General features: G+C 44.4%; 1 protein-coding gene across 1 annotated transcript; it reads right to left on the minus strand.

The window, feature by feature from the left end:
- Nucleotides 1-9,796: 9,796 nt before the first annotated feature.
- On the minus strand, nt 9,797-117,744 carry AHNAK2 (AHNAK nucleoprotein 2). Its single transcript, XM_075129916.1, has 9 exons — nt 117,470-117,744; nt 47,481-47,545; nt 46,612-46,707; nt 44,446-44,508; nt 43,073-43,214; nt 42,289-42,470; nt 37,175-41,370; nt 32,543-36,700; nt 9,797-32,068 (listed from the first exon to the last, which is right to left on the minus strand). Exons 1-9 carry the CDS (start codon nt 117,522-117,524, stop codon nt 10,858-10,860), a joined length of 30,168 nt encoding a protein of 10,055 aa, XP_074986017.1. The 5' UTR covers nt 117,525-117,744; the 3' UTR covers nt 9,797-10,857.
- Between the last annotated feature and the right edge of the window lie 26,435 nt (nt 117,745-144,179).

Below are 144,179 nucleotides of genomic sequence, written 5' to 3' on the forward strand. Positions count from 1 at the left end.
ATAGGACTGACTGCAGGACTAAAGAGAATGACCCGGTCAATTCACTCCAGACTTAGTCCCTGTGCCCATGTCTGTCCAGGCGCTCCCAGCTGACGCGGCCAGGAGCACCTCGGACATGACGATGACGGCTACCAGTCGTATTGCACCGTCTGCTGCCAGAAGGCAATGGGTTGCTGCTACTGTGTAGCAATGCAGTACCGTGTCTGCCAGCACCCAGGAGACATACGGTGACGGTTACCTGAGCGGGCTCCATGCTTGCCGTGGTATGGTGTCTGCACAGGTAACTCAGGAAAAAGGCGCGAAACGATTGTCTGCCCTTGCTTTCACGGAGGGAGGGAGGGAACGGGGGCCTGATGATATGTACCCAGAACTACCCGCAACAATGTTTTAGCCCCATCAGGCATTGGGATCTCAACCCAGAATTCCAATGGGCAGCGGAGACTGCGGGAACTGTGGGATAGCTACCCACAGTGCAACGCTCCGGAAGTCGACTCTTGCCTCGGTACTGTGGAAGCACTCCGCCGAGTTAATGCACTTAATGCACTTAGAGCATTTTCTGTGGGGACACACACACTCGAATATATAAAACCGATTTCTAAAAAAACGACTTCTATAAATTCGACCTTATTCCGTAGTGTAGACATACCCTTAGTGTTTGTGCTGATTGAGAGCCCAGGAAACTGAAGTCCTCTAACCACAGACAAGGCACTGCCTGGACAGAGACAATGAGAGGCTTCCCCAAAAAGCCCTGGAGAGTTCGCAAGGTAGTTCATTTTCCATTGCTATTCAGGCCTTGGCCTCTGCTGATAATGCCAACAAAGGGACAGTTATGATGGTGGTTTTTGTGTAAACGCTCTTCCACTTGCACAAGAATGAGACCCCTAAATCATTTCAGATAAGCTACCAAACAGCATTGCATGGTACATTTTCCAGTCACTTTCAATCAGATGCTTGAAGGTGAAGCGCTCCATAACTCATTACCCAACCCTCTGGGCCATCGAGTAACCTTGAAGGCACTCATTTTTCTATACAACTTTATTTTGAAATACAGGTTTGTGTTTAATAAATGTGAGGAAGCTTTAGTGTCATGTAAAAATTTATGTAGATTCCTTAGAAAATAAGAGACAAACAGATAAACGACTTCAACCAGGTTTCACTCCAACTTTTGCTGCTACTACTGCTGCAGTTATCTATGAGCATATTGAGAACAGTCATCTTAACAATTCTGGAGAAATCTTCACTATACTGAAAAGATGCTTTTCTTTGCCTCTTGCTGGAATGGTCACTATTGATGTGACTTATACATCACCTCTCGCTGCTGTTTCTTACTCTATTTTAAAATATTTCTAGGGCATTGTCTGCCTGTAAACCTATCTTTTGAGCTACACAATTGTACTGGAATACACCAGTTTTAACATGTGGAAGGGAAGGGATGCAGTTTCTTCTGGATTTAACAGTTTGGGGGAGTGAAGCGTGGCTGTTGAAGCTGCACCTGCTCTGGTTTTGATGTAATATATTTCATATTTGGGCTTGCGTTCCTCCATTTCCTTTTAATTTTTGCTGAACCACGCATTCTTCTTTTCTGTTTGTTCATTTTAACCCCTGAAACTGCATTTCATTTATCACTGGGTCATACGTTTCTCACAAAGCAGACACCAGACTTCATTGGCTTCCCTGAGCTTTAACTCTCAAATGCTGTCACATTGCAGATGTGTTTTGTTTTCCCTAGCCGACCGCTGCATTTGACCATGGGACAGACTCAGGTCTGGCGCACGTAGGAGCAACTATGCTGAATTCTCTATTGGCCTGGTTTTCAAAAGTGCTCAGCACCAGCTTTCTGAATGGGAGCTTCCGGGTACTGAGGTTTTTTTTACTGAACTTCCCTAAAAAGGAGAAGAGCTCCTTTGAAGATGTGGGTCCATAGCAGGGGTGGGCAAAATACAGCCCGCAAGCTGTTTTAAGCTGGCCCACAAGCTGCACCATGTGGCTCGGCCCCGCTTTGGCTGGAGGACTGGGTCAGAGGATGCACCACATGGCTCAGCCCCGCTCCAGCTGGGGCGCTGGGTCGGAGACTGCACCAGTGGCTTGGCCCCGCTCTGGCCAGGGCGCTGGGTCGGGGGATGCACCATGCGGCTCTCAGAAGCCGCAGCATGGCACTGATCCAGCTCCTACGTGCTCCAATGGCCCCCTCCAGCGCGCCAATGGGAGCTGCAGGGGCAGTGCCTGCGGATGGGGCAGCATGCAGAGACGCCTGGCCGCGCCGCCGCATAGGAACCGGAGAAGGGACGTGCCACTGCTTCCGGGAGCTGCTTGAGGTAAGCGCCACCCGAAGCCTGCAGCCCTGAGCCTCTCCACACGCCCCAACCCTCTGCCCCAGCCCTGATCCCCCTCCCATTCTACAAACCACTCGATCGCAGCCTGGAGCACCCTCCTGCACCCCAAACCTCTCATCCCCAGCCCCACCCCAGAGTCCACACCCCCAGCCAAAACCTGCACCCCTTCCCACACCCCTGCCCCAGTCCTGATCCCCCTCCCTCCTTCCCTCCCTCCGAACCCCTCGGTCCCAGCCCAGAGCACCCTCCTACACCCCAAACTCCTCATCCCCAGCCCCACCCCAGAGCCTGCACCCCCTCAAGCACCATAACCCCAACCCCAATTTTGTGAGCATTCATAGCCTGCCATACAATTTCTTTTCCCCAATGTGGCCCTCGGGCCAAAAAGTTTGCCCACCCCTGGGCCATAGGTTTAATAGACAAGAGTATTTTATCCCCTGTATTTGCTCCACTAGGTGGCACCCAAAACTAAATTTTAATTCCTTGAAATACATTATTTTTATTGGATTAGCAGAAATAAGAACAGGAAAACTGTCTCTTTTACTTGTGAACCTGCCCCTATTGGTTATCAGTTTTATTGTGCCAGCTGAATCGAACTGTTGTAGGAAGTCACGGTCACAAAGAAAGAAGAGATCTCTTGGGCCAATCTCTGGATGATTTGAAATATCAGGGCAGACCTTGAACTGGATTCTCTTCACTGGGGAACCAGTGCAGAAAGCAGAGTCACCAGGATGATATGTTCACAGCCACCGGCGTTTCTAACCAGAAAAGTTCCTGCGCTTTGTACACAAGCTTTTTAAGGGTGTTGCTTCATTTCTAGACAGAAGTTGCTTTACTACTCAAGCTTGAAGGCCATGACTGCATATCTCACTCTTGCCAGAACTGTGTGTAGTGGGATGGGGCACAACTGTTCAGCAACTCCCAGAAAGAAGTGAGAGTCTTTTGCCAGCGCAGCTATTTAGCGGCGAGGGCTCCCAAAGGCTGCTGAGGCTGCAGATTCATTTAATGACGGAAGTGCCAATGACAACGGCGGATGTTCTAGAGAAGGCACTACCCTTTTCTCTGCCAGCATTGCCAGTGCCTTACCAGGGATAAGCTTTTGTACTCTGCTTTTTAGCCAAGAGGAAAGACAGTTTTGTGATTAGTGGCTTGGGTCTCAGTGGATCTGGGTTTGTTTTGCAGCTCTGCCATGCACTCCCTATGTGATCTTTGACACATCACATCGGGCCTGGGTCTCGTTTACACTAAGGCTCCTTTGCCATGCGAAAGCAGGGTAGAGTGACCTTGGTGTAAAAAGAAAATTGGGCCCTTAATCTCTGCCTGAGTCCCCCATTGGTGAGATGGAGGTGAGGATAATAATCCTTTCTCCCACCCTTTGCCTACCCTCTCCATTTAGACTGTGATCTCCTCAGGGCAAGAAGTGTCACTCACGATGTGTATGTGCAGTGCTTGGAACAGTGGGGCCACGGCCATTATTGCAGCTGGCGCTTCGAGGGCCTCTACTATAAATAATAATTCATGCAGGGGTTGACGTTGCACTGGTGTTGTGAAAGCTTCCCACCTGTCAATAATGTCAGCCTCGACATTCCAAATATCTCCATGTTTTCCTGCAGGCAGCCCCTGAGGGCTGGGATACCTGCCCCAAACCTCTTCATGGCCTCATTCGAAGCCCACCTAAATATTAATTTCTGCTGCCTCGCCTACGAGAAGTCGGGGGGTAAGGTTAAACCATTAAAACAGCACAAATAATCAAACCATACAGATGTGTGCATGTCTTACTGAGTGACTGTGTGATCTTTTGGGAGAGACACACATTTCCTCTCTCTTCTCTTTTCTGTGTGTTTATGACTCTCATTCACTGTGGGGTGTCAAATCAAGATTGTACGTTCTTCAGGGCAGATTGCATTTTCTCTTGTTTTGCCAAGAACTTTTTGGGGTCTTTCAGATAATAACTGAAAAAGACCATGATTTTAATAACAACTGTAGAGTCGGGATCAGTATGCAGCTTGCACTGGAGCTGAAACAGCCGTCTCAAACCTTCCTGATGGGAAGGACAATCTCTTTTGCCTCTTTATTGTTTAGACAATATCTTTCTGTTCTCTAGGTTTGTGCCCCTCTTCTGTACACTGCCTAATGAACTCTTATGCTGGCCATTCCCATTTTCAGTCTCCTTTATACTGTCACATTAATCTAACTGCTTTCTCTCAAATCCTCCATTTTCTTTTTGTCGAGACTCTCTGTGGGCTTTTCTTTTCTTTACGCTTCACGACTGTTCTTCTCCAATCCAATATATTCATTTTTGCTATGCAGCCAGTACTGCCTCATATTGGAAGAGACGGTTCAAGGTCTGGAGAAACAAGTATCAACCCTGCGTTGCATAAGAGAAACTGAAGATTTCCTGAACAGACGTCAGGATATGCTTCTATGGGCACAATGTTCTGAAGATTCAGAGTAGGCTGCGCAGTGGGGACAGGAGGACGGTGAAGAAATTTGGCAGCATGTGACCTCCAGAAGAAGAAAGGGGAGCATCCATGTACCAGCAGCGCAGATACAGGTAAGCAACCATTTTCATGTTCTCTCCACAGGTACTAATGCGGAGAGTGGACTAGATGATACATCTGAGGGAAGGGAACAGAAGGAGACTCCGCTGATTGGAAGGCATGAGATGCACTGTCCTAGGGATGGGGGTTCCACGACCACCGCTCCCAAGAGAAGGAGGCGGGTGGTGGTGGTCGGGGACTCTCTTCTCAGAGGGACTGAGTCATCTATCTGCTGCCCCGACTGGAAAAACCGAGAAGTCTGCTGCTTGCCAGGAGCTAGGATTCACGATGGGACCATGGGATGGTGTTCCAAGAAGGAGGAGTGCTAGGCAGAAAGATGGGCTCCACCTAACGAAGAGACAGAAGAGCATCTTCGGAAGCAGGCTGGCTAACCTAGTGATGAGGGCTTTAAACTAGGTTCACCAAGGGAAGGAGACCAAAGCCCTGAGGTAAGTGGGGATGTGGGATACTGGGAGGAAGCACGAGCAGGAGAACGCGAAAGGGGAGGGCTTTCTGCCTCACACTAAGAAAGCAGGACAAACAGCAAGTTATCTCGAGTGCTTATGTACAAATGCAAGAAGTCTGGGAAACAAGCAGGGAGAACTGGAAGTCCTGGCACAGTCAAGAAATTATGATATGATTGGAATAACAGAGACTTGGTGGGATAACTCACATGACTGGAGTACTGTCATGGATAGATATAAACTATTCAGGTAGAACGGGCAGGGCAGAAAAGGTGGGGGAGTTGCACTGTATGTAAGAGAGCAGTATGACTGCTCAGAGCTCCGGTATGAAACTGCAGAAAAACCTGAGTGTCTCTGGATTAAGTTTAGAAGCGTGAGCAATAAGGGTGACGTCGTGGTGGGAGTCTGCTATAGACCACCGGACCAGGGGAATGAGGTGGACGAGGCTTTCTTCCAGCAACTAACGGAAGTTACTAGATCGCAGGCCCTGATTCTCATGGGAGACTTCAATCACCCCGATATCTGCTGGGAGAGCAATACAGCGGCGCACAGACAATCTAGGAAGTTTTTGGAAAGTGTAGGGGACAATTTCTTGGTCCAAGTGCTGGAGGAATCAACTAGGGGCAGAGCTCTTCTTGACCTGCTGCTCACAAACCGGGAAGAATTAGTAGGGGAAGCAAAAGTGGATGGGAACCTGGGAGGCAGTGACCATGAGATGGTCGAGTTCAGGATCCTGACACAGGGAAGAAAGGAGAGCAGCAGAATACAGACCCTGGACTTCAGAAAAGCAGACTTTGACAACCTCAGGGATCTGATGGGCAAGATCCCCTGGGAGAATAACATGAGGGGGAAAGGAGTCCAGGAGAGCTGGCTGTATTTTAAAGAATCCTTATTGAGGTTACAGGGACAAACCATCTTGATGTGTAGAAAGAATAGTAAATATGGCAGGCGACCAGCTTGGCTTAACAGTGAAATCCTTGCTGATCTTAAACACAAAAAAGAAGCTTACAAGAAGTGGAAGATTGGACAAATGACCAGGGAAGAGTATAAAAATATTGCTCGGGCATGCAGGAGTGAAATCAGGAAGGCCAAATCACACCTGGAGGTGCAGCTAGCAAGAGATGTTAAGAGTAATAAGAAGGGTTTCTTCAGGTATGTTAGCAACAAGAAGAAAGTCAAGGAAAGTGTGGGCCCCTTACTGAATGAGGGAGGCAACCTAATGACAGAGGATGTGGAAAAAGCTAATGTACTCAATGCTTTTTTTGCCTCTGTCTTCACAAACAAGGCAGCACTGGGCAGCATAGCATGGGGAGGAGGTGACCAGCCCTCTGGGAAGAAAGAAGTGGTTTGGGACTGTTTAGAAAAGCTGGACAAGCACAAGTCCATGGGGACAGATGCGCGGCATCCGAGAGTGCTAAAGGAGTTGGCGGATGTGATTGCAGAGCCATTGCCCATTATCTCTGAAAACTCATGGCGATCCAGGGAAGTCCTGATGACTGGAAAAAGGCTAATGTGTGCCCTTGTTGCCAAGAAGGCCAATGGCATTTTGGGATGTATAAGTAGGGGCATAGCGAGCAGATCGAGGGACGTGATCGTTCCCCTCTATTCGACATTGGTGAGGCCTCATCTGGAGTACTGTGTCCAGTTTTGGGCCCCACACTACAAGAAGGATGTGGATAAATTGGAGAGAGTCCAGCGAAGGGCAACAAAAATGATTAGGGGTCTAGAACACATGACTTATGAGGAGAGGCTGAGGGAGCTGGGATTGTTTAGCCTGCAGAAGAGAAGAATGAGGGAGGATTTGATAGCTGCTTTCAACTACCTGAAAGGGGGTTCCAAAGAGGATGGCTCTAGACTGTTCTCAATGGTAGCAGATGACAGAACGAGGAGTAATGGTCTCAAGTTGCAGTGGGGGAGGTTTAGATTGGATATTAGGAAAAACTTTTTCACTATGAGGGTGGTGAAACACTGGAATGCATTACCTAGGGAGGTGGTAGAATCTCCTTCCTTAGAGGTTTTTAAGGTCAGGCTTGACAAAGCCCTGGCTAGGATGATTTAACTGGGAATTGGTCCTGCTTCGAGCAGGGGGTTGGACTAGATGACCTTCTGGGGTCCCTTCCAACCCTGATATTCTATGATTCTATAATTCTATGATTCTAATGTAGTGCCCATCTTTAAAAAAGGGAAGAAGAAGGATCCTGGGAACTACAGGCCAGTCAGCCTCACGTCAGGCCCTGGAAAAATCATGGAGCAGGTCCTCAAGGAATCAATTCTGAAGCACTTAGAGGAGAGGAAAGTGATCAGGAACAGTCAGCATGGATTCACCAAGGGCAAGTCATGCCTGACTAATCTAATTGCCTTCTATGACGAGATAACTGGCTCGGTGGATGTGTTGTTCCTTGACTTTAGCAAAGCTTTTGACATGGTCTCCCACAGTATTCTTGCCAGTAAGTTAAAGAAGTATGGGCTGGATGAATGGATGATAAGGTGGATAGAAAGCTGGCTAGATCGTCGGGTTCAACGGGTAGTGATCAATGGCTCCTTGTCTAGTTGGCAGCCGGTATCAAGTGGAGTGCCCCAAGGGTCGGTCCTGCGGCTGGTTTTGTTCAATATCTTCATTAATGATCTGGAGGATGGTGTGGATTGCACCCTCAGCAAGTTTGCAGATGACACTAAACTGGGAGGAGAGGTAGATACGCTGGAGGGTAGGGATAGGATACAGAGGGACCTAGACAAATTAGAGGATTGGGCCAAAAGAAATCTGATGAGGTTCAACAAGGACAAATGCAGAGTCCTGCACTTAGGATGGAAGAATCCCATGCACTGCTACAGACTAGGGACCAAATGGCTAGGCAGCAGTTCTGCAGAAAAGGACCTTACAGTGGATGAGAAGATGGATATGAGCCAACAGTTTGCCCTTGTTGCCAAGAAGGCCAATGGCATTTTGGGATGTGTAAGTAGGGGCATTGCCAGCAGATTGAGGGACGTGATCGTTCCTCTCTATTCGACATTGCTGAGGCCTCATCTGGAGTACTATGTCCAGTTTTGGGCCCCACACTACAAGAAGGATGTGGAAAAATTGGAAAACGTCCAGCGGAGGGCAACAAAAATGATTAGGGGACTGGAACACATGACTTATGAGGAGAGGCTGAGGGAACTGGGATTATTTAGTCTGCTGAAGAGAAGAATGAGGGGGGATTTGATAGCTGCTTTCAACTATCTGAAAGGGGGTTCCAAAGAGGATGGATCTTCTCGACTATTCTCAGTGGTAGCAGATGACAGAACGAGGAGTAAAGGTCTCAAGTTGCAGTGGGGAAGGTTTAGGTTGGATACTAGGAAAAACTTTTTCACTAGGAGGGTGGTGAAACACTGGAATGCGTTACCTAGGGAGGTGGTGGAATCTCCTTCCTTAGAGGTTTTTAAGGTCAGGCTTGACAAAGCCCTGGCTGGGATGATTTGGTTGGGGATTGGTCTTGCTTTGAGAAGGGGGTTGGACTAGATGAGTCCAACCCTGATATTCTATGATTCTATGATTCTATACTGCATTTTCAAGGATTTCACTCTCTGCTTTCTAACAGTCTCACATGTGTAGTGCTATTTAATTCCCATGGGGGCTGCTTAGAGCATTTCATTTTGTGGGGCTAAGAGAGTGCATACAACCCTGAGAGTATTTTTAATGTATTTATTGTTAACTATAATTCTCTGTGAACTTGAAATAAGCCTTGAGATCATTGTCTCCTTCTATTTGAATTGCTGTAAAGCAGGATGTCCTTTTTTTCCAGCATCACAGTGGTCATCATTTCTGATTCTCTGGTCTGTCCATGATACTCTTCCTTAGCTCTGTTCTAAGCTGTGCGCCCCTGCCTATGGCCATTCCATCAACCAGGGATCACTGAAGAAAGCAACTTGAATGGTCCCTTGGGGCTGTGTGAGCAGCCAGACACAACTTAAAGAAGCCGCAACGAAGTCCAGCTTGTCCTGAAATAATATGGGTTGTCCAGTACCTCTGTGTGGAAACTGTTGAGAAATGATGGACTTTGTATTTGTGACTGCAGTATGTGTGGAATTCTCCTTTGGGACAGTTGAGAACTCGAGGAGGAGGGGATGAAGAATGTGTTAATTTAGCAAGATATGACTTTGGACTCACCAAATACACTCTAGTACATTCCAGTTTTTTCTTCTGATGCATTTGCTTAGCCCCTACTAAATTGAATAGGTGGGAACAAAAAAATAATATAAAGAAACTGGGATAAAGATGTGTGAGTGAATATGTGAAAATACAATATGCAGAATTACAATGGTGATTAGTCATTGGCCAGTACCAATGTCTCTTAAAAAAAAGTTCTCCCCCCCTAACTGAAGTTGCAGCTACATCAGCTTCATCAGAGAGTTAGGGTTACCCCAACCTTTCAAGCAATATTGTATTGTAGTTTTCATAATAAAAAAATGATTACAATAATAATGTTGTTGCATTTATTATCAATACAGTGACTGTACTGTGAAGTGAGAATACATTCAACATTCTAGTAATACATGTACAGTGATGGCTAACATATATGGTATTACCTTTTTGGTCATGTACTTAAGAGAAGCACTGATATAAACAAAAGGTAAATAACTAACTATTTACATCTTATTTCTCTGGAAAAACCTTTCCAGTGATTTCACTCACATATGCGCCCCATTCTATGCATTAACTATTCTGATAAATATATACATAGTGAACTTTCTTACCCCAATTTTTTTTATTCTTCCTCTCAGTTGCCATATTTTATTTTTGTATTTTGAATATGTGAATCAGCAGTATATATTTTTCAGGAATCTGGAGCATTTCCTGAAGTTTTTATTTTTTTTAAGGCTAAATATTATCCACGCTACTAACTGGGGGGTGGAGGGGGGGGAAGAATTGTCATATCTACAGTATTATTTCTGTTTGTTCTACATTTTAAAATGATCATGGAATATAAATATTGCTCTATCTAAGATAAAGAAAATATATTTTTATAAGAAAGCAACATCAAGGCAGAAATATATTTAATAAAATAAAATCTAAACAGTTATGTATATTTCTAGTCCTCATAGCACTAGCTTTATATTCATTTTTGCAAATAATCTATAACCTAAACACAACCGGCATGTTATAGAGAATTATATTTAATAAAATCTTTTCACTATCTTTGCTCCATTCAACACTTTATTTTGCATGGTTAGGAGAATTTTATCAGACTTTGATAAAAGTGTGAATGCCTCCTTTTCCTCAGTAGTTGTGTGTTTCTTCTTGGGTACATCTCATGAAGCAAATGTTTCATTGGGACTTACAGTATGTTCATGTGTTTGCAAATGCCAGTGTGGTGAGGAATGATCCACAGACTGTTTTCATCAATGTCAGTTTTAAGTTCTGTTCCACTTTCATTTCTTCTGGAAAACTCTCTGGGAAGACAGCATTTTTCGGCATATGTTTTTCTCTTAGTTTGTTCTACATTCAGATTTTCCATATATGTATAGATCAGAAAAAAATACTCATTTGGTGGTCTTTTCAAGAATACTTTGCTGGCTAGCTCTTTCCCTGTCCAACAAGATTAATTCAGTTCTTGCTGATGATGTCACTATAGCACCAGAAACGTGAACATTAGATGAGGTCCCTGTGTTTTCATTTTCTTCACCCTTAATTGTTTCTTCTTTAGGTGATAAATTTTCTTCTGCATCAAAAAATGTTTCAGGTTTCTCTGATGGACTTTCATCATCTGAAGTTTTCATTTCTTTTAGATTTGTCTCTTCTTCTTTGTCAATGTTCTTAGCCTTTTTTGAAGGGGATGAAAAGCCTAATTTGGGAAATCTAAACCATCCAGTTTTTTCAGTTTGTTTAGAAGAGTCAGTATCTGATGCAGAAGAGTCAACAGGTTGGGTTTCTTCTGGAATTGATTTTTGGACTTCAGGTTTGGAATCTGAGCCTGTGTCATCAATGGAGGAAGAAAACCCAATACTTGGAAGCCAAAATTTGAATCTGCCAGAAGATCTTTTACTGTCAGTTTTTTCTTTTTGATCCTTCATATCTTTTTCTTTATTTTCTGGTATTTTAGCTATTTCACCATCTTTAGAGAGAGGAGATACAGCTATTTCCTCTGGTTGCTTATCAGATTGAGTGTCTCCAAGTTTACTGGAAGGCTGTACTTCAACTGTAAATGTTTTCAGTTTTGGCAAACTGACACTGGAAGATACGACATCATTAGATTCATCAGTTTCACTTTGTGGTTTGCCAGATAATTTAAACTCAGCAGTGTCACTCTTTTGTATTGCTATCCCTAAATTTTCATCAGAAAGTTTAGGTTGGTGAACTTCACTCTCAGACACCTCATGTTTATATTCTGAATAAGACTGCAGTTTGACTGGCATGTCTAGTTTAACATGTGACTCAGGTATCTTCACTTTGAGAAGTGAAAATCCAAAACTAGCAGTTTTAATTTCTGATGAAGGAATCTCAGATTCTTTCACTATCTGAGAGGAGTAAGTCTCATGTGTTTCGATATCAACATGTCCAGATTCAACTTCACCTTGTGTCTTTATTTCTTTACCCTCTGCAAGTGGTCCCTGAATTTGTAGTGCTGCTTTTGAAACCGAAGAGTCTGTGGATGGGAGCTTAACATATTCCTGTGGGGTTTTAATGTCACGTTCAGCCAATGTTGGAATTTTGACTGATGGCCTTCGGATATTACCACCCGCAAGTTCTGGTCTTTCTTTAGGGATCTTAGTGCTTACTTCCAGTTTTGGTGCTTCAATGTCAGTACCAGCACCTTTCAAGTCTGTTGCCACTTTTGATGTTGAAACGTCAGTTTCAGCTGTGGGTGCATTGTAAGTGAAGGCTGGTATTTTTAACTTGGGAATTTTAATATTTACCTCTACACTTTCAGTTTGTTTGTCTGCCTTGTCCTCTGAAATCCTGGTTGATGATTCCATAACGTCTGAACTTGGACTTTGCAGGTCAATGGAGCCATCTGCTTTTTTAAACTGGATTTCCACTATGCCTAGTTCAGTTTTAGGCAGTGAAACATCAGCCTCTAACTTTGGGAGAAAGACATCAACTTCAGAACCCTTTGCTTTTGAATGTAACACTCCAAACTTTGGCATCTTAAATTTAGATGTTTTTATTTTGCTTGCTTCATCTCCATCTTCTGCTTTCACCCTGACTCCTGCAGAAATAGCCTTTTCAACACTTTCAGCTGGAAATTCTATTTCATGGTCTACAACACTTATTTCAGTATCCATTTTAATTCCCGGAGCACCTATCTTGGTCTCTTCAAGGTTGGTTTTAACATCAGCAACATTTCCTGTTCCCTTTGTGGCAGGCCATCCAAATGAGGGTACACTGAATTTTGGCATTTTTAATTTACTTTCTCTTCCTTGAACATCCTTTCCTGTAGATTTTATCACACCCCCTAGCTTTTCAGTTTTAACTCCTTCACCTGCGTGTAGAATGTCCAGCTCTACTTTTGGGAGGACATCTAATTTCTTCTGTGTTCCATCCAAAGCAATTTCAACAGATGGTGCTTTGGCGCCTATTTCTGGACTCTTCAGCTCAATGGAATGTTCTGCTGTTGGAACCTCTGCACACTCTGATTTGGCTTTTTGTTCTTGAAGGGTCAGATCACATGTAGGGTGTGTAATGTCAGCTTTTGGTAAGCTGATGTCCACCCCAGTTTTTGAAGCACTAATTTCTGATGTAGAGAGTTCTACCTTAGGTATCATGATTTTTGGAGTATGTGTTTTCAATTGTTGTCCTTCAGCACCGCGTTTAACTACATCAGCATAAGTTTCCATTTCAGGAATGCTCACTTTAATGACTGCTTTTTCTGGAGGTAGTGAAACTTCTGCTTCAAACTTTGGTGAAGTAACATCAGAACTTTTACCTTTGTGGAGAGAAACTCCCACTTTTGGAATCTCTGCTTTAGCAGATTTGATTTTACCTTCCAAAACATCCTTTCCAGCAGCAGATTCAGTGTCCACATGTGGCAATGATGTTGCATATTCAGGAGCTTCTATTTCAGTTTGCATTTCAGCAGAAGGAGCACTTACTTGTGGCTTTTCCAGGCTCCCTTCACTATCAATGTCATCTCTTTTTCCCTTAGAAGATGACCGACCAAATATTGGCATTCTAAATTTTGGCATTTTAAACCAGCTCTGATGTTCTTCAGTCTGAATTTCTCCAGACTTCATTTCATGTTCTCCTTGCACTTTCATATCCTCCACCTCAGGGCTTTGAAAGGCCACCTCTGTGGTTGAAAGAGAAATGGATGGGAGACTAACATCCATCTCTGGAGCTTTAATGTCAGTGATAGAAACTTGAGGCATTTTCATTTTCCCAGTTGAAACCTCTATTTCTGCATCAGAGACATCAGATTTAACTTCTAGTATTGGAGCTTCCACAGCAATGTCAGCAATATCTGTTGTCATTGTAAGCTGGGGAACTCCAGCTTCCATTTTGGGTAAGCTGATCTCACTTTCTGGTCTTTTTCCTTTTGGAAGTGAAATTCCAAACTTTGGCTTTTGGAATTTAGGCATTGTCATCTTCCCCTCAAGACCTTCAACTTTCACTTCTGCTCCATCTACCACCAATGGTCCTTCGATTCCTGTTTCTGGACTCTTCAGCTCAATGGAAGCTTCTGCTGTGGGAAATTTAATACCCGTGGACAAGCTGACATCATCACCAGCAGACCCTGATTTGAGGTCAGCTTGTTGAAGACTCACATCATCTGTAGGAAAGGTGGCATCAACCTTAGGTAGGCTAATGTCCATGTCTGATTTGGGAACTTTGATTTCTGGTTTGGAAAATTCCAAAGTAGGAATCTGAACTTTTGGCATTTTTATGCTTATTTGTGCTCCCTCTTCTATGCTTTTGGTATGACTGCTTTCTATATCAGGTATCTGCACTAAGTCTTCTCCATCTCTTTCTGGTTTAGGAACAGTAACATCAGCTTCCACTTTTGGCAGATTCACCTGAGATTTAGGAACCTTAATTTTGGAGAATGAAATTTTAGGTATGATAAATTGAGGCTTTTTAATTTGGCTTTTTTGTTCTTTTTTTCCTGTAGATATTTCAAGAGCAAGATCCATGCTTGGACCTTGATCCTCAGTTACAGTTTCTGCTAGTTTTGTGTCTGTTTTGCCTGATGATACAGTAATTTTAGGCTCTTCCAGAAGTTCTTCAAAATCGGCTTTAATGCTTGCTTCTTTTTTTGGTGACCAACTAAATGATGGCAATTTGAATTTTGGCAACTTGAAATGTCCTTCTTTCCCTTCCATATCTGTATCTCCAGGTTTTATTTCTCCCTCAACTATTGTTGCTTTAGATGCCATATTTGAATCTTGAATACCAATCTCTGCCATTGGAACAGAAACATTGGATTGGAGGTTAATGTCAACTTTGGGTGTCTTGATATCAGCTTCAGGTATTTTGGGCATTTTGATTTTCCAGCCTGAAGATTCTGTTTCTGCATTAGGGATGGCAGATTCAACTTCTACTGTTGGTGCTTCCACAGCAACGTCAATAATATCTGTCATCACTTTTAGCTGGGGAATATCAGCTTCCATTTTGGGTAAGCTGATCTCACTCTCTGGCACTTTCCCTTTACGACGTGAAATTCCAAACTTTGGCTTTTGGAATTTGGGCACTTTAATCTTCCCTTCAAGACCTTCAGCTTTCAGCTCTGCTCCATCCACAACAATTCCAGCTGATATTCCTTCAACTCCTGTTTCTGGACTTTGCAACTCTATGGACCCTTCTGAGGTTGGAATCTTAATATCTGGGGCTGACAGGCTGACATCAGCACCAGCAGACGTCAGTTTCAAGTCAGCTTGTTGAATAGTCACATCATATGTAGGAAGCTTGACATCAACCGTAGGTAAGCTAACATCCACATCCGTTTTGGGAGCTTTGATTTCTGGTTTTGAAAATTCTGAAGTAGAGATATTAACCTCTCCATCTCCACCGCTTCCTTTCTCTGATATCTGCACTGAAACATCTCCTTCATTTTCTGGTTTAGGACCACTAACATCACTTTCCAATTTTGGCAGAGAGACCTGTGCTTTGTGACCCTTCATTTTAGGAAGTGATATCTTTGGCATGCTGAACTGAGGCTTTTTAATTTTCTCCTTCTCACCTATAGGCATATCGCTTTCGAGATCCACACTTGGGCACCAAACCTCAGCTACAGTTAATGTTAATTCAGCTTCTGTTTCTCCTAAAGAAGAGGCCAAAGTAGGCTCCTCAAGGATTGCTTCAGTATCACATGTAACAACTGCTTCTTTCTTTGGTGACCAACGAAATGATGGGAGTTTGAATTTTGGCATTTTGAACTTGCTTTCTTTCCCTTCCATGTCTTTTTCTCCAGATTTTATTTCACTCTCAGTCTTTACCACTTTACTTTCTAAATCTGGGCCTCGAATGTCTACTTTTGTTGTTGGCATGGTAACATCAACGGATGGGAGGCTGATGTCCACCTTTGGTGCTCCATCAGCTTTAGGTATTTGAGGCATTTTGAGCGATGGCAGTTGCATTTTTAAGCCTGACACTTCTGTTCTTGCATCAGAGACTTCACATTTAACATCAAAAGATGAAGTTTCAATAGCAATCTCAGTAACCTCAGCTATCTCTTTTGGTTTGGAAATGTCAGCTTCCATTTGGGGTGGGCTGATCTCAGTCTCTGGAATTTTTCCCTTAGGCAGTGAAATTCCAAACTTCATCTTTTGGAATTTAGGCATTTTAGTCTTCCCTTCGAAACCGTCAAGCTTCACTTCTCGTCTATCTATAGCAACGTCAACAGATGGTATTTTAGCAACTATTTCTGGACTCTTCAGCTCAGTGGAACTTTCTGTCACTGCAACTTTAATATCTGTCTCTGGAATGCTTACATCACCAACAGAAGACCCAGATATCACTTTGGGTTCTTGAATACTCATGTGATACTTAGTAAGAGTGACATCATCTTTCAGTAAGTTTGGATCCTGGTCAGCTATACGGGCACTGATATCAACTTTGGAAAAACCCAAATCAGGAATCCAAAATTTTGGTAAATTAACACTTTTGACCCTTACATCTTCTCCACACTCAGGAAGGTCCACGCTACTCTCAGGGCCTGAAAACCTCAATGGTATTCCTTCAGCTATTACATTAGCTTCAGTTATAGGGTCAAAAACATCAGCCTGCAACTTGGGATCACTAATTTCAGATTTCGGTATCTTAGAAATTGAAACCTTTGGAATTTTAAAATGAGGCATTTTAGATGTCCCCTTAACACTATCTTTTCCAGAACTACTTGGAATTTCAAGTCCAACACTTGGAGCCTGGATTACAGGTCCTGACTGTGTTATCTCTCCTTCTGCCCCAGCTGACGGCACTGTCACCTGGGGCTCCTTGAGGCTTGATTCAACATCTGCTATGCCACCACTGGTCTCTTTTGTGGTGGACCAGCCAAATGAAGGCATGCCGAATTTTGGCATTTTGAACTTACTTTCTTTTCCCTTAGCATCTTTATCTGTGGCTTTTATTTCACCTTCTATCTTTACCGCTTGAGCTGTTGCTTCTGGGCCTTGAATGTCCACCTCGGCCTTTGGAAGAGAAACGTCTACTGATGGGAGGGTGATGTCCACCTTTGGTGCTTGAAGGTCTGCTTTAGGCATTTTGGGCATTTTGAGTGATGGCATTTGGATTTTCCAGCCGGAAGCTTCAGTCTCTAGGTCAGGAACATCAGCTTCCACTGCTAGCGTCGGGGTTTCCACGCCGATTGCACCCACTTGGCCTTTGACTTTTGGCTTGGGAATGTCAGCTTCCATTTTGGGTAAGCTGATCTTGCCTTCTGGCACTTTGCCTTTTGGAAGTGAAACTCCAAACTTTGGCTTTTCAAATTTAGGCATTTGAATTTTCCCTTCCAAACCGGCAGTTTTCACCTCTGCTCCCTCCACCGCAATTTCAGCTGATGGTGCCTTCGCTTCAATTCCTGGACCCTTCAGCTCAAAGGAACCTTCTATTTTGGGAATCTTGACTCCAGGTGCTGAGATTTTGACATCTGCAGGAACGGAGGCTGCTTTCAGGTCAGCTTCTTGAAGACTGACATCACACGTGGGAAGTGAGACATCGGCTTTGGGTAAAGTAACGTCCACGTCTACTTTGGGAGCTTTGATTTCAGGTTTAGAAAATCCCGTAGAAGGCATCTTGACTTTTGGCATGTGTATTTGCATCCCTGTTGCCTCTGCTTTCCCTGTCTCAACTTCAATACTGCTTTCCATGGCGGGAACTTTCACTTCAAATCCCCCCTCTTTCATTTCGGCTTGTGATTTGGGAAGGGAAATATCTGCCTCTACCTTTGGCAGACTGACCTGTACCTGGGGAGCCTTGACTTTGGGAAGCTTCACACTCGGCAGCTTAACATCAGGCATTTTAAGTTTCCCCTGCTCACCATCTTTTCCTGCAGAAGTCCCGATTTCCAGTTCAGCACTTGGAGCCTGGATTGCGGGTCCTGACAGTGTTATCTCTCCTTCTGCCCCAGCTGACGGCACTGTCACCTGGGGCTCTTTGAGGCTTGCTTCAACATCTGCTACGCCACCACTGGTCTCTTTTGTGGTGGACCAGCCAAATGAAGGCATGCCGAATTTTGGCAGTTTGAACTTACTTTCTTTTCCTTTCGCATCTTTCTCTGTGGCTTTTATTTCACCTTCTATCTTTACCGCTTGAGCTGTTGCTTCTGGGCCTTGAATGTCCACCTCGGCCTTTGGAAGAGAAATGTCTACTGATGGGAGGGTGATGTCCACCTTTGGTGCTTGAAGGTCTGCTTTAGGCATTTTGGGCATTTTGAGTGATGGCATTTGGATTTTCCAGCCGGAAGCTTCAGTCTCTAGGTCAGGAACATCAGCTTCCACTGCTAGCGTCGGGGTTTCCACGCCGATTGCACCCACTTGGCCTTTGACTTTTGGCTTGGGAATGTCAGCTTCCATTTTGGGTAAGCTGATCTCGCCTTCTGGCACTTTGCCTTTTGGAAGTGAAACTCCAAACTTTGGCTTTTCAAATTTAGGCATTTGAATTTTCCCTTCCAAACCGGCAGTTTTCACCTCTGCTCCCTCCACCGCAATTTCAGCTGATGGTGCCTTCGCTTCAATTCCTGGACCCTTCAGCTCAAAGGAACCTTCTATTTTGGGAATCTTGACTCCAGGTGCTGAGATTTTGACATCTGCAGGAACGGAGGCTGCTTTCAGGTCAGCTTCTTGAAGACTGACATCACACGTGGGAAGTGAGACATCGGCTTTGGGTAAAGTAACGTCCACGTCTACTTTGGGAGCTTTGATTTCAGGTTTAGAAAATCCCGTAGAAGGCATCTTGACTTTTGGCATGTGTATTTGCATCCCTGTTGCCTCTGCTTTCCCTGTCTCAACTTCAATACTGCTTTCCATGGCGGGAACTTTCACTTCAAATCCCCCCTCTTTCATTTCGGCTTGTGATTTGGGAAGGGAAATATCTGCCTCTACCTTTGGCAGACTGACCTGTACCTGGGGAGCCTTGACTTTGGGAAGCTTCACACTCGGCAGCTTAACATCAGGCATTTTAAGTTTCCCCTGCTCACCATCTTTTCCTGCAGAAGTCCCGATTTCCAGTTCAGCACTTGGAGCCTGGATTGCGGGTCCTGACAGTGTTATTTCTCCTTCTGCCCCAGCTGACGGCACTGTCACCTGGGGCTCTTTGAGGCTTGCTTCAACATCTGCTACGCCACCACTGGTCTCTTTTGTGGTGGACCAGCCAAATGAAGGCATGCCGAATTTTGGCAGTTTGAACTTCCTTTCTTTTCCTTTCGCATCTTTCTCTGTGGCTTTTATTTCACCTTCTATCTTTACCGCTTGAGCTGTTGCTTCTGGGCCTTGAATGTCCACCTCGGCCTTTGGAAGAGAAACGTCTACTGATGGGAGGGTGATGTCCACCTTTGGTGCTTGAAGGTCTGCTTTAGGCATTTTGGGCATTTTGAGTGATGGCATTTGGATTTTCCAGCCGGAAGCTTCAGTCTCTAGGTCAGGAACATCAGCTTCCACTGCTAGCGTCGGGGTTTCCACGCCGATTGCACCCACTTGGCCTTTGACTTTTGGCTTGGGAATGTCAGCTTCCATTTTGGGTAAGCTGATCTTGCCTTCTGGCACTTTGCCTTTTGGAAGTGAAACTCCAAACTTTGGCTTTTCAAATTTAGGCATTTGAATTTTCCCTTCCAAACCGGCAGTTTTCACCTCTGCTCCCTCCACCGCAATTTCAGCTGATGGTGCCTTCGCTTCAATTCCTGGACCCTTCAGCTCAAAGGAACCTTCTATTTTGGGAATCTTGACTCCAGGTGCTGAGATTTTGACATCTGCAGGAACGGAGGCTGCTTTCAGGTCAGCTTCTTGAAGACTGACATCACACGTGGGAAGTGAGACATCGGCTTTGGGTAAAGTAACGTCCACGTCTACTTTGGGAGCTTTGATTTCAGGTTTAGAAAATCCCGTAGAAGGCATCTTGACTTTTGGCATGTGTATTTGCATCCCTGTTGCCTCTGCTTTCCCTGTCTCAACTTCAATACTGCTTTCCATGGCGGGAACTTTCACTTCAAATCCCCCCTCTTTCATTTCGGCTTGTGATTTGGGAAGGGAAATATCTGCCTCTACCTTTGGCAGACTGACCTGTACCTGGGGAGCCTTGACTTTGGGAAGCTTCACACTCGGCAGCTTAACATCAGGCATTTTAAGTTTCCCCTGCTCACCATCTTTTCCTGCAGAAGTCCCGATTTCCAGTTCAGCACTTGGAGCCTGGATTGCGGGTCCTGACAGTGTTATCTCTCCTTCTGCCCCAGCTGACGGCACTGTCACCTGGGGCTCTTTGAGGCTTGCTTCAACATCTGCTACGCCACCACTGGTCTCTTTTGTGGTGGACCAGCCAAATGAAGGCATGCCGAATTTTGGCAGTTTGAACTTACTTTCTTTTCCTTTCGCATCTTTCTCTGTGGCTTTTATTTCACCTTCTATCTTTACCGCTTGAGCTGTTGCTTCTGGGCCTTGAATGTCCACCTCGGCCTTTGGAAGAGAAATGTCTACTGATGGGAGGGTGATGTCCACCTTTGGTGCTTGAAGGTCTGCTTTAGGCATTTTGGGCATTTTGAGTGATGGCATTTGGATTTTCCAGCCGGAAGCTTCAGTCTCTAGGTCAGGAACATCAGCTTCCACTGCTAGCGTCGGGGTTTCCACGCCGATTGCACCCACTTGGCCTTTGACTTTTGGCTTGGGAATGTCAGCTTCCATTTTGGGTAAGCTGATCTCGCCTTCTGGCACTTTGCCTTTTGGAAGTGAAACTCCAAACTTTGGCTTTTCAAATTTAGGCATTTGAATTTTCCCTTCCAAACCGGCAGTTTTCACCTCTGCTCCCTCCACCGCAATTTCAGCTGATGGTGCCTTCGCTTCAATTCCTGGACCCTTCAGCTCAAAGGAACCTTCTATTTTGGGAATCTTGACTCCAGGTGCTGAGATTTTGACATCTGCAGGAACGGAGGCTGCTTTCAGGTCAGCTTCTTGAAGACTGACATCACACGTGGGAAGTGAGACATCGGCTTTGGGTAAAGTAACGTCCACGTCTACTTTGGGAGCTTTGATTTCAGGTTTAGAAAATCCCGTAGAAGGCATCTTGACTTTTGGCATGTGTATTTGCATCCCTGTTGCCTCTGCTTTCCCTGTCTCAACTTCAATACTGCTTTCCATGGCGGGAACTTTCACTTCAAATCCCCCCTCTTTCATTTCGGCTTGTGATTTGGGAAGGGAAATATCTGCCTCTACCTTTGGCAGACTGACCTGTACCTGGGGAGCCTTGACTTTGGGAAGCTTCACACTCGGCAGCTTAACATCAGGCATTTTAAGTTTCCCCTGCTCACCATCTTTTCCTGCAGAAGTCCCGATTTCCAGTTCAGCACTTGGAGCCTGGATTGCGGGTCCTGACAGTGTTATCTCTCCTTCTGCCCCAGCTGACGGCACTGTCACCTGGGGCTCTTTGAGGCTTGCTTCAACATCTGCTACGCCACCACTGGTCTCTTTTGTGGTGGACCAGCCAAATGAAGGCATGCCGAATTTTGGCAGTTTGAACTTACTTTCTTTTCCTTTCGCATCTTTCTCTGTGGCTTTTATTTCACCTTCTATCTTTACCGCTTGAGCTGTTGCTTCTGGGCCTTGAATGTCCACCTCGGCCTTTGGAAGAGAAATGTCTACTGATGGGAGGGTGATGTCCACCTTTGGTGCTTGAAGGTCTGCTTTAGGCATTTTGGGCATTTTGAGTGATGGCATTTGGATTTTCCAGCCGGAAGCTTCAGTCTCTAGGTCAGGAACATCAGCTTCCACTGCTAGCGTCGGGGTTTCCACGCCGATTGCACCCACTTGGCCTTTGACTTTTGGCTTGGGAATGTCAGCTTCCATTTTGGGTAAGCTGATCTCGCCTTCTGGCACTTTGCCTTTTGGAAGTGAAACTCCAAACTTTGGCTTTTCAAATTTAGGCATTTGAATTTTCCCTTCCAAACCGGCAGTTTTCACCTCTGCTCCCTCCACCGCAATTTCAGCTGATGGTGCCTTCGCTTCAATTCCTGGACCCTTCAGCTCAAAGGAACCTTCTATTTTGGGAATCTTGACTCCAGGTGCTGAGATTTTGACATCTGCAGGAACGGAGGCTGCTTTCAGGTCAGCTTCTTGAAGACTGACATCACACGTGGGAAGTGAGACATCGGCTTTGGGTAAAGTAACGTCCACGTCTACTTTGGGAGCTTTGATTTCAGGTTTAGAAAATCCCGTAGAAGGCATCTTGACTTTTGGCATGTGTATTTGCATCCCTGTTGCCTCTGCTTTCCCTGTCTCAACTTCAATACTGCTTTCCATGGCGGGAACTTTCACTTCAAATCCCCCCTCTTTCATTTCGGCTTGTGATTTGGGAAGGGAAATATCTGCCTCTACCTTTGGCAGACTGACCTGTACCTGGGGAGCCTTGACTTTGGGAAGCTTCACACTCGGCAGCTTAACATCAGGCATTTTAAGTTTCCCCTGCTCACCATCTTTTCCTGCAGAAGTCCCGATTTCCAGTTCAGCACTTGGAGCCTGGATTGCGGGTCCTGACAGTGTTATCTCTCCTTCTGCCCCAGCTGACGGCACTGTCACCTGGGGCTCTTTGAGGCTTGCTTCAACATCTGCTACGCCACCACTGGTCTCTTTTGTGGTGGACCAGCCAAATGAAGGCATGCCGAATTTTGGCAGTTTGAACTTACTTTCTTTTCCTTTCGCATCTTTCTCTGTGGCTTTTATTTCACCTTCTATCTTTACCGCTTGAGCTGTTGCTTCTGGGCCTTGAATGTCCACCTCGGCCTTTGGAAGAGAAATGTCTACTGATGGGAGGGTGATGTCCACCTTTGGTGCTTGAAGGTCTGCTTTAGGCATTTTGGGCATTTTGAGTGATGGCATTTGGATTTTCCAGCCGGAAGCTTCAGTCTCTAGGTCAGGAACATCAGCTTCCACTGCTAGCGTCGGGGTTTCCACGCCGATTGCACCCACTTGGCCTTTGACTTTTGGCTTGGGAATGTCAGCTTCCATTTTGGGTAAGCTGATCTCGCCTTCTGGCACTTTGCCTTTTGGAAGTGAAACTCCAAACTTTGGCTTTTCAAATTTAGGCATTTGAATTTTCCCTTCCAAACCGGCAGTTTTCACCTCTGCTCCCTCCACCGCAATTTCAGCTGATGGTGCCTTCGCTTCAATTCCTGGACCCTTCAGCTCAAAGGAACCTTCTATTTTGGGAATCTTGACTCCAGGTGCTGAGATTTTGACATCTGCAGGAACGGAGGCTGCTTTCAGGTCAGCTTCTTGAAGACTGACATCACACGTGGGAAGTGAGACATCGGCTTTGGGTAAAGTAACGTCCACGTCTACTTTGGGAGCTTTGATTTCAGGTTTAGAAAATCCCGTAGAAGGCATCTTGACTTTTGGCATGTGTATTTGCATCCCTGTTGCCTCTGCTTTCCCTGTCTCAACTTCAATACTGCTTTCCATGGCGGGAACTTTCACTTCAAATCCCCCCTCTTTCATTTCGGCTTGTGATTTGGGAAGGGAAATATCTGCCTCTACCTTTGGCAGACTGACCTGTACCTGGGGAGCCTTGACTTTGGGAAGCTTCACACTCGGCAGCTTAACATCAGGCATTTTAAGTTTCCCCTGCTCACCATCTTTTCCTGCAGAAGTCCCGATTTCCAGTTCAGCACTTGGAGCCTGGATTGCGGGTCCTGACAGTGTTATCTCTCCTTCTGCCCCAGCTGACGGCACTGTCACCTGGGGCTCTTTGAGGCTTGCTTCAACATCTGCTACGCCACCACTGGTCTCTTTTGTGGTGGACCAGCCAAATGAAGGCATGCCGAATTTTGGCAGTTTGAACTTACTTTCTTTTCCTTTCGCATCTTTCTCTGTGGCTTTTATTTCACCTTCTATCTTTACCGCTTGAGCTGTTGCTTCTGGGCCTTGAATGTCCACCTCGGCCTTTGGAAGAGAAATGTCTACTGATGGGAGGGTGATGTCCACCTTTGGTGCTTGAAGGTCTGCTTTAGGCATTTTGGGCATTTTGAGTGATGGCATTTGGATTTTCCAGCCGGAAGCTTCAGTCTCTAGGTCAGGAACATCAGCTTCCACTGCTAGCGTCGGGGTTTCCACGCCGATTGCACCCACTTGGCCTTTGACTTTTGGCTTGGGAATGTCAGCTTCCATTTTGGGTAAGCTGATCTCGCCTTCTGGCACTTTGCCTTTTGGAAGTGAAACTCCAAACTTTGGCTTTTCAAATTTAGGCATTTGAATTTTCCCTTCCAAACCGGCAGTTTTCACCTCTGCTCCCTCCACCGCAATTTCAGCTGATGGTGCCTTCGCTTCAATTCCTGGACCCTTCAGCTCAAAGGAACCTTCTATTTTGGGAATCTTGACTCCAGGTGCTGAGATTTTGACATCTGCAGGAACGGAGGCTGCTTTCAGGTCAGCTTCTTGAAGACTGACATCACACGTGGGAAGTGAGACATCGGCTTTGGGTAAAGTAACGTCCACGTCTACTTTGGGAGCTTTGATTTCAGGTTTAGAAAATCCCGTAGAAGGCATCTTGACTTTTGGCATGTGTATTTGCATCCCTGTTGCCTCTGCTTTCCCTGTCTCAACTTCAATACTGCTTTCCATGGCGGGAACTTTCACTTCAAATCCCCCCTCTTTCATTTCGGCTTGTGATTTGGGAAGGGAAATATCTGCCTCTACCTTTGGCAGACTGACCTGTACCTGGGGAGCCTTGACTTTGGGAAGCTTCACACTCGGCAGCTTAACATCAGGCATTTTAAGTTTCCCCTGCTCACCATCTTTTCCTGCAGAAGTCCCGATTTCCAGTTCAGCACTTGGAGCCTGGATTGCGGGTCCTGACAGTGTTATCTCTCCTTCTGCCCCAGCTGACGGCACTGTCACCTGGGGCTCTTTGAGGCTTGCTTCAACATCTGCTACGCCACCACTGGTCTCTTTTGTGGTGGACCAGCCAAATGAAGGCATGCCGAATTTTGGCAGTTTGAACTTACTTTCTTTTCCTTTCGCATCTTTCTCTGTGGCTTTTATTTCACCTTCTATCTTTACCGCTTGAGCTGTTGCTTCTGGGCCTTGAATGTCCACCTCGGCCTTTGGAAGAGAAATGTCTACTGATGGGAGGGTGATGTCCACCTTTGGTGCTTGAAGGTCTGCTTTAGGCATTTTGGGCATTTTGAGTGATGGCATTTGGATTTTCCAGCCGGAAGCTTCAGTCTCTAGGTCAGGAACATCAGCTTCCACTGCTAGCGTCGGGGTTTCCACGCCGATTGCACCCACTTGGCCTTTGACTTTTGGCTTGGGAATGTCAGCTTCCATTTTGGGTAAGCTGATCTCGCCTTCTGGCACTTTGCCTTTTGGAAGTGAAACTCCAAACTTTGGCTTTTCAAATTTAGGCATTTGAATTTTCCCTTCCAAACCGGCAGTTTTCACCTCTGCTCCCTCCACCGCAATTTCAGCTGATGGTGCCTTCGCTTCAATTCCTGGACCCTTCAGCTCAAAGGAACCTTCTATTTTGGGAATCTTGACTCCAGGTGCTGAGATTTTGACATCTGCAGGAACGGAGGCTGCTTTCAGGTCAGCTTCTTGAAGACTGACATCACACGTGGGAAGTGAGACATCGGCTTTGGGTAAAGTAACGTCCACGTCTACTTTGGGAGCTTTGATTTCAGGTTTAGAAAATCCCGTAGAAGGCATCTTGACTTTTGGCATGTGTATTTGCATCCCTGTTGCCTCTGCTTTCCCTGTCTCAACTTCAATACTGCTTTCCATGGCGGGAACTTTCACTTCAAATCCCCCCTCTTTCATTTCGGCTTGTGATTTGGGAAGGGAAATATCTGCCTCTACCTTTGGCAGACTGACCTGTACCTGGGGAGCCTTGACTTTGGGAAGCTTCACACTCGGCAGCTTAACATCAGGCATTTTAAGTTTCCCCTGCTCACCATCTTTTCCTGCAGAAGTCCCGATTTCCAGTTCAGCACTTGGAGCCTGGATTGCGGGTCCTGACAGTGTTATTTCTCCTTCTGCCCCAGCTGACGGCACTGTCACCTGGGGCTCTTTGAGGCTTGCTTCAACATCTGCTACGCCACCACTGGTCTCTTTTGTGGTGGACCAGCCAAATGAAGGCATGCCGAATTTTGGCAGTTTGAACTTCCTTTCTTTTCCTTTCGCATCTTTCTCTGTGGCTTTTATTTCACCTTCTATCTTTACCGCTTGAGCTGTTGCTTCTGGGCCTTGAATGTCCACCTCGGCCTTTGGAAGAGAAACGTCTACTGATGGGAGGGTGATGTCCACCTTTGGTGCTTGAAGGTCTGCTTTAGGCATTTTGGGCATTTTGAGTGATGGCATTTGGATTTTCCAGCCGGAAGCTTCAGTCTCTAGGTCAGGAACATCAGCTTCCACTGCTAGCGTCGGGGTTTCCACGCCGATTGCACCCACTTGGCCTTTGACTTTTGGCTTGGGAATGTCAGCTTCCATTTTGGGTAAGCTGATCTTGCCTTCTGGCACTTTGCCTTTTGGAAGTGAAACTCCAAACTTTGGCTTTTCAAATTTAGGCATTTGAATTTTCCCTTCCAAACCGGCAGTTTTCACCTCTGCTCCCTCCACCGCAATTTCAGCTGATGGTGCCTTCGCTTCAATTCCTGGACCCTTCAGCTCAAAGGAACCTTCTATTTTGGGAATCTTGACTCCAGGTGCTGAGATTTTGACATCTGCAGGAACGGAGGCTGCTTTCAGGTCAGCTTCTTGAAGACTGACATCACACGTGGGAAGTGAGACATCGGCTTTGGGTAAAGTAACGTCCACGTCTACTTTGGGAGCTTTGATTTCAGGTTTAGAAAATCCCGTAGAAGGCATCTTGACTTTTGGCATGTGTATTTGCATCCCTGTTGCCTCTGCTTTCCCTGTCTCAACTTCAATACTGCTTTCCATGGCGGGAACTTTCACTTCAAATCCCCCCTCTTTCATTTCGGCTTGTGATTTGGGAAGGGAAATATCTGCCTCTACCTTTGGCAGACTGACCTGTACCTGGGGAGCCTTGACTTTGGGAAGCTTCACACTCGGCAGCTTAACATCAGGCATTTTAAGTTTCCCCTTCTCACCATCTTTTCCTGCAGAAGTCCCGATTTCCAGTTCAGCACTTGGAGCCTGGATTGCGGGTCCTGACAGTGTTATCTCTCCTTCTGCCCCAGCTGACGGCACTGTCACCTGGGGCTCTTTGAGGCTTGCTTCAACATCTGCTACGCCACCACTGGTCTCTTTTGTGGTGGACCAGCCAAATGAAGGCATGCCGAATTTTGGCAGTTTGAACTTCCTTTCTTTTCCTTTCGCATCTTTCTCTGTGGCTTTTATTTCACCTTCTATCTTTACCGCTTGAGCTGTTGCTTCTGGGCCTTGAATGTCCACCTCGGCCTTTGGAAGAGAAACGTCTACTGATGGGAGGGTGATGTCCACCTTTGGTGCTTGAAGGTCTGCTTTAGGCATTTTGGGCATTTTGAGTGATGGCATTTGGATTTTCCAGCCGGAAGCTTCAGTCTCTAGGTCAGGAACATCAGCTTCCACTGCTAGCGTCGGGGTTTCCACGCCGATTGCACCCACTTGGCCTTTGACTTTTGGCTTGGGAATGTCAGCTTCCATTTTGGGTAAGCTGATCTTGCCTTCTGGCACTTTGCCTTTTGGAAGTGAAACTCCAAACTTTGGCTTTTCAAATTTAGGCATTTGAATTTTCCCTTCCAAACCGGCAGTTTTCACCTCTGCTCCCTCCACCGCAATTTCAGCTGATGGTGCCTTCGCTTCAATTCCTGGACCCTTCAGCTCAAAGGAACCTTCTATTTTGGGAATCTTGACTCCAGGTGCTGAGATTTTGACATCTGCAGGAACGGAGGCTGCTTTCAGGTCAGCTTCTTGAAGACTGACATCACACGTGGGAAGTGAGACATCGGCTTTGGGTAAAGTAACGTCCACGTCTACTTTGGGAGCTTTGATTTCAGGTTTAGAAAATCCCGTAGAAGGCATCTTGACTTTTGGCATGTGTATTTGCATCCCTGTTGCCTCTGCTTTCCCTGTCTCAACTTCAATACTGCTTTCCATGGCGGGAACTTTCACTTCAAATCCCCCCTCTTTCATTTCGGCTTGTGATTTGGGAAGGGAAATATCTGCCTCTACCTTTGGCAGACTGACCTGTACCTGGGGAGCCTTGACTTTGGGAAGCTTCACACTCGGCAGCTTAACATCAGGCATTTTAAGTTTCCCCTGCTCACCATCTTTTCCTGCAGAAGTCCCGATTTCCAGTTCAGCACTTGGAGCCTGGATTGCGGGTCCTGACAGTGTTATCTCTCCTTCTGCCCCAGCTGACGGCACTGTCACCTGGGGCTCTTTGAGGCTTGCTTCAACATCTGCTACGCCACCACTGGTCTCTTTTGTGGTGGACCAGCCAAATGAAGGCATGCCGAATTTTGGCAGTTTGAACTTCCTTTCTTTTCCTTTCGCATCTTTCTCTGTGGCTTTTATTTCACCTTCTATCTTTACCGCTTGAGCTGTTGCTTCCGGGCCTTGAATGTCCACCTCGGCCTTTGGAAGAGAAACGTCTACTGATGGGAGGGTGATGTCCACCTTTGGTGCTTGAAGGTCTGCTTTAGGCATTTTGGGCATTTTGAGTGATGGCATTTGGATTTTCCAGCCGGAAGCTTCAGTCTCTAGGTCAGGAACATCAGCTTCCACTGCTAGCGTCGGGGTTTCCACGCCGATTGCACCCACTTGGCCTTTGACTTTTGGCTTGGGAATGTCAGCTTCCATTTTGGGTAAGCTGATCTCGCCTTCTGGCACTTTGCCTTTTGGAAGTGAAACTCCAAACTTTGGCTTTTCAAATTTAGGCATTTGAATTTCCCCTTCCAAACTGGCAGTTTTCACCTCTGCTCCCTCCACCGCAATTTCAGCTGATGGTGCCTTCGCTTCAATTCCTGGACCCTTCAGCTCAAAGGAACCTTCTATTTTGGGAATCTTGACTCCAGGTGCTGAGATTTTGACATCTGCAGGAACGGAGGCTGCTTTCAGGTCAGCTTCTTGAAGACTGACATCACACGTGGGAAGTGAGACATCGGCTTTGGGTAAAGTAACGTCCACGTCTACTTTGGGAGCTTTGATTTCAGGTTTAGAAAATCCCGTAGAAGGCATCTTGACTTTTGGCATGTGTATTTGCATCCCTGTTGCCTCTGCTTTCCCTGTCTCAACTTCAATACTGCTTTCCATGGCGGGAACTTTCACTTCAAATCCCCCCTCTTTCATTTCGGCTTGTGATTTGGGAAGGGAAATATCTGCCTCTACCTTTGGCAGACTGACCTGTACCTGGGGAGCCTTGACTTTGGGAAGCTTCACACTCGGCAGCTTAACATCAGGCATTTTAAGTTTCCCCTTCTCACCATCTTTTCCTGCAGAAGTCCCGATTTCCAGTTCAGCACTTGGAGCCTGGATTGCGGGTCCTGACAGTGTTATCTCTCCTTCTGCCCCAGCTGACGGCACTGTCACCTGGGGCTCTTTGAGGCTTGCTTCAACATCTGCTACGCCACCACTGGTCTCTTTTGTGGTGGACCAGCCAAATGAAGGCATGCCGAATTTTGGCAGTTTGAACTTACTTTCTTTTCCTTTCGCATCTTTCTCTGTGGCTTTTATTTCACCTTCTATCTTTACCGCTTGAGCTGTTGCTTCTGGGCCTTGAATGTCCACCTCGGCCTTTGGAAGAGAAACGTCTACTGATGGGAGGGTGATGTCCACCTTTGGTGCTTGAAGGTCTGCTTTAGGCATTTTGGGCATTTTGAGTGATGGCATTTGGATTTTCCAGCCAGAAGCTTCAGTCTCTAGGTCAGGAACATCAGCTTCCACTGCTAGCGTCGGGGTTTCCACGCCGATTGCACCCACTTGGCCTTTGACTTTTGGCTTGGGAATGTCAGCTTCCATTTTGGGTAAGCTGATCTCGCCTTCTGGCACTTTGCCTTTTGGAAGTGAAACTCCAAACTTTGGCTTTTCAAATTTAGGCATTTGAATTTTCCCTTCCAAACCGGCAGTTTTCACCTCTGCTCCCTCCACCGCAATTTCAGCTGATGGTGCCTTCGCTTCAATTCCTGGACCCTTCAGCTCAAAGGAACCTTCTATTTTGGGAATCTTGACTCCAGGTGCTGAGATTTTGACATCTGCAGGAACGGAGGCTGCTTTCAGGTCAGCTTCTTGAAGACTGACATCACACGTGGGAAGTGAGACATCGGCTTTGGGTAAAGTAACGTCCACGTCTACTTTGGGAGCTTTGATTTCAGGTTTAGAAAATCCCGTAGAAGGCATCTTGACTTTTGGCATGTGTATTTGCATCCCTGTTGCCTCTGCTTTCCCTGTCTCAACTTCAATACTGCTTTCCATGGCGGGAACTTTCACTTCAAATCCCCCCTCTTTCATTTCGGCTTGTGATTTGGGAAGGGAAATATCTGCCTCTACCTTTGGCAGACTGACCTGTACCTGGGGAGCCTTGACTTTGGGAAGCTTCACACTCGGCAGCTTAACATCAGGCATTTTAAGTTTCCCCTGCTCACCATCTTTTCCTGCAGAAGTCCCGATTTCCAGTTCAGCACTTGGAGCCTGGATTGCGGGTCCTGACAGTGTTATCTCTCCTTCTGCCCCAGCTGACGGCACTGTCACCTGGGGCTCTTTGAGGCTTGCTTCAACATCTGCTACACCACCACTGGTCTCTTTTGTGGTGGACCAGCCAAATGAAGGCATGCCGAATTTTGGCAGTTTGAACTTACTTTCTTTTCCTTTCGCATCTTTCTCTGTGGCTTTTATTTCACCTTCTATCTTTACCGCTTGAGCTGTTGCTTCTGGGCCTTGAATGTCCACCTCGGCCTTTGGAAGAGAAACGTCTACTGATGGGAGGGTGATGTCCACCTTTGGTGCTTGAAGGTCTGCTTTAGGCATTTTGGGCATTTTGAGTGATGGCATTTGGATTTTCCAGCCGGAAGCTTCAGTCTCTAGGTCAGGAACATCAGCTTCCACTGCTAGCGTCGGGGTTTCCACGCCGATTGCACCCACTTGGCCTTTGACTTTTGGCTTGGGAATGTCAGCTTCCATTTTGGGTAAGCTGATCTCGCCTTCTGGCACTTTGCCTTTTGGAAGTGAAACTCCAAACTTTGGCTTTTCAAATTTAGGCATTTGAATTTTCCCTTCCAAACCGGCAGTTTTCACCTCTGCTCCCTCCACCGCAATTTCAGCTGATGGTGCCTTCGCTTCAATTCCTGGACCCTTCAGCTCAAAGGAACCTTCTATTTTGGGAATCTTGACTCCAGGTGCTGAGATTTTGACATCTGCAGGAACGGAGGCTGCTTTCAGGTCAGCTTCTTGAAGACTGACATCACACGTGGGAAGTGAGACATCGGCTTTGGGTAAAGTAACGTCCACGTCTACTTTGGGAGCTTTGATTTCAGGTTTAGAAAATCCCGTAGAAGGCATCTTGACTTTTGGCATGTGTATTTGCATCCCTGTTGCCTCTGCTTTCCCTGTCTCAACTTCAATACTGCTTTCCATGGCGGGAACTTTCACTTCAAATCCCCCCTCTTTCATTTCGGCTTGTGATTTGGGAAGGGAAATATCTGCCTCTACCTTTGGCAGACTGACCTGTACCTGGGGAGCCTTGACTTTGGGAAGCTTCACACTCGGCAGCTTAACATCAGGCATTTTAAGTTTCCCCTTCTCACCATCTTTTCCTGCAGAAGTCCCGATTTCCAGTTCAGCACTTGGAGCCTGGATTGCGGGTCCTGACAGTGTTATCTCTCCTTCTGCCCCAGCTGACGGCACTGTCACCTGGGGCTCTTTGAGGCTTGCTTCAACATCTGCTACGCCACCACTGGTCTCTTTTGTGGTGGACCAGCCAAATGAAGGCATGCCGAATTTTGGCAGTTTGAACTTACTTTCTTTTCCTTTCGCATCTTTCTCTGTGGCTTTTATTTCACCTTCTATCTTTACCGCTTGAGCTGTTGCTTCTGGGCCTTGAATGTCCACCTCGGCCTTTGTAAGAGAAACGTCTACTGATGGGAGGGTGATGTCCACCTTTGGTGCTTGAAGTTCTGCTTTAGGCATTTTGGGCATTTTGAGTGATGGCATTTGGATTTTCCAGCCGGAAGCTTCAGTCTCTAGGTCAGGAACATCAGCTTCCACTGCTAGCGTCGGGGTTTCCACGCCGATTGCACCCACTTGGCCTTTGACTTTTGGCTTGGGAATGTCAGCTTCCATTTTGGGTAAGCTGATCTTGCCTTCTGGCACTTTGCCTTTTGGAAGTGAAACTCCAAACTTTGGCTTTTCAAATTTAGGCATTTGAATTTTCCCTTCCAAACCGGCAGTTTTCACCTCTGCTCCCTCCACCGCAATTTCAGCTGATGGTGCCTTCGCTTCAATTCCTGGACCCTTCAGCTCAAAGGAACCTTCTATTTTGGGAATCTTGACTCCAGGTGCTGAGATTTTGACATCTGCAGGAACGGAGGCTGCTTTCAGGTCAGCTTCTTGAAGACTGACATCACACGTGGGAAGTGAGACATCGGCTTTGGGTAAAGTAACGTCCACGTCTACTTTGGGAGCTTTGATTTCAGGTTTAGGAAATCCCGTAGAAGGCATCTTGACTTTTGGCATGTGTATTTGCATCCCTGTTGCCTCTGCTTTCCCTGTCTCAACTTCAATACTGCTTTCCATGGCGGGAACTTTCACTTCAAATCCCCCCTCTTTCATTTCGGCTTGTGATTTGGGAAGGGAAATATCTGCCTCTACCTTTGGCAGACTGACCTGTACCTGGGGAGCCTTGACTTTGGGAAGCTTCACACTCGGCAGCTTAACATCAGGCATTTTAAGTTTCCCCTGCTCACCATCTTTTCCTGCAGAAGTCCCGATTTCCAGTTCAGCACTTGGAGCCTGGATTGCGGGTCCTGACAGTGTTATCTCTCCTTCTGCCCCAGCTGACGGCACTGTCACCTGGGGCTCTTTGAGGCTTGCTTCAACATCTGCTACGCCACCACTGGTCTCTTTTGTGGTGGACCAGCCAAATGAAGGCATGCCGAATTTTGGCAGTTTGAACTTCCTTTCTTTTCCTTTCGCATCTTTCTCTGTGGCTTTTATTTCACCTTCTATCTTTACCGCTTGAGCTGTTGCTTCCGGGCCTTGAATGTCCACCTCGGCCTTTGGAAGAGAAACGTCTACTGATGGGAGGGTGATGTCCACCTTTGGTGCTTGAAGGTCTGCTTTAGGCATTTTGGGCATTTTGAGTGATGGCATTTGGATTTTCCAGCCGGAAGCTTCAGTCTCTAGGTCAGGAACATCAGCTTCCACTGCTAGCGTCGGGGTTTCCACGCCGATTGCACCCACTTGGCCTTTGACTTTTGGCTTGGGAATGTCAGCTTCCATTTTGGGTAAGCTGATCTTGCCTTCTGGCACTTTGCCTTTTGGAAGTGAAACTCCAAACTTTGGCTTTTCAAATTTAGGCATTTGAATTTTCCCTTCCAAACCGGCAGTTTTCACCTCTGCTCCCTCCACCGCAATTTCAGCTGATGGTGCCTTCGCTTCAATTCCTGGACCCTTCAGCTCAAAGGAACCTTCTATTTTGGGAATCTTGACTCCAGGTGCTGAGATTTTGACATCTGCAGGAACGGAGGCTGCTTTCAGGTCAGCTTCTTGAAGACTGACATCACACGTGGGAAGTGAGACATCGGCTTTGGGTAAAGTAACGTCCACGTCTACTTTGGGAGCTTTGATTTCAGGTTTAGAAAATCCCGTAGAAGGCATCTTGACTTTTGGCATGTGTATTTGCATCCCTGTTGCCTCTGCTTTCCCTGTCTCAACTTCAATACTGCTTTCCATGGCGGGAACTTTCACTTCAAATCCCCCCTCTTTCATTTCGGCTTGTGATTTGGGAAGGGAAATATCTGCCTCTACCTTTGGCAGACTGACCTGTACCTGGGGAGCCTTGACTTTGGGAAGCTTCACACTCGGCAGCTTAACATCAGGCATTTTAAGTTTCCCCTGCTCACCATCTTTTCCTGCAGAAGTCCCGATTTCCAGTTCAGCACTTGGAGCCTGGATTGCGGGTCCTGACAGTGTTATCTCTCCTTCTGCCCCAGCTGACGGCACTGTCACCTGGGGCTCTTTGAGGCTTGCTTCAACATCTGCTACGCCACCACTGGTCTCTTTTGTGGTGGACCAGCCAAATGAAGGCATGCCGAATTTTGGCAGTTTGAACTTCCTTTCTTTTCCTTTCGCATCTTTCTCTGTGGCTTTTATTTCACCTTCTATCTTTACCGCTTGAGCTGTTGCTTCCGGGCCTTGAATGTCCACCTCGGCCTTTGGAAGAGAAACGTCTACTGATGGGAGGGTGATGTCCACCTTTGGTGCTTGAAGGTCTGCTTTAGGCATTTTGGGCATTTTGAGTGATGGCATTTGGATTTTCCAGCCAGAAGCTTCAGTCTCTAGGTCAGGAACATCAGCTTCCACTGCTAGCGTCGGGGTTTCCACGCCGATTGCACCCACTTGGCCTTTGACTTTTGGCTTGGGAATGTCAGCTTCCATTTTGGGTAAGCTGATCTCGCCTTCTGGCACTTTGCCTTTTGGAAGTGAAACTCCAAACTTTGGCTTTTCAAATTTAGGCATTTGAATTTTCCCTTCCAAACCGGCAGTTTTCACCTCTGCTCCCTCCACCGCAATTTCAGCTGATGGTGCTTTCGCTTCAATTCCTGGACCCTTCAGCTCAAAGGAACCTTCTATTTTGGGAATCTTGACTCCAGGTGCTGAGATTTTGACATCTGCAGGAACGGAGGCTGCTTTCAGGTCAGCTTCTTGAAGACTGACATCACACGTGGGAAGTGAGACATCGGCTTTGGGTAAAGTAACGTCCACGTCTACTTTGGGAGCTTTGATTTCAGGTTTAGAAAATCCCGTAGAAGGCATCTTGACTTTTGGCATGTGTATTTGCATCCCTGTTGCCTCTGCTTTCCCTGTCTCAACTTCAATACTGCTTTCCATGGCGGGAACTTTCACTTCAAATCCCCCCTCTTTCATTTCGGCTTGTGATTTGGGAAGGGAAATATCTGCCTCTACCTTTGGCAGACTGACCTGTACCTGGGGAGCCTTGACTTTGGGAAGCTTCACACTCGGCAGCTTAACATCAGGCATTTTAAGTTTCCCCTGCTCACCATCTTTTCCTGCAGAAGTCCCGATTTCCAGTTCAGCACTTGGAGCCTGGATTGCGGGTCCTGACAGTGTTATCTCTCCTTCTGCCCCAGCTGACGGCACTGTCACCTGGGGCTCTTTGAGGCTTGCTTCAACATCTGCTACGCCACCACTGGTCTCTTTTGTGGTGGACCAGCCAAATGAAGGCATGCCGAATTTTGGCAGTTTGAACTTACTTTCTTTTCCTTTCGCATCTTTCTCTGTGGCTTTTATTTCACCTTCTATCTTTACCGCTTGAGCTGTTGCTTCTGGGCCTTGAATGTCCACCTCGGCCTTTGGAAGAGAAATGTCTACTGATGGGAGGGTGATGTCCACCTTTGGTGCTTGAAGGTCTGCTTTAGGCATTTTGGGCATTTTGAGTGATGGCATTTGGATTTTCCAGCCGGAAGCTTCAGTCTCTAGGTCAGGAACATCAGCTTCCACTGCTAGCGTCGGGGTTTCCACGCCGATTGCACCCACTTGGCCTTTGACTTTTGGCTTGGGAATGTCAGCTTCCATTTTGGGTAAGCTGATCTCGCCTTCTGGCACTTTGCCTTTTGGAAGTGAAACTCCAAACTTTGGCTTTTCAAATTTAGGCATTTGAATTTTCCCTTCCAAACCGGCAGTTTTCACCTCTGCTCCCTCCACCGCAATTTCAGCTGATGGTGCCTTCGCTTCAATTCCTGGACCCTTCAGCTCAAAGGAACCTTCTATTTTGGGAATCTTGACTCCAGGTGCTGAGATTTTGACATCTGCAGGAACGGAGGCTGCTTTCAGGTCAGCTTCTTGAAGACTGACATCACACGTGGGAAGTGAGACATCGGCTTTGGGTAAAGTAACGTCCACGTCTACTTTGGGAGCTTTGATTTCAGGTTTAGAAAATCCCGTAGAAGGCATCTTGACTTTTGGCATGTGTATTTGCATCCCTGTTGCCTCTGCTTTCCCTGTCTCAACTTCAATACTGCTTTCCATGGCGGGAACTTTCACTTCAAATCCCCCCTCTTTCATTTCGGCTTGTGATTTGGGAAGGGAAATATCTGCCTCTACCTTTGGCAGACTGACCTGTACCTGGGGAGCCTTGACTTTGGGAAGCTTCACACTCGGCAGCTTAACATCAGGCATTTTAAGTTTCCCCTTCTCACCATCTTTTCCTGCAGAAGTCCCGATTTCCAGTTCAGCACTTGGAGCCTGGATTGCGGGTCCTGACAGTGTTATCTCTCCTTCTGCCCCAGCTGACGGCACTGTCACCTGGGGCTCTTTGAGGCTTGCTTCAACATCTGCTACGCCACCACTGGTCTCTTTTGTGGTGGACCAGCCAAATGAAGGCATGCCGAATTTTGGCAGTTTGAACTTACTTTCTTTTCCTTTCGCATCTTTCTCTGTGGCTTTTATTTCACCTTCTATCTTTACCGCTTGAGCTGTTGCTTCTGGGCCTTGAATGTCCACCTCGGCCTTTGTAAGAGAAACGTCTACTGATGGGAGGGTGATGTCCACCTTTGGTGCTTGAAGTTCTGCTTTAGGCATTTTGGGCATTTTGAGTGATGGCATTTGGATTTTCCAGCCGGAAGCTTCAGTCTCTAGGTCAGGAACATCAGCTTCCACTGCTAGCGTCGGGGTTTCCACGCCGATTGCACCCACTTGGCCTTTGACTTTTGGCTTGGGAATGTCAGCTTCCATTTTGGGTAAGCTGATCTTGCCTTCTGGCACTTTGCCTTTTGGAAGTGAAACTCCAAACTTTGGCTTTTCAAATTTAGGCATTTGAATTTTCCCTTCCAAACCGGCAGTTTTCACCTCTGCTCCCTCCACCGCAATTTCAGCTGATGGTGCCTTCGCTTCAATTCCTGGACCCTTCAGCTCAAAGGAACCTTCTATTTTGGGAATCTTGACTCCAGGTGCTGAGATTTTGACATCTGCAGGAACGGAGGCTGCTTTCAGGTCAGCTTCTTGAAGACTGACATCACACGTGGGAAGTGAGACATCGGCTTTGGGTAAAGTAACGTCCACGTCTACTTTGGGAGCTTTGATTTCAGGTTTAGGAAATCCCGTAGAAGGCATCTTGACTTTTGGCATGTGTATTTGCATCCCTGTTGCCTCTGCTTTCCCTGTCTCAACTTCAATACTGCTTTCCATGGCGGGAACTTTCACTTCAAATCCCCCCTCTTTCATTTCGGCTTGTGATTTGGGAAGGGAAATATCTGCCTCTACCTTTGGCAGACTGACCTGTACCTGGGGAGCCTTGACTTTGGGAAGCTTCACACTCGGCAGCTTAACATCAGGCATTTTAAGTTTCCCCTGCTCACCATCTTTTCCTGCAGAAGTCCCGATTTCCAGTTCAGCACTTGGAGCCTGGATTGCGGGTCCTGACAGTGTTATCTCTCCTTCTGCCCCAGCTGACGGCACTGTCACCTGGGGCTCTTTGAGGCTTGCTTCAACATCTGCTACGCCACCACTGGTCTCTTTTGTGGTGGACCAGCCAAATGAAGGCATGCCGAATTTTGGCAGTTTGAACTTCCTTTCTTTTCCTTTCGCATCTTTCTCTGTGGCTTTTATTTCACCTTCTATCTTTACCGCTTGAGCTGTTGCTTCCGGGCCTTGAATGTCCACCTCGGCCTTTGGAAGAGAAACGTCTACTGATGGGAGGGTGATGTCCACCTTTGGTGCTTGAAGGTCTGCTTTAGGCATTTTGGGCATTTTGAGTGATGGCATTTGGATTTTCCAGCCGGAAGCTTCAGTCTCTAGGTCAGGAACATCAGCTTCCACTGCTAGCGTCGGGGTTTCCACGCCGATTGCACCCACTTGGCCTTTGACTTTTGGCTTGGGAATGTCAGCTTCCATTTTGGGTAAGCTGATCTTGCCTTCTGGCACTTTGCCTTTTGGAAGTGAAACTCCAAACTTTGGCTTTTCAAATTTAGGCATTTGAATTTTCCCTTCCAAACCGGCAGTTTTCACCTCTGCTCCCTCCACCGCAATTTCAGCTGATGGTGCCTTCGCTTCAATTCCTGGACCCTTCAGCTCAAAGGAACCTTCTATTTTGGGAATCTTGACTCCAGGTGCTGAGATTTTGACATCTGCAGGAACGGAGGCTGCTTTCAGGTCAGCTTCTTGAAGACTGACATCACACGTGGGAAGTGAGACATCGGCTTTGGGTAAAGTAACGTCCACGTCTACTTTGGGAGCTTTGATTTCAGGTTTAGAAAATCCCGTAGAAGGCATCTTGACTTTTGGCATGTGTATTTGCATCCCTGTTGCCTCTGCTTTCCCTGTCTCAACTTCAATACTGCTTTCCATGGCGGGAACTTTCACTTCAAATCCCCCCTCTTTCATTTCGGCTTGTGATTTGGGAAGGGAAATATCTGCCTCTACCTTTGGCAGACTGACCTGTACCTGGGGAGCCTTGACTTTGGGAAGCTTCACACTCGGCAGCTTAACATCAGGCATTTTAAGTTTCCCCTGCTCACCATCTTTTCCTGCAGAAGTCCCGATTTCCAGTTCAGCACTTGGAGCCTGGATTGCGGGTCCTGACAGTGTTATCTCTCCTTCTGCCCCAGCTGACGGCACTGTCACCTGGGGCTCTTTGAGGCTTGCTTCAACATCTGCTACGCCACCACTGGTCTCTTTTGTGGTGGACCAGCCAAATGAAGGCATGCCGAATTTTGGCAGTTTGAACTTCCTTTCTTTTCCTTTCGCATCTTTCTCTGTGGCTTTTATTTCACCTTCTATCTTTACCGCTTGAGCTGTTGCTTCCGGGCCTTGAATGTCCACCTCGGCCTTTGGAAGAGAAACGTCTACTGATGGGAGGGTGATGTCCACCTTTGGTGCTTGAAGGTCTGCTTTAGGCATTTTGGGCATTTTGAGTGATGGCATTTGGATTTTCCAGCCAGAAGCTTCAGTCTCTAGGTCAGGAACATCAGCTTCCACTGCTAGCGTCGGGGTTTCCACGCCGATTGCACCCACTTGGCCTTTGACTTTTGGCTTGGGAATGTCAGCTTCCATTTTGGGTAAGCTGATCTCGCCTTCTGGCACTTTGCCTTTTGGAAGTGAAACTCCAAACTTTGGCTTTTCAAATTTAGGCATTTGAATTTTCCCTTCCAAACCGGCAGTTTTCACCTCTGCTCCCTCCACCGCAATTTCAGCTGATGGTGCTTTCGCTTCAATTCCTGGACCCTTCAGCTCAAAGGAACCTTCTATTTTGGGAATCTTGACTCCAGGTGCTGAGATTTTGACATCTGCAGGAACGGAGGCTGCTTTCAGGTCAGCTTCTTGAAGACTGACATCACACGTGGGAAGTGAGACATCGGCTTTGGGTAAAGTAACGTCCACGTCTACTTTGGGAGCTTTGATTTCAGGTTTAGAAAATCCCGTAGAAGGCATCTTGACTTTTGGCATGTGTATTTGCATCCCTGTTGCCTCTGCTTTCCCTGTCTCAACTTCAATACTGCTTTCCATGGCGGGAACTTTCACTTCAAATCCCCCCTCTTTCATTTCGGCTTGTGATTTGGGAAGGGAAATATCTGCCTCTACCTTTGGCAGACTGACCTGTACCTGGGGAGCCTTGACTTTGGGAAGCTTCACACTTGGCAGCTTAACATCAGGCATTTTAAGTTTCCCCTGCTCACCATCTTTTCCTGCAGAAGTCCCGATTTCCAGTTCAGCACTTGGAGCCTGGATTGCGGGTCCTGACAGTGTTATCTCTCCTTCTGCCCCAGCTGACGGCACTGTCACCTGGGGCTCTTTGAGGCTTGCTTCAACATCTGCTACGCCACCACTGGTCTCTTTTGTGGTGGACCAGCTAAATGAAGGCATGCCGAATTTTGGCATTTTGAACTTCCTTTCTTTTCCTTTCGCATGTTTCTCTGTGGCTTTTATTTCACCTTCTATCTTTACCGCTTGAGCTGTTGCTTCTGGGCCTTGAATGTCCACTTCGGCCTTTGGAAGAGAAACGTCTACTGATGGGAGGGTGATGTCCACCTTTGGTGCTTGAAGGTCTGCTTTAGGCATTTTGGGCATTTTGAGTGATGGCATTTGGATTTTCCAGCCTGAGCCTTCTGTCATAGGATCAATTTGCACTGGTGCTTTTGGGACCTCCTTATCAATTTCCAGTCCTTCCATTTTTAGTGTTTTCTTTTGTATGTCAGTTTCCATTTCGTGTAATGTGATTTCACTTTCTGGCTGCTTTCCCTTATTGATGCCAATTCCAAACTTTTCTTGTTGTATATCTGATATTTGCATCTGATCCTGCTCCCATTCTTCATTTTTCTCTTTTTCTTGTTTTATTTTTCCTGTTTCTTTTGTTGTTGTTTTTATTTCTAGACCTTTTATTTGAATAGAACTGTGTTCTAGGTGATCCGTCATTTCTTTATTTGTTATTCCTTCTCCAGGACGTTGTAGAAGAATTTTGGTGGGTTTTTGTTCTGATGAACCTTTTTGTTTCTTTTTTCTGGTCCTTGGTAATGCTTGCGGTATTTGTTTGCTTTGTGTGTCTTTGAGACCAGGTGTTTGTATTTCTGATGTAGGTTTTGATATTTGTGTTGTTATTGGTGGTATTTGTGGTGTTGTAGTAGTAGGTTTAGATATTGCTATCTGGTCCTTTTGTTTTTTAATGTTAATTTCAACTTCAGGGCACTTCTTTGTATAGATTGGTAAGCCATTTTCCATGTCTTTTAAGTCTTTTTTGACATTTTCTTGTATTTCACCTGCTTTTGTTTCATGTGCAGAAGACATAGTATATTGTACAGTTAGTATTTCTGGAGTTTCCATGCTGATATCTTCTTTTCGTATTTTATCCTTTTTTGTTGGTGTCACGGTTTTTATTTCTAATCTCTGCTTCTCTTCCGTTTCTGCTTTTGTTCTATGCATTTTGAATCCAATATTAGGGAACTTCAGTTTCTTTTGGCTTCCTTTTTTCTCTTTAGCACAGAATTCTTCTTCTTGTAATTGTGACTCAGTGTCAGTGCTTGTTGGGGAAATATCTTGTATAGCATGCTCATATGCATCTGATGTACTATGAGATCTTCTGTGCCCCAAAATCTTTTTATTTTTCATTGACTGGAATTTGGGCCATGACAATCTCTCTTTTCTGGGTTGTTTTGTTCTTCCCAACCTTTTTTTTACAATTTCCTTTTCCTTGTCTTCTTCTGAAGTAATCTTTTCTGAAATCTCCAGTGTTGTTCCAGGAATTTTTTCATTAAGCTCTTTTTCCTGAAGAAGAGGTTGTTTTTTGTAAATATGAATATAAAATGTGTATAATGTTCATCTTGTTTTGGGTGCAATACAATCAAAAGTTACATGAAATGAAATTATTATATTAAGTTAATAGATGTATATAGCTACCGAAGTCTAGATTCTATAGAAAACATCCTGTCTTGTAGTCAACAGCAACTCCTAAATATATTTTATTCTGAGATTATTCAATTTGCAAAGTGAGAAATAAGATACATTTTAATCAGATGGAAACCCATGATTAGATTCTGTTGTGACAGATGTCAGTGACTAAACCAGTATTGACTATAGGTGCTCAAAAGAAAAGCCATTTTTTGTTGACATTTTATATGTTGAAATATTCCAACCATGGCTAATACTGACTTCATTTGGAGCAGTCTCAGATCCCTAGGATACCTAGTTGAACTCTAAAACATTGTGACTAAAAATATCTTCTAAAAATTTGTCCTTACTGTTTGATGATTTTATATTTTCTCTATCACTAGTTTATAGTCGAAGAACCAAATCCCTTTCTCACTCTGGACCTGTTCCTGTTTCCATTCACTGAAATGGAAGCTGGGTCAGACTCTGAGTCCTCCCTTCAACAAAACTAAACTACCATCATATTCAATGTAAGTTTAGCTTGATTAAGGACTTAAGTGAAATACTCCCTTGTAGACAGGGCTTAATTTGGACTGAAGAGGTGCATAGTTTTTGTGCTGGTTTTCTGCATAGGAGCGGATTTCACCCTGAGTGTGCACTGCAGGTTTTGTCCAACAGTATCATAAAGGTAGTAAAGTGAAGCATGTGTGTGTTTGCGGGACAAGGGCCTGTATTTTCCCATCTCCAATGGTACTATATAATGGACGTTTGTAGTATTTTCCTATTCTTTCTAACATGATACAGAAATAATTTTACCTGAGTTATTTTTTCCTTCTTGGGTTGTACTGTAGAATGTATTTTTTCTAGCTCTTCTTTCCCACCAAGTTTTCTTTTGAGGCTGAATTGTACTTTGTATGGCTCGGAATATTGTAGAATCTTGAGTGCATCTTCATATTTGATATTATCAAAAAATATTGTGGTACTTAATAGCTGATCACCTGCAAATGGTACCAGACATTTTATTTTAAGATATCAGTTTGCTATATCATGCAGTTTTTCAGATCACATTTTTCTTGATGATCATATAAACATGAAGGGTCATAAACATATGATGATTATATAAAGCATATCATGATTTGTTTTAATATGTATGCTTTGGAGTTTTATTTGTTTAAATAGTATTATTTATTGTATTATTGTGTATTCATGCACATAATAGTTCATAAAAGGCTTACTGCATATTGGGCCACAGTCTTCATAGATGTAAGTTACTTTTATCTTTGAAATTTAATGAATTAATTGTGTGTATGTATATATATATATGTATATAAATTACTGACTAGTTCTAGTGAAGAGTAGTGTATTCCATGATTTGTAGGAAATCCATATTTCATTATTATTTCAGGTACTGAGCCTGCAAACTGCTCATGGGAGTAAAGTTAAACATGTGTATAGGTGTTTGCAGGACGGGGACCTATTTTTACTAGTAACTGAAAATATGATTGTGTGTGTGTACTTATACACAAACTTTGTGATTTTTAATTTTTATCAAATTTCTAGATAATAGTGTTTTTAAAAAATCCAGAATATCAGACTGTACCTTCTCTCAAACTGAATATTTTCGAAGCAGGGGATTCCTTGAGCACTTGTTTTACAAATATTCCTTCACTTCCTCCACCAGTCACACTAAAACCGCTAGCACCAGATTCCACTTCTGTTTTCAGGGTCACCTCCATAGACGCCTAGATGCCCAGAAAGATGTCATGTTAAAATTCATTGTTAATTCACACCGACCACTTGAAACTATACTGAAATCTTCCTCACACAAAAAATGAGCACCTTCGGACATACTTACCATATCTCCCTCAAGAAAGTTTGCTTAAAAATGGGAACTTATATATACAATATGGGCAAAGTGCTGAACACCTTGACTCCATTCCAGTGGGACTGTGCAAATATTTAAAGTTAAGCAGATGCTTAAGTGTTGTGTTGGATAGGGGCGAGATTGCTCAGCTTCAGTCCTGCTCGGGCAGCAGAAAGACAGAGCTTCAGGGAGGAAGGGCTGGGTCCTCTCTTTAAAGTTCATTTCATTTGCCCCAGTCCCAAGCTGTACAGGCGCCAACTTTCCAATGTGCCCGGGGGGTGCTGGACCCCTGGCTCTGCCTGGGCCCCGCCCCCTGTCCCCACTCATCCCTTCCCCCAAGGCCCCGCCTCTTTCTGCCCTCACTCCACCCCCACTCCATTTGGTTCAAGTTGTGTGCATATTAGTCTCATAAAGGAATAATGGACTTAATATAACTTGTATTGTCCAGGAGTGTGCTGGGCAGTACAGAACATATATTTCTGGGGAAAATCTAAGATGGGGGTGGGCGTGTTGGGGTTACTCTGCAGTATAGTCAAAGCTGGTGCGAACCAGAGTGTCACCCACATGTAGCCAGCAGGCTACAGTTACATACACTCAGGGTGTGGCTTGCATGCTGGAAGACTGTGAGCAACCAGGTGGGAGCTACTTTAGCAAGGCATTATAAGGCTCCCAAGGTTGCAGGGCAGGGATGACACAGCTGCTCATCAGTCTGGATTGTACCCTGGTGTGTCACACACACCTGTGAAGCTTTTATACTGTAGAAAACAAAGAGTCTAACTGTAAAAAATTGCTCTGGGGTTTTTACAGAGGTGTGGTATGTAAGATCATACTCTCTCTTTACCCCACCCCATTAAGGCAGGAGCTTTACATTATAACGAAGTTTTTTCCATTGGGAAGGGGAAAATAACAGCGGTGCATACATTCCCATGATGCGGTAATTTCTTGTGACTTACACAGTATACAATATACAAAAGTATACAATAGGAATCTTATTTATTAAGCAGGTTGCCCAAACTCATCTGAATCCATTGCTCTTTCTCCTCTATTTACTCCTGCCATATTTGCACTTTCTAATGAAATTTGCTTTCTGTGTAACCTTTTAAACTCACCTGTGAATGACTCATTTTTTGTTTTTCTGTAGAATATTTTTTGTTCTCTGTCTCTTCTTGTAGCTGGAAAAGCAATTGTAATTATTTAGCGTTCAGCTAAGATAGTATTGTAAAGTTCACACAGAGATTATATGGCCTCTGCCTTGCTCAAAACAGGGCTCTTAGCCTATATTTTGGTGAGAGCTAAAATTCATAATTCACACTGAAGTCTATTACTGTTTTAAAAACCAGGAGCGGATGTCTCCATTGGAGTCTATAATGTTAATTTTCAGTTCAGTGTGTGTGGATTTAACCACATGATAGGAGCTGTGCAGTTTGTTCGGTTTGCTGGCAATTAAAAAAAATAGTTTCAGTTCAAACTGAAAACAAATTTTTTTGAATTTTTGGTGACTTAAAAAGCAAAAAAAAAAAAAATCATCCTTTCAGCTCAGTCAAAACACGCCGTGCTTCATTTTGTTTTTGAGAATTTTTAACATTTTTAAATATTGTAAATAAAATTAAAAGGCGTTTCAAAATGAGAAATCCTTTTACAGAATATTTTTACAACCAAGCCATTTAGGTGAAACCGACAAGAATTCCCATATATTTTGATTTCACATTTTTTTGCCGGAACAAACTGTATGTCAGTCACGCTGTGGATCTATCATGCTCGTCTAAACATGCATGTCTGAGGTAAAAAAAAAGGGGGGGGATATCTGAACTATTTTATCTGGGACAGCTACCTCAAAAAAGGGACAATCCCGGGAAACCTTGGGCATTGTGTATAACCCCACAATGTGCAAGGAGGATGAAATGAGAGCTTGTGGGCTCAATCAGCTTTGCCCCACTACACCTGCAGTAGCTGTCAAACTTAGAGGGAGGAGCTAAAAGCTCAGTGGGGTACCGACCAGGAAGGAGAGCAGATGTCTGGCTCTGATTCAGGGGCAGAAGACTGTCTGCATCCAGGTAGTTGTGTTGGCCTGCTGCTAGATAGAGCCTCCCTGAAGGAAGGCAGGATAGCTTGCAACTGGGAGTACAAGGCAGTTGTGAAGGCAAGATGGAGGAAGTGAGTTTCCCAGGCTTCTGCATGCTGGTGGAGGACAAGAAAACTCCCACAGGGTCAGGAACTGCCCTGCTAGGGGAGTAGAGAAACTCTCCTGCAGCAAAGCCACATGAGTGGCAGAAAGTGCTAAAGCTCTGCAGTGAGCTTGTGAAAGGGGTCTAGAGTCAGAGAGAGAAAGAGAGAGAGGCTGACAGACAATGAGCCTTGGACAAGGCTGTGGGAAAGGCTCAAGACAGGTGGAGGAAGGATGTGGTCCAAGGAGGCAGCAGGGGGTCTATGAAGACACACCTTGGCTGCTTATTAAAGGGTTCCTGGACTGGAACCCAGAGGTGAGGGAAGGTTGAGGAAGGTGTGTGGAAAGCCCCCTTACCCCAGGGTTCAGGCTAATGAATCTGGAGCTGGGTTGAAAACCCAACATGAGGTTAGTGAACTGTTGTTTGTTGGACTCTTGGGTTATCCCAAAGAGGGTCGGACTATCTATGCTCCAGCCAGAGGGCTGAGTCACAAGAAGAGGTGGCGCACCCAAATAGCCATTTGTCAGAGACAAGAGAGGGAGGATCCTGTGGCATTCCATGTGGCCACGAGAGATTGCTTCAGTGGTGAGTCACACTCGTACAGTATCACACTAATTAAATCTTTACCCTTTAATTAACCAAGAAATACAGATAATTCCAAAGACTATATTATATAAACTTGATCTTAGGCTTTTTTTTTTTACAGGTTATATCTTCCAGAAAGTTGTTTCCTGATACTCTCCACCCCCCCTCCAATCAGGAAAGAATTAGGAAAAAATCCTTTAAAGCTTTACATTTTCATATAGAAAACCAAATATTTTCTTAATGTAATGTATATATTACTGAACATGCTTTTTCTTCACAATGAAATGTCAGCTGAATCCTGAAACTCTCCTGCCTATAAATACAAGTAATACGCACTATTTGGTAAACTAAAAGGGCTAGGAAAGGATTGACAAGGTGAGGGTGTGGATTTCAACATACTTTTCCATACAGGTCCAAATTCTAGTACTACGGAAGTCAATGGGATTTTTGCTAATAAGCCCCACAAGATGAGAATTTAGCTAAAAATGAATTGAGTGTAACATGAAAACCTTATCTATGTCTTGCCTTTTTGTTAAAATATTCTTCTTCTATGGAATACTCATAAACTGGAGAGGATCCTTGTGGCCTTGGCCGTATGTTTTCTATTGTCACTTCATTGACCTGCGGGAAAGAAATGAGGGGAAATAATGGTCATCATTTAGCAACAGTAGGGAGGCAATAAATATAATATAAAATTCCTCTCTGTGCAAGCCTGATACCGGTGATGGTGGCTGCAGAATGGCCATTTGTTATTTCCTTTTGGGGCAAACATAATTCCTGTTTAAGAATTTGATGTAAACAACAGAGGATATAGTTCTTGGAAACAGAAATGATGCTTTCACAATGTCTTTCTGAACTAAGGATAATTTGAAATCCAAACAGATTAGACAGAAATAATGATCACAAGAGGTTATGACGACTTTCCCCCCTTGCTTTAGGGCTAAATTATGCCCCCAGTAACCTCAGATGTGCAGTGGAGCCTCATAGCAGTTGGAATTCCTAGGAGGAATTTTGGCTGATTCAGCAAAATTCCTTCTGGGGTCTCTGAAGAAGATCATGCCAGTGGACAAGTTGGACCATCCTTGAAACAAAAATTCAACCACTGTGAAAACGAGAATTTGCTATATCGTAGAATATAACTTTTACTGGCATGTTACAAATCTCTGAGAGGGAAAAGCCCTCCCTTTAATGCAAAGAGCCCTACTCTAATGCACGTTACACTGCCCCAAATTCTGTCCTTTGAAATTCTGTATATCTGAACATCAGTTTATCAGAAGGCCAATCCAGCCGTCACGATGTCTCCTTAACAGAAATAATGACACATCTTTGTGAAAAAAATTGTAAATAAAATATTAATTCTCAAGCTTTCAGAAGTAAACAGTAACATTACTCACAGAATCGTCTTCTTCTGTATCAGCCTCAGCCTCAGGCTCCCCTGGTCTCAGCTGTATGCCAGAACCTGGAAACAACATATGAGCCATCAATCTAGGCACTGCTCCATCAGCTCAGTGCACAAGGCAGTGTGTTTTACAAATACAAAGTTTACAGAGCAGTACGGTTATGGAAAGTCACAGAATGGCCTGATATCCAATCTTTGTGGCAGGGTTTCTCAAATTTCATCCTGCTAGTCTTCCCAAAGGTACAAAAAATAGTCACACCTCCACTGATGAAAACTTTGTAAAGAGTAAAGAAGAAAGAAGTCCCAATCCTGGAAAAATACATTACAAGCTGGCAGGAACCTTTTAAATTAATGGGAAGGACTGTGGCCTAATGGCTCGAGACAGGCACTAAGCATCAGGACCTCTGAGTTCTATTCCAAGCTCTTCAATTGACTTGCACGCTCAAAGAGATAGGAAAGCATACAGAAGTCAGGTAGCCTGAAATAATAGTTCCTGAAATGTGGGAATTGCCTCATGTCATGGGTGTTAATGCTGAAGCTTAATGATGGCATTTTAAATATCAACATTAACTATTTTACACAAATCATTTTAGCTGAAGCATCTAGCTAATGTGCTTATTCATAATTGTTTGGTGCATTGGAGGATATTGAGACTGGGAGATGGGGGCTGGGGTTGGTTGCTGGAGTAGGACACTTGGAGTTCCACTTTCCAAGGTGTTCAAGTCACCTCTAACCTTGTCCTCTCAGGGTGAATGAAAGAGGAAGTCCAGAACTTCCTTACTGACAACAGATTCAACTGCCTTGTGGATATGAAATCTGAAACTGCTGCCTACAGCTTCTCAAGGGTTAAAACTCTCTTTCTACCAAAGCCACCACCATTCTGATGCAGTTAGACACTGGTGATACAAAAATCTGGTGTGAATGGAAAATTTGGGGGCAGTATAAAATCAGGTGACTCTAGTACCGAAATAGTTAGCACATGGAATATTATGCTGGTTGCAAGATTTATTTTTCAAATATGATACAACTAAAGCATCAGAATTTGAATTTACTTGAAGCTGCCAGAGAATTTCCAAAGTGCTGCAAATTCAGCACTGGGATATATCAGAGAACCAGGGGGCCTTGCTGTGGAATATAGGTCTAGCTTTGTGCAGAGTGCTTAGGGCCATGATAACCAAAAAGACTTAGCTGTTATTGGTCAGTATCAGGTAGCCATGGCAGGGATAGCTGAACTTATTTAGACAAAATAAAAAGAAAACTAAACCTTTGTCTGGTGGAACCAAATTTCCTAACGTTTGAAGGCTTTCCATCACTTATCCAAGGACACCAGATGTTCAGAAGTGACCAGGGATTTTGAACCCCTCAGTTTTGGGTGCCCAAACTGAAACATCTCTAAAAAGCTTGATTTTTCAGAGGCTGGGTTGTTGTCACTTCCTGAAAACTGGACCCCTTTTAGGTGCCTTGGGTTGGACACCCAAAAATTGAGATACCCAAAATCACTAGTCACTTTTGAAAATGTAGGCCTAATTGATGATAGCATGATAGAATTGCGTATTCTCTGCACATTGTTCCACTAATATTCCCCCATGATCAAATATTCCTTTTCTTCTTGCCCTTTCTAGTCACTCCTCTTACCCCACCCCCATCAAACCTCATGCTCTATTTTTTTTTTTACTTTGTGTTTTTTATGCCACATTTAGGGCCCAGTTGTCATGCATGTGAGTAGTTCTCACTCACAAATGATCCTATTAATGTCAAATAAATTTATGAGCAGTTCAGACAATGGCAAAGAGACCCACAAGCAGAATGGTCCAACTTACTGACCACTCTGAGTGAAGAATCTCCAGGTCAGATCTCCCATGTACAGTCTGATGAATGATAACCGGGATGTGTGAAGGGGCCAGCCCTACTCGTGTATGTTTAACCCTCTATATTGCTAATCTTTGTCTAAGGTGACTTTTTTGTTGCTAGCTCATCTTCATTGGGCTCTGCCCGCTGTTGTTTCGTTTTTCTTAATCTGGTTTTTCTTTGCATGTGAAAAATTATTTAGATAATATTATTGGTATGAAATAATAATACTCAGAAACAGCTAAACGATCTGATCAAGGATTAAAAGCGTCACTTAAAAGAAAACAGAGTTCTTCAAATGTAAATATCCAAAACAATTCTGGGCTAAAGGTTTCAAAGAAGGCGGGTATGCAGGTTGGGCTCCTAAGAGCCTACATCATTTCTATGGGCCTGATTTTTCAAAGCTGCTGAGCCATTATCAATCTCGCGAAAGTTAATGAGCATTGTGAAGGTTCGGCATCTTTGAACATCAATACAATTCTGTTTAAAACATAAATGTGTGTTTAGGAGCCTAAGTGTGGGCACTGAAGTTTGAAAATTTTGGCCTGGGAGGGGCGGGGGTGGGGGAGCTTTTACCCACCTGTAATTCAATTAGAGTTTTGTGTGTGCCATGGCTGTAGACCTGAGCCCCGAGCGTTTAGTTTGGTTGGCTTTTCTAAAGATGCAGCTGCAGATGCCTAGTCTTATGGCGGTTACCGTAAGCCCAAGTCTTCACTATTTTCTTGGACATTTTGTATGATTGTGTTTTCACTGGAAAACAAAAACAAAAATGCACCCACGAGCACAGGTGGCCAGCAAAGTGACTTAAGAGACTATCATTTCAGTCTGTTCGCTCACTTGCTCCTCAGACATGTCAAATGTAGCACTTGAAGTCCTGCCACAGCTAGGTTAATTATAGTGTTGAGTGTGGGTAGTTGGCAATAATGTTGTCATTTGCTACTGGAAGAGAGAAAGGAAAAAATTCTCTGTACAGTCTGTAGGGCTGATTCACCCTGCTGTTCCTCCTGTTTTACCCCAGTATGACATCAGTGATTAATTTAGTGAAATTACCCCTTTATCGAAAAGGATCAATGCAGCAGGGAATCAAGTCCTCCATTTTCAAAACCAGAATGGCCCTATAAACTGTACCTGGTCGGCTTGTTTTGCTGGGCAGAAGGCCACACCTTTTTTTGTCCTATGAGGTGACTGCATGAATTTACACTAGAAGTTCTGACTAAGGTACAATGAAACTATACAAAACATGTTAAACCACATGCTTTAAACAAAGGAAACCTATAATGACTATAGGTCTTTATCACCTGCAGGTCTAGCCTAATCCCTGTGAGGACTAGGCACTAAGACTGGGATGTTCAAAAGGCCCAAGGGAATTAGGCACCTCATTCCTACTGCGTTTCAGTGACAGTTGGGCACTTATCTCTCAACCTTGACTGCTATTTTTAATTCTGATTTTAACTGTCTGTGACTGAATTCTCAGTTCATCTCTTCTCCAGGGCAAGCACAGACAGGTGGGTGGATTGTAGCAGTGATGGAGCAAAGGGAGGTTCCTGCATTTTGCCAGCGATGGGTCAACTGGATGGAGAAACCTGATACCCACAGGTATTTTTCAAATACCTGACCAACCTACAGATGGTAGATATCACTCATCATTCTGACTCATTCAGGGGTATTGTACATCTGACAGGCAAAACCCTCACCTTTCTCTGAACATAGGGGTGTTTAGAGATTCACCAAAAGATACACCAAAATGCAGCCATGTATTTTAAGGAGCAAATCCATCCCCGAGAGTAAAAAGACCTCTTTCTTCAGTTTTGGTTAGTGAGGGAGGGAGTACCCCTGTGCATCTCTTCCTGAAGTACTGCTAAAATTATTTACTCCATGAAAAAATTAGGAAATCCAACCCCATCTCACCCATAGAGAAATGACTTGGGTGATGGAGAGAGGAGGTCTCCTGCACAAATATCCTACCTCTCAATAAACTTTGCACATCCTGCCACTGAGTGAATATGAATCTGTCCTTGCTGCCCTCTGCCTACTCATAGGCCAGTTGCCCTCCAGATCAGTTAGCCTTGTATCCAGCCTCCTTATGCAGCCATCTGGGGCTAATACGTCCCTTTCTGACACAGTAAAACTAGCCCCAAGAATTGACCCAAATTTTTCTTATTTCACAAGACACTAAATGCAAACTTATAAAAATGAGAACTATGCTGATTAGTTTTGTCTTAAGCAAAGTTCTTTTTTTTTATGTCTATAAATAACTGCGCCAAGAAACTGTGATTCATGTGTATGTCATTTTTATGCTCTACATAGCTGTTATGCCAACATTTCATAGGTTTTAATTCTTTGCATAAATCCTTGACAATCAACGCTTTGTCCAAAACGTTTTCATAAACAAAACGGAATTCATGTCTGTAACCACTTCCAATAGCTACTGGACTGATTTCAGAACAGAGGAATTTTTTTGAAAGTAGGGAGTAGGAGTTATATTGAACAGAACAAGTTCATATCATATGACTCCAAATCACATCAGCTTTTTAAAATACATTTTTCTGATGATTTCTTTCTAGTGTGGCCAGCTCAGTTTGCCTGGTTTGGAAAACAAAAAAAAAGCAAAACTTTAAAACCAGGTAACCATTTCAATGTTCAAATCTACCAATGTAACAATTTCTAAAAAAGCAACATTTAAATGTCAAATTAAAGTGTGAGCTAATCTAACAGTCAGTCATGCTTGAATTTGTCATTTACATTTAATTAAAATCTAGATTTAATTTGGAGACTGGGAAATTAATTTACAATAATATGCATGTATTTTTAAAGAAAATAAGAAAAAACAAGAAAATTCATATAAAATGTCATTAAAGGTATATTTTAAAAACTTGAATGCATTGCGTGTGTACCAGTCATCATCCTCTCTGTTTTGCTTGCATGTTGTATCTCTTGTCTTTTTAGGGCCTCATCCTGAAAACACTTTATGTATGCGAGTAATTTTGCTCATTTAAGTAGTTCCATTTATGTCTACTCACAGGGTTAAAGTTACACATGTGCGTAAAAATTTGTACAATCAGCCTCTTTAGGCTTTGTCTTCACTGACATAAAGGTGTTTTTACCACAAGATAACAAATGTGTGATCGTTATCTCACTGTAAAATCCTAATGGAGACAAGGCATCTGTAGTTTTTATGATGAGGTAGGTAGGTGACGTCCACACTATACTCCCTGCGTGTGGCTGACTTCACCTAGCCCTGGTCTACATTAGGAGTTTAGGTCGAATTTAGCAGCGTTAAATCGATGTAAACCTGCACCTGTCCACACGATGAAGCCCTTTTTTTCGACTTAAAGGGCTCTAAAAATCGATGATTTCCTTACTCCACCCCTGACAAGTGGATTAGCGCTTAAATCGGCCTTGCCAGATCGAATTTGGGGTACTGTGGACACAATAAGATGGTATTGGCCTCCGGGAGCTATCCCAGAGTGCTCCTTTGTGATCGCTCTGGACAGCACTCTCAACTCAGATGCACTGGCCAGGTAGACAGGAAAAGGCCCACGAACTTTTGAATTTCAATTTCCTGTTTGGCCAGCGTGGCAAGCTGCAGGTGACTATGCAGAGCTCATCAGCAGAGGTGACCATGCAGAGCTCATCAGCAGAGGTGACCATGATGGAGTCCCAGAATCGCAAAAGAGCTCCAGCATGGACTGACCGGGAGGTACGGGATCTGATTGCTGTATGGGGAGAGGAATCCGTGCTATCAGAACTCCATTCCAATTTTTGAAATGCCAAAACATTTGTCAAAATCTCCCAGGGCATGAAGGACAGAGACCATAACAGGGACCCGAAGCAGTGCCGCGTGAAACTTAAGGAGCTGAGGCAAGCCTACCAGAAAACCAGAGAGGCGAACGGCCGCTCCGGGTCAGAGCCCAAAACATGCCGCTTCTATGATGAGCTGCATGCCATTTTAGGGGGGTCAGCCACCACTACCCCAGCTGTGTTGTTTGACTCCTTCAATGGAGATGGAGGCAACACGGAAGCAGGTTTTGGGGATGAGGAAGATGCTGATGCTGATGAGGTTGTAGATAGCTCACAGCAAGCAAGCGGAGAAACCGGTTTTCCCAACAGCCAGAAACTGTTTCTCACCCTGGACCTGGAGCCAGTACCCCCCGAACCCACCCAAGGCTGCCTCCTGGACCTGGCAGACGGAGAAGGGACCTCCGGTGAGTGTACCTTTTAAAATACTATACATGGTTTAAAAGCAAGCATGTGTAATGATTAATTTGCCCTGGCATTCGCGGCTCTTCTGGATGTACTCCCAAAGCCTTTGCAAAAGGTTTCTGGGGAGGGCAGCCTTATTGCGTCCTCCATGGTAGGACACTTTACCACTCCAGGCCAGTGGCACGTACTCGGGAATCATTGTACAACAAAGCATTGCAATGTATGTTTGCTGGCGTTCAAACAATATCCGTTCTTTATCTCTCTGTGTTATCCTCAGGAGAGTGATATCATTCATGGTCACCTGGTTGAAATAGGGTGCTTTTCTTCAGGGAACACTCAGAGGTGCCTGTTCCTGCTGGGCTGTTTGCCTGTGGCTGAACAGAAATGTTCCCCACTGTTAGCCACGGGGAGGGGAGAGGCAAAATTCGACCTTGTAACGAAAGCACATGTGCTATGTATGTAATGTTAACAGCAAGGTTTACCGTGAAATAGTGTAGCCATTGTTCTAGAAAATGTGTCTTTTTAAATACCACTGTCCCTTTTTTTTTCTCCACCAGCTGCATGTGTTTCAATGATCACAGGATCTTCTCCTTCCCAGAGGCTAGTGAAGATTAGAAAGAAAAAAAAAACGCACTCGTGATGAAATGTTCTCTGAGCTCATGCTTTCCGCCCACACTGACAGAGCACAGACGAATGCGTGGAGGCAGACAATGTCAGAGTGCAGGAAAGCACAAAATGACCGGGAGGAGAGGTGGCGGGCTGAAGAGAGTAAGTGGCGGGCTGAAGACAGGACTGAAGCTCAAATGTGGCGGCAGCGTGATGAGAGGAGGCAGGATTCAATGCTGAGGCTGCTGGAGGATCAAACCAATATGCTCCAGTGTATGGTTGAGCTGCAGCAAAGGCAGCTGGAGCACAGACTGCCGCTACAGCCCCTGTGTAACCAACCCCCCCCCTAAGTTCCATAGACTCCTCACCCAGACGCCCAAGAACGCGGTGGGGGGGCCTCCGGTCACCCAGCCACTCTACCACAGAGGATTGCCCAAAAAACAGAAGGCTGGCATTCAATAAGTTTTAAAGTTGTAAACTTTTAAAGTGCTGTGTGGCCTTGTCCTTTCCTCCTCCACCCTCAGCACCCTCCTGGTGCTTCTCTCCTCCACCACCCCTCCTGGGCTACCTTGGTAGTTATCCCCCTATTTGTGTGATGAATTAATAAAGAATGCATGAATGTGAAGCAACAATGACTTTATTGCCTCTGCAAGTGGTGATCGAAGGGTGGTGGGGTGGGTGGTTAGCTTACAGGGAAGAAGAGTGAACCAAGGGGCGGGGGGTTTCATCAAGGAGAAACAAACAGAACTTTCACACTGTAGCCTGGCCAGTCATGAAACTGGTTTTCAAAGCTTCTCTGATGCACACTGCACCCTCTTGTGCTCTTCTAACCGCCCTGGTGTCTGGCTGTGCGAAACTAGCAGCCAGGCGATTTGCCTCAACCTCCCACCCCGCCATAAACATCTCCCCCATACTCTCACAGATATTGTGGAGCACACAGCAAGCAGTAATAACAGTGGGAATATTGGTTTCGCTGAGGTCTGAGTCAGTAAACTGCGCCAGAGCACTTTTAAACATCCAAATGCACATTCTACCACCATTCTGCACTTGCTCAGCCTGTAGTTGAACAGCTCCTGACTACTGTCCAGGCTGCCTGTGTAAGGCTTCATGAGCCATGGCATTAAGGGGTAGGCTGGGTCCCCAAGGATAACTATAGGCATTTCAACGTCCCCAATGGTTATTTTCTAGTCTGGGAATAAAGTCCCTTCTTGCAGCTTTTGAAACAGACCAGAGGTTCCTGAAGATGCGAGCGTCATGTACCTTTCCCAGCCATCCCACGTTGATGTTGGTGAAACGTCCCTTGTGATCCACCAGTGCTTGCAGCACTATTGAAAAGTACCCCTTGCGGTTTATGTACTCGCCAGCTTGGTGCCAAGACAGGGATATGGGTTCCGTCTATTGCCCCACCACAGTTAGGGAATCCCATTGCAGCAAAGCCATCCACTATGACCTGCACATTTCCCAGGGTCACTACCCTTGGTGTCAGCAGATCTTTGATTGCTTTGGCTACTTGCATCACAGCAGCCCCCACAGTAGATTTGCCCACTCCAAATTGATTCCCAGTAGCTGTCTGGCGCTGCAAGCTTCCACAGGGCTATCGCCACTCGCTTCTCAACTGTGAGGGCTGCTCTCATCTTGGTATTCATGCGCTTCAGGGCAGGGGAAAGCAAGTCACAAAGTTCCATGGAAGTGTCCTTACGCATGTGAACGTTTCGCAGCCACTGGGAATCGTCCCAGACCTGCAACACTATGCGGTCCCACCAGTCTATGCTTGTTTCCCAGGCCCAGAATTGGCGTTCCACGGCATGAACCTGCCCTATTAGCACCATGATGCCCACATTGGCAGGGCCCATGCTTTGAGAGAAGGTATGAGGTAGGTCAAACCTTGGCTGCTGATGAGAGAGCCCCTGAGCCAGGCCCCGGAGTAGAGGATGGGCCCAGGTCCCCCTACCAGCAGCTGATGAAGTGGCACCAGCAGGGCAGTGAGCAGGAAGACTTCCTGAGCCCATTTGCCAAGAAGTACTCTGATACCCCGGAAGTGGGGAACACATATGGTGACCTGGCCGAAGAGCCGAATCATGAAGAGGAGGCTGGAGTGAGAGAGGTCTGCAGGGTGAGAGGATGGTGGGAGAGAGACTACCAGGGCGCAATGCCTGGCCGGAACTAATCCCCAGGATGGCCAGCAGGAGGCACCACTAGCAGTGAGTGGAGCCTGTGACAGAAGACCTGCATAATTAGCATCTCGGAAGGTTTTAAACAAGCTCTTATACCAATAAGCCATTCCAAGATGTGCATTAGTAGTACACTGGTGCAAGCACCTCGCATGCATTTGGCTCCATACCTTTAGTCACCCCAGATGTGTGCCTATTAACTCACACACTTGAGGGGTTGATTGCTGTCAGTGAACAACTCTGTAATTCTACATATTTTTTTTGAAAACCCTTTTTCAAAATACGATATTGTGGCAATCGGTGCAATGTATTCCTCCGCTCTGAGGAGTAGTGTCTATTAAAAGCACAAGTAAGAACAGTTAAGAAATGTTTTTAACTCCTTTTCTCCATTATTTTTAGTATATGAGCTATTTGTTATTTTTTCTCAGCCCGTTTTCTCTTTCTTTAAAGTGTCCTTCCTATGTGAACTCTTCCTTTTTCCTTCTAGAAGCCCAGAAGCCTAGCTGCGCTTGCAGCTGCGGTTTGTGGCCCAACGGCCAATTTCAATTCACTGTCTCTGACGAATTCTAAATTTAGGATATGAAACAGTTCCTAGGTTAGCTCCTGATTCAGGAAAACACTTGCGCCCACGCTGAACTTTAAGCATGTGCTTGAGTTTCACTATTGTCAATGGGATTTAAACACATGCGTAAGAGCCCTTCTTGGATAGGCAGGTTGTCCTGAATCTGGACTTTTTGTTTGTACAATAATAAGAGGGTTAACTGTAGCTGAAAGGGCATTTTGTGGTGGAGGTGATGATAATGGCAGTTCAAACTTGCTACTTTTTCTCTTTCAGCCTTTCACCAGCCCCTTAGCTGCATCTTTTCACCCATTCCTCCAGCATTCCCTTCCTCTGCCCTTATTATCTTTATTCCCCATTAACTTAATGGGCTTAGGGATTGTTTGTGTTTCAATGGTGAGATCCTCGCAGAATGCCCTTTGGGGAGTTGGTGAATAGCTGAGACATCCTCCAGAAGGTTCATGTGGCCAATCACAACAGAGCTTTGGACAGTCAGTCAACCACCAGCCTCTACTAAACTAGTGAATTCTTGGGTTTGGTCTACCTAAAGTTCTCATAATTGGAAGTTGCCTAAATTGGAACTTTTAATTTAATTAAAAAGCATCACAAACAAACCAAACCAATGTTAAAACAACAGTGAAACAGACCAACCTCATCATCTCTCCTACTCTACCATTTTCTGAGCAAAAGCATGAATCTGCAGTATTTAAACTACTCTCAGCTCTTTGGGTTCCTTTTCTGCACATTCCAGAATCTACTGTAATAAAGATTCATGAATCAATAAGCAGAACCACTTTCTTTTCCTAATTGCATCATGTGGCTGGACTAGTCAGCATTTGCCAGTCCATCTGCTCAATATGCTGTGCAAATGGTATGTACAGCATAAAAATAGTTATCGTACTCATTGTAATCAGCTGCCTAAAATATTCCAATATTCCTCCTGGTGTTCCCCAGAGCCCTCTTTCTTTTTTTTTTTTTTCGCTCAAGTTACAAATGGAAATGATGACCCATTGCTACACTGAAGAGTAAAAAAGCCAACACTTTCATAAGCTTCAAGATCTATTGTTATAAAAGAAAACCCCTGTAGCTTCCCTTAATGAAACTGCAGTCTTGAAGGGCCATGACATGACTGATTAGTGCATCTGATTCAACTGATATGAAAACATCTTAGCTACCATTCCGCTGAGAGGGTTTTTTATTTAAAGGACAATGTTGTTTGAACACAGGAACACGAACAATAAAATCTGTAACCGCAGAGTAACTCAGTGCCTGCCTGTTAGTATTTCCTCTTCCCAGTGGGATATTTTGCTTGAAAGAGAAACTGGGGAAAACTTCCTGCTTACTATGGGTGTCATTCCCATTTTCATTAGCGGTGCTCGTGGCTATGCACTGGCATGAGCCTATGACATTCCAGTATGAATTTCCCCAAAGTTCTAGGCTGTTTGGATACATGTTTGGGTTGGGGGTGTCTTGGTTGGTCAGGTCCCCCTCCTGAGGCAGTCAGCAATCTCAGCTGTCAGGGAAACATCTTTCTAGATTCACTTGCTGAAGGTAAAATGTATTTGTGAAAAAAAACAACAACAATAAATGGCTTTTCCTGATAAAACTATAATGAGCTGTAAGGCACGTATGCTTATCTGGCTTTCATGTGGTATGTGTATGCCTGAAACTGAATACTGACAGGTTAATCGGATATTGTAATATGCGTGTCTAGGAAAGCTCCGGAAATGTCTGCCAAGAACTGTGAGGCTCATTTTCAGCAGAGATTTCCTAGAACATCCCATGTACTGTATGACTGGAGAATAGGATCTTTTTTTAAAAAAAAAAAGGGGGGGGGAGAAGTGATTATTAATGACCTTGAGATGGAAAGTGGGGACTGTAAGTGAGGCCGGGGGTAGGGGTATGGCCGGGGGCAGGGCTGGAGCAGGGAGGGGTTAGAGCTGGGCTAGGTGGTGCTCCCTTCCCACCCTCTGTGGGGGCTGGTCTGGGCCCTTCCACTCCCCTGGATATTCCTCTGTGCTCCAGTTTGGGGACCACTGGGTTGGACTGACCTCTGGAGGATCTTTTATTTTTATTTATTTATTTATTTATGACCAATTCACCTAGGACACCCAGTCAGGACCCCTTTGTGCTAGGTGCTTTTAACAGAACAAAAAGACAGTTCCTATCCCAAAGAACGTACAGCTTATAAAACATTTTCTTTGGGCTTAACCAACTATCAGTGAAAGGTGAGATAGAAACATGGAAGTCAAAGCAGGATGGATATTCACACTACTCTAAGTACAAGATCTAACAAACCAAGGGTGGAAAGAGGGGTGGATGATTTTATTAATGATTGTGTTTTAATTGATATGCCCTCTTCACAAATAAAATCCCCAGAAAAGGCATATTGCTCATGAAAAGAACTATCGTTTGCAATGGGAACCAGGAATTTAATATGCTCACTCAGGAACGAGCTGTTTCCTGGCACAGTGGCACATCTATACTGTATTTTGGAAGATAAACTTAACAGATTTAGAGGACATTTTGGAGCACGAGAATTAATGTTCTCAGGCTGGGCTATACACAGGCTTTCTCAGTGTGAGTCATATTTTAAACAAGGACAGTATGCTAGTGGGGGTTTTTTCCGACCCCTTTTTTTTCTTTATTGTCAAAATGAAGTTTCCCAGGTCCTGGGTTAAAGTGTTTCATCAAACAATCTCTAGAACGTCCATTCCTCATCACTTGGCTGAGGAATACTGCAGCATGATTACACTTTCTCTCCTGATCTCTATAGGAAATGCAGTTTGGTGGGGCCCACAAAACTCTTATGTTTGCCAGGATGAAATCTCTGTTATTAATAGAACATTTTCAGGCTAACACCCAAAACTAAAATTGTTTTCCAGAGGTAATGTAGCCTTTGGCAACAAGTCCTTCAGCAAAAGTTTATTAAGGGAATATCCCCACATTTGCAGGACCCTCAGGAGGCTATAACCAATGAGTGAGGAGTGATATCCCAAGAGACATAAAGACCACCCAGTCATAGTAAGTCTTTGAATATGTCCCTTCTGGTTCTTCCCCTTCTCCATTGGTTTGAATACAGCTGGGAATGGCAGGATGGAGTCAATCTACCCAATGTTTTTGTGTTTTTAATGGCCACATCTCATTAATGCTAGGGCTTGTTCTGATTTCTGCTTTGTCCTGAAGGGTTAGGAATAATTTCCCTGGATAAATGGGCATCCTGTGCTCTCATGTTTTTTTGGCTTGGACATACAGGAATTTTCTATGACATTACTCAATCTTTGTATGTGATAGGATTAGGGTGACCAGATGTCCTGATTTCATAGGGACAGTCCCAATATTTGGGGCTTTTTCTTATATAGGCGCCTCTTACCCCCCACAGTCCGTCCCGATTTTTCATACTTGCTATCTGGTCACCCTAGATAAAATGGGATGTTAAAATGTGTCTTCCTTTCTGTATGAATTCTCTTGGTGTTTTATAGTATGCCATAATTATAGTGATAACCATAAGGATGTCAGGATGATCTTCTAATAAGTCAAGTTACCATCAGTTATGGTAACTTCTTTTTAAAATTATGATGCGCCCATTCTCACACCTTCACTGCCAGCATGAAAGCACTTTTATATTTGTTTCAAGTTTCAAATCATATGTCCCATCTTATGACTGGTCCAAAATTCATTGCCAAAATTTGGAAGGCCAGAAATGGATTACAGCCTTACCTCCCAAACAAGGCATATTGTGAAAATGTTCAGAATCAGTTTTACCACAGGTGATACTCAAGAGCCAGCTCTTGTGAGGGCAAACCTGGGAGATGGCTCATTTCTTGCAGGAAATCAAGCCTATATCAACTCGAACAATATAAAATTAACATGTCACACATTAAATGGATTAAATACTGGCTAACTGATAGGTCTCAAAATATAACTATAAATGGAGAATTGTCATTGAGCAGGACTGTTTCCAGTGGGGGTCCTGCAGGAATCAGTTCTTGGCCCTAAGCTATTTAAGATCTTTATAAATGACTTAGAAGAAAATATAAAATCAGCACTGATAAAGTTTGCAGATGACACAAAAATTGGGGGAGTGGTAAATAATGAAATGGACAGGTCTTTGATTCAAAGCAATCTAGATTGCTTAATAAACTTGGTGCAAGCAAACCATATGCGTTTTAATACAGCTAAATATAAATGTATACATCTGGGAAAAAAGAAGGTAGCCCATGCTTACAGGGGACTGACTCTATTCTGGGAAACAGTAACTCTGAAAAAGATTTGGGAGTTGTAGTGGATAATCAGTTGAACATGAGCTCCCAGTATGGTCAAAAGAGCTAATGCAATTTTGGGATGCATAAATGGGGAATCTCCAGTAGCACTGAAGAATGTATTTTACTGCTGTATTTGGCACTCGTGTGCTCACTGCTGGAATGCTGTTGTTCTGGTGCCCATAATTCAAGAAGAATGTTGTTAAATTGGAAAGGGTTTAGAGAAGAGCCACGAGAATTATTAAAGAATTAGAAAACCTGCCTTTAGTAAGACACTCAAGGAGCTCAATCTAGTTAGTTTAACAAAGAGAAGGTTAAGGGGTGACTTGATTACAGTTTGTAAATACCTACATGGGGAACAAATATTTAATAAAGGGCTCTTCAATCTGGCAGAGAAAAGGTGTAACAAGATCCAATGGCTGGAAGGTGAAGCTAGACAAATTCAGACTGGAAACAAAGCGTGAAGTTTTAATGGTGAGAGTAATTAATCATTGGAACAATTTATGAAGGGTCCTGGTGGATTATCCAACACTGACAATTGTTAAATCAAGATGTGGAGGTTCTTCTAAAAGATCTGCTCTAGGAATTATTTTGGGGAAGTTTTATGGCCTGTGCTATACAGGAGGTCAGACTAGATGATCACAATGGTCCCTTCTGCCCCATGGAATCTATGCCTGTGATGGGATATCCATCCCACACAAGGCAGAGTAGGTTAAGTAAGGTTAATTAACTTGATTGGCTGCAACTGAGGGAGAGCCAGGGATTGAAAGACTGATGGAAGATGAAGCTCAGCTGCGCAGGTGAAGGCTGGGCTGGTATAAAGCCAGAAGTTGGCAGCAGAAAGGGGTGATAGGGAAGTAGTCTGCAGTCACTCCCTGGAAGAAGGGAGATATGTCCAGGGCTATGGCATTAGGTAGTCTGCAGTTATTCCCTGAGAGGAGGGAGTTTTGGCTGATAAACCTGCAGGAGCCCAGAAGATAAGAGCAGAGAAGTAGGAAGGAGTCCAGGGAAATAGCAAGTAGGTCAGGGCACAAGCAGACTGCAGTTGCTGGACATAGGACTGGAACCCGGAGCGCAGGCCAGGCCTAGGATCCCCTACCAGCTGCTGGAGAAGTGGCACAGACTGGGCAGTGGAGCCAAAGACTGCCTGGGACAGTCCAATGGGACTTTGATACCTTGGAAGGGAGGATTATAGTGACCTGGCTGGAGGGCTGAGTCACAAAGAAGGAGTACACCAAGTCCTAGAGAGAGAGAGACCATGGGGCGAGGAAAGGGATATGGGACTCAAGTGGAGCTAATCACCAGATGTGGCCACAAGGAGGTGCCCAATGGTGAGTGGAACTCTGTGGCAATGCCCTATTGAGATTTTTTGTATTTTAGGCAGGCCCTCAGGGCCATGTACCCTGTGTATGAGCTTAGTGTCTTACCAGGCTTGGGAATTTTGGAATTACAAGGGAGTTATAACTTGTCAGAACAACTGACTGTCTAGTTATTTTGGTTAATTAAGTTGCAGTCTTTTTTCGTTAAACTGATTCTCATTAAGCTAATCCTTGATCTGTATCACAAACCAGTCTATCCAGGTAAAACTGAGTCTCTGCCTTTCCTTCACAATGTAGTAGAATAATTCCCTAATATACTGCCTTCTAGATAGCCGTGAATTCAGCATTACTCCTCTAGAAAGGCAGGCAGGTGGGTATCTAATGTGAAATAAGATCCCTCAAGCTTAAGCATGTTATCTATACTGCATTGTTTTGCATCTCCAACCCACTGAGCCAAAGAATCCAGCTTTTTTTTACAGTAGATTTCCTGTTTCACTGTCAAAGCTCAGCCTGGTTCCAATTTAAATATTGATCAAATAAAAAATGAATATATTGCTTGAAGCGTACTAGATTGGTAGCCCTGGACGCTGTAGCTCTGTCTAACTAGAGAACAAGTACAGCATGATCATGGCTTTAAGCTTCCACTGTCCTCTTAATAAGAACCTGTCCTCTTAATGTGATTCAGCACTGACCTGGAGAGGCGACAAGGTAATGCAACTCATTCTTGTCCTCTCTATGGCCATAAAACCAAATCAAACCCAACCAAGCAAACACCCTCTCTTCCCCCCGCCCCACCAGTTAACACCAGTTCTAATGGTGTTTGCTGTGGCGTAGACATTTGTCCAGTAGGAATAATACTGACAGCATCAATTCATATTGCATATGAAACCAAATGTAGCACATATGGACTTTCCATCACTGCCACCCATAACTGGATTTGAACATATTAGTCAGGTGATAATACTTTGCACACCATTGTGGTATCTAGGAACATTCCCTTTCAAAACAGGAATGCAATCAAAACATTGTAGCTTTTGTACAACCATTTGTAAAGATTCATAAATATCTGCCCTTGGAAACTGCTTTGTTATTTGAGGAAAGCAACTTGTTTTGATCTTAAACATTACAAAAGAAAAGACTTGTAACTTAAATTACTCAATTTAAGAGCAATAATGAGAGAGTCTGAGTGTGGGGGGGAATGCAACAGAAATTTTCTATGGGAAAATATTTTATGTCACTGACAAAGTTATTAGTTTCCTAAATTTAAGTTAGATAAAAATCTTTTCTGCCAAGAGACCAAAGCTGTAGCAACATAATATTTGGCACAGAACACCTTGCTTTATCTGTATGCACTTCAATGGGGAGGAAACTCTTTTAAATTCAGAAAGTTTCCGGAAACTGTAAACTCTGGGTTCACAAAAGGGAATCCAGATTTACAGATAAATCTAGATACAGCCAGATTCATCCCTGGTACAATTCTGCTGACTTAAACAAAATTGAAGTTTGGTTGGGTTGACCTGAAGGGGGACAGATTTGCAAATACTCAGAACCCTCAATTGACACCAATCTTCAAAAAACCTCAGCTAGTATTTAGGCACCTAAATAAGCACCAGATTGTCAAAAGAGGAGAGCACTCAAAACACAGCTCTCCTGAAAAATCTTGACCATTTATTTTGGTTCCTAAATGACAGCTGATCTCTTTTGAAAATCTGGCCTAGTTACACAGGGGGTAAACTTGGCCCAGTATGTTCTAACCATGCGAGGATGTAGTTTCACAAACTCATCTTTATGTATTTGTTAAATAATCATAATCTGTTTTCTGAATTTGCAGTTACATTGTTGGAAATTAGATAATTATCTTCAAGTGATTAGAAAGTACATTTAGGATCATAAGATCATGGCTGTTACAGAGGGACAGACAGTGCTGGAGCTTGAAGATCACAAATTTAATTTATCAGTTTATTATAGTTTTTTGCAAAGTCCATGTGAAACATTGTGCGGGTATTGTAAATAATGTAATGTTCTTTACCCTGCATCTCTCCCTCCCTGCTGCCTGGACACAGTGTCAGCATCATCAATCTAGCACAACTGGGGCACCCAAAAATAACAAACCAATGTTCACACACAGCAGAGAAAAATACGGTTTAGTTAAGGAATCAGATTTCAGTTGTATGTTTCCCAAGGGTTATTATAAACAATAGTGAAAGTAATTTTTAAAGCTATAAAAAAATATCTCCTTGATAGTGTCTTGGGTTTCCTTTTAAGTCTCCTTTAGTAGAGAACATAATTGCACTGTACTTTCTAGCTCCAGCAGGCGGTGAATGAACTGAGAGGGGTGGAGTTGTTTCAGAAATCTAAAAAACATCATGTCTTGCCTTGCATTACTAATCCTAACACTGATGTATAATACTTCCAGCAGTACAAAGCAGTTCTATTAAGTAGAAAATAATGGCATCTTTGTCGAAATGCGTAGCTGTCTTTTTATCATGTAGCTTGGCATGGAAGACTATTCACATGTAAAGGTTAAACACATTTTGTGAATTAAAATAACTTCAGAGTGCATTCTTCCTGGAGCTACATAGTTAACATTTTCTTCACAAAAAAATGTAGTCCCGTGTTCAGAGGTAATATATACAAGAGCTGTGATGATTTGGGGAATCTATGTACAATTCATGAATTCTGGTTGATTTTACATTACTGAATGACACCCTCTGCTACTAGGGCCATGGCATGTCTCTCCCAGACCAGGGACAATGGAGAGTCGTTAACTTGAATGGCTCCCATTCAGATGGAAGCACCTTAGGACAACACGGTGGCTGAAACTAGAACTAGTTTTCTCTAAAAAAGAAAAGGAGTACTTGTGGCACCTTAGAGACTAACCAATTTATCTGAGCATAAGCTTTCGTGAGCTATGAGGCATCCGATGAAGTGAGCTGTAGCTCACGAAAGCTCATGCTCAAATAAATTGGTTAGTCTCTAAGGTGCCACAAGTACTCCTTTTCTTTTTGCGAATACAGACTAACACGGCTGTTCCTCTGAAACCTAGTTTTCTCTAGCTTCTCTGAAGGAAGTTTGGGTTGGGAGCAGAAAAGGGGAAACAAAGAAACCAGGGTTAGTGGTAGGACCTTGTAAATAGGACCCGCTCAAATTCATGGTCCATTTTTGTAAATTTCATGGCCACAGCATTTTTAAAATCTTTAATTTCATGGTTTCAGATATTTAAATCTTAAATTTCATGGTGTTGTAACAAAACATGAATTTGTATTTAAAAATGGCAAAATATAAACATGTAAAGCCCTTAAGACTCAGCGTCTTTCAGTCTGGGGTCCTGACCCAAAAGGGGGGTTACAAGGCTGCTTTCAGAGCTGGGAGGCTGGAGAGCAGCCGCTGCAGGCTGGGGGCCTAGCTTTGAAAGCAGCGCTGCTACCAGCAGCAGCACAGAAGTAAGGGTGGCAATATCGTGACCCTCCCCTGCCCCCCCCAATAACCTTGAGACCCCTCCTTTTGGGTCAGGACCCCCAGTTTAAGAAACGCTGTGTACTTTTACCCTCTGTTATCGGGTATATTTATAGTATAGGATAAAAGTACACAAAAGACCAGATTTCATGGGGGAGACCAGATTTCACGGTCCGTCATCCATTTTTTTACTGCTGTGAATTTGGTAGGGTCCTACTTACAAGCACAGAAACACTCTCAGAATCAAAAAAGGAAGCTTGGGGCAAGAGGGAGGAACAAAGGGGCATGTGTTTTTGTAGCAGAGGGACTTTTCTGACTGAGGGATCGATTCAGCCCAGGGCAAGACCAAAGGAAACTGATTCGGAAAAGAAAGAGAGGGAGACTCCATGATTCAGAGAAGCCATGAACTGCAGGAGTGGGTATCTGGACACTCTAGAGAACTCTGCCTTAATCCCAACGAACTCTCCAAAGTGGTAAGGAAACTGAGGCAGGGAAATGTGTGGACATTTCTCAGTTTGCATGAATCTGCATCTTTTTTCGGCTATCTAATGTAAAGAGTAATTGTTTTAGATTCCCTTTTTGCAAACCTGTTGGGTTATGTGAACATAAGAACAATTATTGCGTGTCCCTGACTAATTAAATGGTAAACTAGCATGTCCACAAGATTTGGTGCTCTGGGAGAGGGTGTGTGTAAGCCACTATGGTGTCTTCTGGGGCTCAGCACTCATCCTGAGAGCCTAGGGCAGCTGGACTGTGTGGCCCCATTTTCCTTGAAGGGGTAACAGACAGAGAGCCTGCACCCAGGGAGAGTGCTAGAAAAGTCAAAGAAAGACAGTGCTGGAGCCTACCCAGTCTCAGGCCTGGTTTACACTAAAAAGTTAGGTCAACCCAGCTATGTTGCTCAGGGTGTGCCCTGAACAACGTAAGTAAGCCAACCTAACCCATGGTATAGATAGGAAGAATTTTTCCATCAACCTAGCTACCACCTCTCAGTGAGGTGGGTTACCTACATCGACAGGAGAACCCCTCCTGTTGGCGTTCATAGTGTCTACACTGACGTACTACAGCAGCGGAGCTGTGCCCCTGTAGTCTTTTAAGTGTAGACAAGCCCTTAGGCAGCTTAAAGAACGGGGCTGGTGTGTTCGAACCCAAACACAACTTCCTGGTGAGCAGGGGGAGCTCAACCAGGAGCGTAAATTAGACTCCTTGTCCTGATTCTGATCTTGTTGTAAATCAGGATTGACTCCACTGAAGTCAATGGAGTCACACCAATGTAAGTGAAAGGAAAATCTGACCCACTTAGACTCAGACTCCTTTAGACTCCTATTTAACAGTGTGTGGGCTGGAGTTTCCACTACCTTGCACCTTATGTAGTCATTTACCCCTGTTCAAAACAGATTTACACCCACTGTGCACAGTTGTAATGACTACACTTCACTGCAAGGCAGTGGAAAATCAGGTCCTTTGAGCGGAAGAGTGGGTAATATACTCACCAAGGAACTGTAAAGTGTAGGTTATAGGAGAGGGTGGCCTACTTTAACTTCTTCCACCCTGCCTTACTCCCTGGTTTCAAGGAGGCATGATCGGCAGGCATGCGAACATAGCCATGACCGCAGCTTCCTGTTCATTAACTGCAGTGAACAGTTCCTTTCTAAAGCGAGGCACATGCTGGTCCCTCACAAAGGAGCAGCAACATGCACTAGAGGTCCTCGCTGCCAGCTGCACAGTGATGGCAAGAGGTCTGACACCCTCCTGTCACCAGCATTGCTCCTCTGTTCTCCAACCTGCAACTGATGGAGGGGAAAAACAGTCCATCCAGAAGTCACCCTTGAGCTGCTCCCTTAAGGAAGTAGAGGAGGCGCAGTCTCTGACTGATCGGTAGCTGTCTGGCATTGCAAGCTTCCACAGGGCTATTGCCACTCGCTTCTCAACTGTGAGGGTTGCTCTCATCTTGGTATTCATGCGCTTCAGGGCAGGGGAAAGCAAGTCACAAAGTTCCATGGAAGTGTCCTTATGCATGCGAAAGTTTCGCAGCCACTGGGAATCGTCCCAGACCTGCAACACTATGCAGTCCCACCAGACTGTGCTTGTTTCCCGGGCCCAGAATCGGCGTTCCACCGCATGAACCTGACCCATTAGCACCATGATGCCCACATTGCCAGGGCTTGTGCTTTGAGAGAAGTCTGTGTCCATGTCCTCATCACTCTCGTCACCGCGCTGAAGTCGCCTACTCGCCCGGTTTCACTTTGCCAGGTTCTGGTGCTGCATATACTGCTGGATAATGCGTGTGGTGTTTAATGTGCTCCTAATTCCCAAAGTGATCTGACCGGGCTCCATGCTTGCCGTGGTATGGCGTCTGCACAGAAAAAAGGTGCGGAATGATTGTCTGCCGTTGCTCTGACAGAGGGAGGGGCGATTGAGGACATGGCTTACAGGGTTGGCTTACAGGGAATTAAAATCAACAAAGGAGGTGGCTTTACATCAAGGAGAAACAAAAACAATGTCACACAGTATGGCCCCCTCAAGGATTGAACTCAAAACCCTGGGTTTAGCAGTGCTCAACCCACTAAGCTATCCCTCCCTCTCGTATTTCAGGCAGGACTTCATGGAAGGAGGGGGGAGCAAATGAATACAAAACAAATGTTCTTTGACCATGGGATGGTGTTCCATGAAGGAGGAGTGCTAGGCAGAGATGGGCTCCACCTTACGAAGAGAGGGAAGAGCATTTTTGCGAGCAGGCTGGCTAACCTAGTGAGGAGGGCTTTAAACTAGGTTCACCGGGGGAAGGAGACCAAAGCCCTGAGGTAAGTGGGAAAGTGGGATACCGGGAGGAAGCACAGGAAGGAAGGTCTGTGAGGGGAGGGCTCCTGCCTCATACTGAGAATGAGGGGCGATCAGCAGGTTATCTCAAGTGCTTATATACGAATGCACAAAGCCTTGGAAACAAGCAGGGAGAACTGGAGGTCCTAGTGATGTCAAGGAATTATGACGTGATTGGAATAACAGAGACTTGGTGGGATAACTCACATGACTGGAGTACTGTCATGGATGGTTATAAACTGGTCAGGAAGGACAGGCAGGGCAGAAAAGGTGGGGGAGTAGCACTGTATGTAAGGGAGCAGTATGACTGCTCAGAGCTCCGGTACGAAACTGCAGAAAAACCTGAGTGTCTCTGGATTAAGTTTAGAAGTGTGAGCAACAAGAGTGTTGTAGTGGTGGGAGTCTGCTATAGACCACCGGACCAGGGGGATGAGGTGGATGAGGCTTTCTTCCGGCAGCTCGCGGAAGCTACTAGATCGCACGCCCTGGTTCTCATGGGTGACTTTAATTTTCCTGATATCTGCTGGGAGAGCAATACAGCGGTGCATAGACAATCCAGGAAGTTTTTGGAAATTTCCTGGTGCAAGTGCTGGAGGAACCAACTAGGGACGGAGCTCTTCTTGACCTGCTGCTCACAAACTGGGAAGAATTAGTACGGGAAGCAAAAGTGGATGGGAATCTGGGAGGCAGTGACCATGAGTTGGTTGCGTTCAGGATCCTGACACAGGGAAGAAAGGTAAGCAGCAGGATACGGACCCTGGACTTCAGGAAAGCAGACTTCGACTCCCTCAGGGAACGGATGGGTAGGATCCCCTGGGGGACTAACATGAAGGGGAAAGGAGTCCAGGAGAGCTGGCTGTATTTCAAGGAATCCCTGTTGAGGTTACAGGGACAAACCATCCCGATGTGTCGAAAGAATAGTAAATATGGCAGGCGACCAGCTTGGCTTAACGGTGAAATCCTAGTGGATCTTAAACATAAAAAAGAAGCTTACAAGAAGTGGAAGGTTGGACATATGACCAGGGAAGAGTATAAAAATATTGCTCGGGCATGTACGAATGAAATCAGGAGGGCCAAATCGCACCTGGAGCTGCAGCTAGCGAGAGATGTTAAGAGTAACAAGAAGGGTTTCTTCAGGTATGTTGGCAACAAGAAGAAAGCCAAGGAAAGTGTGGGCCCCTTAATGAATGAGGGATGCAACCTAGTGACAGAGGATGTGGAAAAAGCTAATGTACTCAATGCTTTTTTTGCCTCTGTCTTTACTAACAAGGTCAGCTCCCAGACTGCTGCGCTGGGCATCACAACATGGGGAATAGATGGCCAGCCCTCTGTGGAGAAAGAGGTGGTTAGGGACTATTTAGAAAAGCTGGACGTGCACAAGTCCATTGGGCCGGACGAGTTGCATCCGAGAGTGCTAAAGGAACTGGCGGCTGTGATTGCAGAGCCATTGGCCATTATCTTTGAAAACTCGTGGCGAACAGGGGAAGTCCCGGATGACTGGAAAAAGGCTAATGTAGTGCCAATCTTTAAAAAAGGGAAGAAGGAGGATCCTGGGAACTACAGGCCAGTCAGCCTCACTTCAGTCCCCGGAAAAATCATGGAGCAGGTCCTCAAAGAATCAATCCTGAAGCACTTAGAGGAGAGGAAAGTGATCAGGAACAGTCAGCATGGATTCACCAAGGGAAGGTCATGCCTGACTAATCTAATCTCCTTCTATGATGAGATTACTGGTTCTGTGGATGAAGGGAAAGCAGTGGATGTATTGTTTCTTGACTTTAGCAAAGCTTTTGACACGGTGTCCCACAGTATTCTTGTCAGCAAGTTAAAGAAGTACGGGCTGGATGAATGCACTATAAGGTGGGTAGAAAGTTAGCTAGATTGTAGGGCTCAACGGGTAGTGATCAATGGCTCCATGTCTAGTTGGCAGCCGGTGTCAAGTGGAGTGCCCCAGGGGTCGGTTCTGGGGCCGGTTTTGTTCAATATCTTCATAAATGATCTGGAGGATGGTGTGGATTGCACTCTCAGCAAATTTGCGGATGATACTAAACTAGGAGGAGTGGTAGATATGCTGGAGGGCAGGGATAGGATACAGAGGGACCTAGACAAATTGGAGGATTGGGCCAAAAGAAATCTGATGAGGTTCAATAAGGGTCCTGCACTTAGGACGGAAGAACCCAATGCACAGCTACAGACTAGGGACCGAATGGCTAGGCCGCAGTTCTGCGGAAAAGGACCTAGGGGTGACAGTGGACGAGAAGCTGGATATGAGTCAGCAGTGTGCCCTTGTTGCCAAGAAGGCCAATGGCATTTTGGGATATGTAAGTAAGGGCATAGCGAGCAGATCGAGGGACGTGATCATCCCCCTCTATTCGACATTGGTGAGGCCTCATCTGGAGTACTGTGTCCAGTTTTGGGCCCCACACTACAAGAAGGATGTGGATAAATTGGAAAGAGTCCAGCGAAGGGCAACAAAAATGATTAGGGGTCTGGAACACATGACTTATGAGGAGAGGCTGAGGGAACTGGGATTGTTTAGTCTGCAGAAGAGAAGAATGAGGGGTGATTTGATAGCTACTTTCAACTACCTGAGAGGTGGTTCCAGAGAGGATGGTTCTAGACTATTCTCAGTGGTAGAAGAGGACAGGACAAGGAGTAATGGTCTCAAGTTGCAGTGGGGCAGGTTTAGGTTGGATATTAGGAAAAACTTTTTCACTAGGAGGGTGGTGAAACACTGGAATGCGTTGCCTAGGGAGGTGGTGGAATCTCTTTCCTTAGAAGTTTAAGGTCAGGCTTGACAAAGCCCTGGCTGGGATGATTTAATTGGGGATTGGTCCTGCTTTTTAGCAGGGAGTTGGACTAGATGACCTCCTGAGGTCCCTTCCAACCCTGATATTCTATGATTCTATGAAATCTGGTCTATTTCTTGTTTTGATCCACTCCATCTATCTTTTACATCTTTGGCTGGCAGCAGACTGTGCAGAAGGACTGCAAGCCATCCACATCCCTTGGCTGCTTGGCAGAAGATGGTACAATAGGACTGCTAGCCATCCTCATCTCCTGCCTGCCCGGCAAAAGATGGTACAATAGGACTGCTAGCCATCCATATTGCCTGCCTGCTCATCATAAGATGGTACAATAGGACTGCTGCAGGACTAAAGAGAGTGACCTGGTCGAGTCACTCCTAATGTAGTCCCTGCACCCATGTCTGCCCAGGCATTCCTGGCCGACGTGGCCAGGAGCACCTCGGACATGACGATCACGGCTACCAGTCCTATTGTACCGTCTGCTGCCACAAGGCAATGGGTTGCTGCTGCTGTGTAGCAATGCAGTACCACATCTGCCAGCACCCAGGAGACATACAGTGACTGTGAGCTGAGTGGGCTCCATGCTTGCCGTGGTTTGGCATCTGCACAGGTAACTCATGAAAAAAGGCGCAAAACAATTGTCTGCCGTTGCTTTCACAGAGGGAGGGAGGGAAGGGGGGCCTGATGACATGTATCCAGAACCACCCGCGACAAAGTTTTTTGCCCCATCAGGCATTGGGATCTCAACCCAGAATTCCAATGGGCAGCGGAGACTGCGGGAACTGTGGGATAGCTACTCACAGTGCACACTCCGGAAGTCGACGCTTGCCTGGGGATGGTGGAAGCACTCCGCCGAGTTAATGCACTTAGAGCATTTTGTGTGAGGACACACACAATCGACTATTTTAAAACAATTTCTAAAAAAACGACTTCTATAAATTCGACCTAATTTCGTAGTGTAGACATACCCTTATAGAAGTAGTGAGACCAGATGTCCCGTTTTTAAAGGGACAGTCCCATATTTAAGCCTTCCTGCAGGCATCCTGACTTTTTCTTAAAAACAGGCAAATTGTTCCATATTTTCTGTCTCCCCGCCATCAGTACTGGTGGGTCTTGCTGCTGACCAGATCCCCGCTTGCCAGCCGCCCTGCCACCAGCAGTGATTGCAGGGGTGGGGGTCCAGTGGCCAATGATGGGGATGGGTTTGCAAAGCTGTGGTGGGGCGAAGATGCAGCGCATGGGGCTGGACACTCCTCCACTGGTCATCAGCGCAGCCCCTGCTGCGTGCCGGCTCTTGGCCAGCCGGGCCTCCCTCCCCCCTTCCCCCCCCAGCCTGTTTCTGGTTGGCACTTGCTGCACAGTGTGAGCTGCGGTGGCCGGTGAGTGTGGGCAGGTGCCAGGCAGCAACCAGTTACATGTTGTCTCTGTTCCCCTCTCATCCGCCCTTTACATGCTCCACCTCTCGCTGTCCTCTCCCTGCTTTGCCCCTTCACCCCCCAGTCCTGCTGCTCCTCCATATCCACACTGGTAGGGCATGTCCCGCTCCCAGCACTGTGAGGAGAACCAGCCCCTGGTCAGAGCACTCAGTTCACCAACAGCCTGGCCAGCAGGCTCCTTCTTTCCCCCACTGCCTCTGGCTGGGCTGGCCAGGAGAAGCCAAGCCCTGCATGTGCCAAAACCCTGCACAGAGCTGACATGAGGAAGCCTCTCTGCCCTTTAGATAAGCTGTAGAGTGGTGAGGGGTGGGGTGGGGATTTCCAGCCTGTTCATCCCTTGAACCTGCAGGCTCCACAGCAGCCCCCTGGGCCCTCTTAACCCCCTCATGCCACTCCCCCACCATGGGTCCTGCCCCCAGGGAGCAGGGAGGCTGCTCTGTACCCTGGATACCCTCTGCTGCTGAGCCACCTCTCTGTCCGGGTTCACTGAAGCCCCTGCCACCCGCCCCAGTCAGATTCCCTGGTGCACAATGCATCCTTAGTGCTTAACCCCTTCCTGCCCACGCTGTAGCTGGGATTGGGTTGTGTTGATGGCCAGCAGCAGCCTGGAGGTGTTGGCTGCCTTTTGACACTGTGCAAGTGTGTGGGCAGGAAGGGATAAGCTGCTTCCAGCCATGGGGTGGGGATGGGGGTGGGGTGCACAGAAGCGATAAGCTCTGCAAAGACACGAGCCAGGTCATCTTCTCCCCCCGCACCCCCACTGACTTCCCCTGCAGCTGGAAGTAGCTCACGTCCTTTCCCTCCTGCACAGCGCCGAAAGGCTGCTGCTGGCCACATTCTGGTGTGAACCCTAGCAGAAATCTGGGGAGGGGGAGCATGTGACCCTGCATACTCCCCCCACCCCCACCCCCACATGTTGCCTCAGGAAGATGCAGCACCAGGTACTGGTAGAGGTGGGTCCGTCCTGGGGGCCCAGCCAGGTATGGAGGGCGGAGATTGCCAGGCAGGGAGGGTCGGGTCAGTCGGTCATACTCCCCCACCTGTGTGAGAGAGGGGTGTGTGTGTGTGTGTCAGACCTCTCCCTGTCTGTGTGTGCGTGTGTGGGGGAATAGGAATTTGTGTGTCACCCCTACCTGTGTGAACCCTAAATCCTTAAGATAAGAAGGTAAATAAAAAGAATCCAGCTACACAGTATTTCTTTTTAACCGGGGCTCAGTCAACTCGATGTTAATTTGAACGTTTGTACTTCATAATTCTGATTGTTTGCCGTTGAACCCACTTGAATATGAGTAATTTTACCATTTGTCCTGTATTCAGCATAGGGAAATATGGTCACCTTACTTAGAAGTAAACTTTCCAGTGGCCTTCCTACAGCCTTCATGTGTGTGTGCAATGCATGTTGTACATATACATGTACAACACCTACACACATGCTTGAAAAACGTTGACATCTGTGCACACACTTTGAATAGTCTACTGCAGCTGCAAGCGGGCTCAATGAGTTTTATAAGTGCAAATTCTAACACAAGGGAACCGGTAGCTGTTGAAATTCCATGCAGAGATGTTTTCCCCATGTAGATGCATGCACACTTTTGCAACCACATGTATGAAGGGAGCAGTCTGAAAATGTACCCATCCGGTTTCCAGTTAACATGAGAATCTCCCGGCTGAACAGTTCCAGCCCAAGGATGCTGGAAGATACATTTGACATGCATGTGTTTCTTATTAAGTGAAGCTGTCAGGAAAAAGGGAAAGGTTTAGATTCCAGAAGTGGTGGAGCTAAAGAGAAGATAAATGGTTGGGCTGTGGTATTACCAGAGAGACCGTCTCTAGCTAAGTCATGCTGCCCCTGCAGCTCATCATTCTTCACTTCTCACTGTAAGGCTGAAGATACTCTTTTCCAAGCATGTCTGCAGTGAGATTAAACCACCGATTGCAAACCACTTTCCTTTATACCTAATCCGTGTGCTGCAGTCAAATTAGAGAGGAGAATACAGCAAAGAAGTGGGATTAATTTCACTCGTTATGCCCCTCTCCTTGTTTAATGTGTCTAGGACCATATTCTGGTACTATGGTGTAAATTCAGACCAACTCCACTGATTTTAGTATAACAGGGTTGAATTTACATGGGTATAACAGCAGAATTTGGCCTGTGATCTTTAAGGTACAGTATCAATTAAAACCCCTTTAATTTCACTGTAGAATGTTTTTGCAAATTTTCTTTAAGATTTTTACTCAAAAAGCATAAAAAGCCCCACGAGGGTGCTGTTGTGTGGCAACAGAGTACCACATAAATTAAGCAAACTCTGGGTAATATCTCTAAAAATATGTGTTTATAGCTCCCTGCCAGTTTCTGACTAATGCTTTTGTTTGTTGCTATAGTGAACCACACATGAATCTGACAGCCAAAAGCATTCTTATGACTCACCTTCGCTCCCTGGGGGGCTGAAAAATGGAATTACAAAACAATCTGAGGAGACTGTGGGAGGAAACACATTTTTTGGCACAGGATCCACCAACATTAAAAAGAAGAATACTGAGAGTGGAAACCTCTCAGTTTAGGAAATGGGGAACGGTGTGGCTGGGTTGACTTTAACCTACAGTGATCCAAACAGAGCCTCTGTCTAAAATGAAACCTGGCAAGTTGTCTTATTTGTGCAGGGAGTAGTACTGGGAGCTCTCCCCAGGCATTACGGGATGGATCCAAAGCCTTTGGAAATCAATGGCTGCTTAGGATCAGACCCCAAGGCATTCACAGCCTGCTCACTCACTTTTATCTGATTCAATGACACATAAGCCAATGGTTTTAATTTTCTCAGTTTCTGTTATTATTATTTGTATTTTGGTAGCATCGAGAAACCTCTACCAAGATCAGAGTCCCATTGTGCTTGGCGCTGTGCAAACACAAAGTGAAAGACAGTCTCTGCCCCCAAGAGCTTACCATCGAAATGGACGAGGCACACGGCGAAAGAGGAAACGGTGCTGATGTGACTTGCTCAACACAGCAGCTCAGTGGTAGAGTCAGGGACAGAATCCTGGTGCCCTGCGTCACAGTTCAGTGAATGCATCCGATGAAGTGAGCTGTAGCTCACGAAAACTTATGCTCAAACACATTTGTTCAAATAAGGTGCCAAAGGTACTCCTTTCCTTTTCTTCCAGGCTATACAAATGTCAGGGTGAGGTATTATTGTCTATAGAAAAAAATCAACATTTTTCTATTGACATTAGATATCTGACCCCAGCCTGCACGCTGCCCCTTTGTCCAGAATGTTTCCATTATCAGAACAAAGGGTCTCATCATTTGGTGGAAAATTATCTGAGCTCGATGTATAGCTCTGTTGAGAGAGATTCCAACAGAGTCTGATCCCAAGCGGCCATTGACTTCCATGTAGACATTTGGAAGTGTCTGGTTGGTTGTTTTTTTTAACTAGTGAACACAAGGTAAATGGCTGGGATACAGGGTAGCGCTATAATTTGAAATGTACATTTCATGGGACTTCTAGGGTAGCTGCTAATCATTTAATTACATAGGACCAAATCCTCCACTACCCAGATTTCATTCTGTCGAGCAAAGCTTCATTGGACTCCTGTGAATCTGATATTATGACACGTTAAATACTAAGGGGAAGCTGCATGATCATTTCCATCCTGTACCCAGTAATAACTACTGAATTTGTTTAAGGCTAGCTTTTGAATCTGTGGAATTTTTGTGAAAATATTTAAAGTTAAAGTACTTTGTTCCTTAACTCTTAATTGAATTCATTTATAGGTAGGGCCCTACCAAATTCACTGTCCGTTTAAAAAATAGCATTTTAAAAAATCTTGAATCTCATGGTTTCAGATATTTAAATCTTAAATTTCACAGTGTTGTAACTGTGGGGGTCCCACCCCAAAAGAGACTGGGGGGTTGCAAGGCTATCCTGGGGTAGTGTAGGAGGCTTTGCGTAAAAGCCGCAGTACAGAAGTAAGAGCAGCAATACCCTACTTCTAATGGCAGCACTGCGTTCTGGGCTCGGTACCTGGCCAGCAGCCACCACTCTCCAGCTGCCCAGCTCTGACGGCAGCACAGAAGTAAGGGTGGTAATACTGTGGCCCCCCTACAATAGCCAGATTTCACGGGGGATGCCAGATTTCACAGTCTGTGACACGTTTTTCACAGCCAAGAATTTGGTAGGGCCCTATTTATAGGGCAACTAACATGAGGCATCTGAGCCAGGTACAAAATAAAGACCAAACACCACACGCTAGAAGGCAGTGGTTTATCGAACTGTGGACTGTCGCTCACGACAGGACTCTGGAGCACTTACTGGGGGTCTGTGGAGAGCTGATCGGTCATAGGATGCTGGCTCCACCTCTCCGCTTTCAGGTGCTTCTACAGGAGGCCAGGCTTTTCATTAAATGTCTGAACAAATGCCAGCCCAGCAGGCACCATGCTGGGACCGAGCATCTGAAAGCACCTTCAGGTGACTGAAGCCACCAGCATAACAATTAAAAATAGCTCAATATCCTAACGCTATTTATTTATCCACGTCAACAACTGCTGTGGTTGATGGAGGGATGCCGTATAGTCAGGTCTAGGAGGGGAGATGGTCTGTGCAATCAAAAAGGGGGTAGAGGTGGTCCACTTGTGAATGGGTGACAGGTGGTCCGCAGAACAAACTCTTGTTCCCTCCTGGAGAGAGAAGCGCAAGCAACTAGCCTAACATCACTGTTATTATTATTGTTCCTTAGATCTTATAGGGCACTTCTCATTCATAGCTCTCAAAGGGCTTTACAAAGGAAGATAAGTATCACTATCTCAGTTTTACAGTGATGGAAACTGAGGCAACGTAGTGAAGTGAATAGCACAAAGTTTCAGAAGAAATCAGTGGCAGAGCCAAGACTAGAACCCAGCTGTGTTGGAGCTCACGGCTAGCTCCAGAGGACCACACTCCCTCCCTCAGCTCATTGGGGAAAGGAAATGCTTCATATTCACTCTTCCAGGTCTTCCGCGCTCTCCCTTTGTCAACAGAAACTGTACCAACCAAGTCTTGAGAACACAATTGTTTCCAACACTGGCAAGGAAGTCAGCTAGCATTTTTATTGAATCCAGCCCTAATAGAGAGCTAGGAAACCATCTCTTTTCCAGCTATAGAAAGAGTCCTCTAATTATATATATAAAAAACTGAAAACAATGTATTTACTCAAATAATAATTAATACCTAACTGTTATATAGCATTTTTCCTGAATAGATCGCAAAGCGCTTTACAAAGGAGGTCAGTATCATTATCCCCATTTAGAGATGGGGAAACTGAGGCACGGGCGTATCTTGCCAAAGGTCAGCCAGTGGTAGAGCCAGGTATAGAACCTGGGGATTCTGAGTCCTAGTATAGTGCTCAGCCCAGCTGACCACACTGTCTCCATTACTATTAAAACATTCTTGTGGAGATTTGATGAGTTTGTGCAGCGCCTAGTACGCTGGAGTCCTGGAATATGATGAGGGTGTGACAGTAGTAATAACAATGATAAACGATAACCTTCACTAGGAGGGTGGTGAAGCACTGGAATGGGTTACCTAGGGAGGTGGTGGAATCTCCTTCCTTAGAGGTTTTTAAGCTCATGCTTGACAAAGCCCTGGCTGGGATGATTTAGTTGGGGACTGGTCCTGCTTTGAGCAGGGGACTGGACTAGAGGACCAGCCCTGATATTCTATGATGTTATCATTGATCTAGCTCCCTTTCTTTCAAATCCTACTGGATCAAGGTTTGGTAACAATGCCCTAGGATTTATTATATACAATAACAAAAAATCTTCAATGCATTTGTGTTGTACTGGCAGGGGAGGTGGGCCACAGCAGTGGGACACTGGCACTGACCTCAGTGAGGAGTTCTCCTTAAAAACTGATAGTCCAATCAGTGTTAATTTTACATCCCCTTTAAAATACAGCATAAGACACGGTGTCTGTCTAGGGGGTCACTCTCACAGCCTTCCCAGGAGCTACGGATGTGTATTTCTATTGAGACATGTTGGTATCTACTGCTTCTTCAGCGCCATACGAGATCCTCAATATATTCCTGTCTGGGTAAGCCTGGATATCTGGGTGATCATCAGCTAGGGTATTCTATTACTTGCCTCCCTTTTTTCCTTTCAGGGCAAATGTCATTTCATTGTTACTGCCAGTCACTATAAGAATCAAGAAATGCTGGACAGGCAGGTTTGGTGGTGCTGCTGCTGTAACTTCATTGCCTGTAGCTCTGGCAGAAGGCTATTTCAGAGGAGCTGGTCAGTAGCTAAAAGGGCAGATGCAGGTAACAGGCATTTTATCACCCCCACCTTTTTGCTGGTGTTGACAAAAACACTTGACACTGAAAGCTGCAGATCACGTAAAATGCTTCCTTTACAAAAATCTTGCACTCCTGATTTCTCTTGAACAGAGAAGTCAGTGCTGCAGAGGTAGCCCTCGGGTCTGACATTCTGCTCTTCTATATGACAGCCCCACGTGTAGCAGGATCAGAACACTGATACTAACTTCTCCTGTGTGGCTCTGAGAGGAGAAACTTGCACTAAGGGATTTACTGAAAAAGTGCAGCTGTTGCTTTGCCCCAAGCAGCAGGGGCCAACGATGACTAGAAATCACTGAGCGTTCTTGGAAGCCCCACAGATAGTAAAACAAACCCAACACCTCCAGAAAAGATTTTTTCTGCTAAACCTCTATTTGCTTTTTTTTTTTATATCTCACCCTCCCATCCTCCACCTTCACCCATTTGTCTGTTATATCCACCTTTCTGATACTGGGATGATAAATTCTGTGGGGCAGACACTGTCTTGTTATATGTCTGTACGGCATCTAACGGTATGAAGGCCTTGATCCTTGTTTGGGGCTCTGAGAGGTGCCATCATAATATAAAAAAATCAGTAGAAAGATGTAATCGGAATAAGACTATAAGCAATCTGACTATTGCTCTTCTGTAAACAATAACAAGCTTACTAGACCCCAGATTTGACTCCTCCTTCCTCACGGGGACATTTTCTATCTTAGATTTTTAACCCTTTGAAGAGTCTTTATTAGTCCTTCCTTCAAAAATAGGGCTATAGTCCTGGCTCAGTGGACAGAGACTGGGGTAGGAGTCAGCAGACCTGAATTCTAGTCCTGGCTCTGCCCCTAGCCTGCACGGTAACCTTGGGTAGGTTATGTGCGTGCTCTGTGCCTCAGTTTCCATATCTGTAAAATACGATACTGACCTAATTTGTGAAGCGCTTCGAGATCGGCTGATGAAGAGCACTAGGTCAGAGGTAGGTAGTATTATTAGCACATAGGCAGGCTCTCCTAGTACCAACTCATGATGCCCAGGTTCCCTTCTTTGTGCTTGAAACTGGTGTGCTTGAAACTGACTAGACTCATATGTGTCTCCAAGCAAGCAAGTGCATCAAAATCTGATCACTGCTAATCTCAGAAGAACAGAGTCCGCACAGCCTGCTTGTTGTTGGCATGTCAGCCAGCCCAGGTGCTGGGCTGTTACAGCCATTTGTAGCCCAGTTTTGGAAGGAGTGGTGTTTGTTCACTATTATACACTTTTAAAAGAGAAAAAGGCGGGGGAGTCAAATTTTGATTGATTTGGTGGCACCTAACACCTGTTTTGCACTCACTTTGCAGTGAGTAAATTACCCTGCAAGGTGCAGGGCAGGGGAGAATCTGCCGCACTGTGTGTATCTCTGGGAGCACTCACTGGGGCTTTGCAGTCCTCTCTCCACCCTACTCTGAGGCTGTGCTTTAAAGCACCAATACAGCTGTCAGTTGGTGTTTTAAAGCACCTGAATTTACTTGCAGTTCCCCACCCACAGGAGTGCTGGTAAGAGGCAGAGCTTTGTTTCCTTGTCCCAGTCATATGGCTCGGTCAGTGTTACAAAAGGACCACGCACCCGTCATGTGGCAGGGGTCAGTATCTGCAGGCTCCAGCGATAACTGTTACAGCTGCCATTTAAAAAAATAAATCAAATTGTAAACCAGCCAAAAAGTCCAAGCACAGCAAACGTGGCCAATTAATCAAACACAAACGGATATGTCAGGGCAAATGACCTGAACCTCCTGACTGATGAGAGAATTATGTTGCTTCTTATTGGTCATGTGTTAGTACATATGGTCTATGAACCTCAAAGGCTCTCTGATCACATGGCCACCTCTCAACAGAGTTCCTTCTGCAATGGCTTGTCTGACTGCTGAGGTGGATCCATTGCCCATAGACTGCTGCTTGCAGGCTTTTCCAGTGTCACTGACTGGGATGTGTTGCTCCTGTCAGCATTCTCACCGTCCTCAAGAAAGAGAGAACAAAGTTATCTTTGGCTGGGTTTAGAAGTTTTCTGTTCTTCTGGGAGTGCTCCGCACAAGTAGTTATGACATGTGACTTTGGTGTGCATGAGATAGCTGCTGCTTTGGCAAGGCGCCAGATGCTTCTCTGTTTGAAAGCAAACATGCTTGCCAACTTTCAATGGGCGTAACTATTTGGCATTCTTACTGCAATGCTTATTCTCTTCTGGTTTCCTGGTACGCTCTTCTGTATCCAGAGTTAGTTGTCTTTGACTCGGGAGTTCTGTGTGCAGAACTTGCTGGATTGGGCCCATAATAACCTTCTTTTCAGATGTTGCATGAGTTTGAAATCTCCTTCAAGAGCATTGTCAGAACTGAAAAAATTGAACAACTTCTCCCCCCAAAACCACCTCGCCTCAAGTCCCCCTTATCTATCTAATTTAATCTATTTCAGAGGCATCTAATTTTATAATCTAATCCTGCTATGAGATTCTATGAGATTCCTGCATCACACATTTGCACACATAGTGAATTCCTCCTGTTGGTAACACAGCTGAAAATACATCTGCCATCCAGCGTCCTTCACTGCTGCTGCTTGATACTTTGCTGTGAAATTGTTTCTCATAGTGTTTGTGGCCCACCCTTTAGCAGGAAGGAGTGTTTTGTTTTTTAATCGGCAGATGTGTACCTTGCTGCATTCACATTTAAATTGCAGTAGTGCCCAGGAGATTTGACTAAGTTGGGGTGTCATTGTGCCAGACACTATGCAGACCTACAGTAAATGACAGTACCTACGCGCTACTGCATCTGTCATCAGCCACATTTGGTAGCAGCTGCTATGGTAAATGTCATAGATTGTAAGGCCAGAAGGGATCGTTGTGATCATCTAGTCTGACCACCTGCATAACAATCGCCAAAGAACTTCCCCAGAATTAATTCCTGCTTCAAGTCCAACAGCTGTGGTTGAACTGCAGTAAAGCTTTTAGAAAAGCATCCAGTCTTGATTTAAAGATTGCCACTGATGGAGAATCCACCACAGCCCTTACTAAGTTGTTTCAGTGATTAATTACCTAAACCGGTGTCAGTACTTCTCCTTAGAATTCAGTCTTAGGAACCTACAGATCACTGCTGTTCTACAGCCATCTGTGCTGCTGTCCTGCCTCCCCTTCCTATATTGAAATGTCACCTCTCTTATTTCCATTATATGGTTTTTTATGTTCTAACATTCCCTGTATAACAGCACCTTCTAATAAGAATACCCTTTGAATGTCCACGCTCCCATCCATACTGTGCTCCTCACTGGTAACAGTATGGAAATATTGCTCCAGTCCTCTGCAGGAGGAGTTCTGTGGACTAAAATGGATTTGTGCAGCTGTGAAGTGGGCAATTCTGCTGACTCGGGATTCATAGTCCTAGGTCGGGAGGAGGAGAAAAACAAGGCAGAGAGCTCCTTTGCAAACAAAAGACTTGGCACGCCCAGTGATATTTGCTGGAAATAACTGGCTACTACAGAGCCACTTTCTGCAGTAACCTCCTCTTACAAGAGTCACATCGTTAGTAGCTGTATATAGTAGAGTCTCTATTTACTTTCCTAAAAATAAATCAGTATATGCAGGAGGTTACCCACCCCTGAAACAAATCTGCAAGTGCCAGGCTTCCTTTTGTGGCTTTTTGGTTTTCTTTTGGGTAAACAGAGTTTACATATTTGGCCCATAAAACATAAAATTTACCAATTAATTTGTAACTGGTGTCATAACATTTGAGACGTCTGATTTCCTTACATCAGCCATTACAATTATTCCAATCAGCTTCTCTTAAACCTCTAAAGAGGGACAATTTTTAAAGTGAAGGTTGATCACTCCTGAGTTAACTTTATCCAATCCATTTCGTTCATAAATTCCTGCCAGACTGACTGAAGCAGTTGTTAAATCCATTATGGATATACAATCCAAATATGGATCTAACTTAACACTGGTTTACTAAGCGGTATCCCTACATTTATGCCTTCCACAATTGTCCCATGCAATGTTTCCATCCAGTTCTCAGCAAATCACCAAAGTAACTGAAATCTCCCTCTATGAATATTTTGTGTGAAATATTTCTAAAAAACATCTTGTTTTCGACTGCTTACCCTATTATAATAGTTAATTAATGGTCATATTATGCCCCGGTGCAATCATGTGTTACGAGGTTATGTCACCACTCACTCTTATTTTTTCTCGCAATGAATAGCTGTCAATATGAAACCTGATTTATAAAAAGTTAGGCTCACAATTGCACACCTAATTTGCACACCACTACCACAACTGAGTAAATAGTCATGTAATTACTCAGTCTGCCAATACAATGGGGGCGGAGTAACTGTTTACTTTAGTTAGGCACAGAATTGTATGCACATTTTCCTGCACAATTACATGCCTCTTTTTTTTCATAATCAGGCCCATAATGTGCACAATGTCAACTTTAACTAGTGATAGGAGACACAGTTCAGATAAAATAATAATCAACTCAAACTTTCACCTAAAGCATGAACCACACCAAAATCTGAGCTCAGACAATGTTTAATGACATTTTTGCATGCTTCTCTAATCTGCCTACAGCTGATATTAGAAGTAGAAATAATACAGGAAAGGCTCAGTCAGAACCAGAAAATGTTAGCCATTTCATGAGAGAGCTGCTTCTTTTGAAATTTCTGGACTGTTTTTTTTTTTCTGACCTTGGACTTTCTAATAAACTTGGGTACATTTCACATACAGATATTTTTGGATGCTTATCTGAACTAAATGGACACGTCAAACCTTTTTGAGGTTCACTTTCAACTAGTTTTAACCACATTTGTTGGATAGAACCAATACTTAAAAATGATTAACTACTACTTCTAATTCACTTTTCATCTTCAGAATGCTGTACAGCTATTAATTAAATAGTCCTCACAATGCAGGTAAGGGACTATCACAGTTCCCATGGGATTTCAGTTCTTGCACGTGTACTTTGAGAATTCGCTTTAGTCTAAGACTCATATTCTTCACCACCTCCCTTCAAATAATTCTGATGGGGCTGGATGGCTGGAGCAGCATGAGATCCAGACATGGCAGAGGCAAGGAAAGACTGGGCATCTGGGCACTGGTGGAATGGTAGAGAACTTTAGATCAGCACTGGCTTAGGGTGAAAGGTTTGGGAGCAAGGGATTTAGTTGGGGGTTGGTCCTGGTTTGAGCAGGGGGTTGGATTAGATGACCTCCTGAGGTCTCTTCCAACCCTGATATTCTATGATTCTATGACAGTTGGAAAGAGAGCATGTGAGGGGTCCAGGGAGATTCTTAAGGAGAAGCTGAATGAGGCTGCCCTTCCAGGACTAGTGCAGAACCACAGGGGTAGGGAGTGGGCAGGAAAATGGGTAGCTGAACTAGCTGAATACATCAGATTTCTGGAATTGTGACTGCAGCTTGCAAGGTGCTCTGGTACAGCGGGTAATACTGATGGCCATGGGCACTGTCACTACTTCATTAAGCTAATTTAGGTAGGGGGAGGTGGCCAGATTGCCTGGCTCCTGGTACTGAACAAGGAGAGAGAAAAGTTTAGCAGATTGATCCCTAACTCTGGAGTAGAGGGAGGCCAAGCTAGAACCACAATCAGCAGGCACCTCAGAGGATTCACCTCTCAACAGGAGGGTCCTTAGCTCTCAGCATGTGGAGCAAGGACGAAGGCAGAAGCGAGGTAAAGACGTACTTTAAAACCAGATAGCTGCAGTGATGACATAGCTGTTACAGTTATGCTGTTTGTACACTAAAGTTACAGCCTAATGCTACCCAAGTTAAGTGGAGGGCATATTCATTCTGCTGTGTGGACAGCAGAATGGATATTTACTATCTCCTTGGACCATTTTCTAATGTCGAGTGTTTTTCAGTTGACTTGGCAATGATATTAATCTGATTACTTTTATTTGCATTTGGGCAAAAAGATTTACTTTCTACAGAGACTGAGAAGTCTTTATTTGGCAGATGAAACCAATCCCTTTGATACACCTACTATGTCATGTGTTTGTGTTTCTGCTCTCTTAAGTTTGGCTTGCGATCACGCGCTGTCATCGTGGGCCTGAACTTGCTCTGCTAATCGTCAATGGGAGTTTTGCCATGGGGAGCAAGATAAGGCCCCGCACCAGTTCCATCCTTTATTTTTTCTGCATATGAACCAGTCTGGATTATTTTCAGCAACCATTAAAGCCATTTTTCAGAGTAGCAGCCATGTTAGTCTGTATCTGCAAAAAGAAAAGGAGGACTTGTGGCACCTTAGAGATGAACAAATTTATTTGAGCATAAGCTTTTGTGAGCTACAGCTCACTTCATTGGATGCATGCAGTGGAAAATACAGTGGGGAGATTTATATACACAGAGAACATGAAACAATGGGTGTTACCATACACACTGTAACAAGTGTGATCAGGTAAGGTTAGGTATTACCAGCAGGAGAGCGGAGGTGGAGGGGAACCTCTTGTAGTGATAATCAAGATGGGCCATTTCCAGCAGTTGACAAGAACATCTGAGGAACGGGGGGGGGGGGGGGGGGGGAATAAACATGGGGAAATAGTTTTACTTTGTGTAATGACCCATCCACTCCCAGTCTTTATTTAAGCCTAAGTTAATTGTATCCAGTTTGCAAATTAATTCCAATTTAGCAGTCTCTCATTGGAGTCTGTTTTTGAAGTTTTTTTGTTGAAGAAGTGCCACTTTTAGGTCTGTAATCGAGTGACCAAAGAGACTGAAGTGTTCTCCGACTGGTTTTTGAATGTTATAATTCTTGACATCTGATTTGTGTCCATTTATTCTTTTACGTAGAGACTGTCCAGTTTGACCAATTTACATGGCAGAGGGGCATTGCTGGCACATGATGGCATATATCACATTGGTAGATATACAGGTGAACGAGCCTCTGATAGTGTGGCTGATGTGATTAGGCCCTATGATGGTGTCCCCTGAATAGATATGTGGACACAATTGGCAATGGGCTTTGTTTCAAGGATAGGTTCCTGGGTTAGTGATTCTGTTGTGTGGTGTGTGGTTGCTGATGAGTATTTGCTTCAGGTTGGGGGGCTGTCTGTAGGCAAGGACTGGCCTGTCTCCCAAGATCTGTGAGAGGGATGGGTCGACCTTCAGGATAGGCTATAGATCCTTGATGATGCCTTGGAGAAGTTTTAGTTGGGGGCTGAATGTGATGGCTAGTGGCATTCTGTTATTTTCTTTGTTCGGCCTGTCCTATAGTAGGTAACTTATGGGTACTCTTCTGGCTCTGTCCATCTGTTTCTTCACTTCAGCAGGTGGATATTGTAGTTGTTAGAATGCTTGATAGAGATCTTGTAGGTGTTTGTCTCTGTCTGAGGGATTGGAGCAAATACGGATGTATCGTAGAGCTTGGCTGTAGACAATGGATTGTGTGGTGTGGTCTGGATGAAAGCTGGAGGCATGTAGGTAGGAATAGCGGTCAGTAGGTTTCCGGTATAGGGTGGTGGTTATGTGACCATCGCTTATTTGTACCGTAGTGTCCAGGAAGTGGATCTATTGTGTGGACTGGTCCAGGCTGAGGTTGATGGTGGGATGGAAATTGTTGAAATCATGGTGGAATTCCTCAAGAGTTTCTTTTCCATGGATCCAGATGATGAAGATGTCATCAATGTAGCGCAAGTAGAGTAGGGGCATTAGGGGACGAGAGCTGAGGAAGCGTTGTTCTAAGTCAGCCATAAAAATGTTGGCATACTGTGTGGCCATGCGGGTACCCATAGCAGTGCCGCTGGTTTGAAGGTATACATTGTCCCCAAATGTGAAATAGTTATGGGTGAGGACAAAGTCACAAAGTTCAGCCACCAGGTTTGCCGTGACATTATTGGGCATACTGTTCCTGGTGGCTTGTAGTCCATCTTTGTGTGGAATGTTGGTGTAGAGGGCTTCTACTTCCATAGTGGTGTGTGGTTGCTGATGAGTATTTGCTTCAGGTTGGGGGGCTGTCTGTAAGCAAGGACTGGCCTGTCTCCCAAGATCTGTGAGAGGGATGGGTCGACCTTCAGGATAGGCTATAGATCCTTGATGAAGCTTCAGGAAGATCACTGATGGATTGTAGTTTCCTCAGGAAGTCAGTGGTGTCTCAAAGATAGCTGGGAGTGCTGGTAGCGTAGGGCCTGAGGAGGGAGTCTACATAGCCAGACAATCCTGCTGTTAGGGTGCCAATGCCTGAGATGATAGGGCATCCAGGATTTCCAGGTTTATGGATCTTGGGTAGCAGATAGAATGCCCCAGGTCGGGGTTCCAGGGGTGTGTCTGTGCGGATTTGTTCTTGTGCTTTTTCAGGGAGTTTCTTGAGCAAATGCTGTAGTTTCTTTTGGTAACCCTCAGTGGGATCAGAAAGTAATGGCTTGTAGAAAGTGGTGTTGGAGAGCTGCCGAGCAGCCTCTTGTTCATATTCCGACCTATTCATGATGACGACAGCACCTCCTTTGTCAGCCTTTTTGATTATGATGTCAGAGTTGTTTCTGAGGCTGTGGATGGCATTGTGTTCTGCACGGCTGAGGTTATGGGGCAAGCGATGCTGCTTTTCCACAATTTCAGCCCTTGCACGTTGGCGGAAGCACTCTATTTAGAAGTCCAGTCTGTTTCGACCTTCAGGAGGAGTCCACCCGGAATCCTTCTTTTTGTAGTCTTGGTAGGAAGGTCCCTATGGGTTAGTATGTTGTTCAGGGGTGTGTTGGAAATCTCCCTCTTTGGCCCACGGCTGTGGATCAGATTGTGAATGACCCCTTAGTCACTGCTTGCCCTCTGACAATAAAGCGTCGATTCCCTTGACTTCCCTTCTTGCGGCACCTTAGAGACTAACCAATTTATTTGAGCATTAGTCTCTAAGGTGCCACAAGTACTCCTTTTCTTTTTGAGAATACAGATTAACACGGCTGCTACTCTGAAAGAAGGCACTATCCTTCCGTGACTTTATTTGCCCACCTACAGCCTTCGGTGGACACAGCTACATTTGAGCTGGGAGGGGTGCAGCTGCGTGGGCTAGTCCCTCTCCCCTCTCCCCCCGCAATCCAAGCCCACCTGACCCAGGGGGTATGTACTTGGCTGGCTGGCCTGAGCAGCCCCATGCTGCCACAGACATGCTATTTTTAGGTGCTAGCTTGAGCATAGCTAGTTCAGGTACGTCCAGGTGAGCTTGGTCCTGCCCCTCCCAGCTCCAATGGAGCCAGACCCCTTTTTTGAAATAGGAAGGTCATGAAGAAGAATTTAGCACATGGAGGGCCCCATCCTTTCCCTTGTCCTTTGTTTCCACCGTTCGCGGTAGTAAAGCCCCGCCTTACAATATCTGGAGAATAAAGTGTACCTGGCTATTGAGTGGTCTTAGCTGTCCGCCCCTCTCACACCTTCACTCTTCCTGTGCAGGGGCCAGACACTGCTGCCGTTCACAGGAGGGATCCCTCTCCTCACTTGTCCCAAAGATGGAGCTGAAGCATCCTCCTGACCTCTTCCAACCTGCCGGGCCTCCAGGCTGAGTACCCTAATCTCCATCTGACCTACCCTCAGAGCAGGCAGAGGGAGCTAGGTGCTACCTAGTCCCTCAGTACTAGGGCCTTTTCTGGAGGGAGAGGAAGTGTTGCAGGCATTAGGAGCTACAGGGAGGGGGATGGGCCGCTGTTGTTGGGTGGCCTGGACAGGCAAGTGGAGCTGGTACTAGGACCCAGAGCGGAAGCAAAGCATCGGAGCTCCAGTTTTCCTGCCTTCAGCATAGGTTGGTCCTGCCTGAGCTATGGGGCTATCCCTGCTTGTAGGGAATGTCGGATCCCCACCTTCAGGCAGAGCTATCCACGCTTCTGGCTAGAGGATTTCTTGGTGGAAGGTTGCAGCATTATGGAGCCATTCTTTAAATGACCCAGTACTGTAAGGCTGAACCTGCAGCCTTAGACCCCGCAGCAGCATGCTAGGTTGGTCTTCCTGAGGGTGACAGCCCTGACTTTTCCAAAGTGCGTTTTGCTGGATATATATCATGGACTGATTTTATAGCACACAGAAATATACCTATATATGATACACTGTAGATTACTTTCCAACCTTTAAAATGCCCCCCCTTACTTCCCGGACGGGTTATTATTTCAACTCCCTAGTGGTTTTTTTTTTTGGTTCTACAGTACAACAGAGACCCCTTTTTTCAAAGTCAATACATTCAAGAACAAGAGCTTTGGTGATTCTTTAAAGACTCAAACCAAGAAGTAGAAATTCTTATTGCTTTGTGAAGAGCGGAATACTTCTTGGAATAAATAATTAAAGGCCAGGTTCTGCCAACTTTATTTACATTGAGTAATATTGTGCCTTTATAAACAATGGCACCTCTTACAGAGTGAAGCACTGACTCTATATTTCAGAGTAGCAGCTGTGTTAATCTGTATCCACAAAAAGAAAAGGAGGACTTGTGGCACCTTAGAGACTAGCAAATTTATTTGAGCATAAGCTTTCGTGAGCTACAGCTCACTTCATCGGATGCATGCAGTGGAAAATACAGTGGGGAGACTTATATACACAGAGAACATGAAACAATGGGTGTTACCATACACACTGTAACAAGAGTGATCAGGTAAGGTGAGCTATTACCAGCAGAAGAGTGGGGGGGGGGGGGAACCTTTTGTAGTGATAATCAATGTGGGCCATTTCCAGCAGTTGACAAGAACGTCTGAGGAACAGTGGGGGCGAGGGGGGGGAATAAACATGGGGAAATAGTTTTACTTTGTGTAATGACCCATCCACTCCCAGTCTCTATTCAAGCCTAAGTTAATTGTATCCAGTTTGCAAATTAATTCCAATTCAGCAGTCTCTCATTGGAGTCTGTTTTTGAAGACCTAAAAGTGGCAATTCTTCAACAAAAAAACTTCAAAAACAGACTCCAACGAGAGACTGCTGAATTGGAATTAATTTGCATACTGGATACAATTAACTTAGGCTTAAATAAAGACTGGGAGTGGATGTGTCATTACACAAAGTAAAACTATTTCCCCATGTTTGTGTCCCCCCCTCCCGCCCCCACTGTTCCTCACATGTTCTTGTCAACTGCTGGAAATGGCCCACCTTGATTATCACTACAAAACGTTCCCCCCTCCACCCCTGCTCTCCGGCTGGTAATAGCTCACCTTACCATACACACTGTAACAAGAGTGATCAGGTAACACCCATTGTTTCATGTTCTCTGTGTTTATAAATCTCCGCACTGTATTTTCCACTGCATGCATCCAATGAAGTGAGCTGTAGCTCACGAAAGCTTATGCTCAAATAAATGTTAGTCTCTACGGTGCCACAAGTACTCCTTTTCTTTTTGACTCTACATTATAGACAGACAGATGGATTTCATTGCAGTATTGAGCTCCATGTTCAGCCAAAAGTGAATAAAGGCATGTTGACCTCATTTGGGGGAATTCAGGTTGATCTCCCAAGATGATTAAAAACCTAAAATATTCATTGTCTCCAAACCTGGAGAATTATTACTAACAAACCTTACAGATACCCCTTCTGATTGAAAGGCCTTGCCATCTTTCATACTAAACACAGCTGTACAGTAGACTGGAATTTAGCCATCTTCAGTGAATTACTTTTAAGTGCAGAGTATACAGTCAAACTGACTTTAATAAGATTTACACAAACCTAGTAGTTGAGTGTCCTTTACCAGAGTGCCACACCAAAAATAGTAAAATGATGAGATCAAAGAAAGTTTGTTTATGCTATTTCAGCTAAAACTCTACATTATCCAACAGAGAAGCTAAAGCCAGCATAGAATTTATGAACACTGTAGCAGGACTAGTGCTGTTCTATAGTTTAACTTTTAAGGTTATTGCAAATAAATGTTTCAATCCCGCCTGTCAGTTTAAAGAGAAGAAAAGATCAGCAGCCCAATAAAAAGTCCTCAAGCATGATGCATTTTTGTGGTGCAGATTAAATTCCTAAAACCCTGTATATACAAGGAGTATGCTAGCATAAAGTTTTGGGAGGAAACTCTCTTTAAGACTGTGAATAATTTATATATGGTTATTCTTTAGTATAACAACCTGTACAAGAAAAACAATAATTACAGTTATCATGACACCAATCATGATAATTATATGGAGTAGAATTAAATCTTCAGAGTGTCTTGTTTCACAAATCATAGAAAAGAACTGTTACTTCTGTGGTACAGGCCCATCCATCTGCTGTTTTCTAATTTGAATATTTTCTCTTTTCTATCAAAGATTTTAAAACTGCCAGATCTTTCTACCAGTAGCCACAGATGCAATGCTGCCCCACTTCAAATCCCCTGGCATTGAATTTAGCGTTATGTTAATCTGATCAAAGATCTTTAAGGTGCACAGTAACTGTGTTGATGGGACTATATAAGAACGTAGATAGGTAGACAGACAGCTCTTAGGCAGGTTTTATTTGCAGGTTTTGCTGGAGCAATCTCCCATAGGAAAGATATCTGAGATCCCATTTGCACCAGCAAGGTTATGCATCTCTGTCTTTAAAAGCTTTGAGGTTGATTCTAGCCTCATATACTACCAATATATAGGGTGCTTAGTGCCAGGCACATATATTATGATTCTATGCATATGGTATTTATTATATATAGTGCACATATAACAGTATCCCTCTTGTGGGAGCATATTATCTACTGTAAAATTCAACTGTATGCATACAGTGGAAACCACACATAGAAGAATCATCTTCATGATAAGACAACTTCACTTGCAAGCAAATTGCAAATTGTGGTGCACTGAAACAATATGGGAGTAGGATTTTAACTCAGTATAAACAGTTTCACTATGTCCTAGTTCACTATGAGGGGTTTCACTGTAAAGTATATAGAGTGGGGAGGAGGGAAAGAAATGTGACTGAAATAGACAAGTTGTTGAATCTTAAGATGTGTGCAGGACTCAAAACTGATCATGCACTGAAAGCTTTTGATATCTATATGCATGAGTGCAAAGTCACCTGTATCAAGAAATCAGATCAGAACATTCTCAATCGTGCTGTGAACTTGCTTGCTAATTTGTAGCACGGCTTCTCCAAATGCAAGAACAAGACAAATCAGATGTGGAAGCATCTAACTCTCCATGCAGCCTCATGTGTTATATTTGGGTGCTCCTTATTTTAAGTCTCAGCTATTTTCCTCCCGCAGCATCAGCAGATTTCTGATGGTCGGTAACGTGCATGTCTGTGTATGTTTCACTGATCAAGTGCATAACTGGTAGCATGGCAACTTTATGACCCTCATTATATCAAAGCACACACACACAGCTACAATTCTAATTTAAGATCCCCTTCATTTATTGCAAACTGCATCATCGAAAGAGAGAGGGATGTTTAAACAAACTTACCAAAAATAACTGAAGTTCTCAAAAGTTGCCCTGAAGTTGAAATAGCCCAGAACACCAATCCAGAACCTTCCCCCAAGCTCTCGCTCTTTCTCCCTGTCTCTCTATTGCATTTGGAATAAGGGCAGTGCAGAAATCCAGCAAAACAATTTTCCTTCTATGTAGACTGGGGCGTTTCTCTACAGTCAGAAAGGGAGTGGCTGAGCTCCGGTGAGGCTTGTTGCCATACCCCAAGCCAAAGAGTGCAGTCGCAGATTACACAGCCTGTGAAATTCAATACCCGCTGTACTGAAGCAACAGCTGTAATGCTTCATTTAGGGCAGGACTGAACTCTGTGCTTGTTCCTTGCTAGGAACTCACACTGGGGTGTAGAAGGAAAGTGGTGTGTGGATTTCAATACATGCTCTGTCTTTGTACCACTGTGAGCCTACGACTGCAAGCACTTGTATGTATACAGGGTGGAGAGACAGCACAACTTCCTTGTGACTGAAAACACATTGGTTAAGAGAGAGAAAGCAAATCAAACATCTCTTTTCCTACGATCCGTTCCCAGGCATAACTGCGTCATTAACAATACATTTGTACTAGATATAGCTTCTCATACGAGCTCAGTTCAAACACACAATTCTTTTGATTTTCTTTTATTGTCAACAGCTTACTACTCTTAAAAATTGAGCACTGAAATGAACAGATCTGGCTGCATCATTTGCTTACCCCACTTATGTGGTACTGTGACTTAAAGCTAGGGAGTGCCATTATATTCTTACTGCTGTCTTGGCAATGTGTCCGGATACTAATACATGAGGAAAGTTGTTTAGCAGTGGCAAAAACTGGTTTGCTCAAGTTCACAGTTCCTCCCCACTCCTCCTGTTCTCTAATTCCCCTCTCCCCAAGAGAAGTCTTCGATAACATGACAGCAACTATTACGCTTCCAGAAATCAAGGTAAAAGAAATGCAATGCATCATTGTTTCCTCCAAAGATTTGTACTAATTTTTGCATTCTCTAAAACATGTACGGGCCATGGGGATACTGCAAAATGCAAACTGGAAACAAAGAGAGAGTTGGGAGTGTCCCACAATGTGTCCAGCTACTTTGCCAACATGCCAGAGCAGAACTGGAATAGGTGAAAAATATGCTAGCGAGGGGGAAATGCTGTGTTTGCAGGGTTGCTTCATTTCACATCAGGGCAGATGCTGTACAGTTTGGCATTTTTAGAGCTTTAAAGATGTTTAAACATGAGGAATTCTCTACACTAAATATTCTTTGGACCTGAGTTTATAAAACAGAGGTGTGCCTAATCTGCACACACATTTCTTGCATCTCCATGTGGCAAATGTGAACAGGATAAAACAAATTATGTTGTTTATATAACACCGCAAGTGGCACTTTATAAATCAAATAAAGGCAGAGCGCCAGGTTGTTAAAGGTATTTATGGACCAAGAGTCCCTGTCCTAACAAATTTGCCATCGAAACCAAGACCACTACAGAACGTGCAGGTAGCAAATGCAGGAAGAGTTTAAGGGAGGGGAGGACCAAGGGTGAGGCTATGTGGATGCTTGGGCAAGCAGTGCACCTGTCAGTCACACCTGTCTATTACATAGGGTATATCGCTATGATTTATAAGCCTCCCTAAAGTAATGTGTTTTTATGTGAGGCCTATGGTACAGAGGCAGCATGAAGATGGTCTCAGGCATCGGGGAGAAAGAGCATGGGCCCAAAATCTTCAAAGGTATTCACAGAATCCAGGGCCAGACGGAACCATTGTGATCATCTCGTCTGACCTCCTGTATAACACAGGCCAGAGAACTTCCCCAGAATAATTCCTAGAGGAAAAATATCCAATCTTGATTTAAAAATTGTCAGTGATGGAGAATCCTCCATGACCCTTCGTAAATTAATTACTCTCACTGTTAAAAATGTATACCTTATTTCCTGTCTGAATTTGTCTAGCTTCAACTTCCAGCCACTGGATCCTATTATGCTTTTTCTCTGCTGGACTGAAAAGCCCATTATTAAATATTTGTTCCCCAGGTAGGTACTTGTAGACTATAATCAAGTCACCCCTGACTTAGTCTTTCTTAAGCTAAGTAGCTTGAGATTCTTGAGTCTATTACTATAAGGCAAGTTTTCTAACCCTTTAATCATTCTCATGGCTCTTCTCTGAACCCTCTGCAATTTATCAACATCCTTTTTGAACTGTGGATGCCAGAACTGGACACAGGATTCCAGCAGCAGTTGAGCCAGTGCCAAATATAGAGGTGAAATAACCTCTTTACTCCTACCTGAGATTCCCCTGTTTATGCAGACCAGGATTGCATTAGCTTTTTTGGCCACAGTGTCACAGTGAGAGCTCATGTTCCTCTGATTCTACACTACCACCCCCAAATCTTTTTCAGAGTCACTGCTTCCCAGGATAGAGTCCCCCATCCTGTAAGTGTGGCTACATTCTTTGTTCCCATATGTACACATTTACATTTAGCTGTGCTAAAACACAGATTGTTTGCTTGCACCCAGTTGACCAAGTGAGCCAGGTTTGAATCCGTATTTAGTTGCCTAACTCCATCTGAACTCGATAAGAGTTAGGGACCCAATACCTTTGAAGATCTGGGCAACAGAGTTTTGGTGAAGTTAGCCGAAATAACAGGAGTGAACTCTGGAAGATGAGAAATTGAACAAGGGCTCTTTAATAACTAGCTAGTTTCTTTCCTCTCCATGCCCAACACCCGAGGAAGAGCATTTGTACTGTGTCATAAGCCCAGCCCAGTTCCCACAGAAATATCCCTTTGTCTGGATACCATGCACCTAGCCTTTTCTTATGGGTGGGTGAATCCGATAATATGGTTACTCGTTGGTATCGCAGGCTGAGCTGGGCATTTCAATCCTTGGCACTCGCTGTCTGGAATATGAAAATGTAACCTCTGGTGCAGCCTTTCTGACTAGCCAGTCAGGAGGGTGTTAGCATGTGACAAAGATTTCTCACATCAGGCTGCAAAACTAAGAACCGCAAACTGACAGAAGTCAAAGATGGATCAGCTGGATTCAGACATTTGACTCTTTGGAGCCAACCATTATATGTTGCCTATTTTTGACCTGACTGGCTAGTCAAATTTCAAGGCCCTGGGGATGTTCTAGGTGGGAGTAAAAATGGATGGAGACTAGTATGTTCTTTGATGCTGTCTTGTTTATTAACAAGGAATGTACAAAATTCCTGCTTCTCTTAGTGCCGGAGGAACCAAAAGCAAAAGAAGTCATTTCTTACCTTACAGCTCCAAGTCTCTTTCACCAAAGCCAGACCCAAAAGCTCTTTCTCTAGCTTTTTCCAGGATCACAATGTGCTTACAGGTTGCTGCTTCTCTCTCTCTCTCTCTCTCTGACACACACACACACACAGTTGAACCCCCTGCCCACATAATGCTGGTTTCTGGGGACTCTGTTAGGTCTTGTTTTAGGTATGACCCTTTAACTCTTACAACTATCTTAAATGAAGGGCGTGTTCACACATCAGTTTCAATATGGTTTTAAGTCAACCCATAACAAGGATTAACCCAGATCATAATACACACACATATATTCACAGTATTCTAGCAGGGACCTGATGGCATTTGTAAAAGCAGCAGTGTGCATGCTTTCCCATTTTAACAGTCTATTCCAAGAACATTTACTAAATATTTTGTTGCAGAGGTAGATTTCCTACTGAACACAGGAAAAGAGATTGACAGCTCTGTTGACAGAAGCAGGCTGCTTCTCCAAAACACAAATGAACTTGGAGGGAATGAGCATATTCTGTATTAAGGATATTTGGGGATATATATATATACATCAATTAGTATCTTGTTTCTAATTTGATTTCAGAGTTGAACAGATGGCCATCAGTGCTACACAGACAATCCCACTACTTCAACTAGTTTATTGCACTGGTTTAATAGATACAGTAGAACCTCAGAATTACGAATTGACCAGTCAACCACACACCTCATTTGGAACTGGAAGTACACAATCAGGCAGCGGCAGAGACTAAAAAAAGCAAATACAGTACAGTGCTGTGTTAAACGTAAACTATTAAAAAATAAAGGGAAAGTTTAAAAAAAAGATTTGACAAGGTAGGGAAACTGTTTCTGTGCTTGTTTCCTTTAAGTTAAGATGGTTAAAAGCAACATTTTTCTTCAGCATAGTAAAGTTTCAAAGCTGTATTAAGCCAATGTTCAGTTGTAAATTTTGAAAGAAAACCATAGCGTTTTGTTCAGTTACGAACATTTCAGAGTTACGAACAACCTCCATTCCCAAAGTATTCGTAACTCTGGCTACAGGTAGGACTATGCTATAGTAGAATCTCAGTCTATATTGCATTGTTCTATTGGTACTAAACCATTTTATATTATCGCTAAAGCATAGGAGCATTAAGAAAAGGAGACTTCAGATGATTGAGCAGCACAGGTTTATGTAATCAATCAAGCTCACGAAAGCTCATGCTCAAATAAATTTGTTAGTCTCTAAGGTGCCACAAGTACTCCTTTTCTTTTTGTGAATTCTATAGAAGTGGCCTATTCTGAGTTTACTCTGTCAAGCTGCTCTAATTTAGGGTTGGATTCTAGATAAAGCTTTTAAAATGTCTCTTTAATTTTGAGACATCTGTCAAGAAAATGTTAAGAGAAACTTTTTGCAGCATGCAGAGGCAATGATGAAAGTTCTTGGCTTCTGCATTTACATGTCAGTGAGATTTGTTACATGATCTGATCTTTCCTCTCCCCTTCGCTGCCCCTCTTCCAATAGCACTTTCATGGTTCACTCTTACAGATTTGTTGTCTTCACTTAGGTTTCATGGGAAGACTAGAAGATGTAAAAGAATGACGAACATTCTATATGTAAATTTCATTATAATACCAAACCCCGCATGGACTGATCTGGTATCAGATGTGTGTAACTTCACTGATGCCCCTGGATTTACACTAGACCCAATGGGAAGTTTCTCCAATTATCTTTTTTTGTAACTAACTAAATACATAGAATTTATAATAAAATAACCTGTTAGATATTTGCAAAAAAATGGAAACAACATGGTCAGAGAGATAACAAAATATACCACATTCAACTTCTAAGTACACATAATGTCATGTGAAGTATGTGAATATTTGATTCATTCTTTTCAGAATTGTGGACATTTGGACATTTTGACGGAAAAGATGAGAAAACTCTGAAAACCTAGATAGATAGACAGTGTCACGCTTACAGGGCTAGCTACATTTCTGTCCCTTTCCTGGTCTCTCTGCATACCCTCAGTCATCAGGCCTCATGCCATTATCTGTCTGGAGTGGAATTTCACAATTCTCCAATGTCTTAGACCAGCCCTGGACTGTAGTGCCGTATGCATCAACTGTGCTTAGCCAGCAGAGCTGAGGTTCTTTCCTTTGGGAGTCTGTGACCAGAGGTGTACAGTGATTAGACAACCAGTGTATTGTTCATTTTAACAGTAGGACCAAAGAATTTAGAGAAAAAAGGATTTTAGAAAACAGTGTACACTTGTCTATCATACCTAAAGGCTTACCAGCCCCTGATGGTAATCTAGGTAGGCCTAGCTTCTTCAGATGTCTCAGCGGATGCCTCTATTTCAACCAGCTGCCCTTGAATAACTTCCCCCTCTCTTGAGAGCGAACCCCTTTTAAAAATGCTATAGTCCCTTTGTTCTTCTGTGTCCCCTGGCTTTGGTCCTTCTAGACAAAACTAATCTGGTAGGCTCAGCAGAAGATTGATCAATGTCCTCAGAGCCAGTGGTTCTGCCATTATCCCTTAACAACCCTCAATGTTTGCTAAGGAGTGGCTTATCTTGAGCCATTCTTTTCCTGCTTGTTTTTCCTTACAGCCCTCTATTAAACTACATCAATATATCTATACACTAAAGATCCCAAATACTGGGTCAACCTACAGTCTTCATGAACTATTACAAAGCAACTCCACTTCTGTCACAGATAGATAGGAAGGAAAAACCAGAAGCCATTCTGCCGGCTGCTTTGAGGAAATAGAAATTAGTCTCTATATTGAATGCATGTACAACTTTTAAGGCTATTGACTAACAACAGTACAATTCTCAGGCTTCAGGTAAACTGTACCAAAGTTGACTGGAAAGCGCTCGGAGGTTGATTTATTGCATCTAGACTAGACGTAATAAAAATTGACCCCCGCTGGATCGATTGCTGCCCATCAATCCAGTGGGCAATGTAGACAAGCCCTAATTGAAAGTCAATGGGATTTAGAACACCAAATGCATCAGGCAGTTTTGAAAATTGGACATAGGAAGTCACTTAGGTGCTTTTGAAAATTTTACCCATGAACAAGAATGGTCCTAGTTTACTGTGCATGTTACATTAAAAAAACGTATTAATTTTAGTACTAATAACCACTATACAACACATGTACTTATTGCTACAATACTAATGTCTCCATATCAGCCTCTCTTGTATAAAATCAACCAGATGGCATGTAGGCATATAATCTCACAAACCATGAGTGTTTGTGTATAGCAAGTTAGGTTTCAATGCTGTCTCCCTCAAGAAGTCTTATTGTTGGAGATCAAGGGCCTGATTCTGATGCTGGTAAACTCAGAGTAATTCCAGTGTAATTAATAGGTATATAATTCAATGACAGTGGTGTCACTGAGATCAGAATCTGGTCCCAAATCTTCCTGCATGTCCTCTCCTTTATATATGTCTCTCAAATGAGACTAAAATCTCTATAATCTCACCTAATCACTCACTGCTCTGCCAGTCAGATAAAGCCACAGATATTCAGATCTCTGGGAAAGATAAACTAACATCAAGATGTCCACAGTACACAACTTTAAGCATTAAAAGCTTAATTAAAATAAATAAAAACAGACACCTGTATCATAAAGAGACAAGATGATATATTTTATTGGACAAACTTCTGTTGGTGAGAGAGACAAGCGTTCAAACCACACAGAAGTTGGTCCAACAAAAGATGTTCCTTCACCCACCTTGTCTCTCATTTCCTGGGACCAACATGGTTATGACTACACTGCATACCTGTATCATAAGACAGTCAAAAGTCCTTTTCTGGCATAAACTAAACCCAAAATATATGTTTGGTGCTGGTTGTGTTATCCTTACTAATGAGTAAAAAACCAAAACGCAAATATTCAGATTATTAAGCAATGTAAACACAGAGTATACAAAGCAGCTAGCTAGAAATGAAACAACGAAGTGTGAACATTTCTGGAATGATCCAGAAATATCCTGAAAGAGAAGAGAGGAAAAAATGATCTCACATAGGACAGTCTCTCTCTTTGTCCTGCCTTGATTCTCTCTTTTACTCTCGGTCTCTGATTCTCCTGAATTCTTGGACATTAGAGCACCAGGACAGACCCTCAGGAAACCAGAAAGACCAGATCAGAGTGAACCAGAAAAAGGAGGACAACTGGATCAACTGACATTTCAACCATGGCAACAAATTATTCTGGTTTATGGTTAAAACTCCTGCTCAGTAATGAACCCCCTGCCTATGGCCCACTTGTTCCAGGCTCTTATGTAGATGCCCAGTGGCCCAAGAGGGTCAGCTCTTGATTTAAAGAAACTTCCCAATGCCTTGAAAGCTCCTGACCTGGATTAGGGAAGAAATCAAAGTCCCATTGCTCATGGAAGTGCCAGGGCTGCTTTCTCACTGCACCCAGGGGGCGCATGTTGCCCCAGAAGGGGCAGGAAAGGGAGAGGAGGAAGTGGGGCTATGGTGTGGTGACTCTCCACACCTGAATGTGGAGCAGGCCATGAACACCACCAGATGGTACCAAATGTAATCCCCATACTCACCTGGGAGCATAGGGAGCTCCCCCAGTGGTGATGTGATCCTGTACTGCCCTCAGTAAAGGGCTGTGATTAAATGGCATCATTTATTCCATAGTATTTTTTTCCTGTTTCCCCTACTTGTCCCATCTGTCTTAATTCTTCAGGCAACTTGGGTTCAGGATTCGCTGCCTGGAATCCCCACCTAAAAGCTATCCTGGCAAGCTGAAGATGTAAGCAGACTTGCACTTGGGAAGAGAAAATTGATGAGGAACTGAGGGCATCACAGGAAAAAGAACATCCTCTTGCAGGAAACAGACCAGAATGGGATGGCTCCCTACAAATGTCCCTGCCCAGAGTGACCCAAACAGCAGTGTTCAAACCACTGAAATAAGAGTGGTGCAAGACAAAGGATTTCTCTATTTTGCACAATGTCATTAATCAATATAGCATTTGACTGCCTCAGCTCTTTTCTTACTACAAGTTCCTGACTAGAGCTGGTGAATATTTTTGAAATTTTGATGAAATCTGAGTTGGAAAACCAAGGCATTTTTTAAATAAAACTCTTGGTTTTTTTCTGTTCTTTTTGTCCAGCTACACAGGTGCTTGAAATGTTTTGATTCTTCAAGAAAAGGGTAAGAATTCTTTTAAAAATTCATTAAATGTTTTCCCGCCTTTTTCTCCAACCAGCTGTCTTTTTGACCAACAGGCTTTTTCTATCGAATCAACAGTTCCAGGGACTTTGTCACTGGTATTCTCTGATCATATATCAAAGTAGAACAGTACATAGCTAGGAGAGAGAGATGCTTTTCTTTTGAAAATATGTTTAACATGGTGCAACCACCTGGAGCCAGAGCATGGATGTATTCAACAAAACAAAAATAATTATTTAATGAGTTAATCAAATTAAATAAACACACATTTTGAATGTTGGTGGCTTTACCATGATTCTTCAATCAACACTAAATGTTCTTCTGAAAGATGTGCTCTAGTTCAGAGGTTCCCAAACTTTTCTTATTGTGTACCACCTTCCAGATCTACCAGCTGTGCACGTACCCCTATCCGCCTCCTTACTTATACTTGGTGTGTTCTTCTTAACACTACCTGTCATTAGCCCTCTGTCCATATTTCACTGTTACTTACAGATATAGTTCTAGTGTTACCTATACAACCAAAACAAAAACCCTGACTAAGTTCTGAGCTCAGCTGAACTGAACAGTTGCTGGGGAACTGAACCCATGCTGTACGGTGATTGGAGGGGAGGGCTCTGTACATCTGCATCGCCATGTATCTGTGTTTTCTCACTGGTACATCTTGTACGGTAAATTAACTACCGTATTTTATGTAACAAATTCCCATGGAATTTTACAGCTTCGTCTGAATAGCCTATTTTGGAAATGCAATAAATAAAATAATTGATAAATAAAATCCACCCCTTTTTTGTTTTTCTAAACCATTGAAGCTGTAGCTAGAGGAGCAGGAATAAGGTAAGCATCAAATGTTGGGATTGAGCTCTCCTGTCCTCCGCAGGCTTTACAAAGAGTTAAACATTTTGCTTCTTGCACAAGTAAAGCTGTTGACAGTGGTACGGCTGCAATCAGCTCATATGACAAAGACTATAACCAGAAGTGGAAGTGATTCCGAATTAATCCTTCTTCAGTCCTTTCCCTAAATCAAAAGATCTCAGCAAAGAAGGGCTAAACACTGGGGTTCCCATGAAATCTATAGAGGACATGCTGACATGAGAAAGGCAAAGGAATAATTTGGGAAAGAAAGAGAAAACGATTGGGTTACCCTGAGGGGGGGGTTCTCATCTGGATATGGCATTAGCAGTGGAATAGGTGCTATAAATGCAACAAGGGTGAAGTTGATCCGCATGCAGAGGGCGAACATCAGGCTGCAGCCTTTTATTTTATTTGAAGTGGATTTTGTAATGTGGTATTACACCACCGTGGATTCGGCCTATGCACCACTAAGTCCCAATTAGAATTGGACTTACATGTTTTTTTAAGTGGTCCCTTGTGGTGGCTCTCTGACCAGGGGTGAATTTCATCCACAGTGACTACTTTCGGAGACAGCTTTAGCACAGACCCTAGGAGACCTTTGCCTGTCACTTATTACTGGATCACTAAGGCTCATAGTTTTGCTCTGGTTTTCAGTCATAAGTTGGTAGACTTGGCAATGGGTGGCAAGGAAGGAACTAGCACCTGCATGAAGAGGGGCTAGAAAGTAAGGAAAGTGAGAAAAATTAAAGGAGCACCTTCTAACTGAGAACAGCTTAACACAGCTCCATTTCACTTGTCCAGGGTGAGACTCCCCGTAGGCTCACCCAGTAGAAGGGCTTTGTATCCGATGCTTTTTGGGTGTGAGTGTGAACATGGCCTAGGCAGGTGGAAAGATTCAGGAAGTGACAATAGGACTTATTGTTCCCGTTCTGAAGTCAGTAGTTCAGGTAGGATTTACGCCTTAATAAAATGAGTCACCTCATCGGTGTCAAGTGTCTGCTTGGTATTCATGGAACTGGGTAGATTTATGTGTCAGCGAACCTTGATGTTTTAGATCTGGCATTCACTGCTCGTGTTAATTCTCTGTGTATGCGACATCCCTGGGATGTGGATATGATTTTAATTAATTAGATTTGAGGATTGGAGGTGTCTTGATTTCCTGAGAGCTGAAATTTATAATCAAATGGTGTGAAATTTATCCCAAAGCCCCATGCCCCACTTAAGCCCTCAAAATAGAACTTGACTTGACATGGGCCAAGGCAGAGACCACTGAGCCTGCAAATAGTGGGAGGGGCAGAGTGAGGGCAACCGGCTTCAGCAGTGTCACTGAGTATGCTCAGTACACGCCAAGCAGCAAATCTGGGGGGAGCACCTGACACCTCCCCCATACCCCTCCCACGCATCGTCTCTGGGTCTTGGGCTGGCCCACTGCATGGGCTGAATATGACATACTGTAAATAAATTCTCTAAGACCTGTGATGGCGAGGAACTCACTTTTGGAGGAAGAAGCCAGGGTGATAGGATCCTGTGCAAGATAGCTGAGAACTACACATTTCCTTGCTTTCTGCTTGTTTGGTTTGTTGGTTTGATTGGACTGGCTAAGACATGGCCCTAGAGACCAATCTGTGGGAAATGGCAGTTGCAACAAAGTGTCCAGATAGGATTGCTTGCTCTGCAATAGATTTGCTGATGTTGGCTTGATCCTGTGAGATTCTAAGGTACCCTCAGGTCCCAGTGAAATTGACGGAAGTTGAGTCTCTCAGGATGTTCTCAGTATCTTCTAGGACCAGGCTCTTAGAGTCCCATGTCTGTTCCCATTTAAGTCAATGGGAGTTTTGCCTTTAACTTCAATGGGAGCAGAGTGGAGCCCTCTGCTTTCTTTGCCTCAGCTTCTCCATCTGAACAATGGGGAGTACAATGCTTATCTACCTCATTCATGTTTTTAATGCACTTTGAGATCCTCAGAAAGAAGGTGCCATAGAAGAGTAAAATATTCTTATTGTGATTAGCACTGAAGCACAGCTAGTTGCTATGTATGCAGACAGAAATTCTAATGATTTTAGATGCTGCTTGCCATGAGAGTCATTTCGAACAGCGTAAGTAGAAGGTCCAGGATGTGATTATGACTAGAGTTAAAAGACATGATTATGTGTGATAAGTAAAATGCACTGGCTATCTGCCAGAGCCACAGAACAATCATAGCGTCCGGTGGATTGAACTGAATCCGTGTTGTTTGAAGTGGGATGCTTATCAGTGGCACAACTTGTGTCAGGTAGTGTTCACCAAAAGGAGGGACTGCTCATAATTCTGACATATTGAGAAATCCCTTTTCCTCACTGCTTCCCCCCTTCCCTGCCCCCCCCCACCCCGCCAGCCCCAAGAAGTCCTCTGTTTTGTTTTAAAATTCTCTACATTTGGTGTATTTCAGTTTGTCTATTGGCCACTGCTTGTAAGTGACTTTTGAATGGCCATTGTTATCCACCCTAGAACAAACTCTTGAGCTAACAACTAATGGAACATGATTTGATGATATAGGGAAGTGGTGCACTGAGCTAATGTTTAATCATTATAGTGCATGCTGTTCTCTTCAATTGTCTGCAGTTGTTCATAGATAGAAATCAATGAACCACAAGAGACAGTGACTTTATATTGTTTCGGGAAAATAGATTAAACATTAAACATTTCAGAAGTATTCCATCATAAAAGTTTGATGTCAGTCTCTTACATAAACTCACTGAACGTGGTGTTAAATGGAAAGACCATACAGACAGAAAGGGCCTGAAAGTCAAAAACAAAGGGGAGCTCTTACTGTGAAAGGAGGAGGGCTCATAAAATGGGAAACAAACCCTTTCTGGTATACAGTCACCAGAGCCCATCATCCAGGATACCTACTGATTTTGTTTTTTATAATCTATTGCTTTTAGAGCTGGTTGAAGTTTTTCAAACTTTTGTTTTTTGTCAAAAAAAAAAAAACATTTCGAGAGGGAAATAATGATTTTTTCCAAATATTGTAATCAAATTTTTGCAAAAAAAATTATTCAAAAAACTTAGTAGTGTTTATCATTTTTAAAATCTTTCTGATGTTTTAATTATTTTCAAAACAGGAAATTTTCAGAAATGTTTATTTATTAAACATTCAACCATGTGTCTAAGCTAATCAATCAAAGATTATACACTAGAACAGAGAAAAGAAGAGAGGAATTCACTTTCCTCCACCTCCCCACTTTTTTTGCTTTACTGCTGTGTAACGTTTTGATTAATCATCTTAGGCACATGGTGAATATTTTTCATTTTTTAAAAAAATTCCTATTTTAAAAATGAAATTCATAATTTTTTCAAAAATAAAAATATCAATACAAATGTTGTGAAAAATGTCACAACATGAGAAGTCATCTCTGATCATAAACTAACACAACACAAATTATTTCAAAATTTTCAGGTTTTTCCCCCACTTTTCAGTGAGCTCTAATGACTTATGAATTTAGAGCCAATGTACACATGTACTCCTTATGGCCTCCATCCTGCAATGAGCTGTACACAGACAAGCCTTGCCTGCTTACACAGAGCCCATTACTTTCCACTGGGCTCTACATGGGTGCGACGAGAGGTCCACCTGTGCAGAAACATGCAGGATCAGAGCTTATGCTTTTGAGACCCAGAATGACTCAGGATATAAACACACCTCAACATTCAAAAACTAATTCTTCCCATTTTGTGCCATCTGTGAGTATGATTTATGGCCTTACTCTAACAGGTGTTGAACACCTCTTGCAAGAGTTTGGAGGATCAGACCATATGTTTCCAAAAGCAAAATCCTTGATGCAGTATATTAAATAAAATCTCCTGCATTACAGGACAAATTCTTATACTCACAGAAACATTTTCCTTTTGCAAATACTCATTTTTCTGCAATAACCAGTATATAGAAGAGAGAAATTTTATGATTGAAAAGAAAACCCTATCATTATAGGCACAGCTATAATAAGTCTGTGCTGTGAGTTTAAGAATTAAAGATCTGATCCTACAGTCTTTTAGCCCTTAAGACTACTCACAAGCATCAGGAGAAGCATATTATAGATACAACAAAATAAACATCAAGGGTACCTAAATCTACCAACATCTACCACTGAAGTCATCTCACTCAGTTTGATACATGAGTAGTTCGCGTTCAGTCCTGCATGTCTGCATGTAGCCCCGCGAGAGCCAACAGAACTACATACAGTAGTCAGCGAAAGCAGTATCAACCTAATGCAGGAGAACAAAGCTATATAGCAGGGGCTTATTTATTCTGATGTAATAAAGATTATCCACACAATTATTTACAGTTGTTGAGTCTGCTCAGTTCTCCTTATGATAAACTGATGTCTGGTGTCTGAAGCCTTCTTGCTTCTACAATTGTTAACATCGCTGATTGCTGGGCATCAGTTACTGGATCTCTCATTACCCCGGGCTCCTCTTATTTAATCAGCCACTGCCAGTTGTTAAAATGGCAGAGGATCGCTTTTAGAAATGATCTTGTGGGAAGAAGTTGCCAGGCTGATGTCCTCTTTGCAAAAAATAGGATGTGGCTTTCGGCAGCGGGTTCACATTAGAGGGGTATAATCTGGCAAACGAAGGAAGTGTGCTGCTGTATGAGCTGTCAGAACAGATTAAACGGAACGAAGCCATCATCACACAGCTGTACTATTTTGATGCACTGTAAATGGTCTATTACTCATCAGCATAAGGCAAGCCAGGGGAATGGAAAATTAAAAGGTAAAACTAGTGAGTAAAAGAAATTTGTGGGCAATAATCATGTGCCTGACCCTCAGCAGGTGTCAATGTCGTGCCATTGGTCTCAGTGGATTTATATTGATTTACAACGTCTGACAATTGGCCCCATCAGTAGAAATACCTGTCTTTCCCTTTAAAGCTGAGCTCTAACCTGAACAATATAAATTTGGTAAATATGGTACAGGGCCTGGTAACTATGGTACAGGGCCACTGCTTGCAAATGAAATCAACAGATCTGCTCCGTCAGTCCAATCTGATGAGTGTAGGGACAAGGATAGGTTTTACTAGTTTTTACTCCTGTTAGCACAGCAGAGCCAATCCAACTCTGGCAAGGAGGGATATACTCCTGGTTGCACTTCTTCTGAGGTGAGTCTGTAGTTCCCCGGATTCTCCTTCTTCCCTTTTTAAAGATGGGCACTATATTTGCCTTTTTCCAATCGTCCGGGACCTTCCCTGGTCACCACGAATTTTCAAAGATAATGGCCAATGGCTCTGCAATCACATCAGCCAACTCCCTCAGAACCCTCGGATGCATTAGATCTGGCCCCATGGACTTGTGCATGTCCAGCTTTTCTAAGTAGTCCTTCACTTGTTCTTTCACCACTGGGGGCTGCTCACCTCCTCCCCACACTGTGCAGCCTCTCCAAGGCTGATCCATTGGGATGGAGCAGAAAACTCTCTTGGGGCTGATTCAGAGGGACCATGACCCCAATTTATTCCTGCCCCACCCAAGCCCCTTTTGGCAACCTGCCCCCCAGAGGAAAAACAGAAGCGAACAGCACCTGTGCTTCCCAGATCATGGTCCACATACATACACCTGACTGCAGTACGGGGGCCAGAATTTCCCAAAGTGTCCACTAACTTTGGGTGTCTCTATTTTCGTTTGCCTAACCTGTGGCAGGTAAGGTACCTCAAAAAATGAGGGCATCTAAATTTAGTGGGCACGTTTCAAAGTGTGTGCCATCGTATGGGAATTGTGTGGCAAAGCAGTAGAACCTAGGCCTCCTGTGTTCTAGTTATGTGGCTAATCTCAAGACCATACTTCCTCTCTCAGAGGCTTTTCACACATTTTGTCTCTGTGAGTGTATTAATCCCCAGCCCATCTACAATAGAAACACTACAGCAGCGCAGCTGCAGCGGGGTAGTGTAGACACGGACTACCGTGAGGGAAGGGGTTCTCTTGTCACTGTAACAGAGTAACAGCCGTGTTAGTCTGTATTCGCAAAAAGAAAAGGAGAAAACCTGGATTTGTGCTGGAAATGGCCCACCTGATGATCACTTTAGATAAGCTATTACCAGCAGGACAGTGGGGTGGGAGGAGGTATTGTTTCATATTCTCTGTGTATATATAAAGTCTGCTGCAGTTTCCACGGTATGCATCCGATGAAGTGAGCTGTAGCTCACGAAAGCTCATGCTCAAATAAATTGGTTAGTCTCTAAGGTGCCACAAGTACTCCTTTTCTTCTTGTCACTGTAGTAAATCCACCTCTCCGAAGAATTCTTCAGTCACCTTGCAGTGTCTACACCAGGGCTTAGGTTGGCTTCATTACATCACAGAGGGTGTGAAATTTTTCATAGCCTTGAGCGATGTAGTTAAGCAGACTTAACTTTGTAGTGTAGACCAGCCCCAAACTAGTGTACTAGGATCCAACTCATGCATTTGGCCCTGTGAGTCGAAGAGAGCCTAAATGAGTAATTAAGTTACAGGCTGTCTAAGCAAGTCCAGAGGGAGTATAAATTTATAAAACATACTCACTGTCGGCAGACAAAGAATGTGTGAGCTACTCCAAGTTTGACTCCCCTTGACTTTCTTAGACTTGCTTAGACTCACCTCTGAATTTGGGCCATACAAATAGACAAGTAGTGATAACTTGTACTTTGTATTTTTAATGGAATGTACAAGTGTCTTTAAAAATAGCTACCTTTTTCCCATTTTGGAGTAGGGCTAGATGCCAGTTAGGTTCAATGATTCATAATCAATTAAAGAAGTTCTTCTCCATTTTCTCTTCTTTCAGAGAGCACATTTACATGACACAGTCATGGGTAGATTCTATCTATAAGAACAGTGGGATTATCCTTTCCACAGCTTGCAGCAATGTCATTGAAAAGAAAAAGAAAAAAAATCTCATAATCTGGGCACATATCCAGCAAAATATGCCAACCTGACAGCAGACGAATTAAGAATTACAAAAATCAAGAGCTCTCCAACACTCAGAATCACTAGTGCTCCAACCAATATGCAGTTCACTCAGAGAGGCATGAAACTGAGCCTCTCAAGAGCTACTGACTAGCCCTTTTATCTACAAGAGTGAATACAGCATAATAGACTGAACCAGTCCATCAAAGTTTAACCATGTCCTGGTGAAAAGTGACCATCTACCTGAGGAGATATAGATACTTTTCTAGCCACAGTCTGCCAGATGTTCCCACCCCAATGGGTTAGGTGTTTTAGCTATTCATCCGCAGTTTCCTGCAATGGGGTGAGGTGCTTTTAGTTTTGAAACCACACCCTGCATCATGTGAACTATCTGAGATTTAACAGAGTTCTCAAAAGCCATTTCAGTTTGTCTAGGATTTTTTTAATATCATTTTGGCTTTGATGAGCTTTTCTGCTTTTGTAAGAAGACTACAGAACACTGATGTGTCTGTATTGTCTCTGAACACAAGCCAGGGTTTTGTTTGCTTGTTCTTTGATTTCAAACATCCTGCCGGGCTTCCAGTGAATGCAAATTAAGGCTCAGCACCTTATATTTTAAAGTCCTGCACAAATATTAACTAATTAATTCTTATCCTCCCTGTGGGACAGGTAAGTGGTATTGTCCACAGGCGAAAGGTGGGGAAACTGAGTCATTGAGGGGGTCAAGTGATTTGCCTAAGTCACATGGTTTGTCAATGATAGAGCAAGATGTGGAGCCAGGAGTTCTAGCTCTTTGTCCCATCCTCACTGCCTAGCCTCCACTGGTTCCCACAGAGCCAGTCCATAGCACTGTGAGAAGAAAGAGAAAAGAATAACAGGTAGCACAGAGGGAAGGGTGAAGAGGGAGAGAGACCAACAATTTAGAGAGATTCCAGAAGATTTTCAAGCATATCCAGTATTTTAAGGGTTTACCTGAGTGGGACTGATTCTGAACCTTTTGAGCATTGCCCATCTTGCTTTCCACACCAAAACCCTCTTGGGGGGTGAAAATTGTAACCCCCTCACAAGCAGTCCTGCTTCTTAGCTATACAGCTAGCACAGCAAATATTTTGCTACAACACTGCTGGACTGGTGTTTTCCATTTTTCTTCTGTCTTTGCTGATTAACAACATATTCATGTGCAAATGGCGGCTTCCTTCTAATTAGCGAATAAATTCATTAATCAAGCAAAGGCATTGTGAGACCTCCCCCATTACTGGTCAGTTCAGCTGGGGAAAGTTTGAAGTGTCTTCCTGTCCCTACTCTCTACTGTCACTCATAAGGTGTAGAAAAGAGCATCAGAGACGCACACCACACACGTAAAGAAGAGGTGGAGGCATGAAAATAGAATGGGGAAGGTAAGTCACCTTGGGAATTGGCTAGGTGGAGCTAGAGCATCCTTGTATTGCTATACTAATGTGACTCAAAGCCGAAAGACAACACAGAGAGGGTGGAAGAGAGACAAGCAGAGAGGCTGTGTTCTTAGTCTTTTGTCAGTGCAGCTGCCATCTTTCCCTTTACTCCGAATCATTAAGATGGTTTGACATATATTTGCATGATTGACAATGACAGAACTTTCCTAGGACTTGTTTATTCTTATTTCCTTTTGTACTATTCCCTTATTTGCACTGCTCATCATCTGAGAGCTCTGAATTTTGAGCTTTCTCTTGCTTCCCTCCTTCCTTTGCATTCGACTTGGAGACCAAGCCATTGCTCTCCCACCCACTGTTCCCTCTAAGCTGTGTGCGTGTGCGCGCGCACACAGATCCTAAACCCCACGCACATGGCAAAACACCACACACACAAAAATTTGCACAGAAGCACAACAATTTGCACAGAAGAAATTTTTTGCGCACACGGCCTGTCAAAAATTAAAGGGAACATTGCTCACACCCCAGCAAGATTCTCTGTTCTTTTTCGTAACTCAGAGACCAGCTTCTGAATGTACAGATACCATTACAATTAACTGGACCAAATCCAGAATTGACTTAGCTCCAGTGACTTCAGCTTATTCCAATTTACACATATAGCTCTTGCTACCTTGACTAATAGTCTTTTTTCCTAGTTGTTGACTTCATCCCCAGCCACTAAAATCTCACTGTGTGACAAATTCTTCTCCCAAGATATGTCTACACTGCAAACGGAGGTGTGATTGCAGCTCTGGAGGCATACCCACACCAGCTTTAATGTAGCTAGCGCAACTAAAAATGGCAGTGAAAATGTCTTAAGCCCCCTGAACTGTACAGTGGCAGCCATTTTGCTTGTGAGCATGACTTAAATCTCATTCAAAACAGTGGGAGTTGGCAGCCCACTTTATTAACTCCCACATGCAGCTAGACCGTAGGGAAATGGTAGCCTTCTTGCTGGCTTCAGCCCCAAAGACTGTCATGAGATGGTGAGACAGGAAATGGTGGCCATTTTGAATAAGGGAGTGAGTTGGCACCTTTCATCATTTTTTTTTATGAGACAAGTGAAAAAAAGAACCAAAATTGTTAGAGTCATGATCACATCGTAAGAGTTGGCAACACTGCCAAAGTCACGTATCTAGGACCTAGTCCTGCTCTCGTTGATGGCAATGGTAAAACTCCCATTGGTTTTACTGGAAGCAAGGCCAGGCTCGTGGTTTGTGGCAGATTAATCAATGGAATTTAGCAGTCGTTACTCCCAGTCCCCTGTTCCAACCAAATACAACACTGACTCGCACACGTCGACAGCCATTGTAACAATGGCTGCAGCAAAACTGTTAGTGTCTCTTCTGAGACACAGTAAATGCTGTAGACCATAGGGATACATTTGGTCTGATTCCAAAATGGAGTGCAAATACTCATGGAATAAAAGAAGCCTGCACTGAGTGGAAGAATATTTTCATGCAGAAAGGTCGCCGTGTGTCAGAGAATGCCTTTGTGTAATGGAAACTGTGATCTTGACTGTGGACACCTCAGACTGTCTTCTACATTCATCCATATGCAGAGCACATCTCCAATGCGACTCATGGTGCTGCTCTGGACTCAAGCACTTGATTTAGGGCTGCTTGTGTTGAGCTCTCTTTTTAAAAAATGAGTCTGGAAAACTTCCCAGACTATTCAGAGTTCCTGCCACTGCTGATTTGTGCCTCCAAGGATGATGAAGGTGACTGGACTGTTTTCTCTTTTCCTTTTAGTGTGGTCTGAATGTATCCCGAATTAGCACATCTGCATATGGAGTGCACTGAGGCTGAGGCATCAGGGCAGCACCCAACATGCCAGCTGCATGTTTTAAGAGAGAGAATCCATTTAGAGGTGAGACAAAGTCCCACCATAACACAGGACAACTGAGGAGATGTATTGTTTTCCCTTAAGCTCCCATATCTTATTCATAGATTCATAGATACTAAGGTCAGAAGGGACCATTATGATCATCTAGTCTGACCTCCTGCACAACGCAGGCCACAGAATCTCACCCACCCACTCCTGTGAAAAACCTCACCTATGTCTGAGCTATTCAAGTCCTCAAATCGTGGTTTAAAGACTTCAAGGAGCAGAGAATCCTCCAGCAAGTGACCCGTGCCCCATGCTACAGAGGAAGGCGAAAAACCTCCAGGGCCTCTTCCAATCTGCCCTGGAGGAAAATTCCTTCCCGACCCCAAATATATCTTATTGCTTGTCTCCCCAGGGAAATTTACCAACAGAACCATACCGTTATAATTATTTATGCTGCTATAGCAGTACTGGTATAACTCCAGAATAAGAGCATCCAGATGGGGATTTATTCTCGTACTGCTGTATCACTATAGTTCTGCCAGTAAATTTCCCCACGGAAGCAAGCCCTCAGACACAGTAATTTGATCAGTTACTTTCTGTCTCAGACATAGTTCAGTACCCATAAGCCAGTTTATTCTGTTACCTGGTATTCTATGGATAAGAATATCAAATCAGGACAAAAGGGGTATTTCAAGACCTGCCAGTGTCTAGTAACCAAATCAGATGACATAAACATCCATGTTAAAGGGGGAAACAAAGGTGTGTTCTTAAGATGTCACTTTTTCTGTGGCATGGGTTAAAGCTGCAGCATTCACTTGGGCAGTGGTTCCCAAACTGAGGGGCATGCCCCCCCAAAGGGGGCACAGAGAAAAGTTCGGGGTGGGGCGTGCGGTGGGGCCGGGGCCAGCCTCCCTGGGGGGGGGGGGGGGGAGGAAGGGAGTGCCACCAAGCCCTGCTCCACCTCCAGCCCCGCTCTATTCTGCCCCCTACTCCACCCCCAGTCCAGCTCTGCCCTCATTCCCTCTCCGCCCACGGGCCAGCTCCACCTCCAGCCCTGGGCTCCTTCCCTATCCCCGGATCTTTCCCCAGCTCTGCCTTCTGCTGAGGAAGTCGTGGCTCTGTGGCATTGGGGGAGGGGAGGACAGATTCCATTACTGATAAACGTGGGGGAGGTGCAACAGGAAAAGTTTGGGCACCACTGTTTTAAGGGCCTGATCCAGAACCCACTGAAGTCAACAGAAAGAAATCTTGTCACTTCAGTGGGCTGGAGATCAGGCCCTAAGAACTTCAAATGTGATTATTTCCATTGACAGCAGATAGTCACGGGAATCAAGGGGCGGCAGTTATCTCACTCAGCAACAGCCTTCACCATTACAAGTAGCAATCACAACAGCCCCAGCGGCTGTAGCTGGCAAACCCTAACTCTTGCCCTGGGCCTGCATTCGCAGACTTCTTGCACAATAACAACAATATTTAAAAGGGCAGTGTCCATAATGAGCAGGTTGGAGAGATGCGGATGAGGCCTTAACATTTACCACCTCAAAGACAAATTGTCCTGGAGGAAATTTGCTACGAAGACTGCTTTTGGATCTTCTAGAAATTGTCCCCCTTTCTTGAAGTTTCTAAACAACATGCTAAGGAGAATCCCCGTTTTCATTCAGCTTGGAATGGTTCCTACATCAGGCTCATTTCCCTTATGAATCAGAAATCTTGGCAGTGGCAACCTATTATTCCACTAACTAGAACATACCATCCCTTTTTTGCCCAATTAAGTACAAAATAGTAATAGTGTTTACTGCACAGCGATGACAGACAAACAAAGTCTCGTTGATTATGAGCCTCTGTGGTGTTGAGGTTTCCATTCCACATGTTACTTAATATATTTACCAATGTACAAAAGAACGTGAGGGTGTCCAGTGGAAACACAGACATAAAATCATTAGCAAAAAATACAAGGTGGTGAGATGACCCTGGAAGGAGGGGGAAAGAACCCACAGGGAGATAACTTAATAGCCTGCCCCACTGAGCTGGCAACCATCACCATACCAGAAGCCAAAATGAATCCGATTATTTTGCAGACAATGCTGACACTCAGTTGTTTTGGTGTCAGCATGAATACAAGTGTGCGTGGATTTGTGACGGGTTATTGGAGAGATGGGGAGTTGAGATTCGATAACGTTTCTGCTGAAAATGTAAAGGATCAGTGTTGTTTTCACAGGTATACTCACTTTGAATGAATTAAATAAGGAAAAGGGAAATATGGCATAGAAGGACAGACCCTCAGCTGGTTGAAGTCAATGGAGTTATGCCAGTTTACAATAGCATAAAATGTTTTCGTTATCATTGCCTCCTAACTATACTGGAATACATAATGTTAAATCATTGCTTCTAATAGACAAACATAAGCAGAGGGCATTTCAGAGAAAAGGGGCATTCCATCAACTGTATTTATTATTTTACTTTAGATCTGCAAAGTTGATGCCCGTAGTCAGCAGCTTCTTACTCATACTGGACATCCAAAAATTCAGTGGGCCAATGGTATCATATAACAGAGAAGACAATCTGGCTAAAGGGGAAAGGAAATTCTGTTTTTATTTGTCATTCCTTGTTTTTTACTACTTGCATTAGAATTCTGTCTCTGGCCCCGTTCATAGCTGCTGCGGACATCAGCCACATGTGTACTGGCACACCCAGTTGTGTGTTCCTCCCATACAGGGCAAAGATGAAGCTGGCCGTTGAGAGGCAGCAACACTGAGAACCGAAGCCTCCGTTAAGCAAAGCACTTGAAGTTCGGAACGTGCATAACAGTAAGCACTTTGTTAAATCCCATTGAAATGCATGCGCTCAAAGTTAAGCATGTGCCTAAATGCTTTGTTGAATCACGGCCTAGAAAGACTCCCATTGACTTCAGTGCGCTTTGGTTCAGGCCCCAAAAGAAGTTCCAGTAGATGGAAAGTTAAAAGAACATTGTGCTGGGAAGCCCTTTAATGGTTGTTATTTGGGGATTCGGTGATTTCCCAGCTTTGCTGAGGCAGCATTTCTCTTCTATTATTTTTTAAACTTAAAAAAAATTAATCCATGAAAAACATTTAATCAACGATTCCAAAATGGGCAGCATGCATGTGTCCCAAACCCTCCCCAGATATCTGATCATAGAATATCAGAGTTGGAAGGGACCTCAGGAGGTCATCTAGTCCAACCCCCTGCTCAAAGCAGGACCAATCCCCAATTTTTGCCCCAGATCCCTAAACGGCCCCCTCAAGGATTGAACTCACAACCCTGGGTTTAGCAGGCCAATGCTCAAACCACTGAGCTATCCCTCCCCCGCTCTGGTCACAAATGTGTCCTTGCCTTTCTGATACAGGAAACATGCAAAATATTGTTTATCTTTTTGCCACCTGAGTTTGGTATCATCATGAGACACAGCGAAGCTAAATGCAGTGAACTAGACTAAGAACTATGAACCTTATCTATTTTCAACATTTTTTTTTAAAAGGAAGGAATATGTGTTGTGTGCTCTTCTTGAGAAGTTCCTTATTTGTACTAAAATTCCTTGCCCTCTGGTCAACATGTGCCTACCCCTAATCACACTTATCTTCCCCCTCCCTTCCTTATCTGGCAAAGTTTCTCAGATGCATGTCATATCCTAGACAGGAAAGATGACATTACATAGCTTGCCTAAGAAATCCATACAAATCTGAGACCCCTCTACATGTATGGATGATCATTCATTTTAAGGAACATGAATAGCAATTTTATGGAAACGACACCATTGGCATAACAGAATGATTGTTTTGCTAATACAAAATCTCTTAGGGTAATGGCTGTGAGAAGTATCAGTTATGGGTGAGGCCCAAATGGTGAAGTGAGAGCGGTGTGTTAGTATTTTTTTTTTCCTATTTAGCTGTATTACATAGCACCTAGAGACCGCAATCAATACTCTCTGGACAGTGGGAAATATTAATACCCGCAAAGGTGGTGACTTTGTTAAATAAGTGACCCTGTTTAAGGAGATAAACACATTAGCAAATACCAACAGAATGTTGTTGTTTCAAAAAGTCACATTTAGAAAGGAAAATCTTCCCTTAAAGGCCATCAAACAATGTTCTGGAAGCATAAGTACGGTATATTTTAAGTAAAACAAATGAAATGAGTGCTTGTGCATAGTTCTAAAAGAGAATCTTAAATTATTGACTCAACAGTCTAAACAAAACATCAATGAGTTAACAGAGGACTACATTGTAATTTCCTTACTCATGCTGAGGAATAATTTACATCTTGAGCCATCCCAGTGATTTCAATGGGACTACTCAAGGTGTAATGTATTACTTTGTTCAACAAATAAGGGTAAGACAAGCTACTCCTTAATATCTTGTGCTGTGGAAAACAGAATACTAAAATATGTACAAAACAGAAAGCGGAAATATTCAAGCATGTTAATTAAAAAAAACCCACTCCCTTTTAGATCTGTTTAAAACGTTTCACACAGTCTTTAAATGACCTTCCCCCCAGAATGAATAAAGGTCAGTTTAATGCAGCATATAGATAAATGCAGTTTATTTATGCTTTAGGATAAAAGGAGGTACTACAGGACTCTCAGATCCTGGGAAGAAATGAAGGCACAACTTTAAGACTACTAGTTGCTTATCAGAGTACTGACCTAACTACACACTAGAGGACAAAATTCTAATAGATCAACATGCTTCTGCCAGTTTAGAATTTGGTTTTTGATATTTTATATAGTTTTTAATGTCTTTGGACTAAATCCAGTCACTGATGTGCTGTTTCAGAAATATTTTACACTAAAGTTTGTACAATACTTTCTTTCAAAAGAAAGTTTAAATTTCTGATTTCTCTCCACTCTACTCTGTTGTAGAGAAACAGAGAGAAAAACCTTCTGGAATGCCATACTGTTCACTCATCGGATCAAATACGAAGCACAGGACACTTTGAAATGTTAAAAATCACAATATACAACATGGATTTTAGCTACAATAAAAGCCAGCTTGTTTGCATCATGCACTGCATCCTGCTGTTTACTTTCTAAGAGCTATGAGAAATGAAGGGCAAACTTTCATTTAAGGCATGCAGTCTGAAAACAACTAATTTAGAAAGCATTTCATTTAATCATACACAATGTTGGAGGGTTCCTTAAACTTGGCTCCAGCATAATTGAGGAAAGTTTAGACTGAATAACTACAGGAGTCTCTTAATTCTATTCCTTCTTATCTGATTCATGCCGCATCAGAGAAAGCCACACCCTAGGAGCTGCAGGCTTTGCTTCAAAGGAGGAGGAATTGCAGCTAGCAGAGCACAGTAAAGCAGAAGCAGAATACAGCAAAGAATAGAAAAAGTAAGCCCACCACTGGCTGGAGATCCTTGCCAGTTAGGAAGAACTAGATGAAAGCAGTCACACATCTTGGTAGATTGCAGTGGCACGGCAATAGTAAGAGAGGAAAACTTGTCTTTTCAGAGGGTCCGAGTGTTGCATCAATCCCACTCCAGATGAGGAGACGGAGACTTTGTGATTCTGCGATGCAGGAAAAGTGCAGCTAGACTGAAACTAAATGCTGACACACTCCCTACTCGTCCCTAAATGTATTTCCTTGGATAACAACCAAATTATTCCAGGCTGGCCTGCTTTGCATTGTGCCTGAGTGATCACAGCTTGCAGTGCTGGAGCCTCAGGTCATTGCAGAGAAAGAAAAGAGAGTGATGTAGATACTCCTCTCAGGGACCAAAGAGGCTTAGGGAAATTGATTGAAGAGACCCAATCTGCTTCACTCACCTGATTCGCTACTGCTTTCCTGTAGCTGAAACTGAGAGAGCAAACTGACACAGGGAGTGCAGCAGCTTTTGTGAGGTAGTGAGAGCTCAGGAACAGCCTGAAAGTGAGATGATGGCATGTCGTGTATCTACAAGTGTCAAGGTCCCACGAGTCTCGGTGTAGGGAAGCAGGAGCTTGAAAAAAACATTATTGTAGGGGAATGGAGACCCCAGTGTTCTGCCTTTGCGCTCCTTGATATTTAGGGCACCATCCAAAGCCCATTGAAGTCAGTGGAAAGACTCTCATTGATTTCAGTAGGCCTGTCGATTGGGCCATTCGACTGATTAAAACCTGTTTGACGTGTTTAAACATCTGTATCTTAACAAAAGAATGAGAAATGCATTAGGAGAACTAATTTCACATGTGGCCCTTTTAACAGCCATCAAGGGTGAAATACAGTGGGGTGTGAATTACATGACAATGCTGGTTCTATGGAATAATAATAATGCAGTGCATTTCAGCCAGTTGGATCCCAAAGCCCTTTACAATCTTTACTAATTGTTTATAGAAGATCCAGAGGAATGACATTGCTCACCACAAATGCAGCCACCTCTGTGGCAGAACATGGCAGCTGTTTAACAGCAATGCAAAATGTCTGATCTGACACCCACTGAAATCAGTGGAAGTCTTTCCACTGATCTCAGTGTGATCTGGATTGAGCCCAAGAGCAATAAACAGTGTATCACAGAATGTGAACAATATAAAAATGTGGATAATTTAGGAAGGCAGATTGTAGTTATCTAAATCAGAGTGCAAGCCAAGTCACCCCTGCTGCTTGCTTGGGAACATTGCTATGGAGTCTCATACTAAAGATGGATGACAACAGATAGACCTGTGATAGACAACAGTAGAGGACAGGAAGTGAAGAAGACTGTAGTCAACTTAAAGTACATAGACTTACCCAGATGGGAGAGTGGAGACTTGATACCCCTCAAAGATTCCAGGGAGGGCTCACTGACCGAAATGGGATGTGTGGGATCATTCCTTTGCTCTCTTTACAAAGTCTGTGGGGCTCCAAATGTCGAGGGTAAAGTAAGACTGAGAAGGCCAAGTAAAGGTCCAGAACTGTGGGGCCAGAGGTTATGTGAAATACATCAGCCCAGATTCACAAACATTCATGGTTCTGGACTGATGATCGTGAGAGGACCAGAATCTGAACTTACCTTAATATGGGAGTGGTTGTAAGGTTCTAGTCAAACTGTTTTTGCAATGCCTCCTCTACATCCACATGCATCATCAGCAGGGCCTGAACACCGTAGGATAGAACTCTACCACTTGAGCTAAAAGGGTAGCTCCTTTAGCTGAGAGCAGTAGTAGGCTCCTAGCTTTTAGAGATCCAGCCACTAGACAAGGAGATAACGTACTCTTTGCCAGTGTATTACATTTGCACAACTTTATGTTGCACAAGAGATTCCAGAACCCTAACCCAGTGATGCATCTGGCCCATTAGGAGGCAAGAAGAGTCTCTGTCTCAAAAGCCTTACTGAATACAGCCCTGTAGTGGCAGGCCATTCCAAGCTCTGAGCCTCACAGCCTGAATACTATAAATATGAATCAGAAAATACAGTGAAGTGACTCACACGGATTTTCCAGTTGCATCTGATGTGAATCCTCTATATTTGCAGAGACAGCTGATTGGAGAGTATGAGCAACAGGCACGTGGCATGCAACAAATGGGTTAGTGGAGAAGGGAAAGAAAAATCCAAGTGCTATTTCCTATTTATTATTAATTATTATTATATATTATTTGCACTACTACAGAGACCACTACTAGACCAGGGCCTCCTTGTGGTAGACACTACACAAACACAGAACCATGACAGTCCCTGTTAACAATCATTCACAGACTTTGCTTTTGAGCTTAACATTGAGTTTAAGACGACAACTGTTGCAGAACAAACCCAGGAAGGCAGCTCAGCTGGAACCCTCTGTTTATTTACTCACTTCAACCATGTTTCAGTCACAACCCTGAAATATTTGCTTGTTGAAAGTTCCTGTTGGTTCAGTTGATTTTTGCCTGCCAATATATATGTGCAGCATGAAAAGTTTGAGATATAACAGCATAATATATATATGTTTCAGAGTAACAGCCGTGTTAGTCTGTATTCGCAAAAAGAAAAGGAGTACTTGTGGCACCTTAGAGACTAACCAATTTATTTGAGCATGAGCTTTCGTGAGCTACAGCTCACTTCATCGGATGCACACCGTGGAAACTGCAGCAGACATTATATACACACAGAGATCATGAAACAATATATACAGTAGAACTTCAAAGATACAAACACCAGAGTTACAGACTTACTGGTCAACCGGACACCATGTGAAACTAGAAGTCATCAATCAGGCAGCAGCAGAGATAAAAAAAACCTAGAACCCAGCAAATATTGTACTGCCTCTGGGCTTTAGCCCTGGGACTTTCGGCTTCAGCCATGGTGGGGTTGGGGCTGCACCTGTGGGGAGGGTTCAGGGCTCCGGGCAGGGGTGGGTCTGGGGGCTTCTGACCCTTGGGAGCACCAGGGCTCAAAGCTTTAGACTAGGGGGAGTACTGGGGCTCAGGGCATTAGCCCTGCGGCTCCATTCCCAGCTTCAGCCCACTGGGAGGTTCCGGGATTTGGGGCATTCGCTAAAAGGGGAGCTTCGGTTTTAGCCCCAGCGCACCCCTGTAGCTAAAGTCCTGAGCCCCGGCACCCTCTGTGTGGCTGAAGCCTGGTATGGAGTGGCAGGACTGAAGCCCCAATCCCTGGCAACCCCCTGTGGGGGCTGAAGCCAGGAATGGAGCTGTGGGGCTGAAGCCCTGATCCCCGGCAACCCCCTGTGGGGCTGAAGCCAGGAATGGAGTCGTGGGCTGAAGCCCCAGTGCTCCCCCCAGGTCTAAAGTCCTGAGTCCTGGTGCTCCCAGGTGGCAGAAGCCCTGAGCCCCCCACCAGGAGCCCTGGCAGCCCCTAGGGACAGAGGCCCTCACCCCCATGCCCAGAGCCCTGACATCCCAACCCCACCCTGTGGCTGCAGACCCAACTCCCCCATGGCTAAAGTCCCTAACGTCTTGTTCAGAGTTATGGACAAACTCCATTCCTGAGCTGTCCGTAACTCTGAGGTTCTACTATATCATAAAAACATAAGAACAGCCATACGGGGTCAGCCCAGTTGTCCATCTAGCTCAGTATCCTGTCTTCCAACAGTGGCCAATGCCAGAGGCTTCAAAGGAATGAACAGAACAGGAAATCAGCAAGTGATCCATCCCCTTTCATCCATTCCCAGCATCTGGCAGTCAGAGGCTTAGGGACACCCAGAGCATGGGGGTTGCATCCCTGACTCATTGCTAATAGCAGTTGATTAACCTATCCGCCAGGAATGTATCTAATCCTTTTTTGAACACAGTTATAGTTTTGCCCTTCACAACATCCCTTGGCAATGAGTTCCACAGATTGATTGTGCGTTGTCTGAAGAAGTACTTCCTTTTGTTTGATTTAAACCTGCTGCCTATTAATTTCCTTGGGTGACCCCTGTTCTTGTGTTCTGTGAAGGGGTAAATAACACTTCCTTAGTCACTTTCTCCACACCATTCATGATGTTGTAGATCCCTATCAGAGTCCCCCTAGTTGTCTCTTTTCCACGCTGAAGTCCCAATCCTTTTAATCTCTCCTCACATGGAAGCTGTTCTATACCCTTAATCATTTTTGTTGCCCTTCCCTGTACCTTTTCCATTTCTAATATATCTTTTCTGAGATGGGGCACACAGTGTTCAAGTTGTGGGCATACCATGGATTCATATTGTGATTTTCTGACCATCAGCATCAATGAGAGCTGCTGGGTGTTGATAGTTTTTGAGTCTTTTGCTAGTTGCTCTTCAAATTCTTTTTTTGGCCTGCCTAGTATACTTTTACACTTGACTTGCCAGTGTTTATGCTCCTGTCAATATTCCTCATTGGGATTTAACTTCCAATTTTTAAAGGGTGCCTTTGTGTCTTTGACTGCCTCTGTTACTCTGTTGTTTAGGTTTTTTTTTTTTTTTTTGGTCCTCTTATTATTTTTTAAAATTTGGGGTATACATTTAATTTGAGCATCTATTGTAACAGCCACACTGGGTCAGACCAATGGTCCATCTAGCCCAGTGTCCTGTCTTCCGACAGTGGCCAATGCCAGGTGCCCCAGAGGGAATGAACAGAACAGGGAATCATCAAGCCATCCATCCCCTGTCGCCCATTCCCAGCTTCTGGCAAATAGGCTAGGGAAACTTCAAAGCATGGTTTTGCACCCTTGCCATCCTGGCTAATAGCCATTGATTAACCCACCCTCCATGAACTTATCTAATTCTCTTTTGAACCCTGGTATAGTCTTGGTCTTCACAACATCCTCTAGCAAAGAGTTCCTCAGGCTGGCTTTGCATTGTGTGAAGAAATACTTCTTTTTGTTTGTTTTAAACCTGCTGCATATTAATTTCATTTGGTGACCCCTAGTTCTTGTGTTATGAGAAGGAGTAAATAACACGTCCTTATTTACTTCCTCCACACCAGTCCTGATTTTATAGACCTCTATCCTATCCCTTCCCTCCCCTCCCCCGTAGTTGTCTCTTTTCCAAGCTGAAAAGTCCCAGTCTTATTAATCTCTCCTCATATGGAAGCTGTTCCATACCCCTAATAATTTTTGTTGCCCTTTTCTGTACTTTTTCCAATTCTAATATAACTTTTTTGAGATGGGGCAACCAGAACTGCACGCCGTATTCAAAATGTGGATGTACTATGGATTTATATAGACACAATATGATATTTAAAAAGCTTCCATCCAGCTTCCAGGCATTTCACTCTTCTGATTGTTCTCTTTAATTTCCATTTAACTAGCTTCCTCATTTTTGTTCAGTTCCCCTCTTTGTCATCCATCCAATACAGAAAGCAAATGAGGCAAGGACTTCAATGATTCTAAGATCAGGATGAATAAATAAATATATAAATATTTCCAAATAAGTATTCTGGATGGGCAAGAGCTATAATGTTCTAATCCAGATCCAAACTTCTTGAAAGCTTGGGGGTGTTTAGATAATAACCAAACTTTCACAACATGTGATGTGCTCAAAGCATTGAGCTGGACAAAAAGCTCATGGGGAGGGAACCATTTTAGAGATGGAGAGGTGACGTGATCTGCCCAAGGCTATGAAGCATGTCAGTGACAGAACTGGGTGTCATGGAGCCACAGGACTGATGCTAGCCCCAAGCTTTGAAACAATCTCTTTGAGAAACCCCTTCAGTGTTCCCTAGGGATCTCACTCTTCCTCCAGAGTCACCATCTCCTTAGACTGAACCTTTTGGCTTACTCCACTCCTGCTTCGCACCATGAGCTCTGTTCAGAGAGTCCAACTAAGATAGACTCCTGCTAGGGACTTGTACACTCTTCAGGGATTAATGCACCGCACCAAACATTTGCAGTGACACTCCAACAGTGTTGTCAGAACAGTTGGGCTTATTACTCAACTGAAACACAGCCTAGGAAGTTCTTAGGTTAGCATAGAGAACTGAAGATTAAAACATAGCCCAAAACCCAGCCAACCTGTTGGAACCCCACTGTTCAAGCTCTGTGTGTCTCTCAGTCTGACCTCCTTGGTCAGTGTCACCGTGCCTCAGTAGGTCACAACTGAGAATACCAGATCCAGGACAAATTGCTGAGAAATGGGGCAGACTCACCCCAAACTGGTGGTTACTCTTCCATAAAATATACCATACCAGTTACAAAAGTAAACTTCTGTCTCACCACACTGGCTAACAAGAAATCAGAAATGCAGCCTCCTTAGGTATCCCAGTCCTTTCAACACCCAGACACTAGACTTAATGATGAGTGGTTATTTAAAAGTAATTTCATCAAAGGGTTCTTCTGATCCCAAAGAACCAGCCACATATGCAGGTCAATATATAACTCAGATCTTACCCAATAATCATGCTGTTGCCAATCATTTAGTATCTATATCTAAAGGTTTATTTATAAGAGAAAATAAAGAGGAGAGCATTAAAATGGCCAAAGGAATCAAATACATACACTCATTGCAAAGTTCTTGTTTCAGGTTTGTAGCAGCGATGGAATAAACTGATGGTTTATAATGTCTCTGGTAACATCCAAAAGATTGAAAGGTCCTCAGTCCTTTGGTTGTAATGCTCCTGTTAGTGTAAGTCCATAGTCCAGAGATCAGAGCCAGAAAGAGGCAAAATGGAGATGCTTCCAGCGCCTTTTATACCTTCTTCCATGTGATGGGCCGCTACAGTCAGTGGAAAAGATGCAGTTTAGAGTCACATGATCTAGTCACATGCCCTTGCATGCTTCGATGAGTCATGGCAGCCATTACCCATATTCTTGCTGAAGAGTCCATAGAGTAGTCCATCAGTTGGGATGGGATAGTTGGGATAAACTTCTTCCATGGCCCATTGTGTTCGTTAATGGGCCATCAACTTGACTAGTCAATTCACAATGTACTGGCTAGACTGGATGCAAACTACCTTGTGCATGTTACCACAGGAGCAAACACATTTGAAATACAGATACGTAGTCAATATTCATAACTTCATATACAAAAATGATACATGCATACAAATAGGATAATAATTCAGCAAATCATAACTTTTCCATTGACACCTTACATGACACACTTTGTAAAAGCATAGTTGCAATTGTATAACAACGATAGCAACAACGATCTACATGGTCATAGTTTAATCATACAACATCACAGTCAGACTCCAGACGAGAGCCCTGACTTCTTCAGCAGCCAACTCTCATCCCCCACCACACACCTCTCCAGCCCTTTGTTCTTTGGCTGAAGCATGTTGCTCAACTTCCCAGCTGTTAGGGGGGAAATCTATCTGCCTCTGGGTCTTTGGCTGCTAGTGTCCTGGTGATTGGATTTGCCATTGTCCTCTCAGACTCTCCATGGATATGGCATCAACGTTGGCCAGTCCTTTTTAATGACCGAACCTGCCTCAGGGCATGGCTACACTTGCAGATGCAGAGCACTTTGAGTTAAACCCGCCTTCAGAGAGCGCAGTAGGGAAAGCACTGCAGTCTGTCCACACTGACAACTTCAAGTGCACTGGCGTGGCCATATTTGCGGCACTTGCAGTGGCATTGGGAGCGGTGCATTATGGGCAGCTGTCCCAGCATGCAAGTGGCTGCAATGTGCTTTTCAAATGGGGTGGGGTGGAGGGTGACAGGGAGTGTGTTGTGTGTATGTGGGGGGAGAGAGAGTGGGTTTTGGGGGGGCTGAAAGCATGTCAGCATGCTGTCTTGTAAGTTCAGACAGCAGCAGACACCCCTCCCCACCCGCGCCTCTCTCTCTCAGACACAGCATTCCACAGTAATAGTTGCTTTGTCTCGGAGCAGATAAACAGCCAGCTGTAAGAAACGGAGCTTTCAAAGGGTATATCCGCATTCCTGCAGCAATTCAAAAACAATGACAAGAGTGGCCACTTGACTTAAGGGGATTATGGGACCTTTTTGGAGGTCAGTCAGAGCGCAGTAATGCAACACCTCGTACACACTGGCACTGCAGCGCTCCAGCGGGGATGCAGCAAACTTTATTTCTTTCCCTGAGGTGGAGTACCAGCAAGGCTGTAGCTGCAGAGTCAGAGCGCTCTACGTGCCTTGCCAGTGTGGACGGCTGGTGAGCTAGTGTGTCCGGGGCTCCTTTATTGTGCTGTAACTCGCAAGTGTAGCCAAGCCCTCAGACAACTAAGTGACATTCATACCTATGTCCTTAGCCTGCACTAAGAGCAATCAGTCCTTTTCCACCCACTGGGTAACAATTCAGCATAGAGGAGAAACTGAGGAATATATGGGCTTCATACAAATTTTACAGAAAATTCCCACTTTGTCACACTGGGATCACAATTCTGGACCTCCTGAGTCAAAGTGCAGAGCTGTATCTGGGTACAAACTTCCCTGAGTTCAGAGCTGTTGGGATTTACAGCTGTGGCTTAGGCCAAGCTCTAAGAGATATCACTAACTGGAAGGGCTCCACACTGACAACTACAGCCAGATTTTCAAAAGATCCTGATTTCTCCATTTAGGCATCTAAACAAGTGGCCAAAATCTCAAACAGATTCAGCACAGTGGATACTGAGCTCTTGAAACTCTGGCTGTAAGCATCAATGGGAGCTGCTGGGTGTTGAGCACTTTGACAATCTGGCCCTTTTTTAGATGCCTAAAGTGGACCTGAGATCTTGTGAAACTCTGGCCTCATTGGCTTGATTGTCTGATGTATCATATACCAAAACCTCCTTCTGAAGTCAGCAGAAGCTGCATATGCTTGGGCTATAACTGTTCCACTTGATAAATTGTGTAGGGAGGAACAGAAGCATCGTCATAACTTGGAGATTTTGATCCAGCTCTAGATACATCTGCTATGTAGCTAATTTGGTCTAATGTCCCTAAATCATTAGTTAAATGAGGTTACCCAAAACTATCTGTAAAATCTGCACCAGTTGGGACACTGAGCTACATACCTGTTACATCATTTGAAATGAATGACCACCTTAAGCTAGCGCAATAGATACTGAACACATCCCTCTGCTAGCTGACTAAAGAATAACGCAGATGGGTTTTAGAAAACCAGCCATCTTACATGCTTCACCGGAAGTTGCAGCTGTTGGCAGGATGATGGGAGTTCTTGTTGCATTGCTGGTAAAGCCCTTTCTGACAGGCCTGATCTTGCATATGTACAGGGGAAGTGACTGTCCCTTTAGAGAGGACTTGGTGAAAAGTCAGCAATTCCTTCCCCTTTGAGCCAGTTTGCAGTGTCACTGCATGGGGAGGAGCAGCATTTTCTTTTCTCTTTTTTTTGTGTGAAAAACTGATCTTTATTCTCCAGAAATATACAAACTTATTCTCTCATTTCTCCATCTTCTTCTTCTTCTACTCCTCTGATGTACAGGACATTGTTACATCTTATCAAAACTTCACCATTGTGGGCACGTGCATTTGTCTGAGGTAATGGTGAAGGAGAACAAGCCTTGGAAACTGCATTGCACACATACAGCTGCTCTTACAGGCCACCTGGGAGTGAAATTTGTATTTGCCAGCCAGATGCAGTGAGTTTTTAGTAATCTACCTTCAGTTGCTACAGAACAAGAGAGAGAAGTCCACTATCCAATTTCCACAGGTTCAAAATCTGAGCTACTACTTTCTAGCCTATTCCCAGCTCTTCTACCTTTCTGTACAACCAGGAGATTATTTTACCTGTAAATAAAGATACAACATTACTTTTATAATAATACATGCACCCTCTGTTTGTGTTGCCATACCCTCTGGAAACGTCATGTTAGTGTCACACCTGTTAACCTCAGACAGGTGTTCAGAACCAAAAGAACCCCCTGGCTTAACAGCTTGGTTCTTCAGGCTTCAGGACATATGCATCATGGAAAAATTGACAGATAACAAAAGAACAGAGAAAGCAATTTCTGTGTGGTAAAGCTCCCTTTGAGACTGAAAAAAAGAATAGACAAGGAAACAACCCTTCCTCATGATTCTGTAAGCCCCAGAGCTAAAAGGTTGAGAAGGACAGAACTCTCTGCTCCTTCGATAGGGGAAAATCCATCCTGGACCTTATTTACATAAATTACAACATTGCTTACCCATAGTTCCACCTTATGTGTGTTGTTGCTTTAGTTAGAATTTGTCTAAGTTCTGATTGTGTAAATGAGAATAGATTGTTACTGTGACTCTGCTTTCAAAAAGGCATATGAATTGTGCAAGATATGCCCGAGAGTGAGTGGTTCACCCTGACCTTACAGGAATGGACTCTGCTTTGAGAACAAGATTCAAGGAACAGCTAGCAGAATCTATGCTAAAGACTAGGAGCTCTATTCCAGGGACTTTGTCCAATGACCATGTTTTGAGTTCCTCATCGGGAGATTCTTCTGAACCTGGTCTGGAGCAATTCTATAGGAGTAGATCAGGCTGACTTGGCAGTGGTAGCACAGAGCTGACTTTGCAGTGAAGCCTGACTGGACCAGTAGCAGATATCATAGAATTGAACCAAGTAGTAGAGAGTTGCTCCCTAACTACCCTGTGTCTAAATCAGTGGTTCTCAACATGTTTATCAATGTGTTATGTGTGCTGCAGGCTGAGAACCATGGCATCCCCCCCAACCCCCTCACAATCCCCTATAACTAGCACCCCCACCCAGAGTGGGGCCAGGAGCAGAGCGCTGGGCCAGGACCTGGACCCCAGCCTGGGACCAGGCAGCTGGACCCTGGATCCTGCAGCGGGGCCAGATGCTGGACCCTCCGTGCCATACCACGAGACCCCTCTCCTGGCACAGGGCCTGGCAGCTGGTCCTCCTGACCCCCGCACGTGAGGCCAGGCAGCCGGACTGTGGGACACCCCCACACAGAGCTGGGTGGCTGGACCCTGGTACCCCACCAGATACCCTCCATGTAGAGACAGGCAGCCAGACCCCAGGATCCCACCGTGCCAGACCCTGGGACCCCACCACGGGGGGCCAGGCAGCTGGCAGCCGAACTTGGACCCTGCCCTGGCATGGGGCCGGGCAGACAGACCCAACCCCTGGAGCGGAGCCCCATTTAAAACCTGGAGTGCTACAAAACTCTAGATCCCAGCTCCCCCAACCCCCTCACTGCCCAGAGCCCCCTCCCCCCACAAACCTACCCGCAGACCCATTCTCCCGCCCCTGCCGCACCCACCAGAGCCCCCTGCTGGCAGGCGCGCTCCTGCAGGCTGCCTTACTCTCTCTCTCCCGCTCAGCCAGCCCTGCCCCCTGCCAGACTAGCACCGCAAATTTGGAATTTTTTTTTTAAGCACACAGCTGGGTCACAGCTGTGTGCTAATTGAGTTGCAGGTTGAGAACCACTGGTCTGAATGGATTTGTGAGTGAGGTGTTAGTAGGGTGGGGACTGTTTGTGACTAAGAGCTCTGACCCTCAATAAGCCAGCCAGTTACTACATTAGACCTCTGGGGTTGGCCACACGCATAATACACTGACTGGGTTTTGGTCATTTGCTCATTTGTAACTACATGTAGGGTTATAATGGTTCTTTTATTTGGTTTTTCCCTTTCCCCCAAATAAAAGGTACTTGCGGTCCCATGTTCCCACAGACTCCGAGTGACTGAGAGTGGGGAAGACCCACCTGCAGAGATGATCAGGGAGGTTATATTTTAATTTCCCAGAACCAGAAGTAGGATTCCAGCTGTGGGTGGGGGCTCAAGCCATAGTTACCAGATAACGGTTACCAGATAATGTGTTTAATAGCGAAAAGCTAAACTAGAACAAAGATCAACCTCTCCCCTTGTTTTGTTTTGTGTCTATTCTTGGATCTCCTTTGTGGCTGGTTACAGTAATTATACTTAGTTGCTAAACACCTATTTCCAAATCAATTTAGCCTAGGAGCTGTCATTTCATGTGCAAGGTAGGACGCCTCCAGTCTGATTTATAGTTTTGTCCCTGCACGCTGAGTTCCCTCTGTATTGTATTCGCAGGGCACCATATGCAGCAGCACAATGGCCAGGTGAGGTCACAGCAAAGAATGGCAGATTAGTTATGAGCAGATGTAAAAGCATTTCACAGCGAAGCCAGTGGACACAAAGCTTAATCGTGACACCAAACTCCCATTTAAAATAAAACTACCAGCGTAGGGTTGGCACACTAGAAACCAGCTTTCTGGAATTGTTATAAGCGACCTCTCCACAGGCTGTGATTTCAGCTGGTTTAGGCCTCACTGTGTCCCAACAGAATTTACATGGACTGATGACTGTGTTTGAATGGTATCTTTCCCATGGCACAACTCTTGAACCATGTTAGAGGGAGAAAGTATTCCAGCACTCTTCTTATACTTGTCACTTTCAAACTACTGAAAGACTCACAGAGATAAATTTCTCCCAGATATAATTTCATTGCAGTCACTGGAATTACACTGGGAATATTTTTAGCCCTTTGAATTTAAAGTGGAGGAGAACTGACAGGCCATTGTCCTCCACCTCCAAAAGGGCTGTGCAAAATTGGTCCTTACAATATATTTTCCAGCACTTTAGCTGCTCTAGATTTTAATTTCTTAAGTGAAAGGGCCTCCCTTTCTACAATCTCAGTCTTAGCAACTTTGTCCTCAGTCACTTTACATCTTCCTTTTCTTGTTTCCACTCCTTTCTCCCAGTCATACTTTTTACTACCCTAAACAATTCCTCTCTCCTCTTAGTGATGACACTCCTTTAGTCAACGCATAGCCAAGCTGTCTGCCCAGGACTAGAATGTGCCATTAAGGCCGACTAGGGGCAGTGTAGAACTCATCCACTGCCCCATGCCCTTAGGAAGGTGCAATGTGCATCGCCGCCTCAACCTACCAATTCTGCTATGGTGACCTCACCTTTTCTGTGTTCCCTTTGGGGTGGCTTGAAAGCTGGGCAAGAGAGAAGGAGCAATCCTTGTAATCCAGAGACAACTGTGCCTGGCCCCTGCTCAGTGGAGGTAAAGTAGCCGGGAACTCCTTGCACCTTCCCTCACCCTTTGCACCACCACAAAGGGCCAGGCACAATATGGCCCACAGTGTTTAGTGCTTTCATTTTCCTCGTATCAGCCAAGCCTCCCCAGTCCCTAATAATATTTCTTGCCCTTCTCTGATTTCCCTTCACTTTGCCGATAACTTTCTGATAGTGACAGAATCTTTGCCTTTATGGTCAATATCCTTATTTTTTGGTTAGACTTGTGTTCTGGCTAATATTAAGACTCTAGCAACTCCAGGCCAGAAATATTAGGAGGCAACATAATGGATAGAGTGACGTCCACTGCGTTACTGACTGAATTGGGGCATTACTCTGCTGCATCTCTGGGTTTTTTTGGTTTTGGTTGTCTCGGGCGGGGGAGACACAAGATATTAGCTATTTTGTATCCTATTTTGCATGTGTCACAGAAAGGTTCATTTTCTTCTCTGATGGCATTTGCTACCATGCACATTTTCCTGCCTAGGTAATATTAGCCCTGTAGCATTCACCAGGTAAAAGCTGCTTAGAGGGCTGTTCTGAATTGCATATGTACCAACCTGTTCTGGCATAACTGCCATTTGAATATAAACGCAACTAAGTCCACTGGAGCCAAATGGATGCATCATTCATTTTAGTCATATCGTAGCTCTCACTGCTTTAAGCAATACTGCAAGAACAGAATGGAGAAGGAAGTTTTCAACAGCCCTCTGAAAATATTTACAGGCATGCACAACTGCTAATGGTGCATGCAAATCTGGATGCAAAAATGGATGCACTAACTCGTGGTTGCAATTAAGGAGCACAGCTCAAAATAGTTCCTACAATGGCCCCTTTTAAAAAATTTTTTAAGTGCATGCTCCTCTCCCGTGTCTTGTTTTCCAAGCACTTGAACACTCCAGTGTAGGTTGTGCTAACAGGATGTGGGCAGTAGAGAAAGTACAGCCTAGAGCTGTCAATGAAGGTATCCATTTTGTGACCTTAGTGGGTCTGCATATGTGCAGAAGAGACACCTGGCCTGAGATATACAGAATTCAGAATCTTTACCTGTTCACCAAACAGCAGTTCTTGATTGATTGATTGACTAGTTTACCTAAGAACAGTTACCTAACGACAGCTCCCTCACATGGCTCTGTATTGATTGGTCAATTGCCAATATATATATTCCAGCAGCTCCCATTGGCCTGGAGCAGCGAACTGTGGCCACTGGGAGCCACGATCAGCTGAACCTGCAGATGCAGCAGGTAAACAAACCATGCCCGGCAGGGGCTTTCCCTGCACAAGCGGCAGAACAAGTTTGGGAACCACTGGTATAAGGTATGCCTTGTGAGGCATCATTTAAAACTCATAATTTGCTGTTCAGTAATATCATGGCAAAATGCATGTAACAGTGTTATATGTAAAGTTATAAACATGAGCTGAGATCATAACTAAAAATATGTTTTCCAGATAAGTCTGAAGAGTGGCCAAACCAGTTTCTCAGAGGCAAAGCGCAAGCTGATGCCTCATCCAGGTGTAAAGAAGGCTGATGGACCGTTACCCATAAAGTGGCCATTCTTTGGCAGGACAGGGGGCAGGGGCAAAAATCTACATCTGAGCAAAGAAACAGTATGAAGTTTACTGCTGCACTCACCTTGCTCCCAGCTGGAAATGTTCTTAAAGGGGGGGCTATAAAGAGAAGGGGCAGACACCCCAAAACATGCCTCTCTCTCTTCCTGTCCATCGCATTCACTGCACCTGAAGAGACAAAGGAAGCAGCTGTTGGACTCTGGGGGAGGGTCCTCAGGCCTGCCAACAGGGAGGGCAAAGGGGGCAATTGCCCAGAGGCCCAAGAGATTTAAAAGGGCCCAGGTGCCCCCACCCACCACTGCTGCCATGGTAACAGCAGCGGCCGGGAGCCCCAGGCCCTTTTAAATTGCCCGGGCAGGCCACAGGGCACCAGGGCATGCACGACCGCTCCGGGCCCCACATTTTGGGGGGGCCCCGTGGGCCAGCATGGGCAGTCCTGGATGTGACAGATTCATCGCTTCTGCCCTGGGCCCCACCCCCTGCAGGGACAGCCCTGGCCCTGAGGCCCAGAATTTCTGTCAGTGGGCCTGAGGGTCCTGACCTAAAGAGTTCAGCCAGTAATCTGCTGAAGAATGTTGTTAGGATATAGATATTCAGGCCTGTCTGTAAAGGCCTATACTCAAAGAATGTAGGTGTATTCTTATCACTTGGCTAGTGATAGAGGTATAAAAGAAAGAATCAAAACCACTGTCTGCCAGTGTAAGGTCCTTCTCTTACTGTGACAGTCTGAGGCCCTGTGCTTAGGCTAAGGCCTTTGGCTAAGCAGCAGAGGCAGCCATAAGCTGGGAAGCGAACAGTCACATCCTCACATTCCAAACTAGTCACACTGAAATAAGGTGCTATTGGGCTGTTAGGAATACAATCCTGTCCTGATAGTTCCTATCGCCTCCAGAGAAAGGGAAGTGCCTAGAAAATGTAAAAGGAAACTTAGATTGGATTGGTTTGGAGAAAGACTGAAAAAAATTTAGAGGACAAAAATCATCTAATGGAGTACAAGAAGGATGTGAAAAAATTGGAAAGCGTCCAGTGGAGGGCAACAAAAATGATTAGGGGACTGGAACACATGACTTATGAGGAGAAGCTGAGGGAACTGGGATTGTTTAGTCTGCAGAAGCGAATGAGGGGGGATTTGATAGCTGTTTTCTACTACCTGAAAGGGGGTTCCAAAGAGGATGGATCTAGACTGTTCTCAGTGGTAGCAGATGACAGAACGAGGAGTAATGGTCTCAAGTTGCAGTGGGGGAGGTTTAGATTGGATATTAGGAAAAACTTTTTCACAAGGAGGGTGGTGAAACACTGGAATGCGTTACCTAGGGAGGTGGTAGAATCTCCTTCCTTTGAGGTTTTTAAGGTCAGACTTGACAAAGCCCTGGCTGGGATGATTTAGTTGGGGATTGGTCCTGCTTTGAGCACGGGGGATTAGACTAGATGACTTTCTGAGGTCCTGTCCAACCCTGATATTCTATGATTCTATGACTCTCCTGCAGGGATAGATCCCTGGTAAGAAGGTGTATCTCCTACAAAGTCAATGATCCTGACTAGACCAGCACTTAATTTAGTCCCACAAAGAAGGTGGAAGTGCGACTGTATTATCCTAAAAAGAAAAGGAGTACTTGTGGCACTTTAGAGACTAACCAATTTATTTGAGCATGAGCTTTCATGAGCTACAGCTCACTTCATCAGATGCATACCGTGGAAACTGCAGCATCTGATGAAGTGAGCTGTAGCTCACGAAAGCTCATGCTCAAATAAATTGGTTAGTCTCTGAAGTGCCACAAGTACTCCTTTTCTTTTTGCGAATACAGACTAACACGGCTGTTCCTCTGAAACCTGTATTATCCTAGTCTCTTCTGAGTTGCTGCTGCTACACCTCTGCTCTTTGGTATGTAAGCCACATAATTTTGCATAACCACTGCATGCCCAGCATGAGTCTGTCCCGTTATGATTTTCACACCTCTCCTTATCACACAGTGACAACTCCCAAATTGTTTGATCAGATTTTACAGCTACTCTGTTTGAAAAACAAAATCATTTGCTTTGTCCTTTTATAGATTCCTGAACAGGTAAGTTTATATCTGCTATATTCATGGCAGACCGCCAGTGCCTGAATCCGTGCAGGAAATCTGTCTTGAAAAACATGTTAAATGCTGCCAAGAACTGCATCTACGCTTTCCAAAGGCACAGGCAGACGCTGTTTTAATTAACTATCTTCAAGAGCTCAAGTTACACAAAGTGTTTATCTCCAGCCAAAGTCTGGGAATTATTGCATTGTACAGTAGTGCCCGGTCTTTATTACTCTTTGGGGCTAAGAGAAAGAGAAAAGCTGCTTATGGGTCTTATTATATGCAGTTACCTAAGGCTTAGTTGCTAGTTCATTTTGTTAGTTGTCATTTCCTTAGCATAGGACTGAACTGGGTGTGGGGGGAGGCAGTATGCCCGTGTTTGAACCCATGCATGTGCTCTGCATCATAATGGGGAGAAATCTGACTCATTTGAGATCAGATATTCAAATCACTGGACCCCTTTTGCATTCCTAAATCCAGAATTTTATTTGGAAAATAGTTTTGCCATTGACTTCTATATATTTTCTATCTAGAGCTTTAATATATTGCCAGGCTGATCCTTTAGTTTTTTGACTTGAGAACTGAAATATTGTTCTTAACCTATGAGCTATTTTGGGGAAGAAGCTGCCACTTCTTGACTATTTGGAAAGCCACTTTCATAATGGGTAGTGAATGGGTAGTGTTCTTCTTAGTGTTCATTGTATAACAGAGGTTGGGCCAAAAGCGGAAGTCCTTACATGGATTGTACTCAACCCTTACTCTAGTAAGCCACTACTTGTTGTCAATGGGACTTCGGCCTGTGTACAAGCTAAGGGAGGAAAATCAGTCCTGTACATCTGTTCATGGAGAAGACCCTCCATGCCTGGATGCCATCACTCCTGCATAGAAGGGTGCTGCTATGGGATTGTAGCTCTTCCTTTCCCCAAACTCCAGAAATGAGCTCCCTCTGCAGGTCCAAGGAAGGGTCAGAAATGGAGACGAGACCGAGGAGGATGCATATTTCTCACCTACAGCACCACCCAGAGAGAACTTAACCACTGAGGTGATACACCAGACCTACATGCAATGAAAACATCCTTTGGAGGGAGTGTGGTTCAAGGGACATCCACTGATGGAAAAAGGCCTGGAAGCCAGCCAGGGGTTTGGAGGAGCTGCAGTACACCTGGGAACTAGCGCAGTGGTATAGGGTATGCACACGAAAGACCCTAACCTTGGATAGACACTCTGACATCTGTTTGGACTTTGGTGGGGTAATCAGCAAGGCTTGGGAGCCAGCTATGTTGCTTCTTCCATGAGGAAGGCAAACCCCACCTCGAGAATGGGAGATCCTGGAGGAAACTCCATGAAAGCAGCCTCACAGAGTTTAAGTTTCCCTGAAAAGGTAGGTTTCACCCCTAGAGAGAATGATCCAGTCCTTAGGAAGGACATGAGGATGTAGCCTTTGATGGTACTATTATCACTTAGAGAAAATAGCATTATCACTTTATACTCAATGCCAATGGTGTAGCATGTGCAGTGCATTATGTAAATCAGACATGGGGGGCGGGACCCTTAATTTTGCCAGAACCCATGGATGTATAATGAGCTAAAGCTATCATTCCTCATCTACCATGAATGTTTAGGTGCATTCCAGAAGTTCTCTCTGCTGAGACCTTCTGTGTGCCTTGCCTCGGGGGAAGCCATGAAGAAAGAGGTGAGAGACATCCTCTTACCCTTTGGTCAGTCCAATATTTCCAGGCTACCAGTGCTGCTTTCTAGGCAATGTGGACAAAATCAAGCTCATTCCATTCACATCACAGTCTCCCAAGGGAAACACTATACATGGCAGTGCACCCTGGGCAAAAGGCTGTCCTGGAGATAAAAGCAGCCAGATTTTCAAAATACATATCTGGCTATAGGATGACTCAGCAGGCAGGAAGAGACTAACACAATTCTTATGCACTGGGGAGCTCCAGGGGATTTTATGCCTGCCTAAGGCATATTACTTTATGAAGCTTCCCATGGGACTGTGCATCTGTGGCCCATGTCCAGTGCAGGTCTGTGTCTTTAAGAGATGATTGGGCCTGTAAAGATTTGGACTCACCCCTGCTGCACCTCCTGCTGGTAGTTGTTGGGAATTAGCTCATCCAGCCCCAAAGCACCCTCTGCAGGCTGGTGATCCACCTCACCACTGGCCCCCATGTCCCTCCCAGGACCCAGTGCCACTTTCTCTGGAGTGCTGCCCCCCTGACAGTACCCCCACACTCTTGAGTTCTGGGTCTCCCCATCCAGGAGAACCCCCTCTAACCCCATCTCGCCTCAGTCTGGGCTACTGCCAGTCCCCACTTAGCCCCTTATATCGGGGGCAGACTGCAGTGTATATGCCACTCATCACCAGCAAGGGGGTTTTGGATCTGCTGTCTCCACCTACCCGTGGGCTGCCCCTCTGCAACCCTGCACCTATTGAGCCTGAGGCTTTCCAGGCCGTAGCTCCCAGCTCCTCTAGCCCTTCCCCAGCCCTGCTCCAATCTAGATGTCCTGCTCAGCACCTTGCAGGCAGAGGGAGACTGGCTGGGCTGCTGGCTCACCAGCCTCTTATAGGGGCCAGCTGGGCCTGATTGAGCTGGCCACAGCTGCAGCTGCTCCATTAATCTGGCTGGGCTTTTACACACAGCCACAGCCCTCTCCCCAGGCTGGCCTCAACCCTGTCAGGGCTGGAGCAGGTAACCACCCCACTACAGGGCCCTAAAGTAGACACTCCCAAACTGTGGTGCATGACCAGAACACTTGCTGGAGATCTGTGAATAGCTGGCTGGTCACGTGGTCCTGGCTTACATCCTGGTTTCCATCCACTAATTGCCAATAAAAGGCAGCTAAAAATACATTGCTTTCCCAATATTACTTTTCCATTGTTGTAGTTTCCACAGGGCTGTTATGTGAATTGGAGGAAAGGTGCTCTGAGCAATTATGAATGTGAAAGAACATGGTCCATAGACCCATATCTCTATTCAGTTGTTGTTCACCCTTTAATAAGGTGTATTAAGAAAATTAGCTATTTTCGAAGAGCTGTGGAGCACTGAGTTGGTCCTGGGAAACTGGAGACAAGCAAATCTAGTACTAATCTTCACAGATGGAAAGAACATAACATAAGAATGGCCATACTGGGTCAGACCAATGGTCCATCTAGCCCAGTATCCTGTCTTCCAACAGTGGCCAGTGCCAGATGCTTCAAAGGGAATGAACAGAACAGGGCAATTATCAGAGTCATCCATCACCTGTCATTGAATCTCAGCATCTGGCAGTCAGAGACTTAGGGACACCCAGAGTACAGGGTGTGCATCACTGACTATCTTGGCTAAAAGTCTTTGATGGAACTATCCTCTAGGGATTTACCTAATTCTGTTTTGAATCCCATTATAGTGATGGCCTTCACAACATCCCTTGGCAAAGAGTTCCACAGGTTGCCTTTGTGTTATGTGAAGAAATACTTCCTTTAGTTTGTTTTATACCTGCTGCCTATTAATTTCATTTGGTGACCCCTAGTTCTTGTTATTTACCCCTTCACAGAGCACATTTCCCTAGTCACTTTCTCCACACCATTCATGATTTTATAGACCTCTCTCACATCCCCTCTTTTCCAAGCTGAACAGTGCCAGTCTTTTTAATCTCTCCTCATGTGGAAGTTCCATATTCTTAATAATTTTTTTGCCCTTCTCTGTACCTTTTCCATTTCTAATATATTTTTCTGAGATGGGGCAATCAGAGCTGTACACAGTATTTGAGCTGTGGGCATATCATGGATTTAGATAGTGACATTATGATATTTACTGTCTTATTATCTATCCCTTTCCTACGGGTTCCTAACATTCTATTAGCTTTTTTGATCGCTGCTACACATGGAGCAAATGTTTTCAGAACACTATCCACAATGATTCCAAGATCTCCTCTTTTTTGAGTGGTAACAGCTAATGTAGACCCAATCACTTTGTATTTATAGCTGGGATTATGTTTTCCAATATGCATTACCTTGCATTTATCAACATTGAATTTCATCTGCCATTTTCTTGCTCAGTCACCCAGTTTTTTGAAAGCCCTTTGTAACTCTTTACAGTCTGCTTTGGACTTAACTATCTTGACTAATTTTGTATCTGCAAACTTTGCCACCTCTCTGTTCACCCCTTTTTCTAGATCATTTATGAATATGTTGAACAGCACTGCTCCCAGTACAGATCCCTGGGCGCACTGCTATTTACCATTCTGAAAACTGGCCATTTATTTTTACCCTTTGTTTCCTATCTTTTAACCAGTTACTGATCCATGAGAGAACCTTCCCTCTTATCCCAGGACAGCTTACTTTGCTTAAGAGCCTTTCGTGAGGGACCTTGTCAAAGGTTTTCTGAAAGTCCAATAACCCTATATCTACTCGAGCACCCTTGTCCACGTTTGTTGACCCCTCAAAGAATTCTAACAGACTGGTGAGGCACAATTTATCTTTTGATTCAACAAATCGTGTTCATCTATGTGTCTGATAATTCTGTTCTTTACTATAGTTTCAACCAATTTGCCTGGTACTGAAGTTAGGCTTACCAGAACTGAAATTGCCAGGATTGCCTCTGGAGCCTTTTTTTAAAAATTGGCATCACATTAGCTATCCTACAGTCATCTGATACAGAACTTGATTTAAGTGAAAGGTTACATACCACAGTTAGTACTTCTGCAATTTCATAATTGAGTTCCTTCAAAACTCTTGGGCAGGGGTGCTGGAACAATTTTTATAGTGGGGGTGCTAAGAGCCATTGAACCAAATGTAAACCATGTGTATAATGAAAACCACTTCAAGCCATGGGGTCAGCAGTTCCCCCTGTATGTCTAGTTCCAGCACCCAAGAGCCTTGGGGGAATATCAGCTGGTCCTGGTGACATTATTGTTTAATATTTTTTGTTCCAAAACCTCCTCTACAGACACCTCAATTAGATTTGTCACCTAAAAAGAATGGCTCAGGTTTGGGAATCTCCCTCACATCCTCAGCCGTGAAGACCAATGCAAAGAATTCATTTAGCTTATCCACAATGGCCTTGTCTTCCCTGAGTGCTCCTTTAGCACCTCAATCATCCTGTGGCCCCACTGATTGTTTGACAGGCTTCCTGCTTCTGATGTACCTAAAAAAAACTTGCTGTTAGATTTTGAGTTTTTTAGCTAGTTGCTCTTCAAATTCTTTTTTAGCCTGCCTAATTACACTTTTACACTTGACTTGCCAAAGTTTATGTTCCTTTCTGTTTTCGCTAGTAGGATTTGACTTCCAATTTTTAAAGGATGCCTTTTTGCTGCTCACCGCCTCTTTTACTCTAGTGTTTCACCACGGTGGCATTTTTTTGGTCCTTTTACTAATTTTTTTTTAATTTGGGGTATATATTTAATCTGTTATGGTGGTTTTAAAAGAGCTTCCATGCAGCTTGCAGGCATTTCATTCTTCTGACTGTTCCTTTTCATATCCATTTAAATAGCTTCCTCATTCTTGTGTAGTTCCCCTTTCTGAAGTTAAATGTTACTGAGGTGGGCTGCTTTGATATTTCCCCCCATTATATTATGGTCACTATTGCCAAGCAGTTCAGCTTAGGAAAGGTGATCCTGGCAGTTACTGTCCTGTAAATCTAACTTCTCTCTCCAAGTGGTAGAAACAATATTGCCAGCCTCAAGAGATCAAAACTTATCAGTCAGCTCTTACAAAGTCACAAGACTAGCCCCACAAGTCACAAGATTTTAAAAACATCATCAAACCATGTTTTGTTTTGTTTTTGGTCTGGCTTTTGACTCTTTAACTCCCCTTTACTCCTCTGCCCATGTGTGTGATCACTTCAGATTGAAAAGTCAAGCTTTAGAGCACACGGAATGCATGACTCTCCCTGGCACTCAAACAGAGACTCCACTTACTCTCTCCCCACCCCTAAACAGGGGAATGGCCATCCATTTCCTATTACTGTCTTGACTCCCCACTCTCGTCTTGCTGCCTGCCAGGGCTTCTCTCCTTCCACAGACCCACCAGCATTACCTCCTCAGCTCTCCTCTTCCCCTACCTCCTGCTGCCCCTGGGCTTCTCCCCTTCCCCAGATGCAGCAGCACCAGTTCCTACTCCTGCCCCCTGCAGCTTCTCCTCTGCTAGGATCCCAAATAGAGAAATCCCAAAGCAGAGGAAGGCAAAGAAGTGTTACTTGGACTATCTGTGTCCATAGCCGTGAGGCTCTTGCACACAGATTCTTGCCCAGCCCTGAAAATCACAGGACTGGAGGAAAGAGAGCACCTTCTGCAGGTGCCAAATTCATGTGACTCGCCATCAGTTCATAAATGCTGGCAGCACTGCCTTCCCCAGCTGCTCAGTGGGGACTCCCATGACCTACTACTACCCCCAGGCTGGGGGAGCTGCCATCCAATCTCCACCTCCTACCCCCATCACTACCTCTGCACCCCCCTCAGCCTCTCTCCTGCACCAACACCCTCCAGCACCCCATTCCCCTTCAACCTCTAAACCTGCCTCTTCCCTGCCCCCATTCTCCTCACTTCTGGTGTCCGCTGTTCTTCACAGTCCCTGAGTCCTGGTCCTAAACCATAGAGTGGCAGCCATTTTGCCTGTAGGCGTGGCTTCAATGGCAATGAAAACAGTGGGAGGTGTCAGCCACCTTTATTAAGGACCGCCCCATTCCCACGTCCAGATAGACTGTAGGGAAATGGCGGACCTCTTGCTGGCATCAGCCCCATTGACAGTAATAGGAGGTGGTGGCCATTTTGAATAAGGGGAAATTCATGAGTTGGCACCTTTTGTCACGTTTTCATGAGACAGGTTAAAAAGCACCCCCAAAATTGCTAGAGATGCGATAAAATCGCAAGAGTTGGCAATGCTGTAGAAAAGCCATGTCGCAAATTGATAGGACTCCCTGAAAAACCAAAACCACTGCTGCAGGCCTAGCTCAGACTGTCCACTAACCGTGCACCCACCAGGGACCCTGGATTGGAGCTGAGGATCCAAGCAATGGGTTTAATTATTTCAACAGGTATAGAGGAGGTTCAGAGCCAGTGCAAGCAGTGCAGGTATCCCCTACAAAGCTATCAGATTGGTGATCCACCTGCATTAGTCAGAACAGCTAGACCTATGCCTTGGACCCAGCCCTTCCCCCAAGCTGCCCTGAGTCTCCTGGAACTACAGATTCAACAGCCTGTGTCCACCAGCTGAGAATTAGATGAGGACTCCTGTGTGGTAGGTCCCTGATCTGGAAAGTGTTATGACACATAAAAGGACATGGCATTGCCCAAGCTGCAGATCTCCACAAGAAATAACCACTTGAGAAGAGCAGGTATTCCTGGTCTGGGGATGAAGTAATGGCTAGACTCCCAAACAGCTGCGGAACAATCAGCCTTGGCATCTACCTTATGGGACAACATCACCCTGGCTCTCACACACACACACACTCTCCTGCAGCACCCACCTTTCACCATTCCACAAACAATAGCTTGCTGTGTTATACAGTGTACATGGAGAGCTTGTCCAGGGGCTGTGTAACATGGAATTAACTTGGCATGGTTGTGTTGCCTAGCTGCACATCAGAAGTGGTGAGTAAACAGGCTACGACCCGACAAAAAATAAGAGAAATTGTGTTTGTTTATCCTGCTGAAGGATCAGGACCTAAATGGATAAAATTAGCCTTAAAATGTGAAGTTTGTCACCTCGTCCTCCAAATGACATATTAAAAGTAGCAAATAAACTTATAGGCTCCATTCTCCTGTAGCTGATTTGGCCTGGGCATTTGTTTCTCTCTTCTCCCCACAAATAAGTGCACTGTCTATACACCAGACATACCATCGCCCCCACCAAGAAATAAAAATCTAAATATGCACCTGCCTGGGATTATGTGAGCCCTAATTTCAATATGGCCAGAGGGACTCCCCTTCTTTTGATGTGCACAGCACCTGTGTGAGCCTGCACCGGGCTAGCAAATACAGAACCAGCCTTAAATAACTTCCCATAACAGGCGCTATTGCACATGCTGCCACTATGACACGGTAGGTTTCAGAGTAGCAGCCGTGTTAGTCTGTATTCGCAAAAAGAAAAGGAGGACTTGTGGCACCTTAGAGACTAACCAATTTATTTGCGCATAAGCTTTCGTGAGCTAGCTCACGAAAGCTTATGCGCAAATAAATTGGTTAGTCTCTAAGGTGCCACAAGTCCTCCTTTTCTTTTTATGACACGGTAGACGCACTCCGATGCCAACACACAGAACTCCTGGGACTAAATTCTGCCACTTATTGGAACTGACAACTTATTGTAGGAGCCACCACTGAAATATTTATGGCTCAGTCAGTTTGTGAATGAAGAAATGAGGAGTCAGACACTATTTGATATGAGAAATCTGCCCTTAGCTAACAATACCTTTAATTAATGTTTCTGTATTATACTTTTAATAGAAAAAGTGAGACCACTGATGATGCTCAAAGGCTTACCCTCATGCCTGTGAGATGTTCTAAAGTTGGACTTTTTTCTGTATCTGTCACAGAGTAACGGAAGTTGATATTTCCACTATATGCATGGAAAAAAAAACTCGGATCCATGCTAGGTTTCAATCACGGCCACTTCAATTTTTCTACCCTGGCAATTATGAAATGAAGATTGAAATGAGAGTAACGATAGCTAGCCAGGAAACGGAATTTCTATTCTGCAGGCATTTCCCACATTTCAAAATTTCTTTTCCCCCAGAATTGGAATGAAAAGTCAAAGTCTGCAAAATAAATAGTCAGAAATATTTCATTTTGGAAACAGCAAAACAACCTTCTTGAAAGATTTCATTTCAATAAGGTCAAAACTCATCATTTTAGCTTAACTGTTCTGTCATGTTACAAGACAAATCAAAATGAAACATTCATTTCTCAGTTCTCCATCTGTAACTCAGGGAAAATATGTCTAGGTTTCCACCCTTTGTCTGCCTTGCCATTTAGACTGTAAACTCTATGGCGCAGGGACTGTGTGAAACTAGAGGGCTCTTTAATCTAGCAGACAAAGACATAGCAAGATCCAATGGCTGAAAGCGGAAACTAGACAAATTCAAACAGGAAATATGGTGAATTTTTTTTAAAACAGAGTAACTATTCATTGGAAGAGCTTATCAAGGCTGTGGCAGATTCTCCATCACTCAAAGACTTTAAATCAAGACTGGATAACTTTTTACGAGATCTGCTTTAGCCTGACAGGAATTACTGGGTGAAATGCTCTGGCCTGTTTTATGCAGGAGGGCAGACTAGATAATAATGCTCCTGTCATAAATATAAAGGGAAGAGTAACAACCTTTCTGTATACAGAACTATAAAATCCCTCCTGGCCAGAGGCAAACCCCTTTCACCTGTAAAGGATTAAGAAGCTAAGATAACCTCACTGGCACCTGACCAAAATGACCAATGAGGAGACAAGATACTTTCAAAGCTGGGGGGGCGGAACAAAGGGTCTGTCAGTCTGTGTGATGCTTCTGCCGGGACCAGGTCAGGAATGCTCTCCAGAACTCCTGTAAAAAGTTAGTAAGCAATGTAGCTAGAAATGCGTTAGATTTTCTTTTGTTTAAATGGCTGATAAAATAAGTTGTGCTGAATGGAATGTATATTCCTGTTTTTGTGTCTTTTTGTAACTTAAGGTTTTGCCTAGAGGGATTCTCTATGTTTTGAATCTGATTACCCTGTAAGGTATTTACCATCCTGATTTTACAGAGGTGATTCTTTTACTTTTTCTTTAATTAAAATTCTTCTTTTAAGATCCTGATTGCTTTTTCATTGTTCTTAAGATCCAAAGATTTGGGTCTGTGTTCACCTATGCAAATTGGTGAGGATTTTTACCAAGCCTTCCCCAGGAAAGGGGGTGTAGGGCTTGGGGGGATATTTTTGGGGGGAAGATGTCTCCAAGTAGGCTCTTTCCCTGTTCTTTGTTTTAGACGCTGGGTGGTGGCAGCATAGGGTCCAAGGACAAGGCAAAGTTTGTACCTTGGGGAAGTTTTTAACCTAAGCTGGTAAGAAAAAGCTTAGGGGGTCTTTCATGCAGGTCCCCACATCTGTACCCTCGAGTTCAGAGTGGGGAAGGAACCTTGACAGGTCCCTTTTAGCTTTAAAATTTCTGAACTTATGGCCACTAGCAAAGTGAGG

This window comes from Caretta caretta, chromosome 6 (genome assembly GCF_965140235.1).
Source record: "Caretta caretta isolate rCarCar2 chromosome 6, rCarCar1.hap1, whole genome shotgun sequence".
NCBI classification, from domain to species: Eukaryota; Metazoa; Chordata; order Testudines; family Cheloniidae; genus Caretta; species Caretta caretta.

Coding starts and splice junctions, on each gene's coding strand:
- AHNAK2 (XM_075129916.1), bottom strand. CDS start 117,524: ATGTGTGACTGCTTTCATCTAGTTCTTCCTAACTGGCAAGGATCTCCA. Junction 44,509..46,611: donor AAGAATATTTTAACAAAAAG/GCAAGACATAGA, acceptor TTGCTTTTCCAG/CTACAAGAAGAGACAGAGAA. Junction 42,471..43,072: donor AATATTCAGTTTGAGAGAAG/GTACAGTCTGAT, acceptor TACCATTTGCAG/GTGATCAGCTATTAAGTACC.